Consider the following 116,651-nt stretch of genomic DNA (forward strand, 5'->3'; position numbering starts at 1 on the left):
ATACTAGCATTTTAGAGAAGCTGAGGACTGCACTTTGGAAGTAAACCTTGTGCTTACTACCACCTGCTGAACTTTGGTTGGCATTGTGGGGTGGCCTGAGAGTGCCTCCACCATATTCCTTTTGTCTAAAGCTGAACTGGGCGATAGAGTCCAGGAGCATACCAGATTAGAGCTATTTCATACCACCTCCACTATGATTATAATACAGTTGACAGGTCCTCAGGGACAGCTGTTTCTCTGTACAGACCACTTCTATTGAGCTATACTAGATGCTAACGAAGACATATCCTTAAAGAACCTGTATTTTCCACTATACACGTTATTTTATTGCAGGAAGAGATCTCTTACTCTCATAACTCCCTTGAATACAATTGTCACCTGTTCCACCTGATATTAGGAACTACAGCTGCTATTAAAGCACCTGTCACAGCCAGGTAAAGTTTTTCAATATTCTGAGAGCTTGTAAGAATCTACAGACAAAAATCTCACTGGTGTGGATCTTTGGCTATCTGGCTTTTGCAAGTGTTAGTGCGATTTATTAATATTTACACGTTTAGGCAAAGATGCCTTGAAAATTTTTGCAAGCTCAATTCTAATAATTTGATAGTCATATTCTGTTCCAGTGTAGTATTTAATCTCCAAGAGTATAACATTTTTTCAACTTAATATCAAAAGGATAAATCAGGAATATCTGCCTTTGGCATGAAATATGTTTTCAGTCCAAAAAAAAATTAAAATTATTAAAGGAAAAAATACTAACGCATTTCCTTTGAACTCATGATCAAAACAATTTTATAATTTTCTTTCCTGTATGACTTCTTGACATAAATAGATTTATAGATACATTTATTTAAAAAAAACACATTCTCTGACCCTTTCAATTTTTACAGTATTCTGGACCATACATAATGCATAGTCTAATGAAATTCAAATACTGAATCTATCGTGATTAAATTAATTATTGCAATCAGCATGGGTGTTTTATTTTTCAAGGGAGACTTGCTTTCTGGTAAAGCAGGTAAGCAATATTATCATGCTTTGTTTTTCCCTTCATAATGAATAGAACAATGTAATATATGGTTTTACCTAGAATAATTCCTGTCATGATTGCTTGTGGAAAAAACATTGATTGTTTGAGAAAGATCTACATTTCTAGAGTGGAGTAAGTAGAAATTATTAAGTGGATGCTATATATATCTATTTTTTTTTTTTTTCCAGGGGAAAGTGTACAGCTTCTACCTCAGAAGTTAAAAGTAAACTCTGTGAAGATTAGCTTTAGCATGAAGAATCTGAATGAACCATTTTTATCTTAGGTTTCAAATCCCCATTGTAGAGGTTCATAAAGAAAAGGTCATTTTGTATTCACAGGCCTCATATCTTTCAGCAAGAGAAAAACATTCTCAGGTATTATAAAGAAAAATTTGCATTTGCTTTCATAAAGAGGTTTTGCTTTATCTGTGATTTCTATTCTTTTCAAGACAACGTCTCTTAAAGATAACTTGTGAATGCACAATGTTTAAATATATATCTATATATGTTGAAGGGAGATGATAAGGATGAAAAAGTGCTTCTTATTTTGTACATAATGACAATCCCAGTTCTTGCTACAATAACCTGCACAATAGAGTTCAGTATCTCTGCAGGTACCAAACAGCAAGGATTCAGAAGTTCGTGGTTTCTCCCTATGGAAGGATAAAAAGAGGTCCAATTTATTATTTGCGAGTGTCCCTTCCTTTAAAAGCCTTGAAGAGAGGACAATAGGAAACAATGCCTCCATTTCCCATTTTTGTGCTGATTCTGTTTCCCTTTAAAAAATTATAATCCTGCAAGCAATTATTGCACTCTTACAAATCAAATAGGTCTAGACACAACAGTAACTCTAGAATATTTGATGCCTATTCCTTAGAAGCTCTGATCTCTTTACCCCAACTTCGGATTTTTATTGATTTTCAATAGCCAGGACATCACTCCAGTTCCTTTCCTTACTTTGTTATCAAAACAATGTCATATAAAAAAAACTGAGAGAACTGCTGTTCCAGAGCTCACAGTAGAAACATAATAAATGTCTGGCTCCATGTGTTGTTTTCAGATACTAATTCTTTCAGCTGTCTTCATGTTTACTCTTTGCACTTTCCTGCTATCGTAAAATTTTATTCAAAACATTATAAAAATTGCCAGTAATGTCTGCACATAATGAAAACAGGTGTGCTTTCTTGTTAGGATGGAGGTAAAAGGTAAAAAGAAGCCAAGTTATATTCCTTTCAGCTTCTCAATAGTCAGAATCATAGAAAAGCTTAGAACATCTCCATACCCGCAGCTTCCCAGAAATGACAATAATCTGCTCACTGCCGCATATTCAACTTATCTTAATGAGATGCCACCTTATTCCTGCCAAAGGCCATGGAAAAGGATGTTGAAATGTCATCCTTCATAAGCTCCAGGCAGTGAAACTGAACTGGAGTATGAGTTTTAGGAAAACCACTTTTGCTGACTATTATCAGATCTATCTCCATTTAAATGACTTGTGTGCTGGAAAATTATTATTATTACACTAAATGTGTCATGTTCTTTCCAAAAACCACATAATACAGTTCAATATAATGAAACACTTTAAAGCTATCTAGTTTAATTGTCCCTGCTTGTACTACATAACTGTTGGTGTGTAATCAATGGGATATGCTCACTTAACAAAGGCAAACTATTTCATTTGAGGTTCTTACTGCCTTACTCAACTAACCTTTAGACAGCGTCATGAGTTACATTTAAAAGCATAATAGCTTTTTAAAAAATGGTTCTCTATTAATAAAATATAATTTTATTTTCATAATTTATTAATAAAAGATAGAAAAATAAAAATTTGTCTCAATTTATCACTTACAGTAACTTTAATGAAATGTTTAAACTCAAGAGAAAAGACCTATTGGCCTGGATGTGATGTGCATCAATGCTGGTTTCTCACACATATTTATTGAGATCAATAGTGCCTTATGGACATTTCAAGGATCATAGATTGGACTAGTAAAATCAACTACCTTACATGCTCAGGCAATTTCCATTATTGGCTGTAGACAAGCATCCAAAAGCACCTGAATCTGCATCAGTCCTCTAAAGAGCTCTAAGTACTCATACAAATGTGATTGGAATGGGGAAAAAAAAGATTTGGACCAACAAAAGTAATTATCTGAAAATCTACATAGGAAAACAATAGCAAAACAGACAATATTAAAAGGAAACATCACATTTTCAGACTTTATCCTATCTACTGGACTGTGCTTATGTGCTCAGAAATACAAAATAATACATTCTCATTTGATTTAAGACTGTGGTGAACAGACAGGATGCACCTTACAATGTAGTCCTTCCACCAGAAAGAACCTGTGTCCTAGAGAGTTGCAGAAGAGGTGATCTCCACTGTACAATCTGGATTAGCCCCTTCACAAATGCTGTCCACTTCTAGATACATTACAACAGAGATTCAGTTTCACTTGCACAGAGTCCCTCCTGATCTTTTCATAGCTACAAGACCAACCATATTTCTACTTATAGTTAGCATAATCGTTAGTGTAACTGAATGCAAATTTCCAATAGCTTTTCTATCAGCCAAGTCACAATATTAACAACAATAAAACATGGAATTCCTAAATTATAGGGAAACTCAGGAGGAACAGCAACAAACTACAAGAAAGACTGAGATTGTGTTGCACTACCTACAAGTACTTTAAAATTCTACTTACTACATATGAGGGATTTTAGACCTACCTTTTCTCTTTGAATTCATGACATACAGAATGGCTTAATGCAAACTGAGTTAACGACAAATACGTTTCAGTAACCTCCCAGGACTTATATAGGTCTTGGCACAACTCTGACTATGTGTCTGCTTGCATGCTAACTCCAATCAGGCTAATATTTATAGAGAAAACTTTAATTAGGCATTTCATGCAATGGGCAGCATATAATTGGCATGAATATACCTTCTGCAGAGCATCCTGATTAATCATACATAAGCATTGTAGTACTGCTGAGGGTAATAGATGAATACTGCGTTTTACTGGTACCAAGGCTTATTGACTTGAACAGATCGTGATGATAACATAGTTTAAATGAACTGGAGCTGCTGAGGCAAAGTAGAGGACAGTTTGTGTCATAAAGCTGTAGCCCAAACATTTTAGATAAAGAGTACAGACTAATTTCAGATGACACCCTGATTGCAACAATTCATTTGAAATTGGGCAAACAGAAATATATGTATACAGTTGTGTAGGTGTAACTGGAGTTAACTGGATAGTTAACCCTTTTGCAGAATAATCACAATTATACATGCAGACCCAATTTGCCACAGTGTCCCAAAAAGAGAATGTTACAGTTATCACCAATTTGACTGAATGTTTATAATGCCATCTGACAGACAGAAACTGGAAGTCAAATGCTATTTCTCATTCCATTAGGAGTACGTTTGCTGCATATGAAGATCTACATGGAATACAATTTGGCTTTAATAAGCAATTTTGTTGTAATGGGTTAAAGACAGATTTCTCTTTGGTTTGTAATTTTATGTATATATACACACAAATATACAGAGGTGTTTATGAAGCTGTCTATATATAATTATTTAAAATTATGTAATTACAGATGTGTGTGTATCATACACACATACATTCCCATATGCTTAAAAACAGAGGTTTTTAATTCCTGAGATCTTGTGAACATTGGAATATGAACTTTATAGAATAAAAGCAACAGTTAACAGTCTTTAAAACTCAGCAGAATTACAACTGAAATCTCACTATAACACAAAGAATTGCTCTAACAAAGGCTATAGGGGGACTAGAATGGAAAATGTGGATTCTAGGTAAAAAATTCTACAAGTTATGGATACTATGAAGATTTTAATGAAGCAGGTACCCAGATAATCAGGAAGTGTGCACAGGATCCAATGGTAAGGAAGTTTGGGCATACCTATCAATTATAGGCACTTGAGTGTGGTTGACTTCTGGCAAACTGTGACTATTAACAATAAATAATTTTCAAATCTTTATTACTGATACAGAGAAATGAGAAAAAAATAAAAAAAAATAAAGACAAATAATGTAGAACTGTTACCTTTCTCTCTAAAGTTTTCTCTTCAGAACTCTTTTCTCCTGTTTTGGGGGATTTTTGTTTTGTAGACAACACTGCAGAAAATAATAATTGCTCATGTTCAAGGAAAAGAGTTGTTAAAGGAATGACGAGAGCATATTTTGAGCTTTTGTTAGTGCAGTTTAATCCTATTTTCCTAAAGATGAAACAAGACAAAAATACCCAAGAAGGAAGAGAACAGTAGAGGCAAAACAACACAGTGTCTCTTTCTGGTGTACTGTCTTGTTAATAACATCTCTGCTGGATAATGAGATATTGGATATTTTGGATGTTCTTATGCCTTTCAGAGAACTTAATGAAAAGCATTTTTTCATTAATCTTTAACTATTAACAGGATTTTCTTACTGTTTTTCTTTCTAACTTCTGAGAAAATTTCGATCATTTGCTTTTGATGGCTGGTTCATTTTTCTAAACTTCAAATAAGTATTTCTTCTGATTTTATCAAGTTCCATGTTGCTTTTCAGTGACTTTTCAGAAAACAATATCATTGTAAAGATTATTCACAGCAAAATGCTAATTTTTAATTAATCCTAACAGATGGGAAAAAAAAAAAAAAAAAAAAGAGAAAAAGATTTGCCTATTTGCAGTTTTGTTTTGATCACAAAATGCAGCCTGGATCCAAAATTATGTAAGGTCTCTGCAGCTCCCCTCACTTCTCCAAAGAGACTTCTGCCTTCTTTACCATTTTGTTTCTTTTCCACCAGTTCTGAAAAGAGTCTATCTTCTTGAAAGTATTCTAGATTTGACATTGGCCTTCATACTTCAGAAAATATTTTGTCAGTAGATGAGAAACACATGAAGTAGAGTGGAAAAACAGTCTAGATCTTGTGTTTCTGAGAATCTTCAGTGCTCTGAACTAAAATTTTGTAAGCACACGGCTTCAGACATAGCTTATCACTACAGTCCAACCAGCAGCAGTCAAGGGTATAAACAGTTGAAGATTGCTTTCTTACTAAGAACAAAAATAACTAAGCTGGTATTTGCTGTGGGAAATGTTAGTATTGATGAAGAATCCAAGCAGAAAACAAAACTAGGGCATGAATTCACAAAAGATCCAAATTCATCTGGGTTCAGCTTTAGCCAGCTGTCGTTCATCCATGAGCTGACCTTTTATGTGCTCTAGGCCATTTCGCTAGCAAATGTGGAGTCACGTGAGGCAGGCTAAGAATGACCGTGTGTCACACAGCCTGCACAGTCTGCCTGTCTCGGCTAGTGGCTATATATAAATTCTGAAAAGAGATGGAGAGCACCGCCACTGATTTCACAACTGGGAGGCTGCACAGAATCACAAAATGTTAGATCATCTAGTCCAATCCCCCCACCAGACCATGAACACCTAGATCAGGTTACTCAGGAACGCATCCAGGCCAGTTTTGAATGCCTCCAGAGAAGGAGACTCCACAACCTCCCTGGGCAGCCTATTCCAGTGCTCTGTTACCCTCACTGAGAAGTTTCTTCTCAAATTTAAGTGGAACCTCTTGTGTTTCAGTTTGAACCCATTACCCCTTATCTTACCATTGGTTGTCACCGAGAAGAGCCTGGCTCCATCCTCGTGACACTCACCCTTTATATATTTGTAAACATTAATAAGGTCACCCCTCAGTCTCCTCTTCCCCAAGCTAGCAGGTCATTCCCCAACTTATACTGGAACCTGGGGTTGTTCCTGCCCAGATGCAAGATTCTACACTTGCCCTTGTAATATTTCATTAAATTTTCCCTACCCAACTCTCCAGCCTGTCCAGGTCTCACTGGATGGCAGCACAGCCTTCTGGTGTGTCAGCCACTCCTCCCAGCTTGGTGTCATCAGCAAACTGCTGACAATGCACTCTATTCCCTCATCCAAGTAACTGATGAATATGTTGAATAGTACAGGTCCCAGTACCAACCCTTGAGGGACCCCACTAGATACAGGTCTCCAAATAGACTCCGTCCCATTCACCACAACTATCTGGCTTCTTTTCTTCAGCCAGTTCACAGTTCACCTCACAGTTGTCCAGACCACACTTCATTAGTTTAGCAGCGAGGATGCACACTGGAGGTACAGTTCTTGATCACTGTTCTTCATTCGCTGAACCTGAACAATAGACCTTTTTCTCCCTGTGCCCCAATCCACAGCACTTTCTTCAAGTAATACATCAGTCATTTCATGAGCAATAGCACATTGGAATGATGCTGAAAATTAAATTTTAGTCGCTATAAGCCATCGATGCAGAAGTAAGCAATCAAAAGGAAAATAACTGATTGTGTAGGAAGCAAGTAAAACTGTGTGACTTGAATGTTAAAAACTTTCCTTTTATTAGCTATATTAGCTATTTGATTTTTCCTATGATTATCTCCAAACATTAATGTGTGTTCTGTAAAAGATCATCATAATTATTTTGTAGAGAACATAATATTTTTTTCTCGAACATTCCTGCTGAATTCCAGCTGATGACTATTGTTGGTGATTACCTTTGCTCTGTCATGCTGAGCCTGTCCTGCACACCCATGAAGGTAACCTCTCTCTCTGTTCCCAGCATTTGCTTATTTACACCTATCACAACAGTTTGCTAGTGTAGCTGAGGATCTTCTTCCACCCAAAAGTCCACTTTATAAAATGCTGTAATAACGTCTAAGGACAGCTTTCACTTTCCTTGGTCTTGCAGTAACAAGGACAGGGGCATCCTACCCAGCCGTCTTTCTGAAGAAACTGGTTTTACTCTACTGTTCGCTCAGCTGCCCAATAGACACTCTTTATGGAACACACACAGAGTGACATACAGTAGTCTGTGCTACTCTGTTTCTCCTGATCATCTTACTAAACATCTGAATTTCAAGCAAGATTATGCAGGAGAAGAGCTGGTTTAGGTTCACTGTGTAAGTACCGTAATATCATACTTGCCCACATACTAAATGCATTTTGTCCTTTTTTTTTTTTTTCCCCCATCTGTTTCTTCAGGAGAATGTTGTTGAAAAGACTGAAAAGCTGCTTTTTTTTTCTAACTATATTTTATTTTTTGCTATATTTCTTTTTACTATATTTATCTATATTTACTATATTTCTCTCTCTCTCATATTTCTCTATGAATAATTATTAGAGCTTATTAGTAAGTCTACCACTTGCTCTTTGCAAATGTCATCAGGAAAAAATTGAGTTACTGAACTTAGAAGCATTTTCAGACAAAGCATTTGCCTTACTGAAAAGCAAAAGCTCTATTCTTGTTTTAAAGTAAATTTAGAAGACACACTTGCATACCAACTAGTACATAATAAAAATCAGAAATTCATCTTACATTTTATTTCTTTATTCTAAAGGTACCAATGAAGCATACACAATTTTACAGGACTTTTTTTTTGCTTTTTTGCCTTTTTTTTTCCGTTGCCACTTTGTTACTCACTTTACACGTATACAAAGCACAGAGAAGAAGTTCTAAATAGGTAGCAATATAAAAGCACTTATTAGTAAGAAATCAAAGCTATAGCGTATGAAGTCCCATACCCCTCTGATGAAGACATTCCAAATGGAAGCACTGACAATCACATGGAGCAATGACAAATCACATTACTTATTGTAGGACAGAGTCAGCTGGCCAAATTCCTGGTCAGCTTTGAAAACAGTCTCGTCTTCCATCATCAGGTTCAGTAAAGAGGTAATATTTACTGCCTAGTTCCTGATTTTAATCCTATCAAGAGACAATATCAACATGCTAACCATTTCACTAGGGGTCTGAAATGCTGGGTCTATTGACGAAAACATGTTTTCACCTACGGCACACAATTTGCACAAAAAATTAGTTTCTTTGCAGAGAGAAAAAAAAAAAAAACACACATTAATCTGTTTCTTTTTGTCCGAACTTCATTAAAGGATTTACATGTTTTCCAATATTTTAATTAATAGGGTGTTTTAAAAGTTTTCATCAGCACTTTACCATTGTCTACTCCTACAATGATCTGCTGGCAATAATTTGCCAGATAATTTGAAATCAAGGTCCAAGTTTTGATTGCAGTCTTTTATTTAATGACAATGAATTATCTTCTACTGTCATCTGACAAATAAACATCCTTTTTCCTCTTTCAGTTAGGTTTTAGTCTGAGCTAACAATGTCTAAGAAGGCATTTTTTTAATTGGTATCACACTGTTAAATATTATCGCTTTCCATTTTCCTAATGGACACAAGAGGAATTTTATTACCATAAGATCACTGGGAGTATTATTTACCAATACCACTGTCATTCTAGCAGATATTATCTTTTAATCACCATTTTTAACCATCAGAAAACAAGCAGGCACACAGAAATATGCATTTAAATAGCATCTGTTCTCTTTTTTCTATCAGTTGTCTTTATCTGTATGCTGGTACATAGACACTTATAAATGAGTCTGTGTGGAAGTAATTGGTCTTTGACTGATGCTCAGATGCAGTAAAGATGCTCCTGCATAATCAAAGAGAGAGAGAACAGTTCTGCCCTTCTAAACTTGCAACAAGCAAAGGAAATTCACAGCTGAGGGGAGCTAAATACAACACTTCCTATCTCAGTCAGAAACACTCTCTTCTAAACTGCCAGACTGAGCTTCCCCATGCCAGAAAGTTTCAGGTAACTATATCCCAAAATAACAGCTCAGTTATTGCAACTGCAGTTTGAAGACTTGCTATGCAGTCCCTAGTCAGCAACAGAGTGGGCACAATGGGGAGTGGCACAGATAAATGAAAAACAAAAAAAAATCAAGAACAAATAGACCAGATTTCAAGCCCAGGATGCTGACCTGGATCAAGGCATTTAAAAATGACCCAAAGAGAACACTTTCATCGCTATTTTTAAGACTCCTTCCCCTGTTCTTGCTCTCTTTAATCCCTAATACTCTCACATCAGCATAAATCAAACCTCCTGAAAAAGAAATATAGTTTTAGGAGTCCACAGTATCATCAAGTCTCCACTGCCACAACTTTTTAAAATAGAAGCAGCCGGTATTATCTGCTGGCATTTCATAAACAGGTCAGAGCAACAGAAACAGAGGTGAAAAACAGAAAAGGCACTTTTCTGCTGTGCTGAAATACTGTGATCCTCTGACATTCTGATTTTTGAAAATATATCTGGGAACAAGATTTGTGGAGCTACACATATTCATCATCAGCCTAAGAATTGATTTTGTACTGACAGAAATTAAGTCTTGGTGATTTCAGACAGCTTCAAGATTCAGGAGATAAAACCTGAGGTCACAATTTCAGATTTCAGCACTAAATGCCTGCATGAATCCTGCTACAGAAATCTTAATCCTTTACAATGTCTGGTCCCTGATCTTATTAGCCTTGCCAAGACCTCACAAACTTGTGCCAGTATAAGGACATTTGAGACAGTTCTTTTTGCCACCTTTCTAATCAGGAGAGTAAAGCATTTTTGTTAAAGAAAGTGTGCCAGCCAAATAGTCAGCTGAATGCAAACGGAGAAAGAGATAGAAAATAAATGTGGCTGGGGAAGGAGAAGGAAACACAGAAGAGGAAGAGAAAAGAAGGAATCCATATTACACATTCAAATTTAGTGTTGTTAAATTCAGCTGTAGAAATACTTCTCTGACTTATTTTAGTCAGGTCTTTCAGAATGTGGTTAATTAAGATCTACTGGTGTTGTGATGATTAGAGATTGTGAGAGTAGTGGCTAGAAAGGTAAAACTCACTATCTTCAGCCATTGTTGTAGCATCATCATCAAGTGGAATTCTACAAGAAGTAGAAAGCCTGTTATTTCGTTCCTTGGTTTGTTACAAGAGTTTTGGTACATGTATGTGTAGTTCTTCTTCTTGCTGATCTGACAAAATCCTAATACAGACATTTGAATGGGCAGATTTAGTCCATCTTTAAACTGTTGCTAAATACTAACATTTTTCTATTGAGCAAAACTAGGTCTTTATTTCACTGGACAACACCAAACTTCCACATATTTCTGAACATCTAAGCATACTTCTACTGTTGAATAACATGAACTGCTACACAGCATTACATTAGAGTCCCTATAGCTCATGCCAGAGCTGCTTAAATGTTTTTCTAAGAGTAAACACAGGGGCAAATAAAAAAGGAAGACAACTTGTCCATTATAAAGCCAGCTGCAAGACAGCAGGCTTCCCTAGAAAGAAAAGAACAAGACATTGGAGGAAAAACATTAGATTTTCACCTTCTACTAGATTGTTGAGACTAATGGAACTCAGAATATGCAAGTCTGGTTAGAGCTCAGCTGGGAGGTCAATGGGTAAAATTTTTTATTTAGATCAGTATTACTGATCTAAAGGCACAGTGAACTACAAAGAAAGGGTGCTGGTTCATTTGAGACCTTTTTTAATCACTGCAGCTACACTGAGTTTTAGGAAATAACCATTTTGCATGCATGCAAAAAGCTCTCAGGCAGATGCAATCAACTTAAGCATCTCAGGAAGTAGCTCTGGGCCCTGGTTAAGATGATGAGATCACTTATCTTTCTGAAATGGTGTATTTCAGTCTTTATAGACCAAATTCAATTCAAATCTCCTGCAGCAGCTGTGCTAAACCTCAAAGGCCTTTTCTTAGCCATGTTTTTAATTTTGAGCTCCTGTTTCAAATTGTCTAGTTTACCTACCTAGCTTAGTATTTCTCCAGATCATAACACTGCTTAATATAATGCGATGTGATGTAAATGTCAGCTTGAATCAGTGCTAAAAACAAATGACATTTTGGGGGGCAGCCTAGGAATTAAAAATGGTAAATAAATATTCTGCTGTCAGCATGTCTCTGCATCAGGCTGATCAACAGTCTGTCCTTTCCCTGATGGCGTACTCTGAACAGCAGCAATTTTGCTTTTGTGTTTTAGTAACATTAGCAAACATTATGAAGGGGGTAGGACTTTGAAATCGTAAATATTCAGTCTCATGAAAGATGTTATCCTTAGGTAAAACAGCATCAAGTACCATGCATCTACAGGGACAAACAAAAACAATGTAAGCTGAAAAACTATTTAGGTAGTATAAATAGTATTCTTCCTGCCAAAGGAACACTTAGTTTGTTACTGGACTCCACTGCAATGTTTTGTTAGCAGTAGCTTTACTTTAACTTGGCCATTCTTAACATCACTCAAGCAATTAGAATAATTTAATAGTATGAAAACCATACATAAATTGATCAGAAGAATGTAGCTTACTGACTGAAATGATCTCTAAACTTTGAGGTTCGCTTGCAAAATTTGTAATCCATCACTTATTTAAATCAATAGTAGTACATGGAGACCCAGTGAAGATGAGGTATTTTGTGATCAACACCTGTGTTTTCAGACTGCATTCATCGAGATGAATGACTGAATTTTAACCTCCTGTGTTAAGGAACATCAAGTTTCTACAACCATCCTTGGGTCCTGGTGGTCTTCAAGGTGGAGAGTGCTTTTCTCAGTATAGTCATCCCATATTGTATTTCTCTCATGACTCATCCTAGTACAAAATAAAATGTCTCAAGTTTCAAAGGGCTTTCACAAAATTTACTTCTCAAAGTAAATTTCAGACATAGCTAGGAATTTGTCCAAAATTGCCCATTAGGTCCAACAGACCCACCATAGGACATGGCTGAGCCTATCAGACAAACTGGTGGCATCTCTGTGGAAATGTATTTTTAAAAGGTCAGAAAATGCAGACAGACACTGGAGAAGGGAACAAAAGAGTGAGAAATGGCAAAGGGAACTCCAAGGCCAGAAGAGAATGAGGAGGTGCTGCATGGCACAGCAGATCCTCCTGGACAAATGCAGCCCTTGGAGAGCCCTAGTCAAAGTAGAGGAAAAACGTGAGGAGGAAGGAGTGGCAGAGAGGAACCACTGCTTCCTGATGGCAGCCTCCCACTCCCCACCCTTCTGCACCTCTTGGTGCAGAGGATTCTGGAATGGAGTAACACTGAGCCTGGAAAAGTGGAGGAAAAGTGTTGTTTCAATGTTCATCTTCTTGTTTCCCACTACCCAAATAAGTAATTAAATATGTATGTTATATTGCAGTAAATTAATTTTCCCCAGGTTGAGTTTGTTTTGCCTGTGATGGTAATTGGCAAGGAATCTCCTTATCTGTATTTTGGCACATGAGCTTTATTACCCCATTTTTTTCCTATTTTGTCTCCCCTCGGCTGGCTAAGGAGGGGAGAGTGAACAAGCAGCTGGGTGGGAATTCAGCTGCTGGCCAAGGCTAACCCACTACAGACACAATCATTTTTTTCAGAGACACTAAAAACAGAGGGGGACATTTTACCTGCCATCCAAGAACAGCCAGATGCTTCACCACAACAAAAGAAAAACATTTCAAAGGGGCTTACTAGCATTTCCACAACACAGATACCAGAAATATCGTGTCAGGAAGGCTGCTCTGCAGATCAATAACAAAGGCTGCCCATGCTGCAATGACAAGAGCCAGTTCTTTCTGAAGCAATATCCCCACAGCTTGATTCACTTGTGTAAATGTCAAAAGGCCTAAATTTCTGTGTTTTGTTTTGTTTCCTTGCTTCAGTCTTATAAAAACTACTGACAGAGATACGAGAACAATCTGCTAATGTCAGATGTCTCCATAATGGGATTGCAGCAATTCTCTGAAGTTCCGGTTTCCAGATTTACAGAATGTTCTTCTTTTACCTCAGAAAGAACAAGACTGTTACTCTAGCACAGTCCAAAAAACAGGACAGTATACATATCAAATCCCCTCCGGATGGTACTCCTAGAAACACCTTTTACTGACCAGAGGGTAATTCAGTAAAAGTGTGACTCAGTCATCCTGGACACTATGTAAAAGTAGTCCCAAGCACCTGCAATCTGCTTTGTCTCTGGCAAACAGATTTTCCACTATTGGGATTAAAAAATTATTTGTTAATAAGGCATTTCGGTAGAATTTCCTGATATGCCTTGCCAAAGAGAAGTCTCAGCAACAGTTGAGATTCTTTCCCTTCAGGTATGTCTTTTATGAACTTCTTTACTTTCCCAAAGATTTAACAATTAAATCAGAAAAAAAAAAATCTATAACGTGATCAAGACTCAGTTTAAAACACTTGGTAATATCCAGCAGGACTCTACACAAGATTATCCAAACCCTATAGTTTCAATTGCAGAGGAAGACTTGCTTAATATTTCTATTGCATTTACATATTTTCATTTGTCAGTTGACTCTGTGAGCGGCAGAAATAAATACATAAATAAATAAATAAATAAATAAATAAATAAATAAGAAATCTAGAGCCTAAAAAGAGACTGCAACTCAATTTAAATTCAAAACAAACTCTATGACATCCATACAGTTCTCCTTTTCTCCATTATTTTCATCTTCTGTCCAAGCCAAAGGCGTAACCCAGTTGATTCTTTCTTCCAGGTCCCACACAACGGATTGCCGCTTTCTAATTAGTTCTACAGATGTTTCTGCACTGGGCTTAGGGTAAATTAGTGTCTAGAAACACAGCTCCAAACAAGAGCTGGTGATTTTGGATGAGCCTAGCTCATGAGAGGCACAAGGCATTTCTGAGCAGTCAGAAGTACACATCCTCAAGGCTCTGCTGTTTGGACGTGAGATGTGTGGGAGAAGAAGTTGGCATTTTAAAGCTGATTCAACAAATCATTTATCCTTGTTATAACTTCTACAACATGATCCATGAAAACAGATCCCTGGGTTCTCAAGTTTCAAAAACACTTGTGAAAATCTCTGCAAGTCTACATTTCACATAGAAGTGTCATTTAAAGATGTTAACACAACTGTTACCAGCTATCTACACAGCAGAAGTTGTCAGGATTCAATAACTTCCTACTTTGGAGAAGTTGCTGATAAATCTGTGATTTTTCCATTTCACATCTACCTCAGTCATAGAAGGGGTATAAGAAGACCCCCTCACACAGCAATGCAGGAAGAGGCCAGGCTGGATGGGGCTTTGAGCAACCCGATCTACTTGAATATGTTCCTGTTCATTGCAGGGAGGTTGGACTAGAGGGCCTTTGAAGGTCACTTTCAACCCAAACTATTATGTGATTCTATGATTCTAAGAGTTATATTCCAGGGCCAAACATCATTACTTATCTCCAGCAAGCAGTTCTGCCTCAGGAACAGATTATTAGCAAAGACAAATCACTGGGAACCTTGTGCAGTCACTCATGAAAGAAGCTCCTAAAAACTGAAACAAGTAATGCAGAATGCCATGTCAAAGATATGTTCAGAAGAAGAGTGTTTTGGACTATGTCAGAATGATCTGATAACCTCTTCCATAAATAAAGTGAGTTTACAGGTTACTACAAGTCACCAAAGACTGAAGTGTGTTCAATCTATTTTAAGTGGTCAATTTCCCATTCATAGCAAGGAGGTGTTGATCATTGAGACAAAAATTTAAAATATATGGAAATTATGTATCAGAGCAAGAAAATTGTTCATACAGAACAGTATGAAAAATGATTTAAAGAAAGACAGCTGTAAAACACATAAAATGGTAGTGGGAACTCGAGGTAGACACCTGCCAATTTCTTTATAACTCAATAGCATTCAAAACTAAAAATTAAAAAACAAATGTTTAATAGTTGATGGGTTACTATGGGTTACCGATGGACATTCGGTAAGGAAACCTACTAGAGTCAAAGTGTTACCTTTCTTCCTTGAGGTCAACCACAGATATGGATATAGTATTCCATTCACAGTTAAATACATGCCACAGTACGTCCACTAGATTTTAAGAACAGGAAAATAAAAAAGAAAATTTAAAACCACAATGGAAACAACAATGAAAACAGAGTCAAACTCTGCATTGTATGTGTATTTTAGTACCTTTTCCATATTTGCCATTTATATTTGACTCTAATTCAGTGTATTTAAATAGTTCTGTACTTCCTGGATCTGAATTTTTTTTGCATTCATCATTAATCACTCCCCTTTCTGCAAGGTGCTCAGCAATTTCTTTATTAGTTTCAGAAGCCTCAATTAGTACATTATGAACTAGTCAAGAAAACTATATAGAAACAATACCGCATAGTGTTTTTAAAATTATCTGCTCCATTTTCATTCTGTTCTGCTATATGAATCTGCTTCCTAATCTATGTCAAGTGTCTGAGTACTGTCTCTGTATACACATGTGAATGCTCTTCCTCGATGAGTTTTACTGTGTCAATGGAATATAGCTCTTCTGGAGGAAGCACCTCTAGGAAGAAGCACATGTGGATCTTAAGTTCTGAGAACAGCATCCAGTAGTGGAGAGAATACCAGGAAATTAACATAGACATCAAGATTATATACCTTGCTTACAGTATTTGCCATGAAAAATTAATTGAACCTTCAAATTTTTCTAGAAGTCTTTCCTGCATTTCAGTTGTAGTAGTTGTTAATAAAACAACAAAATGTAGTTGGCACATCAAATCAACTCTGTGCTATACTTCTCAGTCCATAACTCAAATGGTCAGTGCAGCACAAGAGACAGGTGAAATACAGAATTTGAAATAATTTGTATTCATGGAAAAACTACAGCCAGCAGATGCACTTACCTTAGGGAGATGAATACCCACCATTCACTGTTTTGAGGAAGTGCTTTTCCATTGTAGGCATGTTGTAGCATGTGCAGTTAATAAACATTTTGGTACCTTAAGCCTTAGACCACCTCTTTGACAATGTCTCCAGATGAGGGGTTTCCTCCTTAAGAATTGGTCACATGTGAATATACAAGGTTAATTAAAATACTGGAACTAGAGGTTTTCTTTCAACTAGGCCACTGATTAAGCTGATGAGAGAATATTGTGCTCATCCTCAGCACTGAAGAGCTCTCAGGGAACACAAATGAGCTCCAAATACATTTCAAAGCACAAAGAAAGATGCCTCTGATAACAAGCCTTTTTATAATAAAGCCTTGTTATAACAAAGAGAATTACATTACATAATGAAGTAAAATGTCAAGTTCACTTCCAGGTAGAAGATATTGGGTACTCACAGGCTCGTTAGTTCTTCAGACACAAACATTATAGCTACACTGACTAGCACTTTAAACCACAACATTCACAGAGAAAACAAGAAACAATAAAAAAACACTGAGGAAAAACTAACTATTTTTTCCTACATTACCAAGTTAAATGGTAGCATCTCCATTTTCTGAGTTTTAAGTCATGAACAGACACCCTTTTGAAAGCCTGGTGCAGTCAGACTCATGTTTTTTGGATTCTGTATTCTTACATGAACGATACAAAATGTACCATTTTACAAAATACAGTAGGTCACACCAGATAATACCCTGGAATCTCCTCCATATCCCCAAACAATAAGAACAACATTTTTATATTCTGGAAAGCAATACCCAAAAGAACATAAACCTTTCAGCAATAGATGTTATTTTGGTCTCAAATTAAAGACAGTCCTCACTAGCTGTTTACCCATGTTATTCACTGACTATGGATTTTATCTCCTTAAAGCATCCTTCTAAAGCACCTTGCAGTGATTTGTCCAGCTGTCCTAGACACAGTGAGTACACCTTTAAGACATTACCACCATGAAAAAATACAAAAATTTTCTTTGTAATAAAAAAATAAATAGAAGATATAGACTTTTTTGGGGAAAAAAAAAAAAGGGTATTATATCATGTTCTTGCTACAAAGTTAGGGACTCTTACAAATAAGTCAGGGATAAGTCTTTACTTCTGAACTGTTCAAAATAACCAAAATTCATTAAAAATGAAATTTTTGGGACTAGTTTATTTTTTAATGAGTTAACTCTGAAGATATTTTGACTCACTCACTCCCACCCTTCCTCTGTTCCTAGTTAAAAGCAAACATTTGAAACATTTCCCATCAAATTTCTCTGTAAAGTCCTTCCCCTCTCCCCAGAGAAGTTCTGAACAGTCTAGCTCCTAGGTTTAGTTTATATCCTTTATCCAACAACTTAAAGCAACTACTCACAGTCCTTTAAGGTATAGGAAACAGCTTCCATAAGTTCCAACCTTTGGGTCCTGAAATATTCGTTCTCTCCTTCTACAACCAATTCTTACTTCATATCTCTTAGCACAGCTTTCTCTGTTCCTCCTCGGCATATTCTTAGAAAACCTTCCTACACTATTTGTAATCTTTCACAGGCTTCTTCATAATACCTTCTTGGTTATACTACTTTATTTTTTCTTAAGTCCATGCAAAGAGACACAAAACTCATTTCTGCTTCTGCTCTTCCAGTTGGGTAACTCAGATCTGCAAGGGAGAAACCATAGACACCAGTCTCTACCTTTTTTGGTCACTCTTCAGGTGCTTTAAACAGAAAGAGCAAGAAACCATTTTGTTCTCTTTTTCCTTCACTTTCTGTAATACAGCCCTTCACCTCTCATCCTGCTCTGATGCTTTCCCAGTTTTCATGATGAAAACTACTACATCAAACATAATTTTGTGAGTAGTCTCTTGCACTAAGCCTGTGTTGGCTATACAGATCACCAAGAGATCAACAAAAGTACCTCAGTAAAATGCTCAGCAAGCAGTTTGCTGATAACAAAAGTTCCACATTATAGATGTTGCAGTATTTCAGATGATTTAGGTAGATTGTAATTCTTTTTCCCATAATGTTTAAGATTTCAAGATGCAGTTTTCCTCAGACAGCTTGAATCAGCTTTAACAATTATTTCCATGATCCTAACACTCTTTAACACTAGGCCCTGCAGATAGAATCCCCAGCAGCTAATCATATTGTTCTCAAACTTTCAGTGCCTTGAAGACTAAAACATCTGGTGATGCACAAAAGGTATAGTGTCTTGCACTGACATTTAAAGTTTTGTTTAGCTTCTTTACTGCTTAAATCTTTCTGCTTTCTATTGCTTCCTTTTTCTTGGCAAATGTCCCCATAGCAGGACACTGGGAAGAGACTACTCTTGGAAAGCTTTATCTGGGTAACAAGCAGGAGCAAGGAGGTGTCCACAGTTCCCATCTTGCAGTGAAGGTGTCTCCAGGTAAAATGTTGCCTTCACATGGCCTTTTCCCAGGAGCATAATGACTATTGGAATGCAGCTTTGTTTTATTGCACAGAAGACTATAATTCCTCTGCTGGACTATGAATCAAGAACTAGTGGTTTATTTTCAGTCTAAATTATCAGCTAATTATTATTTCTCAGGCAAGCAATAATCCCTTTCATGAGGGAAAACCTTCAAAGGGAATATTTTCAACTGAGAACACAAAAAGCTTCGAAATAATACAAAGCAAAGAAAGGTTAATCGCAGCTTGGTGCAAGCTTTCTCCCTTCTCTCAGCAGTCCAGAGCCTCAAGTGGTTGGAAAGGCCTTGAATACAGAGATTTTCATTTCTGCTATAATCCATTTAAAACGTACAGTTGTGAATCTGACTGATTGGTATATTAAAGACAGCAGTCTGAAAGTGAAATGGTGACAGGCAAGATAATACAGAAAAACAGACAAAGAGCTGTGCTGGTAAAACTGAGGCAAACTCATGAGGAAAACAACAGCTTGCCCAGTAGAACAGTAAAATACATTATTTTGGGTTACCTGATCTCACTGGCCGGGAGATATTTTGCAGAATTAATTCTACAAACGTTATTTTTCACCAAGCAAGAAGCATACATATATTCTCTCAGATATTCATTTATTGTTTTATTCTGAAGTACTGCACCAACCAGCCCTGAAAAAAATGCCAATATGGACTGTGGGGCTGGTGTAAGACGAGAATGATAGAAGTCTCCTTCCTCCCTGTGACATCCAAGTTTTTGTAAGTTCATGACTGCTGCCTGTAGCACAGGACACTCTGGCTTATAGCAAGTGCACCATTAATGGCTATCTGCATACTTCTGGATCTGCTGCCCAGCTATTGACCACTAATCCCCAGTAGTCTGGAGGACAAATCAGTTTCAATGTATAACTTAATGTGTTTTTTGGAATACTGTGATGATAACACATGCACATTTATCTTCACTGTTGCTGCTGGAATATTTGAAAGTTGTCTGTAACAGGATTTTCCCTTTTAGTTAAATAGTCATATTAGGATTTCAAAGCACTCTATGTTATCAGAAGGCAGCAACAGATCTCCAACCTAACAAATGGTATGTGAATTAGGATATTATAGCAAATAATATTTCAAAGCCCTTCTGCACATTGCTGTAGAATTCCAAACACAGGGAATCAAAACAATTTCTGAATAGAGATGACTAGTGTTAAACCATGAACGTATGAATTCAATGCAACCGATTGCACGGATTAAGTAGCAGCTATTGATGAGAACAGTGCTGAACATTCATTGACTGAACAATGACAGTATGATCTCACTATGAGTTTACTATGTGCTGAAAAGGCTGTAATTCCAAACCAAATACTTCTTTGATGCAAAACACTGGTGATATTTCTTACCATGTCAGAATACACAGCTCTTAGGTATAAAATAATTTTGGTCATGCAGTTGCAGCTGTAAATCAGTTTAATTCTATTGATTTCAGAGGAGCAATTCTGCCTTTCACTGAGACTCTGATCCTGTCAACTTTTAAATAAAATTAGATCAGCAGTCTTACTATACAGACTAAACTTTGCTATTAACTTTATTTATTCTCTAACAGATTTTTTTTCTCCCACTCATTCAGACTTCAGGCAATGCTGACCCGCACTTGTGACTACAGCTTAAGTTACTGCACCTATGAGGGTCTTAGAGTCTTCTAATACTGCCTTTAGGACAAACTACAAATACAACCATTATTAAGATAGCATGCTTTGATATCAGCAACAGACTCAGAACAGGCAACAGATAAGCAGGATAAAATTGCTTTTGTGTATTATCATAAATAATAACAGAAAGATATTATTGTTCATACCTCTTTCCAGGGAGTTTTCATATTCAGAGAATACTGGCCAGGTATGTCTGCTCTTGGTTACATCCTGAGGTGAACCCTGATCACTAAGTTCTTCTGAGGATCTATCTTCCTTAAGGATTGTTTTATTAACCTTTTAATACTTGCATCAAAAATACGTGCATTGGTAGGGATGTTCCAGGCACACAACTATCATGTCTGCTTAATCAGTGTAGTTCTCACTAAAGAGTTGCATATGTTTGCCTTCTCAGAATTAAAGGTCAACAATGTCATTTGTTCTAGTTCTCTGACAGGTCCTTCTTTACAAGAAAAGCTGAGTACTTTGCATTTATTAATTCAGTGTGAATATTAGCAGGTCCATGAGTAGCATTATTGACATCTTGTGGATAGAAACTGAGGCACAGGGAAATTACTTATCTCAAACAAAACGGAAAATATTTGAGTCCTGCAGATTCTGCAGTAGCATAGGAACAGAAAAACCTTAAAAGTCCAAGTCTTAAGGCTCATATCTAACCTTTGATTCATGCTCTGAGCACAGCCCCCAGGATCAATCTTAAGCTAGGGCTTCTTGTAGTAGTCGCTATGGTAAATAACAGTTAGGAGCAGGAAAATAAGGTCAGTTTTGAGGTATTAATGTCCCTATTTGGGAAGCTTAGTAAAGTATCTGAACTTTTGCCAGGTTATCTATCTTACCATGCCACAGTGAAAATGCAATCAAGAACCCAACTTGCTTTGAAGACATGGCTACTGAGAGCTCACTGACCACAACGGCAGGGCCATGTAAGAACATCCAAACCAAAAATCATTCTCAAGGATGTTTTGTCCTTTTTGTCTTTTGACATCCTTAAGAGAGTGCTAGGCAAGTTCTGCTGTGTATTTACCCTTTCTTGTCAGATGACTTCACACCAGACGGCAGTCTCTGAGGGGTTCCTCAGACAGCAGGAGGCTGATATACTGCATGGTCAGACCGCTGGTGGCGTGTGGGGAGGAAAGGTCTCATTTCTTATGTCAGCGTCACTTTCAGAGCAATCATCTCTCACCTTCCATAATTCTCATCTGTGAATGTATGAATTAAGCCAGCACTAAACAGAAAATGAGAAAATGAAGGTGCAGAAGCAGGTAGAAGGATGAATGGTGCAGTGGAAATTCAGGAAGAGCCAATGATTTCTAATGCAAGCAGAAGAACCAGGTATTATATTGCTGAGGAAAGCTGGGAGAAGATAGTAGCTAATAGCTCTAACCAAGCATAAAAGGTGGGGAAACCTGAGGTCCTGTTTCTCACAGGAGTGAATACATTAGAAAACAGCAGCAGATGACCTGGCATAATCCATCAGGGACTGGTAACAGATTATGAAAATTTTCATTGACCAGTATGTACCTAACACTAGCTAGCTGGGTCTGAAAGCTGTTACCGTATGCTGGCTGCTCGCTGGCCCATGTGGAATGACAGCAGTGCTCACGGTTCCTTTCCCAAAAGTGAGGGGAGAGCATCACAGGATTCACCCTTACCAAGGGCAGCTCTGTTGGCAGTCTCAGGGCACATGGGCTGCGTTACTGCCTCACAACAAGACTCAGAGCAGGACCTTAGGGCATGAGAGGTGGTGCAGAGGCAGCTTTACCCAGTACTTTGGAAAACAGCAGTTGCTTCTTTTTGACTAGGATGTTAAATATCCACAGGTTTCATTTGTAGACTTCAACCTTCTAATCCACATTTCAAAAGAGCTCATCAATATCTACTGCAGATATTATTAGCAAATAATAATACTGGATATTACTAAGAAATATTGATTTATAGTGAATTTTGTTTACTATTACAAAGTGATATCTAATATTAGATATTACTAAGATAAAGTATTTGGGAACTCTTTAAAAATTTACTGCCTTATTCTGGCTCTGCACTGACATTTAGTAACTTCAGTCAGCAAGGCCTGTGCCCACCCTGAGTCTTAGCAATCTCAGTTTGGTAGAAAATAATATATTTTGGCCTGTCAATGAGAAATGAATTCGGTTTAGCTCCTTGCGGGCATGTATTGCTGAAATTCACCCTATTGACAGTAATAATGAAAAATGTTTACCTTAAAAATATAGATGACAGATTTCACTTTGAAGTCTGTACATAAAGGCTTTGCCTAATTTCCTCATTTATCAGCTACTTCAATACTGTGGAAGCTAGAGGTTTGATTCTTTTGAGCTAAAAAGCCATTCAAAACATGATGCTCCCAGAGGTTTGGTGTTTTGAAATACCACAGTTCATTGTACCATTTATGCAACAGAGAGGACATCAACAATCTAAAAGAAAAAGATAAATAGATTCTATTATACCTTAAGTAACCTTAACAATTTAAGTAACAGCTGGCAAGACATAATACTGGAGGTAGTTACCAGGGAAAAAAAAAAATACAAAATGCTAAAGGGAATGTAGGTATTGCTGGGATCCCTGACTTGAATGTGAAAAGGATGTACAAGAGTCTGCAGAAATCTGTGGCATTTTCCAGAACTCTGAGATGCTTAGAGTATCTTCGACTGCTTTCCCAGAGTTTTTATGTCGACTGCATCCCTTTCGCCACCTTTCCACACTCTGTTTAGAATGAATTAAAAACATTTCCTGGAACTGACCACACAAGGAAACTGATGCTTATAGGCAAATCCTCCAGTGAGCCAGAGAACAAAACTTGAGGAGAAAAATGAGGATTGATTGCTCTCTGCGTATTTGCTTTCAGCGTTGAGCCTTGCTCCTTGCCCCTGGTAAATCTAATAGAAAGTTACAACCTTTTCTAAAATGACAAAGAAGACAAAGAAGAGGGGGCCACACATCATGGCGATGAAGGATCCTGGAAGGGGAAGGAGAGCAGGATTAGCCACACATCAGCTCTGGCAGAAGCAAAGGGGCTGTGGGGCAGAGCAGGACCACTCCTTTTGGCAGTAGCAAGCAAGAGATCTTTCATTAGATCAGTGATATAAAACTGGTCCCAACCAACATGGCCGATAAAGCGGTATTCTAGCTTCAGAGCTTTACTTCTGAGATGACTCATATTCTATTTACATTATTATTATTTCAGTAAGGGAAAGAGGAGAGAGAAGGAAGAGGGAAGGAAAAATTTTTAAAAGCAAGTAAAGGCATCGCTCTCGATCAGAGCAGTGTGTGAGACTGTTTTCACCAGAATGACTATTATCATCAGGTCCTAAAGAGAAAATAATGTATGGCATGTAGAAAATAGATAATATCAGAAAGTAAGTAGACAGGCACTATTTATTTTTTCACAGTGTAACCAATCAACTTCACAGCAGATACAGTAATAACAATGCATTACAACTGCTTTACAAAGTTCAGTGTTCAAATTATCTTGATTCTTACCAGTTTAAGAGACATCAGAGCAAAAACACCTAATATTTTCACTTTGCACAGAACACAAGGTATTCGATGGTGATTTTTTAAATATCTTTTTTATTTTCTAAGACTATGGCTTTCAGAGTTTTACATCTAGAAGATTACAGACTACATCTCAGAAACATCTTATGAACCATGCACCAGGGTGCAAGCACATTTCCATTCAATGCACAAGGACTAGTGCAACATTTATATGAAAATTCAATAGACATTAACATTCACAGTACAGTCATGAGCTATACAACCTGTCCTTCAAACTACTGGCAGTCTTCTCCTGGCAAGAGGTTTCTGAGTTTGTTTTTTGTTTTTTTCTAGAAGTCCTTATAACCAAGCTTTCTTCCATAATCTTACTTCAGAAATTCTGTTTTCAAAGCCTTAACCAATCAAGCCCCTTCTGATAATGAGGTCCGCAAGCACCTCCTTTTTGAACTTGTTAGTATTATTCCTGTCATCAGTCTCAAAGTCTCATCGGTCCTCAAATAAAATTAGCTTTTAGCAGCTGATGTACTATTCTGCATGAGGTATACTGTTGGCAAAAAAAACACCATTGGGTGTAATCCCTACATTTGCTTTCATTTCTCCCTAGACCTCAAGAAAAATAATTAAATAAAGCAAAATCCCACAGGCAAGAGAGAACAAAATGCCAGAGAATTCCAGCCTTGAACCATATTTAACTTTCTGCAATATTCTGTAACAACCTAAACTTCACATATATTTAAAACACTACCAGTGATGCCTAGTTACTCACTTTTGGACTGCTTTAAGCTGATAGCTTAAAGGATGATTTTTAGAAAGGGATAAACATTCACAATCTGAAAAGCGGGTCTTTTTCATATGTCTTAAACAACACACCAGAAAATGAGGCATCCAATGACTAAGAGCATACTAAATAGTGTAAAATTCTGAGTTGATCTTTTACCATAGAGTTCTCAAAAAAAAAAAAAAAAGCAGAATCCATCGACTCCACAATGCAATCACAGCAACGTCCTCAGCACTGAAGAAATTTGCTCGTACCTATCAACTTTTCACCAGAGGGAATTTTCATGTTTACCTTAAGGGACACAAATGTCTATCTTCAACTAGAACATTTGTGTTCTCCCTTTCTTCTTTAGTAAAACGGAGTTAAATTTAAAACGAATCAAAAGACCCATCAAATATAGTCATAATTATTTTATGTTTCTGAACCACTTCTACATTCTAACAGTGCAAATCTAAATGTTTTTTTTTTAGAACCTTTTTGGTCACATTAAGAACATAAATTTTGTAGGGGGAAAACAAAAGCTTGTTTAAATAACAATCAGAACTTGATGTATGTAAAAATTTTCATAACTTGCTTTTCAGTCTATATATGGATATATATACATATGTCTTTGCCATTGCCAACATAATTACTATCACACTCACAAAGTCACAGCTGTATGGGTTTTAGCCAAGAGCATCATCAGTTTACCATCTCTGAAGTCTTCTGGTTCAGCCATGCTAGATAATGTTGTCAAATAATACAATGATGATATCAATGTTTCACTCTAACCTGGCAGATAGACTTTGTCAAAATGGAGGATACCTTGATGCTTCTAGGTAATGGAATATAATAATGGATGAGTGCATACCAAGGCTATTGGAAAAGTACCAAAAAACTGAGTAGAACTGTAAATATCAGCACACTTATCATAATAATATTAGCACAACTGGAGACGCTTCTGGAAAGAAAACTGAAACAGAAGAATAAATTTGCATCAATAGTGTATACTTTATATATAATCCTTAGACACAGCATTGAGAGTTACAAAATTTATCTTAATGTTCCATATTTTTTTAACTTACCCACGAGGGCTTTAATAAATAATATCAAAAGGAACACTGATGCTTAATATTACAACATTGTCCACTGGTGCCAAAACACTACAAAATCAACTGCATGGTATGAATGCTTTCTTAGGTAATTAAAAATATCGTCAGTTTTTAAAAAAAGAATGAAAAAAAAGGACACACTAGTAAGGGGCAAACTGTGACTCAGTGAAATATTATGTGAATTATAGATGCTGCAACAGAGACTTGCATTAACAGTGTATTTGAATAATGGAACCTCAATATAATAAATACTGAGACATAATAAATCAACAAGTTTTATTTTTTGAAGGATATTTCTGTAAATTTAATTTTTAGACCATATACTGTAATTGTTTATAAAACTTCAGTCAAGGGAATACAGAACATAGCAGTATTATTTATTTAATATGAAACCGTAATTAAAAACAAATATTAGATTTTTCAAGATGGGAATCAGATTCTTATCTCTCAGTTTCATTTAAGGAAATATTTATATTCTATAGCAATTTAAACTGTAAGTAAAGGTATCATAACGCAATGCTTTATGCTCACACAAAAAGCCTAGGCATCCACAGTGGACAATGGTGGGAAATACAAAAGATACTGTGAAGATGCACAAACCCTTAAAATTTTTTCAGTCATGAAAATGTTAACACACATTGTATATTTACAGTAGTCCCATGAATAAGGAAATGTCCAGATCTACCTATCTTGGGAAATCTGAGACATAGTGTAAATGCCTTCATTGTTCCTGCTCCCATACCATCAGTGGACAAAGGGACAAACATGACTTTACCTGTTTAAAATGACCACGATCTGTTTTCTGCAGATTTCACAAGCCAAAATATTCTTATTTACCACGTCCCTAAGGAGGAAAAACAATTCAAGGGGAAATAGACATGTAGTGAAATAATGACTCATCCTCACTTCCCACCCACAGTAGCTGGTTTCAGTTTTAGGTTTTAAATATCAAATTGGCAAAAGCAATATATCCTCTGTGGGGGCAGTACTGGTCTTTGCTGTTAACAATCTTCAGCCTTTCAAAGTCTGAATGACAGAGCAATCTTAATGCCACCCTACAGAGCCAGGCTGCCTGCTCAGCAGGATCAACTAAAAATCACTTTTCCAATGTTTGATGGCAAGTCACCTCCTACCTGCAATGCCCAGACAGGGAAACTTCAAGAGGAAACCTTTTCTTTTGAATACAGCATGGCTCAAACCCTGATGATAAAGATCATTCTTTGAAGCCAGAAACACACAAAAGAATTGCTTCCAACCTGAAAAATGTTTGAGTCTCAGGTAAGCATGCAGAGATGTATGGAAAAGCAGCTATTACAAAGAATTACAAAAGAAAAGCATTATTACTACAAGCAGACTCCTCTCTTGATCCTGTCAGCTAGTGGGACCCAGGTCCTTTTTTCAGTAGCAAAATTGTCCTCATTTATACATGCCATACACTGTCTTTTCTGAAACTCTTCTTTTCTTGACTTAGAGAAGGAACTGAGAGGAAGAACAAGGTAGAATAGTTTACAGGTCTTTTGTCTTATATGCCCTGTGGCTCTCTTCACACAGTTCAAGTAATGTTGATCTACCATAAGGAAAATGTGCAGGCAAAGCAAGATTTGTCACTGGGGAGGGGAATGACATTGCTCAGGAATTTTACAGACTGCTTTATTTTTTTTCTCCTTAAAATATCATGAGAGTTTCACATTTTAGCTTTAGAAACAATATCTTGCTAGTGGGCAACAAGACCCACCTGTGGAAAAAGAAAGGGCTACATACTTTAGTTTATTACAGTTTTAGCTAATCTCTTATCTCCATGGGCTGTCAGTGATTTCCTCTAAAGCTTTCATTAATGCTCTGGCTTTCTCACTGAGATGTACTAGTAAGTAAAATCAAAAGTTTAGTATTCACTACTTTTTCACTAGCATCATAACAGATTGAAAGACAACTCAGAATCCACAATACTGAGCCCTGTGACAAAATTTAGATGCCTTGCCTAGGGGTGCAGTGAAAACTCTCCCTCTATACCACACAGGGTATCAGTTAACTCAATGAACTCAATGAAACCTCTTCTGTGCAAAGATAAACATTAAGTGAAGGGATGCTTTTCCATCATTCTGGAAGTCATGGCACACAAGGTTTTTTGGAAGAGAAGCATATAACCTGTTTCAAATTGTAGTCTTGCAGGAAGAAATCACCCTTCCTTTTAACCAGAAGCTGTTACCAATGTCCCTGGAGTACACTGGCTGCCCCAGTTCACACCTGGCATGATCACAATCAGCCTTTCCCACTCTTTGAAGGAGAGAGGGACTCAATGATTGAATGCAGTCTGGGTCAGGTTTCCATTCCCAAATGTTGAGCCCTCAAGGGGAGTAAAAGTCATGTGAACACCTGGGTACTAGCTCTTTAGCAGTGTCTATTCTACTAATTAATACTCAATTTTAAAATAGTTTTATCGTTAATAATAAAAGAAGGGCAAAAAGATAACCTTTTCCTGATTTAACCTGATTTCTGATTTTCTATCTGACATTTCACCAGAATGATAACAGTCCATTGCTCATTCACCCATCTGGTTGAATCATTAACTTACAAAAGAGTAAATGAAGAAAAATGTTCAGGTTCATCTGGCAACATGGCTTTACAGCTGCTATTGCTGGTACAAGTGAAGCAAAAGCAACAGACAATTGAAAAAGGACAGACAGATCTATTCCTTTCATTGACTTAAAGTACTTGGGTAGCAAGCCCACGGCATGAACCAATACAGGGACCTTTTCTACACCCTGGAGAATATTCTGCCTCTCACCGTGAGTCAGTCTCCCCCACAGCACATTCATCAGGGCATGTGGACATTCACTGAGGTTTTACAGGAATGGAAGCATAGTAATTCTTTCTAATTCCTGGCCTTGTATGCTTTAGTTCAGGCATTCTATATTAGTTTCTATTTCTGTATCTTAGGACAAAAAATACAGTATTATTTCACAAACATAAAAGATCACATTTAATGTATAACTGAGACAAAATACAATATTTTTTAAAAAATATATTAACAATTATTTTAAAACATTTAAATTAGATGTATATTTATCAGATATTTGGAAACAGTAAACTGAAATTATGACTGATGCAATTAAACAAAACATATATTACTTTAGGCAGACAGATATTTAAATCCAGACTTTTCCTGTTGGGCTTTCAATTGAAAGGTCAAAGGTGTTCACAAATTACAAAGCACAGTTCATACATCAGTTTTAAACAAATCTTTTACAGAAAATTGTAAAAAACATGTTGGAGGTGACTCTCCTTCAAAGTCTTACACAACCCTATGTCTCTGAATGTCAGAAAACTGGTTAAGGTTAAAGACTTTGAAGCACATCAACATGAGAATATTAAATACATTACCCAGAGCTCATGCTTTGGTTGCACTGCCACCACATAAAATAGATCCACTCAGACACAGAAGACATGCACTGAAGACCAGCGAGGTACAATCATAGACAAAACCTTACCAAAAAATAACACACTGAGCTGTACTCACTACTAAAACAGACAAGTGGTGAACACTAATACAGAAATATCAAGGAAAATTATCTTTTTTGGAAAATACATTTCAGGAGATGCCCAAGATAGGTGCAGTATAAGTTTCCCCAGACTTTTTCACCTCCCTGCCTTTCTGGCAATTCTTCCTATCATGTCCCTCTCTTTCAGTGAGAAAACTTCTTACTGAAGAGGTTCTGGCTCATATTCTTAATGTTCCATCATTTGAACTACTTAACACTGATTATTGAAATTAGAGCAAATTAAGTGTGTGTTAATGGCATCAACTCACGATAGCATCACTCTTTATGACAGTACATAAGTATACGCTTTACTGAATTCTGGTCTAATTACAGTGCTGATTAGAAATAGGTTTAAGCATGTGCTTAACAGTAATGGTCAGAATAATATGACTCCAAATATGGTGATCCCAGCTGCCAGTAAACGAACTTTTACCAAGGCAGGTTTCAAAATGATTGCAGCATCTAAGTCCAAGTAATTATAGTCTCTGTTTCTTACTTCTTTTTTTTAGTATCACTTAGATTTCTTGGAACCAAGTATTTACATGCAGATTAGAAAGAAAACACACAGGACTAAAATAACACATTTCTTACATGCCATGTTACAGTTCACTGCGTTCCCATTTCTATTTGCACTCACAATACTATGGGAAACTAAAATTATTTAATCAGAAACAAATGAAGTACACAGAAAGATTGTCAACAGACATAAGCAAGTGTATCCATAAGCCAAACAGCCGTAACATTCAATAGGTTTAATACTACATTACATTGTTTCATAGAAATTAGAGATTAAAGACTTCTTATCCATCCCTTGCCAATTTTGGATGCTTTCTTTTCTCCAATTCAGTCACTGGAGGCTGATTGGCACCTGACAACCACATTAATAGAAAAAGCTAACCAGACATGCCAGAGGAGAGCAGGCTGTAAAATTTCTATTTCCTTTTGTGAAGTGCCAAGTTCTTTCAAGTTCCTTTTGTTTAAAGGTGAATTAATGAAACTCACATAATGATCTCACAAAATCTGGGCCTTGTGTTGTATAGCAAGTAGACTGCTTTTCAAGTACACATCCAACATACTGCTGCTGAAGCCACCTTCATCCCTCCTACAGAGGAATGTGTTTAGTGTGCTGTCAAAAAGTATCAAGCTGCACTATGGAATCAAAACTGACACATTTCCATTGTACTGAATACTGTCTGAAAATGAGACTCTAAAGAAACAATAAATTATAGTAGATCAGTGTTGTTAATGATGCTGCACTTCTACACTCAGTCTAACAGTCAGAAGAAGCTGGTGCTCAGAAAGGTCACACAACAAATAATGTCAGACAACCTTGACAGCGGGCTTTCAGATTCTCTCAACCACTTTCATATTTCATCAGCTAAACATTGAAATAAAGTTTGCATTATAACAGGATCTTCTCTGTCACACATTCTCCCAGAATCACTGCACATAGTCTTGCATTCTATATTAAACTTCGGGCCTGAATACTGCAGTAACATGCAATCCGAAATATGTATTGCATATCATATCTTATTATGTCTGGTACCAACTAGAGTATAAAAATACATTAATCTTTTCTGAGAAATTCAGAGGAGGGAGAGCATTCAACAGAAATATTGGGGTGGGGAGAGTCCTTCATGTATTATTTTCTATTATTAGCCATTAATCATGTCTTTATCTCCAGTACTTAACATCCTTACCTATAGACAATTGTTAATCCCATTAATCCTCTCTAAAGATCTGTAAGGTCTTCTGTGTAATTCTGACTTCTACTTAATGCATATCTTAATTTTACAGTGATTTTTGCAAGCTCACTTGAGACCAGTTTCTTTTTGAGGAAGGAGGAAAGACTGCACTTTACCATAATGAAGACAATGGATTTAAAAACAGAAATGAGATACTAAATGCTGTCAGCCAGCAATAGTCAACACAGATAAGTCAGTCCAGAAAGACTACTATGAAAGAATTGCTACCAAAGTGAACAGAAGCTCTGACCACAGAAAGACTGGAGAACTGGTCACTGGAGATTTTTGGGACAATATATCCCATCTTGGAGAGGGATCTGCAATGCATAGGGATTATTTTAAATCCCTCTGCCCATAACAGGGCTTTTCCATTAGAAAGAAACAATCACCTCATTGATATTTACACTGCAATCCATAATGTGGGTTCAGTAAATTTATACCGTTTGGTTTTGACTCAGTGAGTAATGTTTTCAGTGACAAGAAAATTATCTACAAAATCATACTCTATGCGAAGTGGAGCCAGCATACACTATACTCTTAGGGCTGGAGATTTAACACAGTGGCTTTGAATACAATGACTATAGCACTGTTGCAGTTTTTTTAAACTCTGCTGATACAAATTCTACTGAATATAGAGTTATGACTTTTTCTCTGGCCCTGAGACAAACGAGAGGGTAATGGGGAGGATGTGAAGAGCGTTATGTTTAATGACCAGAATCTCAGCCAGCATCAGTCTGGTTTCCATTAAATGAGTAAGCAATGGCAGCTGGGTAGGAATTTTTGATAGTTATAGTCCTCTTGGAGAACTTTGGGGAACTCACAACAGTGAAGTAACAGGAGATGGAGCACAGACGTAAATGTAATCTAAGTTTGAAAGCCAAAAGCCTGTATCAATAGTTAGGATAAGACAAGCTCAGAATTACCCTTCATTTTTTGATATATCTATTTCTCACTGCTCTAATCTCTGCATTCTGTATAAATCTGAATGTGATTAATTATGACTTAATCACTCTTCTTAACATGCTGCAGAGAACAAACGTCTGGTTGAAAAATAGAAATGTTCCATTTCAACTTTTAAAACTCAGGATTAATAAAATCATCACCTTATAGATGAAATGGATGAGAATAACTAATCCCATTTTATTAAGGCTTTCTTTGTGAAGGTGTAAGAGATGCTACAAAATTCATCTGCATTATCATTTAGGATTAAAATTGAAAGCTTATGTAGAACTATCCAGTTAAATAACATAGCCTCTTGACTCTGCATTTTGTTAGAGCTGGACAAAGATAGTGTATGTTCAGGCAAGTTAAACCTTAAGGGTATTTATTTTTAAATTTTCTTTTCAAAATACCAGTATCAGTTATATAGTTGATCACAAGAGGGAGACTACATCACCATATTTCCTCTCATTGTTTCAAATTTTTAAAGCATCCAAACATTTTGGATCAGCTCTAGTCTTTGACTGCTCACTAAAAACTGTTAATGACTGTTCAATTAGCATTTCTTTCTGAGTTTGTCAAACCTCTGAAATTTATAGGTAAAGATAGCCAATCCAGTAAACAAGATTGAACAATGCAAAGGCTGTTGGAAAGAATATGCGAGAATAGGAGTCAATTTTCGCAATCCGGATGTGTATCCTTCCTTCTCTCCAAGATCCTGTGCGGCAGTCTTCAAAACAACAAAAGAAGCTAGCACAGTCTTTCCCTTCTAGGCACTCATATCCATAATCATCATCACGTTCAGGGAGATGATTTATGTTATTAATTGGAATTAGCGTTGATCCAGGTCGAACAGCAATTGCAGGTGGTTTCTTAAGGAAAAAATAAATAAATAAATAAATAAATAAAGTTTTGCGGGTTTTATTATTCTCCCATTAAATAATTCCATAGGCTTTCATAGCAAAGGCTAATATAAGCACATTCAGTATAACATACAGGAATTCCAATATTTAAAAAAACAGTGTGGGGAGTATTGCAAATTATGAACTGCTGTATATAATTAGCTCATGCAGGCAAAAGATCATGAATTATTTTCACCTGCCACAGTGAAAACTGGGTTGTACTGGGATTTGGGAATAGTAGATAATTAGTTACACAGACAGGGTTAGCTGATTCCATCTACACAACAGAAATGAACACTTTTAAGTCAGTCACAGCCTGAAAACTGGGTCACAAGCAAGTCCACAAGCAGGCTATAAGCACTGCTAGCAAGTGAATGATGGTTCTCCCATCACTTAGAGTCTTTAGAAGGAGACTGGATGTGTTTCTGGAAGCTACACCAAAAAAGGCTAAGGGGATTAGTACAGCATCACTAAGGAAGTTTAATACACTGAGACACATAAGGTCAGGCTACATCATCTAACCCTCTGATGTAAAATAACAATATGCCTCACCTTTAGAAATGAAGACATAATACAATTCAGGAGAATGCCATTCAAGTCAGTGAAACTGGTTAATTCAGCTTTTAATTCTTAATCTTACTTTCTGCAGCCATAACTCAACCCTCTTGCAATCTGGTAAAAACTAGGTGTAATACATGTTAAGGTTCATATATATTTTTCATAGAAAAAAAGCTGTGTGCCCTAGTACATATACTTTTGTCTTTTCACCTTTCTTTTACTTGCACTATCACAGCCCATCTTTCCCACTTTCATTCTTTTGTTTCCACACAATTCTCTTCATCTTCAATATTTCAAACATCTTTCTCTCTCTGTCCTTTTTTCTCTTTCTAAATCTCATAGCCTTTTTAAACTACTCCATAATACTCTTTCTTTCAATCTCCATCCCCCCACCCCACCATCTTTGGCATCTCTTCTAAGATCTTCAGACATAGGGGTTACATCAACACTACTCTTACATTGTCTTTTCTCTGCCACCTCCATATTTTGTCATGTAAGGAATAAATCCAGCAGGAAAAGATGCAGTCAGAAGAACTAAGTGCGTATTGAAGTGTAGAGAAGAATCTCTCTTAAACAACGATAAATGACAGGTGATTTAAAAATATGAAAAAAATGATGAAAAGCAGGAAGCCACATTGTTTCAATTCTTGTTATGTTTTAGAGTGCTCTTGTCCCACTTCCAGGGAACTATTTTGGACATTGCACAGATCTCTATACATTGTAAAAGAGGCACTCTATTGCTGCAGGCACATTTTACTTGGTGGCCCAAAGGGTTGAAGCTAAAGCAGTTCAGTATCCATCACTTGTTCAAATAGCTTTGTTTAATAAGAGTCTTTATCAGAGAAGTTTCACACAGACTGCTGTTTCAACACTTTTTAGACATAGTGACCTAAGGAGCTAATTATCATCCTAAAGGACCTCATTATTCTTTTCAGTTACGATAAAATACTGACAACACTAACAAACAGCAGTTACGTGCTTCTACCCTAATTTGAGGTATTACAAACAGGGCTTGTATTTATAAAACTTAAAAAGTAAGTTCAATTTTTTTAACTTAGAAAATTTTTAGTTTGTTGAAGATATATAGGGAAATATTGTTATTTCTGATTCACACCTACTTCAGCTTTACAATAATTTTTTGACTGTTGGTTCTGCCAATGTAAGATTCATGGCATGATTTGTTTCTACTAGTGGGGTAAAACAGGATTCCTCAACTCAGAAACACCATGAGAGGAAGAAAAAAACAATAGTACTGCTTTTCACTGCTCATGTCACCAGTACAGACTGAAGCCGGCTACTGAGTTACAGGCTGAATTAGAAGTTGCCTGAAAGAGGCAGAAAGATGATGCCACCTTATAGGCCTAACTGCCTACAGGGAATACATAAATGTGTGTAAGAAAGAGGCAGCATGAGAGAAAATGGTGATAAAAGTGAAAAAATTACATTTAGATACAGTACTACATGCTGATTGTTCACGTACATGCCTAGTGTGATTGTAGATAAAACCCCACGTATAGTAAGAAGCATCTTTAATACACTCTAATAGGGCCAAAATCAAATTATTCTGCATTAACACTAATATATGTACAAAAGAAAGTGATTGTCTGTGGATAGCAAAAGTGATGCATTCACTTCAGGTGAAATGATGATCAGAACAAGATCCACAACTAATTAACTTTAATCTTTCCTGCCCAAACTCATTATCCTTACTAGCGTGGATTTACATAAGCCAATTTATACTACCTTTCTTGAATGATGCCAGCACATATTTTGTAAGATGAAACTGCTGGAACAATTTGTAAAATCCCATCATTTTTTTGCACAAGATTATTTATTGCACTTTCTTGGCATCAGTTTCTGGAGTAATAGGCTTTTATTACATTTTGCAGTAGAAATATAAGACCTATGCAAGGCAAGTTGTCCAAGGAAAAAAAAACATCTGTAAATGAGAACCTTTCAGAAGGAATTAAAGTAACTATTTTAATTAAAATGGTTTGTTGAGTTACATACCCATAACTACAAGAAAAAAAGTATTAATAGAAGTCTTTGACAACAGGAGAAAAAAAAAGAAAAAAGAAAAACATGAATTTGTAATTGTACAACCTCACATTAATTCATCAGATAGCTTATTTAATTGTTCTATTTGGAACAAGAAATTTTATAGCTCTTTATAAAATGTCACCAAACAAAACCCCTAATTATCAAATTAGAATCCCTGCATGTAACTATATTAAATTTAATCCCCTTTTTTTAGAGTAAGCTTTTATCTAGTATGATCTTATAGCCACAATGTGCTGAAACATGTCTGAAGAATTCTGTGTGAAAAGATGGTTGGTTTTCAACTAAGAAAAACAAGCATGCTTTAAGAACACAGAAAAACACAACTGAACAGTGTTTTGAGTATTATATTGCTAATTTTAACCAAACTCCAGCTATTTATTCAATAAGTCACATAGTTGCTATCTCACCATTACTCTACACTTTAAATTGTCATATACACTGAAAATCTCAAAGCATTTGGCAGATAATTGCACAAATGGCTGATGTGTGAACAGTTTCTAGAAAGTCTTGTTACTCCATTCAATGGTGTATACTTGCAAACTACTTCCATGGCTTTTGATCTGCCAGCAGCATTTCTTTGCTATCTGCCTGGTTTGAATAAACAGCACTTCCTCCCCTCTTTCTTTTCTTCTTGTTGTGCATGCTGAGAGTAAACTTATTTCAGTTCCCTTTTCCCTAAGTGCTTTTGAGAACTCGTTGCAACCACCACCTAAAATTGAATCTACCTTGCTAACACAGGGAAGTGCCCCAAATTCTCCAGCATCTGTTATCTTTTACCTTCATTTCTCAGCTGTGGCCCTTGCCAAAGCTTGTTTTCCATCCTTCCCATTGTGCCCACATTTGCTTCTATCACTAGCAGTAAGGAGGTCTGAGGTTTCCATTTTCCAGTTGTGAGGTTTCCTCTTGGCTGTGCTGGATTAATCCACTAGCCTTGTCCTAAATACAGAGCTGAAGCACTCAGAACAGCTCACCGTATGAAATGTCAGGGGTCTCATTTACCCCATGTTAAGCCAGAGCAGCCTTGCGGTGCCCCCATAAGACAGTCTCCCACAGCAGTGCTGCTCAAAATGGGCACACCATTGCTTTCCAACACTAGTTGCATAACAGGGTTCATAACAGGGTTTCTGCATTTCCGTATCTGGGCTTCTGTAATTTCATTTTGATTTCTGTTTGATCTTACACAGGTGATAATCAGCCTGCACCCTGAAAAGACAACTTATATGATTCAGCTGTGCTCCACATTCCTCTCATGAAATGGTCTGGAAGGGGGCTTTATAACATTGTCTTTCCTCTTACTCTCTCTAAAAGTTGACTACAGTCAAGCCTCAGATATTAAGACTAGTGTTTGAATGAATACAACTATTTAGCACCTTTCCCTCAACGTTTTATTAGTTTAAAAATTAGCTTTAAATATTTGTGCTGGCTTCCAACAATAGATTGGAAGTTCCAGTATTCTGACTACATAAACAGAAAGCCTCTTAAAATCGAGTAAGACTTTCTCTTGGAATATGTGGGGATTTATACCATACAAATACCAATTTGTAAAAGCAGGAGGCTCATTTTACCAGAAAGAAACATGAAGTAAATGAAAAAAAAAAAAAAAAAATATATTTTCTGAAATGGGAGTCAGAATACTGACCAATAATAAGCACTTTTTCTTTTGCAAAGATAGCAAGATAAGACCCAAGATACCTCAAGATACCTCATACCTTCAATCCATATTCATTATTTCTACTGCTACAGTCTTATCTATGGATCTTTGCCAGGTGCTGTTTTCAGTAGCACTGTGCCCAGACAGAATTGTCTACATGGGCACACACTTCACAGGCAGCTCTAGAAGCACCAAGGGCTTGGACATGGCATGCAAACATGGAATATTAAAACCACCCTATAGCTTAGGCTTATGTGTTCTCATTCACATATGAGTGGAATGATCTAAACCCTTTGTTCATTAGCAGTATTTACAGAAAATGAGAATGACAAAATGATAAATACTAGTGGTAGTAAACTTTTAACATTAGCCTTTCTTCTTAAGAACTAGTCTCTCAAAATTAATGCTACAATAAAGAGCATTCTGTATTTTCTTGTTTGGGTAAACTTACTGATGGCTTAGATTTTGCCTTCTTTTCTTTTCCTTTGTCCCCTTTTCTGTTGCTGGTAAAGTAATGCAAGGTGCCATATTCCATCAAAGCAGCAAACACAAAAATGAAGCAAACTGAAACAAAAAGGTCCATTGCTGTCACGTACGAAACCTTTGGGAGTGACTTCCTAGCAATTGTGCTCAATGTTGTCATGGTCAGCACCGTTGTAATGCCTGCACGAGAAAGAAAGAAAGAAAACAAAACAAAATGAAACAGGAAGAAGGAAGTATACAAGTAATCCAATCATATTGTCACCAAAAAAATCTTCAAATTACCCCTTAATTCTTTCACAATGCATACAAGAACTGAACCACATCAGGATTCACTGCTGATCACACCCGCACACATTAGTGCTAATGCAACAAGCCCTCCCTATGGATCCAGTGGCCACCATGGGTTCATGAAGAAGGCAGCACACTTCACCTTCAGTTTAACTTCCTCCCATTTTCAACACACACTGAATAAACAATGACACCCAAACAGTTTGTGTAATTTTACAAATGTTATAGAGTACCCACATAAAACAAATACAATAGACAAGGAGGTACAAATAAACACACAAATTCTACTAACACAAAAAAGTCCTTTCACTCTTGAAAGTTCAAAATGTACAAAAGGACTCCTTCAGAAAAAAAAAAAAAAAAAAAAAAAAAAAGATGTTATTTATCAATGACTTCAAACTTTCAGAAAACACGAGAAAAAGTAATGTTTTCAATTGTTTGCTTCTGACATGTAGCAGGTCAAACCAGATGACCTTCATGGCCTTTCTGGTCTCATTCTAAGTTACTAGGTGGTTTTTCAATACTGTGTCTTAAGTAATAGAAAATGTTTCCATTGATTCACTTACATACAAGTTAATTAAAAGAACAAGCTGGCCTTAATAGCCATGTGTTCAGAATCTCAACTATACTACTCGTCACTGGTTTAACATTTGGAAGGTGTTAACACTTAACACTTCCTTCTTATATTTGATGCTTCAGGGAGATGCAAAGCCTTTTTCACAGCAGGCTAAAATTAAGATGTGACCTTTCCTTTGGAGAGCAATACTTGAACACACAAATAAGGTTATTTACATGCACAAGCTTATTCCCAAAAATGTGTTACACCAATCTAAGGCTGTCTATGCCTTTTAAATCAAAGTGCCGAATCAGGGGCTGTTGGACTGATCCTGCAGCAGGAAAGCAATGGTGATTTTGAAACAGATCTCCCAATGAAATTACATGCCTAAAAGGACAAACAGATAACCACAGAGTTTTTAAAAGTGCTCCACCCCCACTAGATTCTTTTGCAAATCAATCAGGCATTTCTTTGCATAACTAAATATCTAAATAAATCTAAATAATCTCAAACATTTTCCTTCAGGAAACCACATCTGCCAGGATCTTTCAACATACGCCAAAGGCCCAAGCCTTTTCAGTGTACCAGAACCCAGCACAGCATCCAGGGGGAAGTGACATGATTCCTCTTACTGACTTCTGTTCAGAGAGGACAAAAAGAAACGTGGACTTTCCCAGTCGTCTTCACTGTGTGAAAGGAAGGAGGCTGCCACAGGGAGCAAATCTTCCACAGCATCACGACTGCTTGCCATGATGGACCTTCCTCAGTTTTGGCTATCTTGTCTTAGTTTCTTATATTTTTTTCTATAAAATTGTGTCTACTGACTGATATTGTCTCTCTTCTTCACCAGAATATCTGTATGGGAAAAGTCTTCCTACAATCCACCAAATGATGGCTTCCACATGTTCACACAAAAGGAGCTCAGAGTAAACTGCAGGAAACTGCAAATTCGACATTGCAAACATCTGTAGTACATCTCAAGTAGATGAAGGTTAGTACTGCTGAAAGGAGCTCAGAGTAAACTGCAGGAAACTGCAAATTTGACATTGCAAACATCTGTAGTACATCTCAAGTAGATGAAGTTTAGTGCTGCTGAAGTGGGAGCATGAAAACTCTAGCTTAACCATGAGATCAAAGGCAAATTTGCTAGGTTCGTGGCACAGGGAAAGTACTCTGTAAAAAAGAACAAACTGGATACAGAGCTAGCAGGATAGCAGTACAACAGTTTTTCCATCATAGCTACCGCCTTTCCAGACAGTACCCACAATGATGTCCAATGATTAGTCAAAGAAACCTTACAATAAATTTCTAAATCAAGACCTGAAACTATCAACAGTTTCGCTTATTTATTCAAGACTTCAGGCTCTCCTCACCAAACTTTGCAGTACTTTTAAATAGCATAATGTTAAGATCCAAGGTTCAGATTTTCTTCCCTTGTCTTTTCATTATGCTACTGAGCCATGCTCATTTTTCTTATTTTCTGTCCTGACTCATTAATCTTGCAGCCTTGATTGCACAGTGGTCCAGTTTCAGTGGGAAAGGCAGAGAGTTAAAGCTGGGCTCACCCTTCCAATGGGAAATGCTCCTAGAATGTGAGAATTGTTTGTCCACAACCCTATGAGTTGATGAGGAAAAGTAACTCACATTTCTCTCTTCCTAAGATACCTTCTCAGCTCTTGATCTTCCCCCAAAAATAGGTCATACTGCTATTACCAGTTTCACTAAAAGCCTCCATTGCTGCTGAACTGGAAGTTGCTACTGTGTGTCCTCCACACACCCCTGTCTATCTTGCCTTATGTGGGGACTATGATGCCTCTCCAAGGTAGCACATGAATCCTAAACAGTCAAACACTGGGGACTGACACCATGCTAAACAGGTCAGCCAAGATGACACTAACACAAAATTATCCCTGTAGCAGAACTTGCAACACACTTCAGTACTGTCCATAATAAAATCAGGACAGTGAGTCAGCTTTTGTGAGTTAAATGCTTAACTGCCTGAAGAGCAACTTTGGTTGCAAATTTTCTGTCCTATCCTGGGCTTAAAAGAACAACTGAATCATTTGAAAAATTTCTGTTATTAAAAATAAACAAAAACAACATTATAAATAAAAAACAAACAAAAACAGACACCACCAGATCTTTACAGTTTTTGTCTGTGTGGTAATGACATCCTTTGTTCCATGATGAGCTGTGAAGCCCAATCATACTAATCAGACTAATGACTATCTGTTGCCATCTCTGGAGATGACAAGAAGAACATGAAGGAGAAAATATGTATTTATGTGAACAACAGCAGATCCACAAGGCTTAGATCAGGATGCTCCCTCCTTAAGCCCTGCTGTGCAACCACAGCAGGATCCTCCTACTCTTAATCTTGCAGTTCAAGAGAAAGGGTGAACAATGGCCACACACTGAAGAGGAATAAATTGTGGTTAATTTCCGCCCTGCTGCAGATTTGTATTGCTGGGGAGTACCAGACCCTTCAAGGTTGAAAAAATACATTCTTACCCAGAGAAGTCCTTGCAGGAACTGCATCTTTATTGATCCAAAATGATACCCATGAAAGAACAACTGTGAGTATACAAGGAATGTATGTCTGAATAGTAAAATATCCCATACGTCTGCTGAGATCAAAGAAGATTGTCATAATAATATAATCGCCTATTAAAAAAAAAAAAAAGACAAAACATTCATGACACTGCAAATGGTTTTCAGTTGTATCTTCATTGGTGAGCCGTGTTCTACATAGATATTACATGAAATAAAAGTTTAAACTTTGCCTTACCAGACAAGGTATGAGAAATTTCAGTTGTATTTCGTAGCCCTACAAATGCAAACTGATACAATCTCCAGTATTTTGGATCTGCCACTTCAACAGAGGTTTTCTTCCATTTATATTCAATTTCATTTCTGGGATATCCATCTGAAATAAAACAGAGAAAATCAAGCATTCAACCACAGTATGTACCAAGGCATGTTTTGTGACCTCTGAAGTTGTTTATAAACTAAAGCAGAGCTATACATAAAGTGGGTCAGAGAGAAAGCCAGACTTAAAATTTAACCACGAAATATCTAGCCTCAGTTTTTAGCCTAGCTAAATATATGATTGATCAAAAACTATGTATATATAAATGTTGAGGAAATATATACACAATATTCTGGAACTCAGATATGAAAAACTAGCTCAGAATCATTACTATAAATTAATACACAAATGTAATATATATTATCATTAAAAGACTACAAAGAGCTTAAAAGGATAGACACTTATTATTACACAATTTGATAAAATTCCTATTGATATTTATTGACAATTTCTTTGTCTGTTTTTCCCAGAACGGATTTTTGTGGCCTGACTCACTGTCCAGCACTTTAAAGAAGTGCAACCTTCTTGAATTTCAAGTCCCTCACATGTTGTCCCACATTATCTTGCAGCAAGGCAGAAATGAAATTAAGCAAGAATTGCTTCTGTGGCACAACTGCTTAATCAATGGACCTACCAAAGCTCATTCAGCTGGAAGCACTCAAGAAGGAAGTACTAAACAAAAACATTAATTTAAAAAGAATCACTGAAGTTTGATTTCATTGGCTATTGGATTTTGCATTTAGAAATAAGTCACTTAACCTTGTTCAGGTGGTTTGGGTTTCTTTTGCCAGTAATAGCACAATTCCCTTAGGAACACTTTTTTTAATAGAGTTTATATTAAATAAATGAAGCCTGGAATTTGTGTTTCTTGCTCACATAAGTAAGTCCTACTGAAGGGAGAGGGACTTTTTATACTGATTAAGCATTTACAGGAACAGGTTGAAGAAGAGAGCTTAGTTTTCCTTTTATACTATACAGAACTAATTCAAAACTGGCAAAACTGACAGGCACAAAAAATGAAGTTATTTCAGGGTAATAGACTTCTATTAACTGGAATGGGCATTGTATCAGTCTCCTAAGCAATACGAATATTTTTAAAGTTGCAACTAACTGAAATGCATGTAATTCAACATATTCATTACTGCATGTAATAATGCATTAAAAAATGCGATGTATCTAATCAAAACATAAACAGGTCGGTTCTTTCCTTCACTAAAAGGTTTTAAAAAGTAAAAACTTGCTCTCTTGTTACCAGAAATTAAGGAAATTTAAAGACTGTATTTAAAAGGAAAAAAAAAATACCACCTACAGCTTGAAAACTCCAGTGGACAGGAGTGTTCATCCATAGGAAAGTTATGAAGCTGAAGATAACATTCAGCATTAATTGTCAGCCTAATTAGAAAAGGAAGGGGTGAGGGGAGGGAGAAAAGAGATTATATTCAATCATCCAGACACTTCAGACTAGATAGTAAAGAACATGCACAGAAATCAATTTTGGCAATTAATGGATGTTATGCATAGTCAGCTGTGTATCTGCAAAAAACATCCAGCATCACCGGCAAAAAACAGAAACTCTTATCACAAGAAACCTGAGGACCTGCATTGTTTCAGTTGGCATGTTGAGCCATTTAAAAACTTTCAGCTGATTTGGTGGGATCTCTTGGCTCTCTTCCAGAAATGGGATAAAAGAGAAGGACTGAAGGCAGGGCAAGGAGGGGAGTTTGTAACAGCAAATACAGGAAGCTTCTGAAGAACACATTTGTCAAGTCAAATTGCATTCAGTGGAGACACACTTTGGCTTGTTCTATATTCATGGAAGCAGCTCTGGTGAAAACAGCAGCATGGGAAAGAAAGATATTTCTTGATATTTCTACTCATGTAATGTATAAGGCATTAAGGTAATTCACACAACTAATATACATTTTAGAAGCAGTTTAGGACTCATGATGTATCAACTGAATCACTTGCTGCATTCAAAAATACTATCATAGATTTCCAAAGAGCTTCAACGCAACCAATGTAAAGTCCAGTTCCACTAACTTCCACTAGGAAACTAGATAATGGCTTAGACTCCAAACTGCCCTCCTTGCATTTAAAATATCTCCTCTTTTGTTGGTAACACTATGAAGAAAGTCAGAATGTCTTCTAAAATGAACTTTGAAAATTAACATAAAGCTTACATACTTGATTGTGTGCAATACTTGCATACTAGACTAAAAGGGATGGGGAAAGGAAGATTCTGCCACACACTGCCCGAAAGCCCTGTAAGTCTGTGAGCAAACTAACAATCACCACGTCTGCTCCCTCAGGCACCAACAGGCAAAGAGTGATGGTACAGGGGAGTCAGCAAACCTGGAGCACTGTCAGATCCTGTTATTGTTCCTTCAATAACCAATATGTGAACCTCTCAATGTTACTCCACCTGAGGCCAAATTCAGGCCATATCCTCACCTATACAGATGTTTGTGTGTCCTGCTGTTTTATTACTAGCTCATTGTACTTCATAGCTCATACTCTAGCACAATAATTCTAACCCATTGCTCTGGGAGAGCAATGCGGTTTTTTTGTTGCATTTGTTCTTTGTTTTACTTATACCCTGCTTAAAACAAATTGTACATTGAAACTCAATGGGCAATGGAAGCATAAGGTCCAAAGTATGATTCTAGATTTTTTAGCTACAAAATGAAAAAAAAAAATATTAGCATGTTAAGAGAAGAGGCTGTCTAGGGATTTTTATAAACACCAGTATAATAAACTGTTTAAAAAGTGTTCTTTGGAGATATTTGTATGCTCTCAAATTAAACACCTTAAGAAAAAAAAATCAATAAAGAGAATACTTTTGAAATATTCTAATTCTTTTTACTTCTGACATAGAAGATTTTTATAAATTGTTCATACAACACTACTAGCCTGCATATGAAAACAGCATAAATGACTGAAAATAAAGTAATTAAAAGGTGCTAGGTTTTGTTAAAAATATCTAACTAAATAAACTCCTAAGAGTAGAATCAGCTTTATGGGATGCTCTGCATGGACTGCTTCTTGATCAGCTCCTAATTGATTGCAAGATTTTTTAGGTGTACCTAAAAAATAAAACTGAGAGGGATGATCTTAAAATGTTTTCTGTAGACTACAGCCTTTCAAGAACTGTTTTATAAGTGTCTCAAAGATCATTACAGGTAAGCTTAAAACCAGCCCAAGGATCACCCCTTTGCCAAGAATTATCACCAACATATTTGCTTATGCCTAATTTGGATGAACAGATTTGTTCATCTTAATAGCTTGCAAGGGTAAACATGTGAAGCAGTATATCCAGGACTGGGGACTTAGCTTTAATCAAAGTTTTTATGATTTTTATTATCTGAAGCTTTTAACCTTTTATTTACAGAACATAATTTGGTGGAAATTAGATACTGAATGATTTAGAGAACAGAAAATCTGCAAAACACATTATGACTTGATCTGCAATATATTAGTGACAGACCACCACATCATTCTACATGCTATATAACATCTTTTAAAAATCTAGCCTATACATAAATGAGATTAAAATTTGCTATCCCATTCGATTGTCTTTACACAATAATCTAGTCAATATATTTCAATGCTACTAATTTCATGTTTTTAATGATCAAATAATCTTTTTTCTTTTTTTTTTCTCCTTTGGTAAAGTCCTTGCAAATTCCTGTCGTCCACAACAAAACAGATGCCAAGGATTTGATTCATATTCATTATTTTCATATTTCTGGTCATAATATTCTTTTTTCTAGTCAGTTAATAAAAACCTACCTTAGAGTGTACAATACTCTTCCATCACTCCAGATTCGGAGCAAACGATTTGGAGTTGTAATCCAGTGAGCATCAGATTTCCTTGAGTTCCGGAAGAAAGTGTCTGGAATCCAAATTTTTCCAACCATGTTGCTATTAAGCATAAGCACTTTCATTGAGCTGTTAAATTTTAGACGACTGTCATACCATGTCTGGGCAAAAATTATATCTATGGTATATTCCTAAAAACAGAGAAACAGCCATACTTATGCATACATTACCAAGAATTTTTAATTTATATATAACCTAAGGCCACTCCTATTATCTTTCAATCTGCTATTTGCACAGCGCACAGCAGCCTGTAGCCTCAAACTAAGAAATTACAGACTGAGGAAGACACACACAGAATTCTGTCTCTACCTCTTCTCCCCTGACACACATGAATTAGTTAAAGAGGAGACATGGAAGCTTGCTGCAACTTGGAGGCCACCACACAATGCAACCACTTCTGGGGGCCCTAGACAGAAATGTAAGGGTAACCTGTGTACTTCAGGGCTAGAATAGGCTTCTTAAGACAGAAATTCTACATCTCTTAAAAAGCAAACCAAGTAAACTTTCTATATTTTTCCCCAAACTTCACAACATACAATTTAAGGTCCTTCAAGAAATTTCAGATTTTGAAAAGTTCATAAATATGTGGGAACTAAACATCACAGTTTACAGAACTATTTGATACTATCTGCCTCATATATCTACTTACATACACACAAAAGTATACATAATCATAATCAGGAATGAATTTTCCCCAAAGCAATTTCACTGTACTTACAAAAGTCTAAAGAAAACTCCTTTTGTGACAGAATGTCAAATTCCTCAGTAGACTTATGGCCAGAAAATAAAGGTGAAAAATAAAATAAATAAATGGAAGCCCCACAGCCTTTTAGTGATACAATTCTTGACACAGTAAACCTTGAGGGAGATAAACATTAGATACAATGAAATATTGTTTTTCAAAGAATCAAGCCAGTTGTTCCAGCAGTCCAGGCAAAGGAGCAAGGCAGCAGTCTCTTCTTTGCTGTATTTGTCACTCTTGACCACAACTCTGACCTTAAGGGCAATGGTCTCTCTACTTGATGGCAGATGTGATCTTTCCTGCACAGCTGCCCAATGAGGGTTCCAATGAGCAACTCAGCAGCTCCTCTGCAGGGAAAAAAAAGAGCTGGAGACCAGACTTAAACACTTGGTGTTGGTTGCTCATCTCTCAGTTACAGGATGGGTGGGCGGGGGAAGATAAAAGTGAGACAGTGGTTCAAACTCTTGCTTGAGCCAAAGGGGTCACTACTAGTTTACTTGGTCAATAAAAATGCACAGTGCAGACAGTCAATTCTGGCTTAAAATAAAATAAAAGCGGAAGGCTTTGCTGGTTGGAGTAGGGGGTTTTGTTTATTTTACTTTCAAATAATAAGAGCAGCCAACTGTATGAGTTACAGACTCTTCACTCGTTTTTGCAACTGATACCACCCATCTCCCAGAAAAGTTTGTGTATTTAGTGCTTCCTCCTTGAGAAGTGGCAAGGCATATATTCCAGGACTAACTAAATCCCTGTCAATTTTCCCACCTCTCCAGGTGGGAGAAGAACAGTTTAGGAAATAAATACGCAAGAGGGAGGCTTGCCCTTGCTCTGTGATGCATGACAGACGAATTACCACCTGGACTGTGGTAACTCAATGACTCTCAAAGGTTATGAATAATTAGTGTATGAGGCAAATAGTGGAGAGACAGAAGGAGCAAAAGGACTAATCAAAAATGCGTTTAAGAGATGACTTCACTCTAAAACTTTGCTTATTCCTTGAGAGTCACCACCACCAGGGGAAGATTCTGCAAGTCAAAACAAGTCCTCCTTGATTATTTTATTTCTGTAAACAATGTTCAAGACACCTGTGAAAACCCAAAGCCCATTTAACATTAAAATTCAGCTTTCTCTGCTGAATTTCTCTGTGGTTACAACTGGAAAGGAAGCTTGTCTTGCTGTAGTGGAAGTAAAGGCCCGAGGCAGTCCACCAGATAGACGCTTTAATAGGCTTAAATGGAACAGAATGAACAAAGATTTATGTGTTGCCTTTACAGTACAAGTACGAAAAAAAAAAGTCACTGAGTGAAATCAACAGACACAACCAAATGTATGAAAAGAGGAAAAATGTCTGTTTGAAGGTGCTCCTCTAAGCAGTCACTTCACAGTAGCACTACAGTATCTGAGAAACAGAAATTATCAAAGTGTCATTGCAGTCAAATCCACACAGAGCAAGAAAACTCATATTGTCACAGAATATCAGCCACCCTAACAAATTAAGATAAAAAAAGAAGAGGAGCTCACAGAATATTTTGAACACACAAAGCAAAGGAACAGCCTCAGTGTACCCAGATACTTGTATTCTCCTACCTTTCAGTATTAAACGTGCAAGAAAAGAAAAAAGAAAAAAAAATCAGTTAAACTCCTTCACATTACATTCGTCACTGTTCAAAAAGAATCTAATACAGAATAGTTTAATATAACGACATTAGTAACTACCTGTTTTCAAGTATCTTGCTGAATGTATAACAAGAGATCTGATTGCTACCATCTTGTCACATACATACATACCTGCAAGGAGTGGTCCTCCATTTGTAAGCTGACATGTCAGCACTCCATCTCCCTCAGGAGTCGGCCAACCAAAGGCATAATCGTACTAATCTTGCAGCCTTGAGGTGGGTAGCAGCAGCAGTTCACCCCTCTCTTCAGCTGGGACCCAGAGTCAGTGCTCTCTGATTTCTCCCAAGACCATTTATTCCACTTCTAACATTTGCCTTGGTGGATATTACTACCTACTTCTTCAGCATGACTATTTGTCCTATGCCTCCCTGAGACCTCTCTGTCTTTGAGGGTCCGTAATACATACTTAGGCTGCATATATTCTTCATACAATGCATTTCACACGGGATCACATTTTTCAATCCATTATATCTGCACTATCTTTCATTCAAGTGAATTTTAGCACAATGTCCAAGCACATACACATGCTCACATTGTGGAGGTGCAAAGTATGTGAAAATGGGACTCAAATATATATTAGCCTTCTTTCTGAATACAAGCTTCCCCACAGAAGAGGTCATATGGCACAGGTCCAAACAGACCCCAACCAGTCACCAAGCACAAGCAAACATATAGGATGATCAGACACCTGAGAATCTGGTAGCATGCAACTGTGACAGTATAGACGCTTGAGAGCAATAACCTGAAAGGGAAACTATGCTAGGTAGACTGTGAAGAAAGTTGGATTCTTTCTGAAAATCTAGTCTTGAAATGAGACTGAAATTTTCAGGTTTTATGAATTCAAACACTTAATTCCCCTAAATTTGCAGGGTTTATGGACTGATACACTGAAGTCCCTTAAATTTGCAGTTCCTGAACAATATTTCATATTCACCTATAAGAAAGAGAAATCTGGGTGCCTAAAGATTGTGGAAAATCAGCTAGAAAATTCATTATACTTTATTTTATGGAAGTATTTTGTTTCCAAAACTAGATAAATAAAAGCCCTGTCTTTGTTTAAACATCATATGAGCAAGCACAACAGCACACCAGATTTATACAATACCATTTTAGTGCAACAAATCTTTCTGAGCAGCTATTTTGTTTTCCTTGTGGGTTTTTTTTAATACAAAGTTAAATTTAACACTCTTATCATTACTTCTATTAGTCTTTCATAAAGCTTACCACTCAATGCCACTGTGTAACCATAAAAATTGGTTTACTACTCTCTCTTTCAAATAAAACTAATGATAAAACAGCCATGCAGAACAAAATGGAATCAATTTGTGCTGTGTTAGTCACAACCATAGCAAAATGCATGGTTATTCACAGGGTTCAATAACCACGGCGCATGTTAGCTCATATTTGGCATTTGATTAGATCACTGAACATTTTTTACACAGCTGGCATAAAGAGCCCACCTGCCTAATTATTTACAGATAACTGAAATCCTCCTCCATCTCTTTCCTCTCTAAAAGATCATCACAAACTCCAAAGGCTGGGAACAGAGTGACTAATCAGAGATTACCATTAAAGGGCCAGGCAGTGAACAAACTGTGAATGTTGATAAGCAGGTGTACTGCCTCAGAGAAAATAATTTAATAAATAAAAGCAATTACTTCAAATAAAGTAGGAAAGGCTACTGTATGGGAATAAATGGAATCCTCAACATCAGTTTCATTGTCAATTTCATTGTTCAATTACAGTCAGACATGAAAATGGACCAGTGGATTAGCTTTTTCATTGAAAGTTGTGAGAGAAATGGAGGCAGATACCACCCTACATGATTGTTTCTCGGTGCAAACCCCATCACATGAATTCCAACATATCAATAAGTTGGAAAAGCCTCACAAAGCAGAAAAAACATTTTTCTTGGATATTTTGCCTGGCAGTCTCACAACTGATTTGATATTCCACAGTAAAACGTATGGAGAAGTCAGGCAACAAGTAGCTAAATTGTTGGCTGAATTATGTTAACTGCAACACATTTTGTTTGAGAACAGGAAAAAAGTGGCCTAGTTTTCTGGAGTCAAACACAAAAGCAATGAAAAGTTCTAAAACCAACCGCAGAACTGAAAAATTGTGTGAACTACAGAATTGCAATACAGTTCATTACCAATGAACTTCAGAGAAAAATGAATAAAAACATACTCATGTAATTTCATCTTTGCCCAAGAAACCCACCTCAGCTTTTTGCCTAGATTCAAAATTTTAGCTGAATAGGCACCTGGAGTTTTCTTGAATGCAACAAGCTAATTCAGAAATCTGTTTCATAGGGAACCCCCAAACTCAGTTTGATTACCAACTGTGAGATTACTTCATCTTATTCAGTTATCTGAGCTTCAAGATATTTTCCCCATGTTTCTTCATACTATCCAGTTTTCTAATTCTTTAAACCAGACCTCAATGTGAAGGAGTCAGGGAATGTTTCAGAAAAAAAAAAAAAACAATAAGAAGGGGAAACTAAAGAAAGCATTCTACCGATTTTTATTTTTCAACATTAAGAGATGTGATTTAACATCAATGACCCAGTTTAGTATGCTGATTAAGGGGTTTAAACAACAAAGAAATTCATAGATAAAACTGGTAACCACATACTTCCCTAAGAGGTAAGCACCAAATAAAGCATCAAGTGTTAGCTAATTTATATTAATCTTTCCAGCATGCTGCCAATAAACACTTGTAACCTTTACATTTTCCTTCAGCCAACTATCTCTGGACATCAATAAGGGGCTAATATGTAATTTATTAAAATACTTAAACTATCTTTGTTGTATAACTGCTCTTAACAAAAGGTCTAAAGTGTGTTTGTTCTGTCTGGTGGGTTACTTCAAAAGCCCTTTAAAAAGTTCTCGGAACTGCTTCAGGCTTAATGATGGTTTCAGCGCTTCATCCCCACAGCCGGGACTGAAGTAAAAGTAAAATTTCTTGTTTTGGTAAACCATGTTAGTTCGCTCACTAGAGCAAGCTAAACCTAGTGACCGTAGGGTGAGATCTCAAAGATCCAGCAAATCACAATGATTCTGACATGTACCTGTAATATTAAATTGATGATATTACAGCAGTGGAAGAGGTGGGAGCTGCAGGAAATGCACTGAACAGAAGTGCACAGCATCTGCTCCCAGAGTCTTGTAATCAGTCAGACTGTTATGATTGTACAGACAGTCACACTGGAGGATGCTATGAGAACATATGCATGGGGTAAGTGGAAATATGGCAAACCATATCTATTGAAGGTAAGGGAGTACAGTGAGACCTATGCAGTCACAACACAGAAAAAAATCTATCACTCATAATTTGGCATCTGTGCTTATCCAGTCCTTATTTTGAACATGCAAAGTGACAGATGCAAACAAAAATATGAATAAAGATTTACTTCAATGCTTTGAAGATTAGAAACTGTAATTAAAATCTTGCCAATAGTCAAAAGATTAGCTAGAAAAGCACTTCAGCAAATTCTCTGCTTTTATTTGATCAGCTTAGATTTTGGGCATTTGAAGAAAGCATGAGGAGAGGAAGCAGATTATATGTATGAATGTATGATCTCTATACATTCCCACCCTGAAAACGACACAAAAAGTTTTGGTTTGCTTTTTGGTTAAAATTTGAACATTTCAGCTGCTGCTACTCATAAACAAACATCAAACTATAGAAAGAATCAAGGAAGACCAAAAAAAAAAAAAAAAAAAAAAACACCAGACATAAATACAGACATATATATGTTAGAAACCCAGGAGTGAATACTGATACAGATTAAGGGTTTGGCTTTGTTTTCTAAATTCAGCAGATACAGATTAAGGCTTTGTTTTCTAAATTCAGCAGATGTATCTACCTTCCTGCAACTAGAGAGACTCAAGCAGTCAAAATTAGTCTCATGAACAACTTTAGCAACAGAACTGCACATTACTCAAGCATACATGGTTTTCTCCAGTTTCATTTTATAAATAAACGATAAAGTCTCAAATACAATGATTTACCTTCCAGTATGGTGTAACTACTTCCAAAGCAAGATTAATTGCACAATTACTGTTTGCTTTTTTTATTTCTGAGGTTCTCCTGCCATGATCCAAAATCCTGACATTGACGGCAAGGAGACTTATCTTGGTTTGGTTTATACCCTGCATCTCCTGTGAGATACATGATCCCACATGGAATACAGTACTCCTATCAGTTTAGCTTTTGATTAAGCAGTTGTACAACTCCAAATTTCAATCATCTGCTACACTGCATACATAAGAGCATAAGCAACTCTTAAGAACTTCCTAAAAGAGTCTCTGTTTACTTATTGGTGCCAAGGGCATAACCCTTCACGGGGATAACCCTCTACAATAAAGTCACCACTGTTATTCAAAAAGATGAAACCTCATGCAGAACTTACTGTATGCCAATGAATAACAAATGCCAAAACAGTCCAGCAAAAAGTGTTTTAGATGTGCATTCTCCACGCTGGTCAAAATAACCATCTAGAATGTAGAAGACTTATCATACAACAACATAATAAAAGTCATGAAGGCCAAGATCAACAGGCAGGGAAGATACATTCACTTACTAGCAGAAGCACAATAGCTATTTTGTCAGTGCTGTCACCCCTAGTAAAGAGGGGGTGGGGCAACACTCTTTTCAAGCACAGACCTGCTTCCTTGGTGAACAGCTTTGAGGTGCTGCAGCAGGAAAGGGCATCCAGACCATTCCCTCACTTTGTCAAGTGAACTTCCCACAGCATGCACTCTGAGGAGAAAAGTCCTGTTCCTGCAGCTGCCCAGCTTTTAGCAGAGAATGAGGTCTTGTAGTGTCGGCACAGGTCCTGGCACCAGCCATTGTAAGGACCACTGAATGGCAGCAGCTTTCCTCTGGAGCACAGCAGCGGAGGCCATAATAACCTGCATGGCAGGAGCCATTGCCAAGGACAGTTTCTAGTGCAACCAGCTGTTACATCTATTATAACAATCCAAGCACATTCCCTGCCTTTCTTCCTGAAACCCAGTTCAAATCTAGGCCAGCAAAATCATTCCTAAAACTGGAATGCAACATCACAAATTTCCATATAGAAAGACAGTTTAGGAATTAATAACAAAGAACACGTGTGTAATGCTTTTCAAAATATTTATCATCTGTTAGACAAAAAGATAAGAGGTACACGACAAAGAACTAAATGTAGCTTGTCTCAGCTGCAGACACAAGGGAGACAATCACAGCAGAAGCAGACAGAATGTATTTGGAGAGGATATTAAAGAATCAGAAGTAACAATAAGCTGTATAACAGAGCAGCCAAGCAGTCTCTGCAGTTTTGTGAAGAAAAGCAGGAGTAAAGGACTGTTTAGATTAGCTTTAGCGCTAGTCAATACCTTTACCTTCTCAGTTAAGTACATTAACATTATTCTTGGTTTAGGTCATCTGAGATGACAACTGAATTGTGCAGGCACTCAATACTGCTTATACAGGATACACATCATCTACAAGGAGCTTGTGGTTTGAATTAACATAAAAGACAAGATTTGGAAAGACAACAATGGCATAAGTGACAGAAAACAGAAAACCCAATACCAGTCAGAAGTACAGCTAGTGATCCTAGCACAACAAAAGCTAAAGGGTTGTGATATTTTGTAGCTTCCACAAAAAGAAGAAACAAAAATATTAAAACAGGAACAGGATGAGAAACAAAGTGGCTTTGCAGACATCTATAGAAAGTTTATTTCATGCTTAAAGGGCAGCTTCGGAGAAAATAGCATGAAAAGTTGAAAGGATGGGAGCAGAAGCTAGTGAGATCTGAGATAGGAAATGGGGTCTTGGGGAAGAAAAATAAAAATTAAAAAAATATTATGTCTGGGAATAGGCTTTGAAGTGCCTTGAATGTGAAAGGGAACTGTTTATGTGTGAGGTCCACTGAAAGAGAGGAAGAACCTGGGCAAGAAATGACTTAGTATAAACAGTCAAAGCAATATATATTTTTCTTTATTTACATTGAAACAAAGCCAATTGTGGCTTAAGTGATACAATGGTACTATACAAAAACAGTATTTCCTAAAGTATTAACTCGTCAAACACAAAATTTAAGGGTGAACCACAGCACGAAAAGACTGAAGCCTTAGATATTAGCATTGCTAAATGCGACACACCAATTAGGACATATTTTACAGCAAAGAACATTGATTTTTCTGGCATCTTAACCACTTTCCTGACCTCGTATCTATTAAGGGGCAACCAGCAAACTGCAGCTGAGAACAGGAAAGTACTGAATACTGTTTAGAGTGGGGGCTGAAAAGATGCCTGTACTCTGGTTTGGTTTCAGAAAGCTACTGCAACATTTGACTGTCGTACAGTGGCTGCCTTTTCCCTCAGCCCTCACCATTACCTTCAGAATGTAGTGGGAGTGACAGAGGAACTGCTGTGCTGAGCCAGCATGAGCAGAATATGGCCTATACTTGGCTAGTTCCCCTGAAAACGAATAGGGCAAGCTTAGAGGTACCTTGCAATAATAGTAGGCAAAGAAGCTGCCTGCAAGAGCCAGAATAAGCAATTTAGGCTATTTTTTTCAGAATAAACCAGAAAACATTCAAAAAATTGTACTTGTGAAATACTACTCAAGTTCCTAGGGCTGATAAAATAAGAAATACTAACAGACATATGGGTTTTGACACAAATATATTTCATAACAAAGAAAAAACTATATTCAAGCCTACTGAAGGAATATTTACTCAGCTACCGTAAATGCACACTATGTCTATCAATCTCAAACACTCATTTGAGTAACAGTCAACTAACTCTGATCACTTGCAGTGCTGACAGGCACCAAAATGACTGGAATCTATCTTTCCTAATCAAAATAAAAGAGTAAGTTAGGTAAAAAAAAAAAAGTCCTACTCCAGCTCAATCCGAAGAAGATGCTGTACAGTAAGAAACAGGTAATATTTAAAATACTTACTGGTACTTCTGTCCTGATTATGAACAAATATTCCTGCCATTTGAAAGAGAGTGGAACCAGTTTGCATAAAATGCACACACCTCTCTGAAAATTTGCAGTACTTGCACGCTGAACCCACACAGCCTCAGGAAACGTTAAGGGCAGGAGTGCATCCCTCATGCTCTTCTTCTCAGTCTATCATCATAAAGCTCACAGAGACAATGATTCTCCTCAAAACGATCTTCTTCAAACATGAAAGCAATTCCAACCTCCAGGAAAAGCTTAAAATGCAGTTCACAGACCATGACAAGCCCTATCGAGCAGTGTTCACCCAGTCCTGAAATATTACTATACACTGCAGCATTTGGGTAGCATTATGATTTATTATGGTTATGCTTCTTGTATGGAACTACATTCACTTAGACACACAGCTCTCTGTAACAGACAGACAGAGAGGGAGAGAGGGCATTTGTATTTTTCCATTTACACACTTCTTACTTTGTTGTTTTTTTTTCCTATCGTGTTTGTTACATCCTTAAGTCAACATGATAGGGCTGACACATATAAACTGAAGTACATTCCTAGATATTTGCAGGATCAGGGTCTTGCTAATTCCAGTATCTATGTCTGCCTTTTTCTAAGCCTCATATTTCCTATATGATAGTTACTACTCATTCAGTAACAAAACATCTAATATCATTCAAAGCCACTTATAAGTAGATTGATTTACAGAATAATGCACACAGAGTGTGCATCTTTGAGTGCTGGATTTCAGGGTAGCTTCAGATAATGTATTTTTGTGTCATAATTACTTCTATTCTAGAGTGGTAATGTAAATTACCTGGCCCTGTAAAGTAAAAATACAAAACCTTCAAACCTTTAATACAAATTTAGTGACTAGTAGAATAAGTGCAGTGACACACCTGACCACAAAGCATCCTCCATTACTACAATAATATTGAGCAATCTGTATTAGGATACTGATCACATTGATACTTGAATGCCTAAAAAAAAACTATTAAAAATCTGCCACTAGTTACTACAACTTGAGAATGAAATGGAATTTAGAAGTCAAAGGATATTTAAAATTCATCATCAGTACATTCTACACGAAGTCATAAATGGTACAATATGACCGGAAATATTGCATCCTAACAGTGTCCAGGCCTTACAGCCCGTGTACCAAACTAGCACATCGTGTATTCTGTGAATATCTGATTTGCTCAGGGGTTTAGCTATCTTGTTAAAAATAAGAGTGCTATGCTTCAAAGTATGGCCTTCAGCTTGCGGTCACAGCAGCCTTCAATGGATAACTAGCGAAGATCATGTGACAAAAGCACAGAGAAACAGAAATGTTGGGAAATAACAAGGAAGCTGAACTGCCTCAGTGAATTGCAGTCCTAGAAATTTATCCTGGTGCTTTCAGTCTGGATCTTCTGAGTTCCATTAGTAAATACACAATCTGAATAGAGGCCATCATCTGCATCCACAGCAAAGGAAGAAAAACATATGTAGCTCTCAAACACCCTAGAATGGCAATGATCACATCATGTTTCAAAATGTTAAATCATGAGTTAGAAACACATGAAACCACAGGGGAATTTTAAAACATAATTTTGTTTCTGTAAACATACATATTTATATATCTATACACTTAACAAGGACAGACATAAGCATTTTCTTTTGGTTAGTTTTTAATCTATCAGTTATGATGTCTATGTATCTCTATAGAAATTATCTGCCTCTTAATAACCCCTCCCCCATGTTTGTTACTTGAGTATTGCTCTACTATTTACTATATGAAACTCAATTAAATAGACATTAAGGGCAGGGAAAGTATAAACTTTTCTCTTTGCTCTTCATTTTTGACACAATGATGCAATACTGCTTCTTATTTAAGGAACTGCTGCTGTATTCCTTCTCCAAAAATTTCCCACATTTGGGGTAGCACTCTTTTAATGTCGTGAGAGTTTTGACCACAAATTACAAGATCAGATATTCTCTTAGTTAAAGGAAGGTAAAAAATGTCTTGGAGGCTGGCCATGCCTCTACCAGCCCACTGCATTACACACTTGCATGGTCTTGTCAAACCACAAAAGCTGTGGCTCTGGCATCATTCTCTCCTGGACCCTTTGGAGCACCAGTAGTACAAAACTTCACGTATTTATAAACACATAGGGTTTGGGAGATGAATACAAGGCAGAGAAAGATAATGAAAGATAATCAACATACATTTCTTCATAGGGACCATATCTCTGCTACTTGTACCATCAAATAGAGTGGGTTTTTTCCCATCTTGGTCCTAGTTAAGGAGGAAAGATAGTAAGAGCCTAGTACAACTACATTAAGTGCTCAACTGAATGAGATTCCACACAGAGGAAAACCAGGCTCTAAATATTCACTCCATGTCTAAATTTTGCTAACAAATCCCTGTACTACTGCAGAGCTATTGAAGATCAAGACTTTGGCCATAAAAATGCATTTAGCTGCATTATTGTTGCATGATGCATAGCACAGGTTAGCTCTGAAAGACTGATTAAAAAAAATCTTTAGACTTAATGAGTGTTAGAAGCCTAATTACTCTGCAGGTCCAGACGCTTGTTAAAAATGTGTACTTAGCTTGTGGATGCCTGAAGAGATGACATGCTATAGAAAAACATCTCCTTAAGCATGGAGTGTCTATACAGTGTAGACCTTTGTTATGACAGTGAAAGCCAAAACACAACAGTCTTCAAAATCAAATTCTAATGAATGTCACATATACATTTAAAGCACCCCTTTTTATGGAAGCAAAAGTCTATCAGATAGCAAGAGGAAAACAGACTGAATTATAAAAATAAATCAGTTTCCTCTCATAACATGTGTCATATTGTATCTGAACTAAATAGTTAAAGCACACCATTTGTCAGAGTGAACTGACATGTGTGGCAAATGAGTAATGCAATGGAGAATCACAGATAGGTATTCTCACATTAAGTGATCACATGAAGGGCTAAGGACAGCCCTTGAAATTGAAACGATTTTTAGATTATTGGTTAACAATCTGAAAAAATATTGACTCCAGAGAAAGTGCTTTCCTAATGAAATCAACAGCTCATATAAAAAGAGCTTACAGGGTCAAATCTGTTCATTTGTTTGTTTTTTTCTGAGAATGTTTCCCAGATTAAAAACATCTTTTTTTGAAACCGTAAGCAAATTATTTACATATATATCATTTTATTTATTTTCACAAACATTTTATTCTTGTAGTGATATGAGATGCTCGTATGATCCAGGTTCCTGAAGTCAAAGTCCAGTGAAAGCAATTGCTCTCTTATGAAGGCCATAGTGCCTTTATACTATAATTTAAATTGCTAAATAGTTCTCTGCCCATTTAAAAAAAAACATAGAATAGTTTATAAAGTTCTATGTCTTAATGACATTGACCTTATTATCCTTTGGTGGTATGATCCACTGTTATACTTTTTCGGTTTTTAATCAGAAATCAGATGGTTAGAGGTATAAACATTCAGTTAATATACATTATAACTATTAGGAGCCTGCCTTCTAATGAAGTAATATGCATTCCAATATGATACCATCTTTATCTTGGACTTAAAACCAGTATGACTGAATTTTATTAGCGCCATGGCAAGAATACCACCACCCAGCTCCAGGACAGCTCTAGCAGAGGTAAGGAAATGTCCAAAGAAGTGACAAGAAAGAGTCCCATGGCTGATACTGTCATTGCTGCAAGTGTGCAGTGTGATAACACTGCCTCCCAGGCTCTGGGTTGAGAAAGCAGAAGGCATAGGCGAGGCCACAGTACATGGGAGTGAGGAGATTGCACAGGGGCTGCAAAGACAAGAAGAGGGGCACAGGAAATGGGGCAGGCATACCTTGCAAAGCCAGCCACATCAAAAACTGAAAACTGAACCTGTAAGCATTTCCCATTTTTGGTCCCAGTGTGTGCAATACCTACTGGCCACCGGCTGAAGAACTCACATTGGTTACTGGAAAAGGAAGCCTTTACCATTTGCTATATTCTCCTTTCAGGTAGTGGCCTGTCCACACATTTTGACCCCACAATAAGTTCCTTCAGAAGAGGATAGGATGGAGAGAAGCAAAACAGAAAGATTGCAGTAAGAAGTTAGACAAAACCTAAGAAACCACTTATACCAGACATGGAAATTTTCCCCTACCCCATCACTCTTCTGCTTTTTCATGCATTTGTTTACATACAACCCTGGCCTGAGACATGGAACTTGTCTGACACAGCCCCAGGTAATGACAACCCCTAAGCTCGTTAAACTGTTAAAGTGGAATGAATATCCTTTGCCACAAATCTGCATCATCTACTTATGGCACCTTTACCTGTAGTACCTAAGTACCACTGGTCTTCCTTGCTTGGCTTCCCATCCCTGAAAGTCGATATTCTCCATCCAAGCACGATGACATACATGTAAACCACAAGATCCTTAATCTGGAATTACTGTGCTTTCACCAAATTCACAGAAGCACTGGCATACTCCAGCCTCAGATTGAACAAAAAGCCTCTTTGCCACACAGACTCACTGTGAGTAATTCTGTAGGGAGGAGGAAAGGAAAAAGGCAGGAGGGGGCTGAGCTCAAACTCACCTAAGCATCAGTCTCAGTCCTTCAGGTCCTGACTGGCTGACAGGAGCCGCAGCCACCGCTGGGCAGCAGTCCCCAAGAGAAGTCATGCAACAAGGCCTTTCTAAGTCTCCAACACCACCATTTCAGACAACGCACATTGTAACAAAAAAATCTAAGTGATTTAAGAAAAGGCCAGACTCAACATCCTCATAAGTGCTGTTACTTCAGCATTGGTACCAAATAGCTGGGCCAGATCTCAACAGGTCAACGAGAAACTGGATGAGATGCATTGTTTAACTTCTGAAGAAACCAGCTATGTGTACACATACACTAAAGACAACCCATAAGACCAAATAAGACATGAAAAATGAGGACAAAATAGTTAATTTCAAATTTTTATTTCTATGAATTTGAAAAATAATAATGAATCACTGCAATGAAAATAGTTTTTTTCACAAATTCTGGGTCAATTGTTATTTTTCTGAAGAGTAACTTCAGGAAATTGTACTAAACCAGAGATAAAGCAAGTATACGCAAACATAGTGAAAGTGCTCAATGCAAACAAAAATAAGGACCTGATACAGTGTCCTTTGTGTGACCCCACTTTGTTCAAGAAATATATTTTTAAAATTACAACCATTTCAAATGGAGGGAATCTAAACCTGTTTCTGTAATAATCACAATTATATCCAAGAGCATAAGAAAACACAGTAAGAAATAAACTTATTTGAATGAGACTAGAATTATTTCATAATATTAACCATAGCACCATTCAGATAATGTTTTCTGTCAATAATCAGAACTTACCATATTGATTGGGTCAACTGGGCCAATGCTGTTAACATAGACATCTGTTTCAATTACCGTAGTTCTCACTAAACAAAACAGTAACCATAGTAATTATTTAATTAACTCTGTACACTGTTAAAGTAATTTAACTTATTTACTTAAACAACAACAAATCTGATATTCTTTTATTAGATTCAGAATAATTAAATCTCTGGTTTGTTCATTCTGTGAAGGATCATTTATGACTTGCCTCCTCTATTTATGAATTGTTAGAACTATCAAGACGAATTTTTTACTTGGTAATGCAATTCCCACCTGTGTTTTGTGAACAGATATAAGACAGATATAAAAAAGTATAAAAGGTAGAGGAAAGCAGGAGAAAGAAAAATGAAAAGTGTCTTCCAGCATAAAAATTGAATCATAAACAGAAAGAAAATGTTTGTAAAAATACTGCTCATATAACAAACCATGAGGTCCAGGAGCAGATGTGTTTGTCAGCTGTAAGGAATCAATATGCAGTGCTTTCTGTCAATTCCTGCTGAAGATGTATAACAAAAATAAGAGAATTTTCACTACAGATTTCTTCAATTCATGTGACTGTAGCACACCTAAGGATTAATAACGTCCTTTCATCAGCTTGATTAATACACTCCTTCACATATCAAACTGAAAGCTCATCAAGTGAAAATAATTTAAAAGTTAAACATTTCCAAACTTATTTTTCTTAAAAAACACAGTGAAACCACTCTCACAAGGCAGACAAAAATTAACTGGTTTTAACATATATTCTCTTACAGATTATACTCCCTTATTTTGCGCATTCAAAGAGGGCAAAAAGTTTACATGACTCCCTACAAACGTCACATCTAAAGTACAGGTGGCACAGATAATTCAGTTGTTTCCTCCTAACTGGCTTATAGGGAAAAAACATACAAATGGAGAGGCCAGGATGCATTTTAACATCATCAGTTTACTATGCATTTTCTCCTAGCCTGTACTGGAGAGTCAGAATGTGGACACAAGAGGACATATGTTCTCATCCCCAGCAGAATTAAGAGGTTTGATAATAAATCTCTGCTGGTCTTCATTCCACGACCTGGCACATTAAAATGAAGCATCTCTGCTCATCCGCAGATGGAAAACCAGGAATACACCAAAAAAAGGCAATTTGATTTCATAGGAGAGGGACCCTACATCATCAGATTTGATTTCTTTATATTGCAAACCAGAGATCGCCCAAGTGCTCTGTAACAAACATCAAATCTTAAGTAACAGGATTTTTTAAACCTCAAAAATCTAAAACTCAAGCAGACACATGAAAAGAAACAAAGTATCATTAACATCCTTGCAAGCTACAATGACAGGCAATATACATTTCCTAAATATCCTAAGATAATCTTTCCCTGCCAGTCTCACCTGGGAGGTAATTCTCCCTGATTCCAAATCCGATCACTGGTGTGACCCTGAGCCTGACAATGAGACACACTAGTGAGGCTGCACAAAGGATTTTCTCTACAACCACAGAGCACAGTGTCACTTGATCACCATGTCACTTCATCACCATCCTGTCCCCAAAATGCTTCACAGAAAGTTAAAACAGACTCTGGAAACCAATTTATTGCCTGGGTAAAAAAAAAGGTACTTCTTGAGCTGCAAATGTTTTCAATATCTGCAGGACTCATAAAGGGAGCACAACACAAGAACTCATATCCACTGAAAAATCAGAGTAAAGAAAGTATTCAATGCATGTGTGTATATACACGTATTTATAACACATTTACATATGCCATATCTCACAAACACATAACCTCTTTCTTTAATTTTGCGATCCTATTTATCTATAATAGCAACTCCACTGCTAGACTAAAACACAAGGAGGTGGATCAAAGTGTACCTTGCCTCATTGCTCAAACAATGCTGAATCAGCTATTTTTTTCCCTGTATTTGTAGGTAATGTTTAATTCTTCTTAGGGCTAGGAAATCTTGTTTTGTTCTGAGGTTCAAGTCCTTGATTCCAGCTTTCAGTGCTCCCTAGGCATATATAAAACCTCTTCTTCAGACACAAGTACCTCCACACAGAGACTGTCACCTCTGAAACTTGCCTTCAGTATACTGCACAGTTCATATCACAAACCACAAATGCAACCCACAGATAAAATGTTCAGCTTTAACTTCCAATTTTGCTCCATTGTTTCCAGATCCATCTTGAAATGTGCACACCAGAGTGAGAAATTTTTATAAAAGTGTTATCAACACTCCATGAGAATTCCCAGATTTTTCCTTGTTGTGTTCCTTTTCAAAGGGGAGTTATCTCAGGCCAATGCTCAGAGAATGCATACCTAAGATCTTATACTACTGAAAATCTCTAAGTTTTGCCCTAAATGACCACTTTACTGTGTAGAATCTCTCATCTTGAAATATGACCCACAGGCTTCCTCCTCCCCTCCGCTTTTTTTTTCCCTCTCAATTTTTGTGTTTCCAGTTTTACTGAAGGAGCAAATTATTACTCTGCATATACAACCTCCCCCTTTCCAACAGACTTTACGTCATCTGCCAAATTTACGACAAAAATTCATTGCTGAAATAATGCAAAATATCATTATTCTTGATCAAGACTTTCCTATGAGACCCAACAACAGACAGCCAAACCACTGATACTTCCTTATTAACAACTACATTTTGAGATCTGTCAGCGAGCCAGTTTTTAATAGGACTGTGTCAATTTTATGAAATTCCAGCTTGCAGCAAGCAGCACTTGATCTGCCACAAGAGCTCTCCTACAACGTGCCATGGAGTTCAATTTGCCTTTTCCATACTGCTCTGAGTAAGATTATTAGTGATATTAAGAGCCAGTGAAGAGTCTGAAAATCTGCCTCTGTTGAAATTATTTTAATTGACCCAAATGATCCAGAGAAACAGATCCAATTCAAGAGGACTGGAAGAGGCTGTTTGTTACCTTAATTCTCCTGTATGGTACAGAGTGAAGTACTTCTGTGAATTAGAAGAAAGAATTCATTCTTCTCATGTTCTTGAACTAGAAGTGACATGAGTCCATGAAAATGACAGATGCTGGAGGAAAATATATTCTTAGTACTCATTTGACATCCATATAATTACTATTGTTCATTTACTCTCCACAAAGAGCTAACAGAGAAAGCTGTTTTGAGACGCTTCTACAGTGAATACTTCTTATTTTAATTTAAAAATTCAGTATCAGCATTGAAAACATTACGAGTAGGAAGAAGGCTGTTTAACACATCCTGCGTGAAGTGCAAAACAGGACTGTAAACTTATAGAAGCTTCTAAGGAATGGGACAAAGAGATGGCACACTTTAAATATTTACTCTGTAAGACAATATGAGCCAGACTAGAGTAGAATAACAAGGTGAGAGGACAGCAGATTGCGTATTCAACAGATAAAGAGAAGAGCATCAAGAAGGGGCAGGTGCCCTCAAGGGATTGCTCATTGGCTGCCAACATAACTGAAGCACACAGGGAGCCTGTTTGCTAAGCCTGATCTAGAGATATCTACTCACACTTTCTGATTTCCTGCTTTTACATCTTTTCTTCACTAGACTAAACTTATCTTTTACTGGTTTAAAAGGTTTGACTGGTATTGAGCATCATTTAACACAAGCACATAGCTAAGGACAGGCTTGTCCCAATAAATAAATACAGTAAATAAGTGGCTTTTGTGCCTGGGATTCAAGAGCAAGAATGAACTTCTGGACAAGCAACAAGATCTGGAAAGAAGTCTCTCTCAGCAGGCACAGACCACCACCCTTCTAGTAAGGGATGATGCTGTCTTACCACCAGGCATATTGGGAACCCCCGTTTGAGTTCAAAATCTGTACTTTGAAAAAAGTTTACTCTCTATTAGAAAAACCATAGTGCTGAAAATCTGCCTCAATCATTGACAAATTATTTTAGTAATTGCTCTTGCTACCAGAAGTGCCTCTTTCTTACCCTATATTTATCCAGGCCCAATTTGCAGGTTTTGATATTTAAAATGTCTCTGCCTGCTATATTGAAGAGCTCTCCTTGTCAGTTATTTTCAGTTTATAAACTGCATCTCCTGACAGAAATTATTATCATTATCATAATAGTGCATAACATTGCATGTTTTATTGCTTAATATTGCTATATTTTCATTACTCCAATCCTCAACATTACCCAATAGCGTGTTAGCCCATCTAAATTCACTAATGAGTTCCCATAGTTTATCACAATTCTCCATTTTGAAATGAAAGTCTAAGATATATAACCTTTTTTATTATTAATTATCATGCTATTTAATTTACACTAAGACCATTTTTTATAATTTCATCCAGACTTATTTTCTTTGAGCATGTTTTCTATAACTCCTCATTAATTGCCTAAAGATGCATCTCTTCTTGGTGATAAAGAAGTTATTCAGCAAATTAATTGAGTACCACATCCAGGAATAACAGAGGCCTTCAACTTGTAATAGTTTTAAACAGAATAAGACAATTCTCACAAGTTATCTAAGAGTATTGCTTATATGGTTATCTATTTTGAAACTTCAGCCTCAAGTGTCTGCAGCAGGCTTCCAGTTCCATCTCTGAATATTTTTTTCAAAGTGATTTGGATGAAAGCAGTGCCCTGTTCTCTTCATTTCTTCTTTTACTTTTTTATTTGAAAGAAACCCATCTTTAAGAAATACTCCTGCCCCACTGTTTTTATTATTTCCATCATTTTCTATGCAGTGCACACATCCTGTACCTTTAACATTTACTGCATATGCTCTTCTACATGTTGCTCTTGTATTTCAATTTCCTTCAATTCTTGCAAAATATTCTTAATCTCAGAATACATACTTCTTTACCTGATATTTTCCTGCTTATTGGGGCTTATTACTTTCCTGTCTATATCATGCTTTGATCAATGCTACACTAAGCATACCTGTTCAACAGAATATTCTCCTAGTCTCCTTATCTTTTCAGAATTAGTGCTTCTACTAGTCTCTTGAAAGTCCGCTTCTTGTTCCTGTATCCTTTATATCCCTCAGTACATAACTTTTCACATTAGTACACTGAGATATAATTACTTACCCATGCCATGCTTATAGGGCAATTACAACTACCCAAATTTCTCTAGGTGTCCAATTTTTCTATGTCCATGAGCAGTCATCATCACCATTTGATCAGTTATATCTTTCCTCAAATTATTGACTGAAAACACACCCTTAGAGTTGCACATATGTGATGATTATTCCCTATTTTTAATTAAACTTTCAGATTGACTGGTTGTATTTCACCCATATATTACAATACATTGGACATGAGACATAGCTGGAAAAAATGTGCTGTACATTGATACACTAATATTAATATAACAGTGTCCCTAAGATGTTGGAGATGGAACAGTATGCAGCCAAAATTCTTTCATTTAAAAAGGAAAGTTGAAAAATAACAGCTATTTTGATGCAGAACGGAAGCTAAAACAGCATGATTATAAAATCAGGTAGTGAAAAGGTAAAGTTACAGTGAGAATAATACTACTTTATTAATATATCAACACTTCAAGTTTGCATCTGTTGTTAAAGGATTTATGCTACAGATAAGAGACTTCATCTGGTAACTGCTATTACCTCATACTGAGCAGAAGGTACGTTAATACTACCACCTTTATGCTCCAAACACCTCAAAGTATATTACATAAATTGAGATAAAGAATAGCAAGATTAATAAGCATAGCAAAGAGTATCAGTTAAGAAATCACTACACTTGTGGATATTTGAATGAGACAAACAGAAAATGACAGAGTGTGGGTTTCTCCTATTAAATTTCAGTATTGCCTCTGATGTTTCAATTTGCTTTTGGCTTTCTTTTATCATCTCCCTCAACTAACTGCATTTTTAACAATGAAACCCCTTTTCTCACTCTGAGATGCTGAAATTCTGTGTCAGCATGAGGAAGAAAACTAAATTCTGCTCTGATATTCAAATGCAAAAAGTCCAGGTTCTAAACAAAAAATGTTGCTATTATAACTGAGCTTCGAAATTCAATAGCAAAAATGTTCTGTGGGCCATTATTGCTTTGAAAGATAATTAGAATTCCAGTTCAATAACCTTGTTGTACAAGTGCTGACATATACGCTGAAGAAGTAGAATCTGACATGAGATTTTATCCATATAATTGAGGTAGACTACGATGAATGCACTGTAGCCTGATTTTGGTTTCCTGTCTGTTAAGTATCTGCTGCAGTTCCCAAGTAGCTGGACAGAATGTGATGCCTTTGCTCAAGGTTGGAAACTTCATCTTATGTTGTCCAATATTTCTGCCATGGGGCAGGAAGTCTGTAACTTCCATCCAGCAGAGAGCCAGTCTTAACATTTGTTCTCCCAGCAACAAAGTGAATACTCCCAGACATCTCCCGTTCTCATCACTCAGGCTGATTATTCATAAAGCTTGTGTTTTAATATATTGGATGGACGGATGGAGGCAGGTCTCAAACAGCAAAGGTCAGATTGGTACAGAAGTATTGTATCAAGAAAGAGAAGAAAAAGAAAAGGAGCATTTATATAAGAGAAACTAGAACTGAGTATCTTCTTTTAAGACCTGATACTTTTAATTAAAAAACCTGTCCACTGAGTTATTCACAAAAAGGCAGAGTCTTTGACCTATAAAGACTCTTTACATGACCAGAAAAGTGAAGGTAAGGATTATACAAAAATTCTTCCATGCCCGTCTAAATCCATTTGACATCAGAATAAACTGCTCTTCCTCTATTTTCCTTTTCTTTGTTTCTAAGTTTTATGGTGAGAGAAGAGAAAGAGCATTCTATTTTCTTTCATCCTCACCTACCAGCTAATCCAACTAGAAGGAATCCTACTGGAGACAGTTCATTCCCTCCTAATCACTTTGCTATCTGTTGCATCAAGCAGGTGGGGGGGCAGGGGTTGGAGGGAACGTCAGGCTGAAAGACCTTTATTGTTGTCTAAATGTTTGCAGTAATTCAATTAAATGAACATGAAGGCATAGACTTACAAGAACCTTTGTGACTCGCATGTGATTATATTATGACAATGAGAAAAAATTGCCATTCAACATCTTCAGGGTACTAGTCAAAAATAAAACAGAACTAAGAAATTTGGGGAAGAAAACAATTTATCCATAGCTTTCAAAAGAAAACACTTAGTTTGAGATTGCATCTCTCTGTTCTGCATAAATGAAACAAGTCTGGATTGTTGTGTTGTTTATCATAGAAGCAGCTTACAGACCTACATGGCATTTCTTTGACAGGGAATGCCAAATATTTAATGAACAATTATGTTCTCCACTTCTCCCTTCACAGTTCAGGAAACAAACTCAGAGAAATTATTTTTCTTAGTTTGATCCAGTGTGTCTGTGGTGTACAAGAACTGGCAAGGCTTAATGTGTTCCATGTTTTCAACACAAGATTCTTCCAAATATTTACACTTAGCAGGTGTAGGCAAACTGATATTTTGAGTATTGAAAGACAAAACCACCTTCCTAATAGCTTCAAAGTTTGATCTATAGTAATGCAGTCTTCCTTCCGATACTCTAGAAAAGATATAGTCTTAAGTTATATCTTTTGGATTCATTTGAAGTTTTCCAAAATCTGAGCCAAGGGAAGAAGAGAACTGGGTTGAGCTAAATTTGCTCAAAATACACACTTACAATGTATTTTCTACAATAAGAGTAAAAATATCTACAAATAATTCTTTAACAAACTCCTGCAGACTAAAGATAAATTTTTTAAATAACCATGGCTGGTTTATATCTACATTTCTTTCTGTCAGAAGATCTTAGTTAAACAAAGCAAATTATAGTTGCCTTTTAATGATTCATTCACTGTCCCCAAAAAGCAATACTTTGCATAAGAAAAATAAATTGTAAATAGAACATAAAAATTCTACTTACGTATAGAACCTCTTTACCAGTTTCAGAAAACCATTCCATTTTATTGCTGTTATATTTAGCTTGCTATACTAAATTTTAAAAATTGCATTAAGCTGATTTTTGCCATCTTTGAAAAAAAGTACACCATTTCTGGTTCACATCTTCTACTTACTGAATTATTTTATGGGCTTACCCCCAATATCTGGCCGAAGCTTATTGTCATATCCTTGAAGTAAGGAGTCCAGTATGTGAGTTACATCCCCACCATGAATCTTTGGTGCAAGGACCCATGTTTTATTCACTGTTAGATCTTCATCATCCTCATCATCTGCTTTATCAGCTCTATGGTGAATGAATAAAAAAAAAAATAAAAATTAAAATTAAAAAAAAGGTTAGAAAAAAGACCACAAAAACAAACAGTGAAACTAAATATACAAGAGAAAATAAACTGATAAAATATTGAAGACTATTTAGAGTACTTTGTAAAAATCCAAATGTATTCTGGTGCCACAGAAAGAGGCAGGCCGCTATTTAAAACACCAACTTTTTCTTTTGTAGTAGTAGAGAGCGTAAGCTACTAAACATGTCAAGAGAGGCATTATCACATCACCCATACGGAAAAATTCAAGCCATGACTCAAACCCTGAAAAACAGCAGTAGGCATCCTCTTACAGCCAGCCTCTTCCTGTTTTAAAACACAAAATGTAATTCTCGAGCTTTTCCCTACATGTATTTTATTTTCAAGTAGTGGTACTAATATTTCTAAGAGATGCTCAATCATGGTAATAGGTACATCTTGGTGTCAAGAACATTAATAGAATCTCCTTCCTAGTAACCTCCATTCTAGCTATGATATTAAAAAAAATAAGACATACACTTATTCAACTCCATTCAAATTTTAAGGAAGCAAACAAATATTACGTCCATGTGCTATGACTAAACATTCATAGAAGCTGCATTAGCGTGTCAATTATGTATCTGCAGGTATATGTGGTATAGTTAAAATGCTGTACTGTTCCTTTCAGTTAAGAAGATCATTTGTTAGCTCCCTATTTTATGAAGATGAAATAAATGTACAAGCAAAACATTTACACATTCATGTATTGCCTATCTTTTAATTAGATAAGCTGCAATATATAGTTAATCACTAAGCCATTAGAAAAAAATCACAATACCTTGGTTGCATCTGCAGATTCACTCAGATATCACCGAAAGGTCAAAGAATGCCTGAAAGTAGTTTTCTTTCCAGTTGAATCAAATGAGTGTGGACTTAAGTATTCCTCCAGTGCTAAAGTTTGCAATCCGTATTACTCATCCAGCTTATTTCAGGGAACTGCTATGGGCTTCAAGTCAAGTAAAGTGCACCAGACTAATGACAGTAACTCTGACAGTCACACAACTTCACAAATGGACACTGGCTAGCGATTATTACAGAAGGTATGCAATCCATATAAATCAGTTCCAGTGTTAACATAAACACAGATATTCCAGGAAAAGAAAGGAATTAAATTACTCTCCTTATACCAATTTGGATTGTACACCAAAACTAAAAATATTATTGCTGTATTATTAGAAAGGTATTTAAGGGCTTCTAAATTACACGGCTATACACTGCCCCCAAAACTAAGAGTGGAATGTTTCAGTAAATTTCCCACAGGAATGAAGACTACCAGCATCTTACACATGGACATGATACTACACCTTCATGGGGAAAGGACAGAAAAAGTCAGGAAAGGACAGAGATGGAGTAGGCATGCCTGGTTTTTATTGCACTCCTTTGTAAGAAAGCACCAAACCTCTGTAAGACCTCGCATCACCTCTGAGATAACCCTAGCAAGCATCACTGAAAAATCAAGACTATCATGGCTGCAGAAACTGCTTGGTGGTTTTGGTATGCCTGCTTATTTTGGGAAGTGCAACAGGGAGGTTCCCACAGCTCAACGGATGCCCAGAGGATGAACAAAAGGTACTGCTCAGATATCAGGACTTTCATACCTAGCTTCCTGCAAACAAATCACAAGAGTCTATTATAGCTGAAAGTAATATGTAATCTAAATACAAGGTTTGCTGACAGCTTCCCCCGTAACAGTCTGAAAAGCGTTTTCACTCTTTTAAATTGAAACGCACCATAAAATACTTAATCTTTAATGCACTACATAGACGTTATAGAAATGTCAGATATTAAATATTTAACATTTCCCATCAGGAGGATCGCACTAATGGGAAAACTAAAAGAAGTAGGAAGTTAAGTTTTGCAAATGTACACCCTTTTTCCCTCACAGCCACCTATTGCCACCTCTTTCATGTTTTGTTACCACACTGCTTTTTTTTAAAATGTATTTTTGGTCTGCTTGCACTTTATGTCATCTAGTTACAATACAAATTAGCTTACGGTTGCTAAGAGTGCAGAGGCAAAGCCACCCTTTCCCCAGGTACATTAAGATGATGAGAAGTAAAACAATTTACAAGCTGCTCTCTAAGGAAAAAGACATGCCCCCTACAAAACTGATCTTTTCCTCTTTTTGTCCTCCATCCCACAAGCAGTAGAAAGCACACTGAAACTACCACAGCTCTGTAGAGACCCAGGGCACTCGACTCTCAGGATCAACCCAACTATTTGCAGAGAATTTGAAGTGATGATGACACAATTTTATCCTATTTTCATGTTCTTTCCACATTGCTATTAAGAACAGCATGGATTTAGCCAAAATGAAAAGTGCAAGAGTCACGCCAAAGGCTTGATTGCAGCACCTCTTGTCCCCCTCAAATTTTAAAACTCTGAACTACAAGTAGGTATACAGATAAGGACACCAAGAGCTTACAGAAAACTATTAATAATGCAATACCAGGGGAGAAGGGACAATTCCATTCCAACATCTGACAGCTTTTCCAGTCACTACTAAATAAATCCCCTTAAGGAGGCACTTTTATTAGAGGCAACATTTCTTTAATTAGTGTCTGACAAGAGTCTTGGCTTAAAATGTGCATTTCCTACTATTTACATGGAACTCTCTGGTTTTATCTAGAAAACATCACACACTGAAAAAATTGCCAGCTGCTAGAAAAGAAATACACTAGACTTCCACACCAGTACACTAGGTTAACGAGAATTTTTGGCTCTCTAATCCATTAGCTAAACCAGCAAATGAACCAACGCAAATCAGAAACTAATATAACCAAGTGCAGAGGAACTGGACTATTGCTGCTCCACACAGTACAAGGAGACATTCTCACTCCATTCCTATCTTACTGGCCCCCCGATGGTTGATGGTGATTAACCCACCTTGCTGGCAGAATACCATCTTTTTTACTCCTCTTTAGAATGTGCTCAAGACCATTGAGCATGAAATAAAGACTGTAATGTCTTGGCAGCACTGGTGGCATCCAGTTTTATGCTTTTGATTCCTAAGCTATAGCCTCTGATGTGCAGTCAGAGGACTGAGATAAGACAGGAATGATGCTGGCTGGAGAAAGGAAGTGACCAGAATATTTGGAAGCCTTCTGTATTCTCAATTCAGATGTTTTGGGGGGAGTTGCATAAAACTCCCCAAAAGGAGCATCTAGACACACAAAGGCAACAGGACAGACACTGTGTACCTGTTCATTTCTAGGAATCTGAATTACTGATCTTTGTCACACTAAATAGATTCAACCCACTCGGTTTCACAGGTAGAAGTCCCTTCAGAATTACACCATTGGCAGGACCAGCTGAGACAGTGTTACCAGGATCTAACTGAGGATGCTCAACCACATCCTTCAAAGAAACATTTACTTTGGAAAATAAGATCATTCAAAGCTGTTGAACTTTTACCCAAGTTTCTGTGTGTCTCACAAGGCAAAGTCCAGTTTTTTCCACAGGGTTTGGAATGGGATAGAAGGAAAGGCAGAAGACAGCAAACTTCATTCCAACCCAGAAAATAAAATTTTAAATTCAGGTATGCCAATCAAATATTTAGCAACAGGTAATTTGGGCTGAGCACCTTTTTACTTCTCTGCAGTTAAAATAAATCTAACAAACCCAGCAAGATTAATGTCAATTAACTCCATCCTTACTTTAACAGTAGCACTTTCCCCTTTATCTCACAGTCCCAGGAAGAAAAGCAAACTTAATTAAAGAGGAATTCCTTTCCTTTCCAAGTTCATCTAAAGGTTATTTCATTATACATGGAACATAATACTTGACCCTTTCTCCATTTACTGTAATATTTTTTTTCTTTCAAAGTTCACTGAGTAGGTCTTTTTCAGAATGTCTGTAGAGACAATGACTTAGAAAAAATATGACATCAAACATTAAAACATTTCTGTTCCACGGCACTACACTGTTTCACATCTATTACTGCAGGTGATAATTTTAAATTTAATTATTTTATAAATTAGAGACCTCATTTCTTAACACTCTTGTTGTTATAACACTTCAGCTAGCCTCATAAATTCAACAGTAAACTTCATGTATACAGTTAACAGTAATTAGGCAAAAAGTGCCCTAATTATGCTCTCTGTCCTTCAGCTAATTGGAGACATTACCATAACTAATAAATCCCTTAGCACAAGTGACTTATGATTAAATAAGTCTTTTCAACATCAGGCAATATGCTTATATTCATGCATTAATATCATAGGCCTTTGTTCTCCTTTAAATAAGAGGAAAACCAATCAGACTAGCTTTAAGTTGCAATGAACATCTGTCCGGTTATGTAATGAACTGAAGAAAAAGAAAAGATATGATGAAAGTGCTCCTACTGCTATTTGCATCACGCATATCAAAGTTTTACGCATATAGCATAGTTGGGAGTAAACACAGACAGGGATCCATTTAGTTGTCCATTTCCAGGCTCCTGTTCCAAGTCAACACAACCAATGCCACCCAGTCCTACAAGTGAGGCTGATTGTAGGGAACTTGTAGACTCCTGAAGAAGCAGCAGAAACTCCTCCCTGAGTTTTTACTGAAAGGATGATTCTGGACATTAAGTCGGCAGTAAAATTAGAATGGAAAAGCATGGAAAAAATATTAGAAATTCTTCTACAGAAAGAAACATCAGAGTTTTAGGATATGCTACATAAAGAAGTTCACTTCATGTTAAATAAGTAAAGCTTTGCTAAGAAAAAAAAAAAAAAAGATCATAGCGCTAACAGAATAAAATCAGGTACCTCTGCTGTTCATTCCCTGTAATGAAAAGAGTTGGCTACATATTTACGGTCTAGATTCTCAGACTTGTGATATCTTAATATATATATCTTAATACATATTACAAGAATCAGGCGATCAAGCTCTTTTGAGCCATTAGAGCTTCGACTCCAGTACATCTCTAAAAGAAACATCTTCTCCCACACATAGTAACTTCAGTACAATTAATTTTGTCCCAGCAAGACCATCACTTAAAAGTATCACCAAAATTCTTATAAAATGATCTTCAACATCTCTGTGATACTAAGATAAGAAAAACTAATCTGAACAGAAATTACTGAACAATATAACCAGACTTAACTCTGAACACTAAATAAAGGCACAACCTGACTGAAAAGAGCATTTATATAAATATGAATTTTTAACATCAAGAACAACATGTTTTCCAGAAGAACAATCTTATCTTGTTCTGGGATCCACATAAATTGCCATACTCCAAGTCAACTTTCAGATAATGCTAAATATTATTTGAAATTACAATGGTCAAATTTGTTACTAATTCAAATGCGTCACAGAAATTATCATCTGGACTGAAAGCATTATAGACATTCTTTATCCATCAGTCATCCTTATATAATACCGAGTTAATCTTATCTCTTTGAAAGTTCAGCCAAATATTGATATGCTCAGACCAGTATAACTGCAGCCTCTACTCTTCACAGTATCACAGTATGTTTGGGATTGGAAGGGACCTCAAAAGATCATCTAGTCCAACCCCCCTGCTGGAGCAGGAACGCCTAGGTGAGGTCACACAGGAACATGTCCAGGCGGGTTTTGAATGTCTCCAGAGAAGGAGACTCCGCAGCCTCCCAGGGCAGCCTGTTCCAGTGCTCTGTCACCCTTACTGAGAAGAAGTTTTTTCTCCAATTTAAGTGGAACCTCTTGTGTTCCAGCTTGATCCCATTACCCCTTGTCCTATCATTGTTTGCCACCAAGAAAAGCCTGGCTCCATCCTCATGGCACTCACCCTTGATATATTTATAAACATTAATAAGGTCCCCCCTTAGTCTCCTCTTCTCCAAACTAAAGAGACCCAGCTCACTCAGCCTTTCTTCATAAGGGAGGTGCTCCACTCCCTTAATCATCTTCGTTGCCCTACGCTGGACCCTCTCCAGCAGTTCCCTGTCCTTCTGGAACTGAGGGGCCCAGAACTGGACACAATATTCCAGATGGGGTCTCACCAGGGCAGAGTAGAGGGGAAGGAGGACCTCTCTCGATCTACTAACCACCCTCCTTGTAATACACCCCAGGATGCCATTGGCCTTCCTGGCCGCAAGGGCACAGTGCTGGCTCAGGGTCATCCTGTTGTCCACCAGGACCCCCAGGTCCCTTTCCCCTACACTGCTCGCTAATATGTAATTTCCCAACCTATACTGGAACCTGGGGTTGTTCCTGCCCAGATGCAGGACTCTACACTTTCCCTTGTTAAATTTCATTAGGTTATTCCCCGCCCAACTCTCCAGCTTGTCCAGGTCCCGCTGGATGGCAGCACAGCCTTCTGGCGTGTCAGCCACTCCTCCCAGCTTGGTGTCATCAGCAAACTTGCTGATAGTACACTCTATTCCCTCGTCCAAATCATTAATGAATATATTGAATAATATTGGCCCCAGTACTGACCCCTGAGGCACTCCACTAAATACTGGCCTCCAACTAGACTCCGCACCATTGACTACCACTCTCTGGCTTCTCTCTTTAAGCCAGTTTGCACTACTCTATTGTCTAGACCACACCTCCTCAACTTAGCTGTGAGGATGCTGTGGGAGACTGTGTCAAAGGCTTTACTGAAGTCTAGGTAGACCACATCCACCACTCTGCCATCATCCATCCACCTTGTTACATTCTCATAAAAGGCTATGAGGTTGGTCAAGCATGACTTACCCTTGGTAAAGCCATGCTGACTGCCCCTAATAACCCTCTTATCCTTGATATGCCTTGAGATGGCACCAAGGATAATCTGTTCCATTACTTTCCCAGGGACAGAGGTGAGGCTGACCGGTCTATAATTACCTGGGTCCTCCTTCTTGCCCTTTTTGAAGACTGGAGTGACATTTGCTTTCCTCCAATCCTCGGGCACCTCCCCCATTTCCCAAGACTTGGCAAAGATGTTGGAGAGCGGTCCAGCAATGACTTCAGCCAGCTCCCTCAGCACCCACGGATGCATCCCATCTGGACCCATGGATTTATGGATGTCCAGACTATTTAATTGCTCCCTAACCCAGTCCTCATCGACTAAAGCAAACTCTTCCATTGACCTGGCTTCATCCGGGGTCTCAGGGGTACAGGGCTCCCCAGGACAGCCTCCGGCAGAATAGACAGAGACAAAGAAGGCATTCAGTAATTCTGCCTTCTCTGTATCTTCTGCCACCAGGGCACCCACCCCGTTCATCAGTGGGCCTACATTGCCTCTGGTATTAGTTTTATCTGCTATGTATTTGAAAAAGTTCTTTTTGCTGTCCTTGACCCCTCTCGCCAGCTGTAATTCTAAGGAGGCCTTGGCTATCCTAGCTACCTTCCTGCATCCTCTAACAGCAGCCTTATATTCTTCCCAAGTGGCCAGCCTCTTACCAAGTTATATTCCAGAAATCAACTGAAAATTCTCCTCCCATCTATCTATCTAACCACAGGTAATTCTCTGTGCCAGTTCAGAGCTACTGGATTCTCAAACATATTCAGCTTAATTAGTATAGTGTTCTCACTTTAACCATCTTAGCAAAAATACCTCTTTACCCCCTTATGTGGCCACAAAAATACTCTTCCCAGTTTTGTAGACCTGATGGAGACAACTATCTGTGTCTGTACGCCTCCCTTTTATGCTATACAATAGAAAGCAAGAACCTTGAACCTCACACAAGACAGCAAACCATACTAAAAAGAAATAAGAAAAAAAAAAAAAAAACAAAAAACTGATTCCTGACATTTTCTACAGAATCATGCAATTTAAAAAGAACCTTGAGAAGCTGACTTCGGCTCAAAGGAGGCCAATACTGACTTCAGACCAGGATGCTTAGAGCTTAGTCCAGTTGGGTCTTTCAAAGCTCCATGGACAGAGATCACACAACCTCACTGGACAACTTATTCCACTGCTTATTAATAATTATCACATAGTTATTTTTCTCCCTTAGTACCTAGTTGGAACTTCCCCTGTTGCAATTCATCACTATTGTTCCTCAGGCTCTTACCATGCACCCCTGTGAAGAGCCTACCTCTGTCTTCTCGATCACCTTCCTGCAAGTGCTGGGGGCTGCTGTTGCCCGTCCCCCACCACAAGCCATCTCTTCCCCAGGCTGAATAGCCCTGTCCTCACAGGGCCAGTGTTCCTGCCTGACCAGCTTGGTACTCCTCTGCTGAGGTCCCTCCAGTTTAGACCCAAAACTGGATGCAGTATCTAGATGCAGTTTCACAACAATCACTTCCCTCAACCTCCTGAGTGTGCACCTGCAGGAGGCTGCTGGTTATCTTCTCAGCCACAGCACCATGGTGTCTACCAGGAACTCTAGATCCTTTCTGGCAGAGCTGCTCCCCAGCCAGATAGTCCCCAACCTGTCCTGCTGAGGGGGACTTTGCACTCAAGTGCAGAACTTAACATTCATCCTTGATGAACTTCATAACATTCCTGTCAACCCATTACCCCAACCTCTCCAGCTCCTTCTGAACAGCAGTTCTGCCTGCAAACATACAACTTTTTAAAAACAATCTTTCAACATGGAAAAAATTGAATTGTCCTCAGCAAAGACTGAGGACAATTCCTGACACTCTGAGCAGTTCTTGTTCCACCCCAGACAAGTGAGGAAATAAGACACACTTCTCACTTCTCTTTCCTCACATCAATTAGTCCACATTCAAATAACAAACTTGCAGAACATGTTGTGTGTTTTGTTTTGGCTGACAAAAACTGGGTAACGTATTGATCGCAACACCCACATTCGCAGTGTAAGTACACCTCTTCTCCTGTTCTGAGAAAATCATTACTATAATATCTCAAAGCTCCTCTTTGCCTAGAAAAGTAATTGGAAGTACCCATTATCTTCAGTAAGTAGGTCCTTCCTTTTTTCTAGCACAAACATTTCTAATGCTAGCTGAAAAATTAGTAGGGGCTCTTCTGCCAATTATATTTTAATCTTAGAGATCAAGAGCATTTTGTTGTTGTAAAATGTTCAGGCGAATATATATTCATCTTCCTCTACAAAATGTTTTTTAAGAAATGCCTTCCAGCCATTGCATGCAACTAAAAATTAAAATTTATCGGGAAAATAAAATACTTTTTCAGATAATGTGTGTTGCCTTGACTGAAACTGAAATGTAAACCCACTAAAATTCTTAGGACAATTTATTTCAGATGGATTTGGATGAAACCTAGAAATGTAAACTGGTAAGTCTTCTCAGTTGGTAAGCTTTACCTTCTTTGTGGGTCTAGGCCAGACCATGCAATCAAATTATTAAAATGTAAACAGCCATAGTCCCTGTCCATCCAGACCAAACAGTGGGGAATGAGTGGAGATTCAGAGAACAGAAGATAAAAGGATAACAATGGCAAATTATAGAGCCTAAGTAGATATAACTGAAAAAGGACATTAAATATCACCAAACTGTTAAGGAAGGATATGATGATGAAAAGGTATCACCTCTCTGGATATCTGAAACATGTACTAACCACAGAAGTATCAGCTCTCCTGGGAGTTTCAGACTGGATCATCACACAAAGACACACAAATTTATGTGCCACATGCCAGCAGCCCATCAAAGAATCTGCAGATCTCTGTCTACACTTGACTGATGAAAGGTTTATTGTCATCAAATTCAGAATGAACTGATCTACTGATGATGGATTAAGTGCCTTGGTCCAAGAAGCACTTTTCACAGTGGAACTACACTTAAAGCTAACATAAATAAATGCTAACCATAACCTCAATAAAAAAGTAGTTACCCTAATTTCATGCCATCCCACAGTCACTATAACATTCATAAAATTGCAAAGTCAATTTTGTTAGATTGCAAGTTTAAAATGTCAATTTGAGAAGAAACTTCTTCTCAGTGAGGGTAACAGAGCACTGGAACAGGCTGCCCAGGGAGGTTGTGGAGTCTCCTACTCTGGAGGCATTCAAGACCTGCCTGGACGCCTTCCTGTGTAACCTCATCTAGGTGTTCCTGCTCTGGCAGGGGGATTGGACTACATGATCTTCCGAGGTCCCTTCCAATCCCTAACATTCTGTGATTCTGTGATTCCTTTAAGAGGCATTTTCAGTCCTTTAAGTTGCTGATACTTCAACATATTCATATGAACATTGGTTCCAACAGAATTGTGTTTTCCTGCAAAATCTTCAGGTAACTAGGAATCTACTGCAGCCCTTCACAAAAACAAGCTTATTTGAAATAATTCCAAGGTCTGGTACACATGTGAGCAGGTATCAGTCTCCTCCCACAGGAAGCAAATAAATATGTATAGAAAGAAGCAGCAACACAACCAGAGACTTGCATTGAACTCCACACCATAATCGTGGATTACAGGTGAATCTGACTTAAAATCACAGAAAAAGCCTACAATAACTAGATGATGACAATATGTGCCCAAGAGGAATATGGTCAACTGGTTCTACTGGAATTTTACTGTAATTGCCATTAGGCATTGATGGACTAATCCAAAGGTCAATGAAATAAATGAATAATCATACAAAGAGGTGAATATACCCCATGAGGGTTAATGGAAATACCTAAACCATGTAATAAAAAGCTTGCTGTCTCTCTCTCTCTCTGCAAGCAAGATTATCTCTTCTATGCTGTAATTTATTGTGTTTTAAATATAACACCTCTTTTACAACAGGAGTATTAAACATCTTGTCAGATAGCGACTAAAATTTATGGCTGTCATAGTTGTTCCCTGCTGGATGCAACTTGCAGGCCATCAGTTGGATGGCCCTCATTGCAAAGCAAGAACCTAAGGTACAGGTCCATAGCTGACTTGTGCAGGTCTGATACAATCCAGTACATTTTTTTATGACTGTATGCTGGTGAGATCTAGTACTCCATTTAAAAAAAAGAATCTGCATAATTTGTTCTGCCATATAAATTACAGCATTGGACAGTGAAGAAAAAAAAATGTCATGGCTTATAGTGACAGAATTAGCCACCTAAATTAATACTTAATACAAAAAAATACAAGTTTTCCCCAATATAAAATATAAATGCCATCCAGCTGAACTCTATTCTGAAAGATAAATTGGACCATAATCTTACATTAACAAGACTTAATAATAAATAGACTTAATCCCTTTGGTATACTGCCTTAAATAAGAAGAAAACCATATTAGATGAAAGGACTAACAATTTTTTAAAGACCTCAAATAATTTAATCCAAAGGTGACATAACCTCTTCGCTATGTCTGTCTGCCTTCCTGAAAACAAGAAAAATAAGTGCATATAAATTTAGAAACACAGAATTAGCCATTTATACGTTACAAGAGATGAACGCAGTGAAACTGACAAGGATTTGAGAATCAAGGTAGAAAGTAAAAAGTACATGAGGTACATCAGAGTAGTACTGTGGCTAATCCTGACATAGAGTATCTCAGTAGCATGAAGCAGGAGTAGGGACGCAATATTCTGTGTGTACCTGCCATTAATGAGGCTAATATTTATATAATCTATTTATTTTTAGGTATGTTATTCAAAGAAAAAATTGAGAGGGTTTATAGAATGGTTAAACAAACAACTTCATATTTTCTGAAGAAATGTAACAAGCTCAGTTTACTCATCTGGGAGAAAAATGGAAGCTGCTACCAAGTTGCCTCTTAAACTACAGATACCAGGGAAATACTTCTAAAAATAGTTAGTATGACATGGGTAAATCAAATACAATTGAAATTTCCACTCCATGTAGAGTATTGCAAATTGTGACACATTTGTCTAAAACTTTGATTTTTGGACTAGATCATTCATCCTGCAACAACTGCTCGACATAGAACTGCACTGCAGCTTCTCATCTCCAAGGGGTGAGGAGGTTTCTCTAAGCAAATAATCTACAACGTCATGAAAGACTAGTTTGGAAAAAAAAAGTCAGCAGGATATCTTCTGACCAAAATGCTGATTCCTTTAAGAATTTCCAGGATTCATTTTAGGTGCTCTGGGCTCTAGTCAAGGTAAAACTCGGCAGAGGTACATGGGGCAAGGAAGAGCTTTGGTGAGTGGCTTTCCTGTTGAAGTGCAGCTGGCTGCAGACCACACTCCATTCCCCACAAGCCACTGCAGCCATGGATCTGGCTGCCTGAGGCTGCCCTGCAGAACCAGAGGTATGAACCAAGACCTGGATTTCCCCACAAGGAGATGGACATGGGATCCAGTGGATGAGGCAGCTGTAGCAGGTGGTACTGGGAAAAAATATCAGGCTTTTTTTCAGCTAGCAGAAGTCAGAAAATCCACTAGCTGGAAGCCACAGACACCTCCAACTAGAAATAATGTAAAATACTTCATCAAATTCCTCCTCCTCCAAGCTTTTATGCAAGGACTTACAAAAATTATACAGAAGCCATAAACCAGATGCAGAAGCCAGGGTAAATTCTCCAATGTTGATGATTCTGATATCAGACTGAATTATCACAACAGATCCTACTGACTAGAACATCCAGCAATGAAAGCATATTTTAGAAACTATTTCTTTCCATCTTTGCCATATCACTAAGATTTTCTTCTTCGAAGCAAGTTCTGTTCCAGATCAACTCCTGCTGACCTTTCTAGTCTCTTCAGTCACCTCTATTAGTTAAATGTTGCATTGACTTACAATTTTAAGTTTAGATATGTAGAATCAAGTTTTTACATAGGCCAGCAGGCCACTGAACTCATCACGCTATTTTCAGCCTTATTAAAACTGTTTGCCTGTGTAAAACTGCAAAAATTGAGGCTTCTGTGTCATATCCAGGTTAATTCAATTGCATCTGAATTACTCCTTACAAATTATTACCATTCAGAGACATCAGTAAGAAATAAAAGTTAGTGGCACCGTCATTCACCACCCTTCGAAAGGTTCCTGTTAGTATGCTACACACTGTCATTTATAATTATTACTTGTTACTTCTTATAATTATTACTCTGTTACTTTTTACCAAATAAGTTATGATATCATGATTTTATTTAAGTACATGCTCAATTGAGTATGTAGTGCAAGAAAGGCTTATGCAAGTAACTAAAAAAGCCCTAATAATTTTCTCTCATAAATGTTACTACAAAAATGGCTCTTTGCCCATCTTGGAAGATACTCACATTTGGTTTTATATGAGTCCAACATACATGACTTCTTAAATATATATATGGTAGCACAAGCCAAGGCAATTCACCTTCAAACAGTGCAAATGCAAGTTCATTTAAGTAGTCCTACCTACTAGCCATAGAAACTAGGTGTTCTGTTCAACCCTGTTCATTACAATTCCTCTATAGCTTCAAAGAAAAATCACAGTATCCCCAGCCTCCTTGAAATTCACTTCTGTATCCACTAAAAAAGTTGACCATTGTCAACAAGTGCTCACCTGTAATCTTTTCTGTCCATCTCAGAAAGGTTTGAATTGGTAGCAAGGGTGTTTTTATTTAACATCAGGCATAATTAAAAAACAGAATGTTAAAAGTAATGAAAAATGTAGTTTAATTTGTTATGAGAGGGTTTTTTTTTTAATATATTGCCATAGCTTGAAGATTTCCTTTAAATCCACCATAAGAAAATTATGTGTAAAGAATGTATTTCTTAATGCTTATGTCTCATTAACCTTTATACTAACAAAGGAAAATATTAAAAAGTTTAAATAAAATAAACAGTAGTTTAAACCACTAAATAACAAGTTATTCATTGTCAAATTAACAACGTACATAAGAGTGAGGAAAATAATGAATAAACATCACAGATGTTCAAATGAAACAGCAAATCACTATTATCAACCATTAAGAGACCCATGTTGTTATGACAGGCTCAACTCTGATCCAGTAATTTATATAAGAAGAAAACATAGGCCATATTATACAAGTATTTTCCTAGGAGATACCTTAGAGTGGAAAAATAAATACTAGTTGACATCTGCACCTGATGACAGTTACAACGCAATGGAGCATTTACAGTTGCTTTTTAGAACATCAGGTTACAAAACTAAAGAGAAGATATTGCCAAAATTCTCAAGCTTACAATAGACTTTCAGGAATGCTGAACAGAACATAGCATTTAAAGCAGTATAAATTAGAAGAAATGTTACAGCCATGCTGCACCTGTATGGTTCAAACTAAGGAAATAATATTAATTATATTGTCAGCTCTTATGTTCTCCCTATGAATTATCTATTTATTTTAGCTCAACAAGAACAATGGTTTTGCTGAACATCTAGGACCGAAGAGACTGCTGGGTAACTACTCTTTTCCTGCATATACTTTACAGAAAGGCTCACAGCCCAACTTCTGCTACATACGAGATGACAGCTCTTGACAGAAACAAGACTTCAAGAAACTGGCTTGTGAAGTTACATCAAGTGCATTGGCCATTCAGGTGTGTTTGTGGTGCAGGTGCAAAACTGGGGAAAACAACTGTTTGGTGTGACAGAGTTCAACTGCTATGAATCCCTGTGGCGAAAGAAGTTGGATCTAATGCCATGCTACAGTTTTTGGGGTGATACATTAAAAGGATAAACTCTTGGTTGGACTCAACTTCCAACTTTCTTCCTTAGGCTTTAGCTCCATTTGTTATAACTGAAGCAATTTTACTCATGCTCAGCACAAACTACTTTGTGTATAAATGCACTAGAAGCAACGCATTTTGAAATCTTTTAAACGTGTGTGTTGAAAAGGTAAACTGTTTCCTTCAGGATGTTTTTGGAAAAACAGCCAGAATTGGTACAGCCTGGTTTATTCTTGCGAAACCCCTTACTTCAGTGTTTCAGTTTGAACTTCAAGGAAAAGCTTTGGCTGAAACTACAGAAATGCATCCAAAGAATCAGAAAAAAAATATTTCCATCCTATTTTGTGGCAGGTTGCTAAAGGGCCCTAGAGCTCCTGAGCTCCCTGCAAACATCCTTGAATTGTAATGCACTACATACCAGAGAATCAGGATCTCAAAAACATGTCAATTTGGGGTCACTTAAAAAAAAGACAGAGAAAAATCTCTCAACAGCCACCTTTTTCCCATGTAATCTCCGAATGCAAGGCAAGCTGGAAGAGAGTTGATTCAGATACATGGATACTTATACCAAAAGTTTCATTTTATCTGAGATACTCTGTAGCACAAAATAAAATAATGCACGTAAATAACCTCTTTTTCTCACTGAAGACTTCTTATGAACTTATTTATAAATGCTACTGCTAATGAGATGTATACATAATAATATACATCTAGCCCTGTAATCACAACCACACTTTACAAACAAACAAACAAAAATTATAACTTTTTTTTTAGCTAGTCCTCCTCCTTTGTAACTAAGTCTTTGAACTGATAAATTAGCATGCAGATTCTTTTCTCGCAAATCACTTGATAATTTCTTTCATACCTGAGGTACAATATGTTCATTAAGAAACATTCTAAAGATGCACAGCTGCACTGGTATAATTTCCATCACTGCTTTTGAAAAATATTTCCATAATATGCCAAGGTTTTCAAAGACACAGAATAAGAAGAATATGATCAGTGGTGTTTCTGACTATCAACAGGATAACACAACAGTCTTCTGAAGATGAGAGATGAGCCAAGATTAACACACTTCACACAGATTGATAAATTATCATTCAGTATGGGGAAGGGGTCTAGAGTCTGTCAGACTCAAAAAGATGTTAAATAGAATTTTTTCTTTTTTTACTAGCCTTTATACTACACATTTGGTATATCCTCCTAGAATGATCATTTGGTTTATCATTAAAAATAAAGATACACTGGGCAAGAGTCAAATACCCTTTCAGTACTGTCTTGTGATTTTTATGAGAGTATAACCTGTGGAATGATTCACATTAGGTCTGAATTATTAATGCAGTTGAATGCTCAGCCTGCGTTTCATTACGTTGTTATGGGTACCAACGACACCTTTACACAACAGTACCAAACTGCTGTTTCTTCAAAGCCCTTCAGATCAGTTTTGTAACTCTCCTAAAATGCACGTTTCTAACTTCTGGGACTTGAGCAGCTACCCGGCACCATCCCACGCATGGGTCCAGTCCCATTCCCGAGGGGTGCAGAGGCACAAGCCGGTGCCGTGCAGGATGTCCCCCCGCTGCACGGGCAGCACAGTGAAAAAGTACTAGCACCACTAGCCGTTCCCTCGCGTTTCCACCAGCTGCTGGACCAGGCTCTTCCAAAGAAGTCATGAGCGCCGCAGCCGCTCGCCAGCGAAACTCCAGCCTCCTCCCTCAGCAGCCACCGGCGAGGGAGCGAGGTCGGGCAGGCACAGCAGGGAGGTGCCGGCGCTGCAGGGAGCTCCTTGCGCTGGCAGCAGCCGCACCGCCGCCCCAACTCGGGGTGCGGGGCTGCCCCGCCAGCCCCGGGCCGTCCCAAGGCCCGGCCCCGCCGCCCTCTTGCCGGGAGGGACGCGCTTTTCCCTGCACCGAGCTAAGCCTAGACTCACCAACTCGTTCAGCGAACAAGCGGGATGCGGCAGAAGTTTCACTTTGCCGGTGCCGGCTTCCCCCGCAGCCGCCCGCGGGAGCCGTCGCCACAGCACCGGGACTTTTTTTCTTTTTTTTTGAAGTTTCGCGGCGCGTCGCACTTCCCCTTCTCCCTTCCCCCTCCCCAAGCCCGACCGGCATCCCCCGAGTTAAGCCCGGGGCACGACGCGCAGAGAGCCGAGAGCCGGCCGGAGGATGCGGACGGCCGGGGCTGGTGCGGAGGTCCCCGCTGTACTCACCCGCTTCCCAGCCTCACGGTCAGCAGCAGCAGCAGCAGCCGGGCCCCGCGGCGGCGGCTCCAGCGGGGTGCGGGGCCGCCCCACATATCCATGGGCGTGAAGGCGCTCTACCTTCCACGAGTTTTCTCCGGAGAAGCTGGGGAATAGCGACCCTGCCAATCCCACCGTCCCCCCACGGCACACGGCAGGCAGAGGGAGGGGAGGGGAAGGGGGGAAGGAAAAAAAAAAAAGAAAAAAACCCCAAACAGGTAGGAACCCACTCTTCAAGGACCGAGCAACTCACCCAATAGGCTCATCAGGTTGCTCCATAAATTATCCTAAAAACTGCTGGGCGAATCAGTCCCTAGCAGAGGTGGAGCCTCCTTTACTAGAAGGGAAACATGCTTGGGAGAAAGGGTGGCATTAATTAGCTATTTTTTCCAAAGAACAAAATAAAATAGATCTTTTACATGTAACATATATATACAATGTTAAATATATATCTAAAGCTACATATGTATAATTAAATATTTTTCTTTTTAAGGCTACTCGGAGGGCGTTTTGCAATCTGGGAAGCAGCCCCCCGGCCCTGCCAGACAGAGACCCGCAGCGGGGAGGAGAAGCGCCGGGGGATGTGCGCGGCCACCTGCGGAAACTGCGCGGCCCCGCGTCCGGCAAGACCGCGATTCTGGGGAGGGCGGCACCAGCCGCAGGAAAGGGGTTCTTCCTGGAACCCCTCGTCCGTCCCCAAGACACGAGGCCCTCCCTTCAACCTGCGGTCCCTAGAGCCGTGCTGGAGACAGGCGGCGTGCTCGGCGCGCAACTGCAGCCGCGGGAATTCCGCGCACCCAGTAAACGACAGTCGCGCAAGCCCGGGGGCTGCAGGTGTCTCTGCGCGGCCGCGGAGCGCCCCCGGGGGGAAGGGGGAGGAAAGCGGTCGATGCGCGGTGCCGTGCTATAAAATGACCCGGGATTTGCAGCAACATGCAAAACGCGCCTTTTTTTTTTTTTTAATATGTATGTATATGCGTGTGTGTCCCCTCTGCTGCTCCCTCCTCCTGCCTCTCTCGGGAGACCTACACTGGAAAGTAGCCAAAACAGGAAAAAAAAAAAAAAAAAAAAAACAAGAACAAAACACGGCAAATAAAGCCCACACGAAAACCAAACCCGAGGCAGAAAAGCAACCGCAGTAGCGGAGACGCGCGGGAGGTTCCGCGCCTGCAGCCCTCTCGTCCAGCGGTGGGACTAGCGCTTAAGTAAACCGTATTTCTGTGCACGGCATCAAGGTCGGGTAGCCCCTGAATCTCTCCCCTTCCCTGGCCCTGGAGATGTCCCCGCTTGCAGCTCTCAATCGGGCACTCCTGGATTAACCTCCGCTGCGTGATTATCGGTGTAAGGATAGTCGTCGTCACCATCATCATCCTTTGAGTCAAGATGGAACTGCACAGTAATGTAAATAAGCCCCCATTCAGTGGTTATTCCGATGAAAGTCAATGCTTTGTTTTGGGTTCTGCTTCTTTACATGTCATTCTCTGGTTATTATTTTGTATGTACAGCTTACAGCTGTTTTAATGGTTAAAGAAACTCACCACGGTTGAGAAAGCTGCAATACATTAAATGAAAATTCAATGACTTGAAAATTAATAGCCAGTCCAGGGGGTACTGGCAGAAGGTAAAGGCACATATTATTGTATGACCTGGGGTCTCTTTATTGGTGGATTAACACAGCAGTCAGTGTCCTAGCGTGATGGCAGAGGAGAGAACATGCATTTATTACAGAATAAATGCAGAAGTGACTCCCCTGCTGCAGCTGGTGGCTCTGGCTCCAAGGAACAGGATTTGCTGTTTCCCTCAGCAAGAAAACAAGCACAGCCCATTCCTAAGTCCCTTTCTCTCTGAGAAGTTATTTTGCCCTGAAAATAGCCGTGGTCTTTAGGTTTATGATGGATTGATCTGTCAAATTGCCTGCAGTTTGCAAAATATGCAATGATCTCTTCTTATGCCTTCACATGTTGATGTTTATGGAGCCATTAAAACTCTTTACTAATCTATAAAATTTCATCCTGTCACTAAAATGCATTACATAATTAATGTGACTACTGAAAAAGTTTGACGTAAGTAGTTTAAGGGGACTTACAGGATTACAAGGCATCTTCTTTCTATGTGAGCAGTTTGGAGCACCTATTTAAAAACACTTAATTTCACCTCTGTGTAGGTCCAGCAGCTCACTAGCACAGAAAGAGGTGGAAGATTACAACTAAAATAACATGTAGCATGAATAGTGAGAATTTTTTTTTCATTTGATTTCTGGCTTTAGAATGCTAAGGCACATAAAAATGCAATTAAAAATAAAGTCAGCACCAATGAGATTCTCAAATGATACAAGACTAAGGATGAACAAGCTGTTTTCAGTTAGTCCCAAGTCTGAATTTTCCTTGTACTTTAACATAAACAATAAAAATCCATCCCTCTCCAAAACAGATAAGAAAATATTCTATGATTAAATAAAATAAGAGATGAAAAATAGGTATACAATTTGTGAAAAGCAAATAGGAAAGAAAAAATAATAAAAATTCCTTAACTACTGGAAGAAAACTTGAGGGAAAAAAAAAAAATCATCTCAGATTGCCTGTATTCCTAAGGAACAAAAGAAGCAATAAAGGAAAATTGCAAAATGGAAAATAGAATATTGAAGAAAAGCTGGGCAAATTGCCTAGATGAGTGTCAAAAGAAGGAAATGCTGATGTATGATAATAAACTAAAGGACATTGAGTTACCAAGGCCTGTTGATATTCAGCAGCCACTTGGTACTGGAACAGCTGACCTAACAACAATATTTGAATTCTCAGTTAAAATAATTTCCTCTTGCTCAAAGTAGGATGGCTGTCTTTTTTTTTTTTAAAAAAAAAAAAGGAAGTGAAGAAAAGGGTCAACAGTGGAATTTCACACCTGCTAGGCATCACTCCAGAAGCAGAAAATTGAACGATGTTCATGTACAAGCAAAACTGTAGGATTCAGATCACTGTTACTATTGAAGCGGCACAAACCAGAATTGCTTCTGCAAAGGAAAGCCACTGTCTCCAACTTCTTCAGTCATATTTAAAGAGTCTGTGAATAGAGGGACAAGGCTACATTAGTCACTGTCTTTCAAAACCTTTATTGAGTCTATCAGTTGTTTGCTAAAGGAGCTGCATAGTTATGGGATGAGTAAGATAGTAATGCTGTCTTTCAGAAACTGCTTGAGACTACTATCGAATTGGTCAACTTTCCACATTAAAAAGATGAATTGTGAGTTCTTATGAATATTCTCTTGAGACTATTTTAACTAATTCCTTACTGAAGTAATTATTTTAAAGACAAGAAACAGAAAAATTTACAGATTAAAATTTCAGTTGGGTCAAGTCTATAGAAAAAGAATACTGATTAATTCAGCAGAGTACAGAAAATTAATTATAAAATTATAAAGATACATTGGCAAACCAAAAAAGACACATAATTCAAGAACTGAATTTGGTAAATACCTAAATGTAAAATCACATCTCAACTATTAGTGATACGGCTACATAATAGCAGAAGATCCAGAGAAAGCATTTATATTTAATCATGAAATTTCTCCAGGACTGTAGAGCAGAAGGCATACAAATACCCAGAAGAGCACTAGTTTGAGCAGCTCAGCACCTAAATTCTGCCCAAGCTTATCTGAAAGCTTTCTCTGACCTGCAGGTTTGAGGAGTGCAAGATAGCAGGAAAATCAAATGCAGATCCTCCCTTTCCTAACTTCATAAAAGTGTAAGAACTGATTTGGATTCCATACAAATACACCTAACCCTCTGGCACTGTAAAAGAAGCAAAAGCACTTGGCACAAGCTTGTGATTTCCAGTCCGGAAGCCACTATTCAACTTCGAGGTACCTACAATCTGTAATGCATCTAAAATGATATGAGATATTTTTATGCTTAAAGCTGAAGTCCAAATAGAAGGAGGAGGGAAAAACAAACAAACAAACCAACCAACAAAAACTAACAAACCCCACACAAAACCAAGATAGCTAATACGTCTATAGTTTGCAACTGGGAGCCTTCATGCCTAGTATTGAAAAGCATGGTGATTCCTCAGAATTTAATTGTTCAAGACTACATAGGAACCTAAAAACACTTGTAAGTTATTTTCCATAGCTGATATCACACACCTGCTGTATTTCTCTTGAATGTAACTGTTTTCCTGACAGAAATATGTGAAACGTGATGGCAGGTGTGTATGCCTGCATACCACCTTGAGTGCATAAAAAGCTTTGAATATCTAGCCCTAGTGGATGGCCCATCTTCATTTACTGTGCTTGAGGGAAGTTGGAGGTCCTCAGTCATGTAGTTGTGTAATGAGCACTTATCCTGCTGAGAGTAAAGTCATCCAGTACATGGAGAGGGAAGAGAATATTATGTTGTCTTGTCCTCCATCAAAAGAAAAGCATACACAATAGCAAGAGCTCAAGGACCATCGCAGTCGTGTCTTCAAAAGGGTAAATTCAAATTTATAGGACAATTCTTTGGTGAAGTTCCATCTGTAGACCTTATCTGTGGATGCACAAAGAAATTTCTTGTGTGTACTTCACCCATTAGATCCATGGAATGATTTGGGTTGGAAGGGACCTTTAGAGGTCATCTAGTCCAAACCCCCTGCAATGAGCAGGGATGCCTTCAAAAAGTATTCACACATGAGTTATGTGCTTGCATTTGAGCAAGAACAAATGCAAGTACTAAGTTACATGTGCAGTATTTTAAAACTGCAGCCCAAATGAAAACAGTTCCATTCTTCTCAGGGCAATTCAGAAAAAGGGGCTTTAAATATGCATAATCATGCTTAATCCTACCTGAATCTTTACACTTTAATAAAATTCCAGAAAGGTATCCTAAACAGCACAGGAGTTTACTGTTGCAACAGATGCAACAAACATCTGAAGAACAAAGAAAATGAATTAAAACATTTGGCACTGGCCTTTTAAAATGGGCCTTTAAAGATAAGGGTGGTGGATCTCCATGGGACAACAGAAAAATGCAGAAATGTCACTTCAGTGCAGCTTTCATATTGTGATTAAAACCACAAAATAATTGCATTCAGTGAAACAGTCAACATCTTAATAGAAAATAAATTATAAAACTCTCACTTCCCATAGCTAAATACCATTTTAATTAAGATTTCATCTCTGATACATTGATTTAACTGCTCACTCACTTATGTTATTCATTAAAATGATTACTAACGCTACAACTTTAGCAGCGCTTAAAAATTAAATGAGAGAAGTAATCTCAACTAGAGAAAAACATATGTAGGCAAGGAAAAGACTGCACCCATCTTTGCATCCAGGGGAGATGGAAGGGTTAGAGTGTATAGAATGATATTCCTTTACATTTAACATCTTACTTTTCTTCTCCATTTAAGCTATGATGGAATGAAAAACAAACCGGAGTGTAGGCAGATCTATGGTAGCTCGGCTGAAGTGCCTGGGCGCAGAAAGATAACTTGAAAGCACAAGTATCCCCTTGGTCTATGACTATTGTTGTTGCCTTTCACTAGACCTCTAAGGATTTTCAATGTGAATCAGAAAACAGAATATAAATACATTTTGATCCTTTATCTTTTACAGGGCAGAAATCCACAATCTCTCTGTCTTCTTCTCCGTAAGAGCATAGTTTTGTCTTTGCCTCTCCCTCACCTTTCAAGCAATATCCCAGAAAATAGAGGCCATGGCCCTGGATTTCTCAAGAGCTCAGATTTCCCATCTGCCAGGACACATCTTCGAAGACAGCAGACTTTGCTAGGGAATATGGTGACCAGCTAGAAGAGCAATATGTCATACTTGCAAGTGTGAGATGCATGTATGCTGCAGGCAAGGCAGGAGGCAGGCAAGGAGTCTTACAGGGGACTGGGACACCGAGGTGCACTCAAGTTCATTTAGGAAGGTAAATTTAGCTTGAATTACTTCAGTGTCATGGGCAGGGTTTAAGCACTCGCTCAAACTACTCTCCAGTCTATGGACTGTTTTCCCCAGCAAGGAATATAATTCACTCCAGCAAACCACAGTGGTGCAAACATACTAAGGGTGGATCATATACACTGTCACTTAAGTTAAAATGACAAGTGTGCTTTCAAAGTGAACTTCCCAATCACCCCTTCCTCCTGAGTTCTACCTGCCATAACAGAGAGACCCTGGAAAACATGAAGATACTTGCAGCATCTTTTTGGAGGCAGCTAAACCAGAAATTGTGTTCAGGAGTGCTTGAACCTGCTAACGGATCTTAAGTTTATGGGACTAGAATAGTTCTAGTCCGAAGTAAAACTCTCCCAAAACACACATGCTGTGGATGTTGGATCCTCAACACCAATTGATTCTCTCCGAAGACCTGCTTCTGTTTCACCACAGCATTTTCCAATGTAGGCAAAGCCACAGTGAATTATTAGAGGACAAAGACCCTGGCATGAATCACAGCAAATCAGCCTGCCAGTGCAGGTGCTCCCATATTTTGAAGTCACATAGCAAAGAGCTCTTTTCTTTTTGCTGCAGGATGGAAATTCCCTGCAAATGGTAAGAACAAGAATGTTTCATGGCTTATAGGATGCTCTCAGGAGGGTAATATTTGATTATCTGTCTGCTCTTATTTTGTTAAAGGCTAACAGGGCAGCTGTTCTACCCAACTACTGTGAGCACTTACTGTTCCAGCCAGATCAGGAGGACAAAGACATGTGAAAATGAAAAATAATGGGGCAGGCAAAAAACTGTGGTCCGTACTTTTTCCAGTTTTAAAAAGAGTCGGTTGATACTTGGCTCAGCCTTTGTTGAAAGTTGAAAGTGACTTTTCAGTATGCCCTATCCTGACCAATCCTCTTTAGAGTACACATTTTTTAATCTGCAAAGCATAAGACATAAAAAGGTCTTTTCATAAGATTGGTCTGTCTGATAATTGAAAAACATTCTCTCCAGAATGCCTATTTAAACTCTTGGTAACAGAATCCCATAGCAAATCTAAATGAAGTGGAATATAATTGCTGTCCAGAACATTAACACTCTCTCTGCAATATATTATGTCACTTGCTGAACTTCTGTAATTGTTATTAATTGACCTCTAGACCTCTCAATTGTATCAAAAGCCTGAGATATTTAGAGGTTGCTTTCTGGTGTATTAGATTGTATTCTGCTGCCTTTTACAGAGGGTATACATTCTTTGAAGTTGAACGAATTTTCTCATTTTCTTTTGCATCTCCACTTTTTCTTAAGATTCTTTTTCTGTCTTTTCATTATTAGTTACTATAGAACACTTAAAAACCAAAAGTGTTTAATTGCCATGTTGAAACATCACAATCATCAGTATCTCGTGTGTTTACCAGGGAGATAAGCAGGGATCTGGCTGTGCTTGAAATTATTTTAATCATTATTGAGTATTCACTACATAATCAAACAGAACTGTCCTAAAATATAGCCTGGTGTAAACTCAACTGTTAGGTCAATGGATTTATTTGCAGTGGCAGGAATAGGTCAAAATGCATCATGTAAACCCAACATTGCTTCTAAGCTAATTACTGAGAGAAAAACAAACCACAAACGAACCAACCAAAACAAAACAAAATAACTAAACCCAAAACCCTCCTAAGTAGTGTGTCATAACAGGTCCTACTAGATTGTGTAAAGAAAATGCTGTTAATTACCAGTAACTATTTGCTGATAATATCAAGTATGTCAACACAAAGCAGTATTGAGATAGAGTGGAGCTTAAAGAAAAAAAAATATGCACATTCCAGTTTGTCAAAATGCAGATGTCTGCTGATCTTCTAAAGATGTATTTCATGCTAAGTTTTCGAAATTATTTCATTGCATCATCAATATAAAAGTGCTTTGATATTGTTTCTTAACATGACCCACAGAAGAGTATTTTTCTCTCTGAAATAGTACTAGAAAAGCAGGGCTAGATAACACTTAGTCTTAGGTCTTTTGCTCCTAGACAAGCTCTTGCTTCTGCAGTTGTCTTTAGCCACTGGCTTGCATATACTAGCATCTGCATATGATGAAAATTCATCATTCTAGCATGACAAAAAATTGTTGCTGTGCAGAGATAATTCCAGTGAATGACGTAGAAATCAACTATTTTTAAAAGTGGAGGAATTATCTTACGGTTTATCATATGCTCTCAGGAAGGTCATTATCAGTAATGATTATCAAAACCAATTCACTCTTTTGATTGTAGACTAACAGAACAGCTGTTTCAGTTTGTATCACTGATGACTCTATTATTCTTGAGTATGATCCTTCCCTGGGGTAATTCAACCATTCTCTTGAAAGTATCTCCTAAAATAATTCCACTAACAGGATTGGTGATATTCGTATTATCTTCTGCTTCAGCTGTGTTGCAAATGATACTCTGAATGTTACAGTCTTTGATTTCCCTAATAGCTGTTAAAAGCATGTGTTTGTCAAGCTTCACCTCAGTTACCATGCTGTATTAGCCATGTAAAACACATTCTTTATTTAGTCTGAAAAATACAATTATAATTTAATCTGATATAATAAAGTAAAATGTAATTTAAAATTAATTTTCTAATCTATTTTGTTTCATAGTTCCTTTCCTTTAAGATGTTTCTTCTAAACTGCTAATCCTTTTTCACCATTAAATACACATTAGCTCCTGGCAAAATGTTGTCCACCTAGAGGCTAGCCTTCCTCTTTCAGAAGCATTGCAAAGACTGCAGTATGTTAATAGCCGCCAATGTCAATATGTCACAGCCTTAGAGTAGAGTAGAAGCTGCCATTCGTGCAGAGTTTGGCAATGTGTCCCATAGCTGAGGAATTTCCACCATCCACCTTCCACAGCTCTTTATCACAGTCTCCACTTCCTTCCAGATCAATACCGGGACCTGAATGTCTATTTACAAGAGAGTTTACAGTGCCTCTAGGGTCACACTGTTTCTGCTAATGAAGGATTATTTTAAGAGGACCATACCCCCACTTCCATTTTTCCAACTTGTATCTCTCTCACCTCAGAATTTCATCAAAGTAGCTACTATAATATCAGCGACTTTGTATAATTTCTTAAACTACCTCATTAAATTAAAGCGGTGGTTGCAAGCACTCCACTTAGTCAAAAGTGTAGGGTTTGAGTGGAAAATCTTATGGAAAGAAAACAAAACACAGAAAGATATAAAGGCAGTCACTCTTTTCAGTGTTGTCTCTCTGCGGAGACTTGTGTCTGTCATGAACCCTGCTTGACTTTGCTTGCTCCACAAATTCCTTCCAGTGAATTATGTCATCTTCTGAAAAAGCCCTGCCTCCAGGTTTTGACATTTATAGCCTGGGCTGTGAACATTACCTGAAGTCCCACTGTGTTCTCTAGGTGAATCATGGCAAGATCCATAGAGTGGGTCTGTAACAGAATGAGATCTGCCCCTTCAAATAAATGTAGCACCAATGAAAAAGACACATTCCTGCTATCTCTTGGCATTGAGTCACTGCCACATTATGCTGAGCAGCATTCCCTGTGTAAGCCCCAGATAAAGTGAGTCATAGCTGCATGGGTACCAGGGATTGCCGGAGCCTACAGCAACTGCAAAATACCTTAGAATAGCAGTGGTGTAGTCCTCTGCCAAATAGATATCACAGAACATTTTTCTCATGGTGAGTAAACACTAAAAACTGTCTTTAAAAAAAAAAAAGTCACTTGCCTTCTTGGGACGATGGAGATTCTTGCTAGCAGCAAGTATTCTTGCTGAAGCCTTGTGTGAATGTCCAGGCCAGGAGCACCTGTTTCTTGTTTGCACTTTGAGTAAGCTGCCCATTCACAAGCGTATAATCTTCAAGACTTGTGACAACCTGGTGACCTTACACACTGCATCTATTGAGAGTAGATGAGTTCATTAATCTTATTCAAGCCCTTGATGATTAGGAATGTATTGAAAATAAATCCATAGACTTAATTGAAGCATAGATTTTTGATAATATAAAATGGCAGGACATCTTACTAGACGTATCTAATGTAATGTCACCTAATATTTGTTGTTGTGACTGTTTTTTTCTTATTTAGAGGCATTTCAAGCTAGCAGAACAAATTTTTATCCTGTAAGAATGCTCTCTGAAATATTGTCAAATTTTCCTTGGGGAATTAATCTAGGTAAAAATTTTGACTATACTGAAACAATATTGCTTCTTTTATCTATCCATAGGGGAGAGGGGAAAATAAAAATTAAAAAGTGAAGTTCATCTGTATGGCTTGCTAGTCTCTGTTTGGAAAACAAAGTAATTAAGTCCAAGTTGTAGCTTATCTTTAGAAAGGGACAACTTGACCTCATTATTATCATTGTCTCCAAATGGAAAAGCTCCTGAGTACAGGCAAAATTATGTGAGTAGCCAAGTGCTAACATAAAACTAAACTGATTTATTAGCCTAAATTATTTAAACTACAACTTTTCTTTATTAGCACATATGCCTTAGGAGTACAGTATTGCAGCAGTCCTGTCCTCTTACCTGTAAGTATGACATTATGGCTGCAATGCTGTAGTGCTTCTGGAATAAACAGGTCAGAAAAAGTCAACTATTATACACAAAAGCACTACTCCCACACTGTAAATTGTGATGGTGTCTTTTAATGGTAATTTTCCTATCAGAGCAAGAGAAAAACATGCTGCAGAACCTCCTGATATTTTATATCTGCTATTTTATAAAGATTAACCAGTTAATCTAGTGGCATTTTTCATCACCTTTCTAGAGGTTTTAAGAAAAAAAAGAAAAGGCAAGAAAAGTGAGTATGCTGCTATAGACATCACTCTGATATCTTTGGTTTTGGTGCAGACATACAGATCCTAGTAGCACCTGAATTGGTAGCCCTGTGACCTTCCTATTTACTAGCAAAATAGGTACAGCACACGTAACCCTAATGTATGATAGCTTTCTATCTAAGGGATGCAAGAGAATGAAAAGTTGGCTCATTCTTTTGGCCTAGACATTCATGCCATTTCTGAATCTGATGACTACATCAGCTACTATTAACTGTAAGAGTTATTATTCATACTGAAGAACTGCCAGCTCACACCAGCAAGAATGACTTCTTACTCTAGCAGCAACTAAGTGACCACTGTTAGAAAGCTCACTGTTGTATGTCAAGCCCTCTGAATTGCACTTCTTTATTGGCCCACCCGATATATTTCAAACTTTTTCCTGTATTTGTGTCCATGAAAGCAGACATATTTATAATCTTATAACTATTTTAACGGTTAAACACTTGGGAAGTGAACAACTAAGATGCCAGTTTAGCAAGTAACTAGATAAATGTGACATGTAATTGACTTTGATGTTGTTCTGAATTGCTTAGGTTAAGAGATTTATTTCCCAGGATCCCTATGCAGTCTATGGAGAGGGAGATAATTATCTTCTGAAGGATTCAGTTCCTCTTTCTCAGATGCATAGAGAGCTGTGTGACTAGCCCTTCCCTCTCATTCCTTCAGCTGAACTTCACTGCAGATATCACTACTGGTAATTACTGTTTCTGATAAATTAGTAGAGTGCACTTAATTCCTGGAAGCTCAGTATGATCACTCTTCTTTCTGCTTTATGCCCCGCCACACAGCTTCTTGCACTGTCGCCTGCACAGTGTAGCTATTTGGAGTTTTAAGGTGGTAAAAGCCAGAAAACTACTAAATTCTTAACTTAATAGTGCAGATCTCATGCTGCTAATGCTACCTATAGTAATCACTGAGAATTTTTCCAACTAGAGATAACCAAAAGAAGTTCTGCACTGATTAACTTCTCTGAAAATCTTGTAGTCATAGATGAATGTGCTCAACTAACTCTACCTAGCATTTCTCTGAAGATGAGTAGGCTTTTCCCACCTTCATCATACACATACTTGTGCTCAAGCTTGCAGACCTGGAATCTTACGTTGCCTGTGGATTGTCCAACCTTATCCCCATATTGCTCTACCACCCAGGATACCAGAAACACATCTGTGTTGACAATTTTTGCCTTTTTCTGAGGGAAACAAACGTAAGCATGTTAGACCAGCTGAAATAGCTGCAAAAAGCATACAATCCTGCAAGTACACAATGTCATCACCAAGGCTGAAAAATGTTGTGAAAAATTCCAAGCACAACAGAGATTAAGTGCAGTTGCTTTGGATTTAACATAGTTGTATTTGTCAAACAGACAATTTGAAAGCAAAAAGCACTTAGCACCTGTTAAAGAAGTACAGGATGTAGGAGACAAAGTAGTTTGGTTTAATGATCCATGTTCTACATGATTCTGAATCAGAATTTTAGGTTTAAGTAGTTCTCTGAATTTTTGGTTGCTGGACTAAGAGAACTGATGTTCAGTGCCTGAAGGTCTGAAGAAGTGTTGAATTTTTGGGCAGATGTCTCAAAACACCAGGGGAGTGTTCTGCTGCCAGGTCTTCAGACACTATATTTCCATCAAATTCTGTAAGTTTCAATACCTTTTAATGCTTTTAAGTCTTTCACTGAGTCCTCCTCAACTCCTGGCCAAACTTATTCAAATATTCTTTTCAAAATCTGTTCAAACTCTTGCACCCAGAAGAGGCTTCACTAATTAAGCTCCTAGGAGTTTGCTTCCCAGTTCTCCTTCTCTATAACATTTTTCTTTTTTACCATAATTTTTTGTGGTATCTGGGATATTTTATTTTTATAGCTTGTTCTCCTAATGGGGCCACTCTGCGGTTTTCAGCAAGAAATTCCAAATCACCTTCGGAATATGTAACTGTCAAAATGTCTCGTCTTGGATGGGAGAGGTAACAGGCATATCAGGCTGCCTTTGTTCTGTATTTGCGGCCAGAATTCAGTCATGCTTGTAATAACAATGAACTGGAATCAAAGAGTTAGGAATCACATCCCAGTGCTACCTACCAATGAATTTTTCATATGCAGTACATTCAAACAGAATTACTCCACCATTAATCCTACACAGCTTTTGACCATGTGCCAAGTATACTACTGTTCAAATCTGCTGCAAGCTCTAGAAGTCACTAACTTGCACTAATCAGTTACAAACATGCATTAGGACAGTCACCAAAAGTAACACAGACTATAAGATTTTAAAAATAGCAACTCCAATTCTAGTGACTGAAATCACTCCTGTTGTAAAGCAATTTTGATAACAGTGATGCTGCAATAACTAACAGGTATTAATAGCAACAAGTTCCCAGAGCATATTAGGATACAAATAGATATGCCTCTGGAGCATACTTTTTGTGAAGTGAACTCTTGAAAAACCCTTGAGTAAGGATGTATGCTTTACTAAGTTGTGCTAATACACATTACATAATTACATTATTGGGAAAGAACAGATCCAAGGCTTTTGAGAAAAAGCAGGGGCTTCCAGAAGTTCAAGTACAAGATGACAGTATGGGCCTTGAAAGTACAAGAGCAGGATGACATCAGATGCCTTAAGGCTGCGGACCACATTTAGTGCTGGATTTAGGGACAGGAAAGACAGCAAAAGATAAGTAAGTGAGGTGATCAGAAAAAAAAGCTTCCTAATATATTTGATATTTATTTTGAGATACTCGAAGTTTTTCACTAATAGAAGCAGTTTGGGGAAAACAATTGTTTATAAAGTAGTGGTAAATAATTCCAAAATGAACTGCTGGAGTCCTCTATAAAATCATGGCCTCAAGAGCAAGACAGTGAGTAAAGAGCAATGAATCACTTTGTATACCATAGCATGTTTTTTATAAAGTATCCTTAAATACAGCAGACCCGAAATATATACATACACAAACCCCCAAAAGTTCTTTCCAGGTAATTAATGTCTTTTTACCTCTCTGGTGTGTATGATTCCTTCAGTTCACAGAAGTTCTTAAATAATCTGTCATCTTAACATAAATCAATAATCTTTGAGCAGAATGTCTTTAGGAAATGTATCTTTAAGGGAGTAATACAGTAGTTTGTGATTAAATATAGCAAATTACTAATGTGTTTCCTTGTTCCTTTCCCTATGCTGAATTGCCAAAGCATAATTTTTAATTTTTTTGCCCTGTATCCACTTTGTAGGCATTCTTTCCTCTTCAAATAGCTGTGTTAGTCATAAAGGCATAAAGTATATAAGAGCTATAAAAGCTTACTTTAAGTGGTGTCCTAAAATCCCTAGGGACCACCCAGCATTCAGCAGATTAAAATAGTAGTTATTCAAGACTGAAATGATATCCAAGTAAGACAGGTCTTGCAGAGCACAGTCACTACCTGGGTGTTAGTCTATGTCTCATGTAATTTTTCATGCACTCTAAATGAAAGTGCCTGGGATAACAAAAGGCTTCTTGGTCTCCATCATTTACACTATGCAGCAGTGAACATGGCTGCTGCTTAGTCATCTCGCAACTGTACCTGTTGCTGTGTAAAGGCTGCTATAATGGAAAACAAAACCAAACCATTCCCACTTAAAATTCATTGCAAAGTCACCAGCTGAGCTTTAAATGCATCATCTTGTAGATGCCATGGTGACTGAGGATTGCATAGCAGCTCTAAGTCCCGGGCAAATCTCTGTTTACAGACAGTGAGTTATAAATGTTCTTTTGCCAATAAACATAAAATGCTTGCACCAATGAAAAGACAACTAAAATGCAAGCAATTTGTGCAAGTAAGTAAATTTACTAATAAATGAAATCTGTTACAGGACTGAAGAATAACATTTTGTGACACATTACTGCAACGATTACTTTTTCGGGGCTGAAGCGCGAGTGAAAGGCCACTGTTTGTGGACGGACTCCTAGGAACTTCGTAGTGTCAGAAGGAAGAACCTTATGGGCTAGCAAAAGCCTCATAAGCCTCCGAATCAAACTTAAGAGATATCTGAGAGAATAAGATTCTGAGGATAACTGTTCTTTGTTGTTATTTATAAAGAAGGAAATGACAGGACTGTTCTGCTCTTCCTGCCCAGACAGATGGGTGCTTTGTGCATGCAAAGTGAAAAGAATTCTTGTGAGGCAAGTTAAAGAACAAGCAAAATAAATTTATTTTTCATGCAATTCAGACTAACTGAATTGAGAATGGAAAAGTTGAAGGAATGGAAGTTATAAAAGTCTGAGCTGTATTTTATCAAAAGCTACAATGTGATCTGCTTTAGGAGAATTCCCTGGAGATCAGTCCAATGCATTCAAGGGCAAGAATTATTATACTCTCTCACTCTACATTTCAGAAATAATTTGAGACACCAGGCAAGTTGGAGGGGGTAGAAAATACCTTAGATAAACTTAACTTAAATACCCCTTGTCAGAATATTGGGAGTTTTATGAGCCAAGAAGATGCTTTTGGGTTATTTAATAGTTGTTACAAATTCTAATTTTCTCCCACATTATTCCAATACTTAAACAATTCCAGTTGCTTCTAAATGGAAAAAATATAGCAAGCTACTTTGCCAAAATATGTCAGGTAAAATGATTGCTAACATCTTATGCATGTAGAAGGAATTTTATTATCAAAAAAAACTTCTAAGGCACCTACTATCTTGCTATCAGAACAAATGTACTTGATCATTTTTATTACAGACTACTAGCATGGGATTTGCTGGGAATTAGTAAGAGTTTGAATCATCCCTAGGCCCTTTCTGGGCAAATTTTTGTTTCTGTAGAAAAAACAAAACAAAACAATATGGATCCTCTAATTGACTTAAATGCATGTTCTGGTTTATGTCTTTGTAAGTTCTCCCACTCTCTCCAGGAAATTCGCTGTAATTCTCCACCACAGACTTTTGGAATAGCTGTCATTACTGCTGTTTCCTCTTACCTAAGCCTTCTGCTGCAAAAGGCTGGGACCCACCAGCAGTCTGAAGTCACTTTACAAAAGAGAAAGAAGGGACAGCAGTGTGGCTGCTCAGGAAGAGCAAAAACAGCAGCAGGTCCCCCCTGCCAGCTCTTGTGGCCCTGCAGGAGCCAGGGCCCCACCGCACCTTTGGCACCCACCTGCAGCTCCAAAAACTCCTGCTTTATCCCCTCCCTGACCCAGTGGCTGAGCCAGCCTAGGGGAACCAGACAGATTCAGAAAAGCTAAGGGAAGGATTATGGCTTTACATACATTATAAATGCTTACGCCTTCATACCTTCAAACTAAATGCGAAGGATGTTATGGAGCTGAGGTTTACTTGTTATTGACTTCAATGCATGCAGAAGTTTCTGAAAAGAAAAGTGTTTCTTCCTCAGATTTCTGTGCCTCAGAAGTAAGTGCATTGAATCTAATCTCTCTGGGGTTGGGAGGGAGATAAGGAACTCGGAAATGCTCTTGTAAGCTCTCATACTTTTTATAGAAAGAAATCTGATGTTAAGTATTGAAGCCAAGGAAAAATTAATTTCACTAAGCTAAGAAGGAATGCACTAAAATGTTAGGAAAACAACCAAAACCCAAACCAAAAGAAAACCAGCCAACCAAAATGAAACAAAAAAAAAATCAACCAGCCAACCAAACAAAAAACCCAAACAAACAAAACCTAACAAGTGTAATTTAAACAAATCTGTCTTGGAGAAGCTGTAAAAATATTTGAAAATATCTGAAAAAGCCTGATGTCAAGGAAGAATTCTTTTCAATAATCTAAGGGAAAATTCACTAGGATGAAATGTGCTAAGAAAAAAAAAAAATGCCCTTAACCCAATGGAATTTAAACAAACTGATTTTTGAAAAAGCTATTCCACCTCAATTGCTCAGCAAGTTTTCTTTGAGAAAGTGCAAGTTCAATAGTTCCATTTGTCTGACTTTCTGCTATGAAAAAAAAAAAAAAGCATGAAACTGAAATATTTTTCTTTTGATAAAACCTTCATTGCTTTCTACATTCATTACAAAGAGCTGAAACACAATAACAACTGCCTTCATCCTGCACAAGTCACCTTGAGAGGTACAATCTAACCCTGAATTTATTTATGGTGACTATCAAGTATGACTATGAAAGGGATGTATAGTATGGAGAATGAATATGAAATACATTTTAGTTGAAGCAGTACATTATTATATAACCTGCCCTTTGTTACACAGCCTCTTGTAAGCTGATAGAAGGTTGTAAGAACAAAAAGGGAGGTACCTTAAGTACAGGAAGGTTCTGTAAAAGTCAACTGCAAGAAGAGTTCCCTGTTAAAGTCTTATTAAGTACAGCTACTTCTTCCAAAACCTCAGCAGCATGGCTTCTGGATAAAAAGCACATCTAAGTATTAATCTTTTGGGGAAGGAAAAGACATAGAAGAGGAGAGAGCAACTTGCAAAACCAGATGGTTTTGCATGAAATTCAAAGTATCTCTTTTCTTGTGAGTGCCCATGTCAGAGGGAAACATGCCCAGGTGAGAGCTACACCTCTGCACCATCATCTGCCTGGGGAAAGAAGAGATGAAATCAAGGGTTCATTTATTCAGAGATTTCAACAGGATGTGAGTTGCCATAAAAGTCAGTGATACATTTTCACAAACAAATAATTATTTTAAATTATTCGCAAATAATACAGGTACTGTTATTCATATTCTGCTGCATTGGGTGTGAGATAACTTTGAATTATTCCCTAATTATCTAACTGATGACAATTCCCTAAATGGACTTTCTGACTCACAATGAGGAAAATAAACCATGAAATGAAAATACAACTCTCATCCCACATTAAATTTATTGAAATCCATGTGCCTGTTAAATAATTTTATGATTTAAAGAGAATTGTACAGTTGCATGAGCAGGTAGGATGGAAAAGTTATACATTAAAAAAAAAGTTCTAAATATCAGGGATGATTGCTTTAAAAATAATCCTTAAAGCATCAATGGTCTCTCGCATAAAAGACTTTTCTCACTTATTTTGGTTATAGGTGCTTCCTATAAATGAGAAACTTTGCTTTCATGCTTGTGTATATGATATGGTTTGTGCAATCTCCATTTTTAATCCTGATTTAACACTTCACTGAAATGGCCATATTTCTGACTTGACAAGAAAAATGTTTCTTGCACTTTTTACTGAATTACTTTTTAAAACAAATGTATCAATAAATCATGTTCCATTACGCAGTCAGATTTTTCTTTCGCACTTCAGAAATTAAAAGCTTCAATTCTCTAAAGGTAGATCAGACTAGGAGGCAATCCAGATTAGAAATAATAATATTTTACAGGATTTTGCCTTTAAAATCAATTCCAAGTGTTTAAACATACAAATAATATACCATATTTCTAAGCAACTTGTTTGTAACTTGCTATGAAAATAGTGTGAGTCATATTCTGAAGTATTCCCCTTGGATGATTTCCTCCCCTTCCAATTATTTCCCAATTAAAGTAATTATTTTCTTAGCTTCTTTGCACATTTTCCTTTTCTTTGTTTCCCTATGGTACTATATCATGCATCAGATGTTATTTCTATAGCTTTTTACTCTTTCATTTAAACCATTTTCATTTTTGTTTTGTAGGGAATTCACTGAGATATCATTTGAGTGGGAGGTTAAACAGACATCCAGGTTATTTCACAGCCTCAACATCACATTATATTTTAAAAGCTTTTATGCAAAAAGGCAAAATGCAAACCATAATGGTTCCTGAAGGGTAGATAGTGTCTTCAGGCTTAACTGTTAGCATGGTTCTTTGATTAGGTAGATCGAAGTTAATTCTTGGTACAATTCCTATGCAAATGTCATTGTCTTTCCTGTGATGAGACCACACTATGGACCACTGCAGAAGGAGGGCAGAGCAATGGCCTCACCCTCACAGCATGCCATCCTGCTTCCATTGGCGCTGCAATTAGGCTTGCAAATGAGCAGGTCAGACAGCACAGAGACAGTCATTGACCTTCCCTTCCTGCTGGACAGATGTACCATGAGAACACGATCAGCATGGCACTTGTCTTCCTCAACCAGCTTTCAGTGGTTCAGTAACTATATACCAAACCAAATAAATTGTCACAGATCTCCAGGACCTCACAAGATGTGGGACAGAGAGCAACTAAACTTTGCTCTCATACGGTGGGTCCCATAGGGTGCCTGTTGATGTTGAAGGGAACCAGAGAACCTGAAGGGGAAAACCAAAGTCACACAGACCAGACCTGCCCTCCCATTCCACCTGGGCAGGAGAACTGGTTCATTTTCCATTAATTTGAGCAGCATTACTTAAGGAAAGTAACCACCATAAGAGCAAGTGAACAAATCAGACATGAAATGAGTACCAGAGGGGTTTGCCTCAAGAGAATCCTGCTCTCCATTTGGTTCACTATGAGTGTCCCTTAAACGCAGACATACCCAGTGCCTTCCTCCAGAGAGGATTCTGGTCACTGTTGTCAGAGGCTGAAATGACTCCATGACAGGGAGCCTTTGAAGTTCAGCAGGGTGGGAATACAACCCATACCAGCCCTCTTCAGCTGCACCCTAGGAGAGCTTGCTGTGCATTTCAGCAGAAGCCTGAGCTGGTGAGGTGAAGGACTGGTATTATACTTAATAACGTTTGATTTGATTTTTTCCTTAAATGAGATATAACATGTAGAGAATTCCATGTAAGAACATCACATAGATCATAACTTCAGCTGCTCACTGTGTCAAAAAAGTGCTTACCTGCCTGTGCAACTCCAGCCTCTTTGGTTGTTTGCAGTATAACGTTGTATTTAATTACAAAATCAAATGCTATGGTTTTCCTTAAGGAATAGATACAAAGCAGACTTTATTTTCTGAATGATAATTTCTTCTAATGCAAGTATGTAACTGATATGCAGTAACCCGTCACCCCACTGAAGAAATCTTTAAGTTGTCTGAGCCTTTCGCTTCAGATTTTATATATGGTCTACATTTTAGAAAATGTAATCAATAAGTGAACTTGCAAATTATGTCATTAATCAATGTGAATAATATGTGTATCGTATATTAATCAGAGATTCAAAACTTGCAAGTATCCTTCACTATTGATCAAAATCAATTCTGATGAAGGAGACTTAGAAATGTTCTGAAGAGCAGTATTTAGTCTGTGATTGCATCACATACCACAACGAAAATAAAAAAAATAATTGTTACTGGGAAATTTAATTGCATGCAAATATATAATAGTCAGCTCGTTCTTAAGCAGGTGTGAGGCATGCAGGTATAATTACTACCATGAGAAATCAAATGCCAACATCCATAAAAAAATAAATGTCAGAAGTAATTCTCATATGTGGAAAGGGAATAGTTTATCCATCTCTATAAGAAAAACCCATGTAACACAGACAAGTAGAAACTCTGATTGAGATCTGCAATAGGAGTTAGCGGGGAAAGTAATAGTTGAGATATACTTCTTGTCATAACCTAAATACGCTACTAAAATCAACAAAATATCACTCATAGCAAATTCTTGCTTAATTATGGTTGTTCCTTTAGCACTGATGATTACTATTTCAACAGTGAAATAATTAAAACAGTATTGATACGTGCACCATACTCACTAGCCTTGAAAGATTATTTGTTGCCAATATTAGAACTTGACAACAAAGCAACTATATTTCAGGCATAATACTTAAACTTCAGTAACAAGTGTAATGTGTGAGTAGTGAGAAAGGCAATAATCTAAAGTAGTCACCTCTTTATGACATTATAGTACACTCAGAATAAATGGAAATCATCTGATTGCCATTAATGCTCTACAAGAGCAAATGAATAATTTGGAAATTTTCATGGTGAAAATGGAGAATGACTAGGAGGCGAAACAATTATTTGGTTGCAGGATCATAACATAAAAAGGATGATTTAATGTAATTTTAGACTAATAAATATAAGAAATCAAAGAATAATAAAGAGACCCAGTCATTGAAAATAAGTGTGATAGTATAATAAGAAAAATGGAAAATAAGTGTAATAACAGATCCAGTCAAGGAAAAGAAACTGCTAACAACATGAAACATGTGAAGCCACCTCACACACTTTTTTTTTCCTGTGATGGACAAAATAATTCTCCCTAACACCAACAAAATCAGGTGTAGCTGAAATTCTAGTCTGTGTCCCATCATGTTTATATTGTTCCTAAAATCTACAACTTTCTAATAACTTTTGTAGGTACTTTTGAATAAGTTCTTGCTTGCCTTACAACCTGCAATATTTAGTTCCATTTGAGTCACAGTAGTGTTGTACTGCACAAATCTCAGTTTGCTCTTCTTTTATTATTTCCTCTTTCCTATTTCCTAAGCACTATACACAGTTAAAAATATGTATCTGTAGCCTAGCAGAGGAAGCAAACCTCTAATGTGAATGACTTAAATGATCTTAATTGGAGTAGAAATTAAATTATTAACTGATTAGTCCACAAGACACTAAAACGACACTTCCCACAAGTGATGTTTTGAGTCAGATTGTCTGCAGATTCAGGGAGTGTTGTAACTTTTGATGTTGAATGTACAATTCAGATGCTTACTTTGAAACAGCAAGGAGTAGAAACTGCTGTTCTAAGGAAAAAATGAGACATCAGCATAGGAGGTAAGATACAGGGAAACAGCAACAGGTTGCCTATTGTGTTGATTTTTGTGGAATGCAAGCGATCTGCTAGCTTTTCCTAAATTCCTTTAATGTAGGAGAAAAATATCTGCACAGTTGGCAAAAATCCTGACGGTCCTAATAGTACTGTCCTACTACATGCAGCTACTGCTGGATAAGATGCACTTTGATGTTGCATTTTGACATGTAATGTCACATACACTTTGTCCCTGGAATTTGATATATCTGCTAGCATAAGTGAAGTTATTCCTCTCTCTAGTGGGATATGGGCCATGGAGTTTGGGGCAACCAGCTCTGGTTTTCTGACTGGCTAGTCAAGCAGGGCATGGGAACATGCCACTGAATAAAGAGAACTCAGTTATTAAAATAAACTGCTGGTAGACAGGAATGATACCTCCTATGAAAAATATCACATAAATTTGATGTTTGCCAAAAGGCTAAATTACTAAAAAAAGTATATGCTAGTAATAACTCTGGAGCCAAAGGGAGCTTCATACCTTGCAGGAATCAGGCCAGGACTGACCCAAGGATTCAAACTGCAACAGAGTAGGCAAAGCTGAAAGCTATGGGTTCACAGCAACACTAATCTCTCCCCTCACCCTTGGATGCTCATACCCATTTCTTCCTTTTGGCCAGCAATTGCTCTCTGTTTTAGCTCAGCTGATCAAACCAAGTAGCTAATCTGGCCAAAAGTAAATAAATAAAAGCAGCATTTAGCATTGCTACCAGTAGTAGCATTTCAACATTTTGTACTGTTATAGCTATGCAGATTAGGAAACTTACTCATTGACGTAACAGTTCAGTTCAAGAAGTGCTAGCCGTTCTGCTTTAGGTATCTTAAGATGTGATCCCAGCAACACATTTTAGTTATTCACAAGTTAAAATACAAACGCAATTGCCATAAAGCCAGAGCTTAGGCCCACAGTTTATGCAGGACATTTCCCTAGTAATGCATGGTTCATTAACATCAGGTATAACTCATATCCCCTGTTCAGTGTGTATCAGTTTTTTTTGTTGGAATACATTTTACCTTTATAAGATACTCATGACTTGCTTAAAAACAAACTTGCATAACAAAATCCAGGCTGTATCATATTTATAGATTATGACTGTTGCTTCTAATGAAATACACATGGATTTTAATTGGATTACAACTGTTAGAAAGTATATTAAATTCTGTTTTCTGAGCCAATTGCCATTGCATATGCTTTGCTTGCAGTGTGATGTGTGATCAGAAAGCAGACACTAACTAAAGGCTGTGGAAGGGTAGCAAATTGGTCAGGTTTGGCAAAATAGCAATAAGAACGTGTTAACTCAAATTGTGTGTGCTGAATCCTTTGCCTTTGGTCACACCCAATGCTCCCCTCATATCAGGCTCCTCATTTTCTGAAAGAGAAAGCAGATCACTAGCTAGACTATAATGATCCATGTTTGTTCCCATACAGAAATAGACTATATTCCCTCTGTTGGGCTCAACCATTTCTTTCAGTGTTTTAGAATGTGAAGATTGAAATATATGCATGCATACTTGCATTTATATCTACCACCATAAGCCTTCCTACCTTTGTTTTTTGGTTGGTTGGTGGGGTTGGTAGGGTTGGTGGGGGTTTTTGTTTGGTTTTTGTTTGGTTTTTTGTTTGTTTGTTTGTTTAATCTAGGCTGTTCTTAACTTACCATGTATCACAGTATCACAGTATGTTTGGGATTGGAAGGGACCTCAAAAGATCATCTAGTCCAATCCCCCTGCTGGAGCAGGAACGCCTAGGTGAGGTCGCACAGGAACATGTCCAGGTGGGTTTTGAATGTCTCCAGAGACTGAGACTCCACAACCTCCCTGGGCAGCCTGTTGCAGTGCTCTGTCACCCTCACTGAGAAGAAGTTTCTTCTCAAATTTAAGCGGAACCTCTTGTGTTCCAGCTTGATCCCATTACCCCTTGTCCTATCATTGTTTGCCACCGAGAAGAGCCTGGCTCCATCCTCATGGCACTCACCCTTTATATATTTATAAACATTAATGGGGTCCCCCCTTAGTCTCATCTTCTCCAAACTAAAGAGACCCAGCTCCCTCAGCCTTTCTTCATAAGGGAGGTGTTCCACTCCCTTAATCATCTTCGTTGCCCTACGCTGGACCCTCTCCAGCAGTTCCCTGTCCTTCTGGAACTGAGGGGCCCAGAACTGGACACAATATTCCAGATGTGGTCTCACCAGGGTGGAGTAGAGGGGAAGGAGGATCTCTCTCGATCTACTAGCCACCCCCCTTCTAATACACCCCAGGATGCCATTGGCCTTCCTGGCCACACGGGCACAGTGCTGGCTCAGGGTCATCCTGTCATCCACCAGGACCCCCAGGTCCCTTTCCTCTACACCGCTATCTAATATGTAATTTCCCAACCTCTACTGGAACCTGGGGTTGTTCCTGTCCAGATGCAGGACTCTACACTTTCCCTTGTTAAATTTCATTAGGTTATTCCCCACCCGACTCTCCACTAAAAATCCTGATGGTCCTAACTCTCCAGCCTGTCCAGGTCCCGCTGGATGGCAGCACAGCCTTCTGGCGTGTCAGCCACTCCTCCCAGCTTGGTGTCATCAGCAAACTTTCTGATAGTACACTCAATTCCCTCGTCCAAATCATTAATGAATATATTGAATAATATTGGCCCCAGTACTGACCCCTGACTCACTCCACTAAATACTGGCCTCCAACTTGACTCCGCACCATTAACTACCACTCTCTGGCTTCTCTCCTTAAGCCAGTTTGCACTACTCTATTGTCTAGACCACACCTCCTCAACTTAGCTGTGAGGATGCTGTGGGAGACTGTGTCAAAGGCTTTACTGAAGTCAAGGTAGACCACATCCACCGCTCTGCCATCATCCATCCACCTTGTTACATTCTCATAAAAGGCTATGAGGTTGGTCAAGCATGACTTACCCTTGGTAAAGCCATGCTGACTGCCCCTAATAACCCTCTTATCCTTGATATGCCTTGAGATGGCACCAAGGATAAGCTGTTCCATTACTTTCCCAGGGACAGAGGTGAGGCTGACCGGTCTATAATTACCCGGCTCCTCCTTCTTGCCCTTTTTGAAGACTGGAGTGACATTTGCTTTCCTCCAATCCTCAGGCACCTCACCAGTTTCCCAAGACTTGGCAAAGATGATGGAGAGCGGTCCAGCAATGACTTCAGCCAGCTCCCTAATTCACCAAGAATCAAATTATGAACTTTTCAGATTAGCTAGATCACTTTAAGGGCACCAGAAAGCCAGATGAGTCATATACTGCCTCAGGCACAATTGTAAAGGTAGATATATATTTGGGAGTTTGATAAATTAAGTTCTCGATGTATCTATAGGCTCCTTTTTAAAAATATAGGTATTCATTTCTTTTGAAATAGATTTATATTCAAGTCAATCTATTTCTAGAGTTAAAGGGCTATCATTGTGACTTCTAACTTACTCACACTTTCTTTATATAGCCTGTATTGGTAGTGGAACCTGAAGAAAACCTGGCTGCTATTCTTACAGATTTTTGGTTTGAACATGAAAAGGTCAGAAGCACTTGGCAGCCATGTGTTATAGAGAATGCCATTGTTGGTGTCAGATTGCCCCATAGTCTACCCTAGCAAGGAATTTTTGGTGGAGCTGCATAATCTAAGAGGCCAAAATTATCTCCTCTGACCACAAGCAGAGATCTTCAGAGCTGGAAATAAGCCATCTTGGGGGATTTCAGATTTAACACAGAAAATGGAGTTCATAAATTCTAAGGTAGAAAGCCAAGAACACATTCTCAGAAGAAATAAAATTGAACCTAAAGCTTGTTTAATTTTGTGCCATAGGAGACAGTGATCTGCTTGGATCCTTATAAAACTATTTAATACCTCTAGTTTATTCTTCCTTCCAACATCAGCTTTGTCAGCTTTTGCACAGAGTCACAGGATCACTGAGGTTAGGAGGAACTGCTGAAGATCATCTGGTGTAACACATGTTAGCAACAGCAGGTTGGTCAGGACCATGTCCAGACAGCTTTTGAATATCTCCAAGGATGGAGACTCCACAACATCTCTAGGCAACCTGCTCAAACGCCCAATGAGTAAGGCAGAGGGGTTTGTGTGTATCAATTTGTGCCCTTTGTCTCTTGTCCTTTCACTGGATATCACTGACAGAAGTCTGGTCTGGTCTTCTTTACTCCCTCATATATGGATGCACATAGATAAGATGCTCCCGGAGCTTTCTCTTTTCCAAGCTGACTAGTCCCAGCTTTCTCTGCCTTTCCTCATGTTTCAAAATCTCCAGGCCCTTAGTCATCTTTGTGGCACTCCACAGGATTTGCCACAGTGTGTTCATGTCCTCTTGTACTACAGGGGAGCCCAGCACTAAACACAGTATTCCAAACACAGTATCACCAGTGCTGAGTAGCAGCAAGACCTGTTAGCAATGCTCTTCCTATTGCAACCCAAAAGGCCTTCTTTGCCACAACAGCACACAGCTGGTTTAGTTTCTTGTCTACCAGGACCCCAAGGTACCACTCTGCAGATCTGCTTTCCAGTCTGCACTGGTGCATGGACTTATTCTTCTTGCATTTCATTTTGTTGAACTTCATGAGGTTCCTCTCTGCCCATTTCTCTAACTTGTCAAGACTCCATTGAAGGGTAACACAACCCACTCCTCCCAGTTTTGTATTGTCTGTGAGCTTGCTGATGGTGCACTTCATCACATCAGTGTGGTCATTATTCAACATTTTAAAACAGTATTTGCCCCAGTATCTACCCCTGGGTAAAAAACTAGTGATTGACTTCTAAGCGAACTTTGAGCAACTTATCACAATACTCTGAGCCTGGTAGTTCAGACACTTTTCAGGCCATCCCACCTACACTTTATCAGCTTGTCTAATCAGATGTTATAGGAGATAGTGTCAAAAGCTTTACTGAAATCTGATAAAATCCAGTGCTCTCCCCTTGTCCACAAAGCTAGTTGTCTAATCATGGAAGAGTATCAGGTTGGTCAAGCATGGTTTCCCCTTCATAAATCAATGCTCACCATGCCCGATCACCACCTTGTTCTTCAGACATCTGAAAATGCTTTCCAGGATTATTTGCTCCATTACCTTCCCAAGAATCCAGGTAAAGATGACTGGCCTGTAGCTCACCATACCTTCCTTCTTGCCCTCTTTGAAGGTAGGAGTAATATCTGCTTTCTTCTAGTCCTCAGAAACTACTTCAAATGACTGTGATTTTTTTCCAAGGTAATTAAGAGTGGCCTCAAGGTGAGATTAGGCAGCATTTGTGGGTGCATCTCATCAGAACCTGAAGACGTGTATGTCCTGTTTCTTTAAATGTTCCCTACCTGATCCTCTATCAAGGCTCAGTCGTCTTTGCTCAACTTTCCTACTGGACTCAGCAGCATGGGATTCCTGAAGGTAGGTCTTACCAACACAGACCAACACAAAGGCATTGAGTACCTTGGCATTCTCTATGTGCTTGGTCACCAGGGTCCCATTCAACAGTGGGCCCATGTCTTCCCTGGTCTTCCTTTTGCTGATGATACCTATAGAAGTCCTTAACTTTGCCTTCCATGTCTATCATTAGATTTGTCTCCTGGTGGACTTTTGTTTTCTCATTACTCCCTGCATACTCAGACAGTGTCTCTATATTCCTTCCAGGTCACCTCTCTCTGCTTCTAGCTCCTGTATGCTTCCTTTTTATACTTGAGTTTAGCCAGGACCAACTTGTTCATCCATGCAGGCTTCCTGCTGCCTTGGCTCGACTTCATGCATACTGAGTAGGACTTTTCTCTAGCTTAGAGAAAGAGATCCTTGAAAATCAACCAGATGCCATGGACCCTTTTTCTGTTCAGCAACATCTACCAAGGAACTCTTTCAAGCAAATCTCTCAGCAGCCTGGATCTGAGGATGGAGTTCGCACTGTGGGGAGATCAAGAGTCAGGGCCAGTCTGCTCTCCTGAAATCCAGGGATGTAATCCTGCTTTTTGCCTTGTTCCCTCCTCTCAGGATCCTGAACACCACCATCTCATGGTCAGTGCACCCAAAGCTTGCACATTCTTCTTTGAGACTGTGAGGTACAGTGGTGAGTCTTCCCTGGTTGGTTCCTCCATCACCTGTGTCAGGAAGTTGTCCTCCATGCACCCTAGAAGCCGCCTGTATTGCTTTGGGGTTTTTTCACCTTTTTTTCCCCTCATGTCTCTCGGTGTGAACTGTGAAGGTACCCTTACCTTTGGTAAATGGTAGGGTGACAAGATGGGTCTAGTCTTTGATATTCCCAGTACCACCTGGACACTGGCTCATTACTGGACATCTGTTCTACTTTATTAATTCTGTCAGACTTCTTTTCGTAAAAATAGAAACATTGACCACCATGCACAGCCCACATTAAAAGCAGTTGAACTCTAATGCAGCATGAAACATGGTTTGACTCTAAACTCTCATCACTGTCATTTCTGCAAACGCTAACCTGTTTAGTGTCAGGTGGCTGTGATAGAAAGCAAGAACACAAAGGGCTTTTGAAGGAAAATACATTCCATCAGAAAGGTATAACAGCAATATGCCAAGCCACAACTTAAGAGAATTTTCACTGCCAAGTCTGACTATCTCAAAATATTGGCAATTGACTTGGGGGGGAAGGGTGAGGACTGCAGCACTGAAATAAGCTGCTCTGCACAAACAGTAATCTTCATAAAACTCAGTCACATTCCTTATACTTGCCAATCATGTCCAGCATTAGCCAAAAATTATGCTAGTCTTTGGAAAGTGGAAGAGACATTCAAATCCTTCCTCTTTAATAATTTACACCAAGATCTCAAAATATCTACAAAGAAATTGAAAGCAGAGTTGCTTTCAATATTTAAAACGTTATGAATATTCATCCTTCACTTTCACTATGGCTTCTGTCCACCACAAAGGCAAAGACAACTGTTCAAAATGTTTTCAGTGCTGTATCTAGTTAAATACTTCTCTTCTCCCATATGATTTGCAAGTCTGTAAATATTACTCAGGTCCCCTGTTTACTTCATATCTGTACATAAAGCATGCTGTTGAAAAACAAATCCTCATCCATTAGAACCTGATTTTTGGATTAAGTTTCCTGAAAAAATGTACTATGTTATAGACCATTTTCTGCATTGCTATTAATCCTTCAGCATTCCATGAAATCCTCTTTAATGCTGGTGGAATATTCAAAGAAAAAATAATTATAACTAAAGAAAAACTCTTTCCAATGGAACAACAGGAATCTTTGCACAGTTGCTAATGAGAGAACACTAAAAGCATATTTTGCCCACCAAGCATATTCTGTCTGCATATATTTTTGCATCCATGAAGAAGGAAATGTATAAAGAGACAAGCAGAACAGACTGCTTCTTCACCAATAAATTCATCCTTATTTTTATCTTGACATTATTTTGTTGCCTTGCTTTATATTAAACATTGTCTCTGCAAGGGAAGAAATTTTTTAAAAAGTCAAATTCACCCGGTGGATCCAGGAAGTGTTATTTGCAGTGTCCTAATAAATCAGTAAATTAGATACATAAGAAATGTACTGGTCATACAGCTGAGAATGGACCCTGTCCAACATCACTCAACAGCTACTGATTTACGTCTCCAGAGAAAAGCAGGGAGCAATGCCCAAATGGCACAAGCACATACCTACAAGGGTCTTTGAAGAACTACATCCAGCCTTTTGCTGGTATCATCCCAATGTGAATCCCTTGTTTCATGGAGTCGGACAAACTCTCAGCACCTGTGTTGGTTTTGAAGCAGTGGCAAAGAAATGGCATGTTATGAAGTGGCAATAAGAATAAGGTCCCATGTTGCCCAATGTATTTCTCAGTGTGCATTGTACTTCTGTGCTGTTCATAGCCTATTCCCTGGGAACAATGTTAGTGACAGTGTTGTAGTAGAAGTAAAGTTCACTAAGAATGTTGTACTTCAACATCAGTCTCTAAAGTAGGAATACAGGCTCTTTGGGACCTCAGGATCAAGACTAGATTAATTATGTAAGGTGTGCTATGCAAAAAATGCTGGGCCATTAGCAGAAAGGCAATCCCTCACTCAGCTTGTGCCAATCTGTAGATGAAGCGTACATCCTAATGCATGATAGATTTAGAGACTGTAATCACTGTAAATAGCGATTTGACCTGAAGAACATAAGTGAACTTTCTTTGACATTTTATGAGAGCTGGAAGGAGGCTGTGTTCTCTGACAAATATTCCAACACCTGGGAATATATTTGTTGGTACTTTTGACACTCAGTTTACAAGCCTGAAATTCAAGATTCAGCATCTAATATAATTTGAACTACAAGCAACACAGTATCTTGAACTATATGAGGTATGCCATGGAGCTCTTAAGGAGACGCTAGCCAAGGGCAACAAGGAACAAAAGAGTTTACAGCTGTGTTTCTGAATTGAAGGCTGTTACTGATGCAGACACCAGGCAACTAACTGGTGTAGCTTATCCTGCCAGTAGTTGCTTGAAGGCAAAGCACAAGCAGGAACTGTAATCCACTACCTTGAGACCACAACTGCAATTACCCAGCCCTGCATTTACAGGTTCCCGTCTTCCATCAGGGAGGTACTGGCACTGAAGCACAGAGCTTTCCAGACCAAAAGGCTGTGCAAGCAATGCAGGGCCCTTTCCCTAAGGAAAGAGCACACTGCCTGAGTACTGCCTGCCTGTAAATCCCCCCCACATTTTCAGCACCTATTAAGGGAGGAATCCTGCTACTACAGGGCTTCTCACGCAAGAGGCTCCAATGCTGACAGGGCAGACAGTTATCTACGAAGCATCACACTTCTGTTCCATCATAGGGGCATGCCACTGTTTGAGCTGAGGGTTGCAGCTGCTGAAGCTACAATACTCTATAGTCAAGTACCCAGACGCTTTTAAAATTTAAAAATTAAGTAAGTCTATCACCCACATTGTAACCCTTACCTCATCACCAATGGTAGTCAATGTATAAAAGGGAAGGCTTTCCTCACCTGATATAGTATTTTGTGTCACCTCGGTACCTGTGGGAAATTCACTGTGGGAAAGCAAGTAGAAAAATCAGCTAGTTTGATTATGTGAGGATATTCGATAGCAAGGCTCTTCTACCACATCTTCTGAACTGACAGAAGTCATTGCATACATGCAGAGAATATTATCCTCATTCATGGAGGCTGGTAGAATTTGTTATCCCCCAGCCCAGATATCTATTTTGGTATACAAGCAAGTAGGATCTAAGCAGTGATCATGCAAGGAAAAGCCAAGGAAAGCCACCCTTGTGGTGTCACCTGGGCCCACATGTTAGCATTTTCAATCCAAATTAGCAATAAGGACAAAGCACTTAGAGCTATAGCTTGGACTATGTACCTTGGAACACTCGTCTCAGAAGTCTAAAGTGATAGAGCAAGTATTAACAGGCACAGTTTGCAACATGGGAAATTCTAATCAAATACAAATAAATGTTTTTATGCTGTGAGGGTGGTGACAGGGGAGCAGAGACCCAGGGATGCTGTGTGATCTCCATCCTTGGAGATGCTCAACGTTTGATTGGACAAGGATGCCCACAGCTTAATGTAATGTGGCTGTATTCGAGCAGTGGATTTGACAGCATGACCTCCAGAGATCCTTTCCAATGCAAATCATTACAACTCTACTATATATAAATATCTATTTTTGTCATAAATTGCTCACACATAGTCCTGGCATTCCCAAGTATTCCAGCCCAGATACAAGGAAACCCAAATCCCTTCTGATAAGCAAAATTACTCCCATCTTCCATAAAGAAAGTTTATGTATTTATAATGAGAAGCTGCAGCTATACAGGAAGACAAAGGGCCATCTCTGAAATAGTTATAGCCTTTTTACAGAAAGACTTAGAACCTAGAGCACTTATTTTAAAACAAACAAACAAAACAAACAAAATAAAACAAACCCACACCCTACTATCAGTATACACATTTGGGGTTGTTTCTGAGTAAGCTTTGT

The 116,651-nt window shown here is 37.9% G+C and overlaps 1 protein-coding gene across 3 annotated transcripts; it reads right to left on the reverse strand.

Moving 5' to 3' along the window:
• Positions 1-24,119: 24,119 nt before the first annotated feature.
• On the reverse strand, positions 24,120-87,261 carry GABRG1 (gamma-aminobutyric acid type A receptor subunit gamma1). Of its 3 annotated transcripts, XM_065060809.1 has the most exons (11): positions 86,372-87,261; positions 85,545-86,302; positions 85,262-85,397; positions 68,421-68,569; positions 60,360-60,427; positions 45,508-45,728; positions 43,028-43,110; positions 41,638-41,775; positions 41,361-41,513; positions 37,974-38,185; positions 24,120-33,222 (listed from the first exon to the last, which is right to left on the reverse strand). In XM_065060809.1, the coding sequence occupies exons 3-11, from the start codon at positions 85,351-85,353 to the stop codon at positions 32,944-32,946; spliced, it is 1,395 nt and encodes a 464-aa protein (XP_064916881.1). In that variant the 5' UTR covers positions 85,354-85,397; positions 85,545-86,302; positions 86,372-87,261; the 3' UTR covers positions 24,120-32,943. The 3 variants fall into 3 exon arrangements, with proteins under 3 accessions (XP_064916881.1, XP_064916882.1, XP_064916883.1); XM_065060810.1 differs by lacking the exons at positions 60,360-60,427; positions 85,545-86,302; positions 86,372-87,261 and having other exon boundaries at positions 85,262-85,538; XM_065060811.1 differs by lacking the exons at positions 60,360-60,427; positions 85,262-85,397; positions 85,545-86,302; positions 86,372-87,261 and adding an exon at positions 84,983-85,086.
• Between the last annotated feature and the right edge of the window lie 29,390 nt (positions 87,262-116,651).

Source organism: Columba livia, chromosome 4, assembly GCF_036013475.1.
Source record: "Columba livia isolate bColLiv1 breed racing homer chromosome 4, bColLiv1.pat.W.v2, whole genome shotgun sequence".
NCBI classification, from domain to species: Eukaryota; Metazoa; Chordata; class Aves; order Columbiformes; family Columbidae; genus Columba; species Columba livia.

Bases quoted from the DNA above. Each gene is read 5' to 3' on its own strand.
- GABRG1 (XM_065060809.1), bottom strand. From the start codon at position 85,353: ATGGATATGTGGGGCGGCCCCGCACCCCGCTGGAGCCGCCGCCGCGGG. The intron at 68,570-85,261 runs GTGAGTACAGCG...CATTCACCATAG, and splicing joins ACCGTGAGGCTGGGAAGCGG to AGCTGATAAAGCAGATGATG. The intron at 60,428-68,420 runs GTAAGCCCATAA...TGTTTTGTTTAG, and splicing joins GCTTCGGCCAGATATTGGGG to TGAGAACTACGGTAATTGAA.